The sequence below is a fragment of the Lathyrus oleraceus genome, chromosome 4 (assembly GCF_024323335.1).
Source record: "Lathyrus oleraceus cultivar Zhongwan6 chromosome 4, CAAS_Psat_ZW6_1.0, whole genome shotgun sequence".
Lineage (NCBI taxonomy): Eukaryota > Viridiplantae > Streptophyta > Magnoliopsida > Fabales > Fabaceae > Lathyrus > Lathyrus oleraceus.
The window spans coordinates 72,554,985-72,695,529 of NC_066582.1; the positions used below are offsets into that span (position 1 = coordinate 72,554,985).

At 36.2% G+C, this 140,545-nt stretch overlaps 7 protein-coding genes and 1 pseudogene across 7 annotated transcripts; 3 read left to right on the forward strand and 5 right to left on the reverse strand.

Annotated features, from left to right (window-relative positions):
• The first annotated feature begins 72,746 nt into the window (after positions 1-72,746).
• On the forward strand, positions 72,747-79,298 carry LOC127136087 (protein NUCLEAR FUSION DEFECTIVE 4-like; annotated as a pseudogene).
• Positions 75,364-76,524, forward strand: LOC127073460 (uncharacterized). The gene is made up of 2 exons (XM_051014611.1): positions 75,364-76,097; positions 76,388-76,524. Exons 1-2 carry the CDS (start codon positions 75,575-75,577, stop codon positions 76,417-76,419), a joined length of 555 nt encoding a protein of 184 aa, XP_050870568.1. The 5' UTR covers positions 75,364-75,574; the 3' UTR covers positions 76,420-76,524.
• Positions 79,299-81,950: 2,652 nt separating the features above from the next.
• LOC127073461 (uncharacterized) lies at positions 81,951-82,994 on the reverse strand. Its single transcript, XM_051014613.1, has one exon. It carries the CDS (start codon positions 82,911-82,913, stop codon positions 82,137-82,139), a length of 777 nt encoding a protein of 258 aa, XP_050870570.1. The 5' UTR covers positions 82,914-82,994; the 3' UTR covers positions 81,951-82,136.
• Positions 82,995-99,201: 16,207 nt separating this feature from the next.
• On the forward strand, positions 99,202-101,849 carry LOC127073462 (calcium uptake protein, mitochondrial). Its single transcript, XM_051014614.1, has 7 exons — positions 99,202-99,755; positions 99,860-99,927; positions 100,042-100,265; positions 100,374-100,457; positions 100,580-100,787; positions 100,864-101,160; positions 101,270-101,849. Exons 1-7 carry the CDS (start codon positions 99,410-99,412, stop codon positions 101,456-101,458), a joined length of 1,416 nt encoding a protein of 471 aa, XP_050870571.1. The 5' UTR covers positions 99,202-99,409; the 3' UTR covers positions 101,459-101,849.
• Positions 101,850-101,932: 83 nt separating this feature from the next.
• Positions 101,933-103,411, reverse strand: LOC127073463 (protein ALP1-like). The gene has a single exon (XM_051014615.1). The coding sequence runs from the start codon at positions 103,292-103,294 to the stop codon at positions 102,032-102,034; it is 1,263 nt and encodes a 420-aa protein (XP_050870572.1). The 5' UTR covers positions 103,295-103,411; the 3' UTR covers positions 101,933-102,031.
• Positions 103,412-105,211: 1,800 nt separating this feature from the next.
• Positions 105,212-106,740, reverse strand: LOC127136088 (F-box/kelch-repeat protein At3g23880-like). Its single transcript, XM_051062687.1, has 3 exons — positions 106,417-106,740; positions 105,552-106,360; positions 105,212-105,325 (listed from the first exon to the last, which is right to left on the reverse strand). Exons 1-2 carry the CDS (start codon positions 106,738-106,740, stop codon positions 105,554-105,556), a joined length of 1,131 nt encoding a protein of 376 aa, XP_050918644.1. The 3' UTR covers positions 105,212-105,325; positions 105,552-105,553.
• An 11,384-nt stretch (positions 106,741-118,124) lies between these two features.
• Positions 118,125-118,779, reverse strand: LOC127136089 (uncharacterized). The gene is made up of 2 exons (XM_051062688.1): positions 118,483-118,779; positions 118,125-118,406 (listed from the first exon to the last, which is right to left on the reverse strand). The coding sequence occupies exons 1-2, from the start codon at positions 118,777-118,779 to the stop codon at positions 118,125-118,127; spliced, it is 579 nt and encodes a 192-aa protein (XP_050918645.1).
• LOC127073464 (putative F-box protein At1g47790) lies at positions 118,179-120,680 on the reverse strand. Its single transcript, XM_051014616.1, has 2 exons — positions 119,840-120,680; positions 118,179-119,111 (listed from the first exon to the last, which is right to left on the reverse strand). The coding sequence occupies exons 1-2, from the start codon at positions 120,426-120,428 to the stop codon at positions 119,080-119,082; spliced, it is 621 nt and encodes a 206-aa protein (XP_050870573.1). The 5' UTR covers positions 120,429-120,680; the 3' UTR covers positions 118,179-119,079.
• Between the last annotated feature and the right edge of the window lie 19,865 nt (positions 120,681-140,545).

A 140,545-nucleotide genomic window follows, 5' to 3' on the forward strand; every position in this document is an offset into this window, starting at 1 on the left:
TTTATTGTGAAGTGGGATAACATTAAAGCATGAAGACTATTATGTTTATAGAATGATGATCACATCTCATGGATCATGGATAAAGAGTTATCAAGTCTTAAACATAGGTATGAATATTAAGAGTAATATTTATACTGGATTGACCCGCTATGAGAATACTATATAGAATGTTATGCAAAGTGTAATAAGTTATTCTCATGGTGATAATGGTGTATACCACCCTTCGACCTGAAGCCACTATGGGCCCTAGATGTAGAGTCGAGTGCCTTATTGCTGATCAAACGTTGTCCGTAATTGGATGACCATAAAGACAGTTGATGGGTACTCCACGAAGCATGCTAAGGGACATGAGTGACCTAGATGGAATTTGCCCATCCTGCGTAACAGGATAAATGTCTATGGGCCCAATATTGAACTGGACAAGGATGACACGATCTATGCCTTGTGTTCAATATAGACATAAGGGAAAAAGGGTAATTATACACATAATTATTATCACAAAAGAATTTGTCATATCACATGACATTTTCGTGTCTTGGGTAGCAGTGATGTGTTGCTAGATACCGCTCACATATGTGATTTAATATAATTGCCAATGCCGCGAAAATCTATAGGGTCACACACAAAGAACGGATTGATGAGAGATAGAGTAATTAAGGAATACCATAATGTACGGTGCCCTTAAGTGAATTATAGAACATCGTAAGGTACGGTGTACTTAAGTAGAATACGAAATATGGTAAGGTACCAAGCGCTTAAGTGATTTTGGCATATTATAAGATATGGGCCATATACACTTGAGTGGGCTTTTTAGCTTGCAGCCCACACAAGTGGTTCTATAAATAGAACCCTTGTGTAGAAGCATTGTTACAGTTGCAATTCCGTTTCTCTCTCTCTCTCTGTCTCTCACTCTCACTCAAAGCCTTCATTCGTAGCAGCTAACACTGAGATTGAAGGAATCCGTTCGTGTGGATTGAGTAGAGGCGTTGTCATTGTTCAACGTTCGTGATCGCTCCGTAGATCTGCATCAAAGGTTATAATCGCCACAAGAGGTAACGATTCTATCACTGATCATGCCCATTCGTAAGGATCATTAAAGGAGAAATTTTAAATTCCGCTGCATTTTGGATCACCCTTCTCCTTCAATCTCGACCAAAGATTGCCTTATGTCATTAACATACAGGACTTTATATTTGCCAGGGCATCCCTGGACCATATTAACCGCTGCTTTCCCATGCTCGAGAAATGGGTTCTTCTTCACATTAGGACCTACATCCTCAAAAAACAATATACCGCTTCTCACAAGGTCTTGCACCTTGGTCTTCAACGGGTAGCAGTTCTCCACATCATGTCCGGGAGCACCAGAATGATACCCACAATGTAGTTCTGGCTTATACCACCACTGAGGGTTGGTTGGTACAGCGGGAGGGTCTCATGGAGTGATCAGTTTTCTATCGATCAAAGAAGGATAGAGCTCAGCATATGACATCGGAATCGGGTCAAAAGTTACCCTCTTCCTCTCGTAGCTACTGGTGCTGGTGTTATTGTTGTTTCGAGGCTGGTAGGCCTGCTGTTGTGGACGATGTTGTTGTTGTTGTTGATGATGAACTTCTCTAAAGGCAGGTGTTATATGAGCCACCTGGTGTTGGCTGACGGCAGGACGCACATTCTTCCTCTTCACAGAGGGTCTTCTCTTGATATGGGAGGACACAACATGTGTCTCTCCCTCCTTCTTCTTAGCAAAGTTCCCATACCTCTTTGCTGAAGAGCTGTCTTCCCTGGATAACCGTCCTTCACGGACCCCTTCTTCCAGTCTCATTCCCATATTCACCATTTTGGTGAAGTCTGAGGGAGCACTGGCAATCATTCTTTCATAATAGAAAGAGCACAAAGTCTTCAATAAGATCTTTGTCATCTCCTTCTCTTCTAGGGGTGGCACTATCTGAGCTGCCAACTCACGCCATCTCTGGGCGCACTTCTTGAAGGTCTCCTTGTCCTTCTGCGGCGTTGCCCTCAACTGGTCCCTATTTGGAGCCATATCCACATTATATTTATATTGCTTGATGAAGGTCTCTCCAAGATCGTTGAAAGAGCGGATGCTCGCACCCTCCAACCCCATGTACCACCGGAGTGCAGCACCTGATAGACTATCCTGGAAGTAATGGATAAGCAGTTGGTCATTATCTTTTTGTGTTGACATCTTGCAAGCATACATCACAAGATGGCTGAGCGGGCATGTATTTCCCTTGTATTTCTCAAAGTCATGCACTTTGAATTTAATAGGGATATTCACGTTGGGCACAAGGCATAACTCAACAACACTTTTACCAAAGAGGTCGTTACCCCTCAAAGTCTTCAGTTCCTTGCGCAGCTCAAGGAATTGGTCTTTCATTTCATCCATCTTTTCATAAACATCCGGGCCCTCAGATGGCTCGGAATGATATATGGTGTCTTCTACTTGGTGTAAGGTGTGCACAACAGGAGGTGGTACAGAAAGGACCAGGTTAGATGTCGGCAAAGAAGCGAGAGTAGGAGCAAAACCCTCGGGCACAAAGTTGGAAGGCATTCCCAAGGGGAATCCTGCTGGCATAGTCGGAGCAAAGTGGGCCGTTGCAGCAGGCACGGTAGAAGATGCTACCTCAGAAATAAATTTCCTCACGGGAGGAGTTGCAGGAGTTGGCGATGCTTGGCTTTGGGCAGCCAACACTGACTCCATCATGGCAGTCAGCCTAGCGATCTGCTCTTTCAGATCCCGGTTCTCTTGCTTTAAGTGCTCCATTATCCTCGGCAGATTAGCTCTGGTGTTGTAGCGGTGCGTCAGCTTGTCTTCAAAATAAATGAAGAGCAAAGAGTTAGACCACGGATCAAGAGCTCAGAACAAAACCTGCTTATGCATATGATGCATGCAATGTTTGTGCATATGATTGTTTTTATTTGAGGAACTTTATAGAGATCTATTTGCAAATATTTGAAAATATTAATCTTTTAAGACATATATGAAATACTCATAGCAATAATATTCGGAAAAGTTTTACACCAAAGAAGTAGTACAGTTTTGGTAACCAAATACAATACAAGAGAAAAGGAGAATAAACATCCTATGGAGCCCTAGAAACAATCATCCAAAGCTCTCGAGATCGGAAGATAAGTTGCACGAAGCCTCTTCACCTCTCTATCATAAGCTGCTTCCATATCGGCCTTCTCCTTGGCGAGTCGATCATACTTCCTCTTCCAGAACTTGGATGACTGCGGAAGAAGAGAAGTAACCACATCATTGAAGGAGAATTGCCATCCAAAGCGCAGCAGAATTTAAAAATTTCTCCATTTAGTGATCCTTACGAATGGGCATGATCAGTGATAGAATCGTTACCTCTTGTGGCGATTCAAAACTTTGGTGCAGATCTCTTGTAACGATCAAAACCTTGGATACAAATCCACATAGCGATCACGAACGTTGAACGATGACAACGTCTCTACTCAGTCCACACGAACGGGTTCCTTCAATCTCAGCGCTAGCTGGTACAAATGAAGGCTTTGAGTGAGAGAGAGAGAGAGAGGGAAATGAAATTCCAAGTCTTCACTTGAGTTGAGCCTGAGTGGAGAGACAATGCTTCTACCCAAGGGGTTCTATTTATAGAACCACTTGTGTGGGCTTCAAGCTAAAAAGCCCACTTAAGTGTATTTAGGCTCATATCTCATAATATGCCAAAATCACTTAAGTATTTGGTACCTTACCATATTTCGTATTCCACTTAAGTGCACCGTACCTTACGATGTTCCTTAGTTACTCTATCTCTCATCAATCTGTCCTTTGTGTGTGACCCTGTAGGTTTTTGCGACGTTGGCAATTATATTAAATCACGCATTTAACATAATAAACAGTGAGCGGTATCTAGCAACACATCACTGCTACCCAAGACACGAAAATGTCATGTGATCTGACAAAACCTCCTGTGATAATAATTATGTGTATAATTACCCCTTTGCCCTTATGTCTATATTGAACACAAGGTATAGACAGTGTCACCCTTGTCCAGTTCAATATTGGGCCCATAGACATTTATCCTGTTACGCAGGATGGGCAAATTCCATCTAGGATACTCATGTCCCTCAGCATGCTTTGTGGAGTTCCCATCAACTGTCTTTATGGTTATCCAGTTACGGACAATGTTGGATCAGCAATAAAGCACTCGACTCTACATCTAGGATCCATAGTGGTTTCAGGTTGAAGAGTGGTATACACTATTAGCACCATGAGAATAACTTATGACACTTTGCATAACTTTCTATATAGTATTCTCATAGCGGGTCAATCCGGTATAAATATTACTCCTAATATTCATACCTATGTTTAAGACTTGATAACTCTTTATCCATGATCCATGAGATGTGATCATCAGTCTACAAACATAATAGTCTTAATGCTTTAATGTTATCCCACTTCACACTAAAGCTCGACTACGGATACTTTAAGAATAGTGTCCTTATGTTTAATGTGCTCTCATGATTAAGTCACACTTAATACATTAAACGGACTATCTATTCCAGGGACTTTATTAATCAACCATAATAAAGAAAATGCCTTTTATTATTAATAAATGATTCGATACGAGTACCAAAAGTATTGGCCTCTAGGGATTACACCAACAATCATTAGGCTCATTAATAACCCGATGCTCTAGAAATTCTATCATTGCATCCTTATCTCTGAGCTGCTGAAGAAGTTCCTCTCGCTCACGAACCCATGCACGCGACCGGTCTTCATCTCTCAACTCGTCTACTCCTTGGTTAGGAAGGGTCGAAGGCCCAAGCATAACCATAGGGGTAGGTCTCGGATAATCGTATGGCATGCGGTACTCAAGAGATCTCTTCCTCACCCAAGCAATGTAGGGTTCCAAAGCAATACAATTCTTTGGACCAAGCTCTTTCCTTCCCTTCCTATGAACTTTTCGCCAGGCGCGGACCATTCTATCCTTCAAGTTATGGGGATCTTTACCCTCTTGAAAGAATACACCTTCCAACAAAATGTTGTTAGGTTTATCCTTTAAGGGGAACCCAATCTGACGGCGAGCCAAAACAGGGTTGTAGTTAATTCCACCACATCTACCAAGAAGAGGCACATTGGAGAATTCACCACAAGAATCAATAATCTGAACGCCATCATACACACGATTATACCAAGAGATATCATCTTTAGTGAGAGACATAAGTCTCGTAGACCACCGTCGACATCCCTTATTCTCCTTGAAGGCGAGCGTCTGAGGCAAGTGCGAAATAAACCACTTGTACAACAGAAGGAAACAGCACACAATGGCACCACCACCCTTTGCATTCCTCATATGCAAAGAGAAATAAGTGTCACCCAACAGAGTCGGAACAAGATTAAGAGAGGATAAAATCCTAATAGCATTCACATCCACAAAATTGTCGGTGTTGGGAAATAACACTAGCCCATAGATAAGAAGCACAAATATGGCTTCAAAGGCGTCCTCACTCATGGCCTTCCTGTAACACCTCAAAATTTGCCCTCCTCTCTTGGGACTAGCATTAACATATTTGCATTTCATTCTAGGTCATTAGGCATCTCATATTGCATAACATGTGGTTACATGGTGCAAGTCATCTTCCCAAGTCTTAATCAGGAGGTGAGGAAGTCAAGGTGCAAGCCTAGGGTTATTGACTGATCATGGGCCATCTGAGGATTGGGCTGTGGATTAGGGTTTCATGATTCTCAAGGGATATTGGTCTTCATCTTGTTTGAATTGATACATCATCATCATCAGGGTTGGATGTCATCAAGTGGTTGAAGAAGATTCCTTGAGATTAGGGTTTTGACCACCGGTCAACCCTAATCAGTTGTATTGGGCCAGTCAGGGCATGATCAGGAGATGGGGTTATGATGGTTATGGGGTTCATTATGTGATTATTTTGTGCTTATGGAGGCTAGGGTTGCACCCTTGAGCCATTTCAGTTGAAGATTGGAGCTCAATTTGATTTATGCATTGCCGAATTCATCTGTCAGTTGAAAAGTCAACTGTGGTCAACTGTACATGATCTGATGGATTTGAAGGTGGAAATGAGTTGGATACACTTCATTCATGTTGGAACAAGTGTTATATGACATCTCAAAGCTTAAAAGGAAGAAAATCAAGTCAGGACAAAAACTGCCAAAAATAGAAAGTGACTTGTAACTGAAGTTTCCAAAAATGGAAAGTTTTTGACCTCAAAGCCACGTGTCCAAGGAAGCTTCAAATGAAAATTTGTTCAACATGGAAGTTGTAGATCTTGTTCTCACCTTTCCAAAAAGTCCAAGAACTTGAAAATCCAATGTACGGTTTGCAAAATATGGCTCAGTGAATTTCAGAAAAGACCCGTAATCAGGAGGCCATAACTACCACATACTTTGTCCAAATTGCAAGTTCTTTATATGCACAAACTCCATTTGACATGTACTTTGAGGGTGCATCATTGGATTTGTGCAAAAATGGCCAAGGCAAAAAGTCACTTTTCAACTGGACAGCTGAATTGGACCAGGGGCAAAATTGTCCAAATGTCAAAATAATTGGAATTTTTGAATGGGACTTTTTCCAACACCTCAGGAATGGCATTTTAAGTGTGTTTGAATATTCATTTCATGGCTAAGGCATGTAAATTGGATTTTGGCTTGGAAAATGAAATGGTCAAAATTGGATATTTTGCATACACAAGGTGAAATTGAGAAATACTCCACCAATTGGAATGAAACAAGTTTCTACACATCACATATGTCAGTTGGGGATTGCTTGAGCTGTCAAAACAGCTGGCACTAGCTGTCATTGTGTATTGACCATTTTACCCTCCATTTGCAAAATTGCAATTTCACTAATTATGCCAAAATGCTAATTAACATGATTAGTGATGGATTAAGCTACCATATATATTCTAAAACACTTGCTAATCATAAGAGAAAATCATTCACCAAAATTCAGATCTAAAAACCTCTCATATTCATCAAAACCCTCAAGAACAATCAAAACTTCAAATTCATCAATCTTCATCAATTGTGGATGAAACTTGAAGATTCTTTTTGCATTGAACTCCATTCACCTTCATCCAGATCTGTTTTGGTAGTTTGAGGAGAAAGAAGCTTCGAATCATGGCTGTTCCAAGAAGCTCCTTCAATGGTGAAATTGGATTTTGAGTGATAGAAGCCAAGGCACGTGGATTTGGATGCATCAATCATCTTCACCATAGCTTTTCTTCATCTGTTTTGTGGAAGTGAGGCTCGAAGCTGCACGAACATACACGGCCATTCCAGGTTTGAAAGAAATTCGATTATCATGTTTTGCTCGATGTTCATATGCGTTTTATAGAGCTTGCTATGTAGATCGTGGTGATGTAATTAGTTTTGCAAATGATTAACTGTAGCTTGAGAAATCTAAGTTTAAAGTTATGAATGCAAACCCTAAGTGAGTTGATTCGAGAGATTTGGGAACTGTTAGTGAAAAATGGTGTGATATTCGTGTTCCTCTTGAAGAGACGAGTCCAACGGATATGGCCATGTCCATTTTCGTTAACGTTTGGTGTTCTTCGTTTTTTCATGTTTCTGGAAAATTTCTTGTGGAAGACGATGATGGAAGGTGTTTTGATCCAAAATTCCATTCAAATATTTGAATTCTATGTTTCCCTCCCGCGCCAAATTAATTACCAAACTGCCACTGTGCAATTTTAATTATTTTGTTTAATTCCAAAAAATTCATTAACACATTGAATAATTCATAAAAAATTGTAGAAAATTCATAAAAATGTGAGGATTTTTTCCTTGACTTTGTTGACTTGTGTAGAATTTTTTTGACCTATCGGTCAAAGTTGTGCTTGGTAATAATATTATTTGGCTTAGGCTTGTTTCACATGTGTCCATTTTTGCTACCTTCTACCAATTTGATCATGAAATACTCATATCATAAAATAAATGGCTGAAAATTTTTGTGGTGGTTCTTGACTCATTGAGGATTATTTATATGTAAATTTCATGAATTTTTGATACCTGGTCAGAGAGCAGCAAATTCTGGAACTTAGGTGTGACAATTTGTGTCACACCTCTTGATGTCAACTTGTTGAATTTAATTGGATAACCTATGCATGTTAGAATTGAATGAAATTTGGCATGGTGAATTGTTGATATGTTAGGATGTTGTATGAATTTTTGTAGAATTTTTCACTGCCTTTTCTAATTGATCATGATTTTTCATTTCTGGTTGTTGAAATTGCAAGCTCATGTAATACATGTTGGTAGATTGATTGGGAAATCCTCATATTGTATTGTATGGCCATGAAATTTGATATGCATGAACTAGACACATTGTGTGACCTCCCTGTTTTGGTCTCATCCATTTCTTTTTTGTTTTCAATGAGATATGAATTTTTGAATTGGATGTATGCATTGATGGTGTGAATTGAAGCATGTAATTGTGTCTGTTTTTGTGGATTTTCATTGACATGGTTTCATTTGCCCAATTAAGCTCAAATTTGACATGGTAGACCTTGATTGACCCCTGTTTAGGTGTAATTAATTTGAGAATTTTTGGATGTGTTTTGATGGGGATTTGAATGCAATACTTCTGTTGGTATGCTTGGTGGTTCATTTGACCTCATATGGATTGTTTTGTGCATGAATTGAACATGATGGATGATATAAACATAAGACCAATGATGTTTGCTTGTGTTTGATGATAATTTGATGTTGGATGGTGGATACCTTGCTGTTTTAAGTTTTTTTCTTGCTTTTGGACCCTAGGCTTGGCCTAGTGGTCTAGTTGCTAATGTTTGCTTGATTTTTCAGGATCAAAAAGCATAATGCACATGGATAATGATTCAAATCAATTTTAATTGATGTTGTTGATGTTTGTACACTAACATAACATTGTTTTGTAGGTGGTGAAGCTTAGGCTTGGGCTTTGAGCTTGCTTTATTGTGCATTGCTTTGTATAGTTTGATTGATTGAACACTTGCTGTTTGGTTTTGTCTGTCTGAGTACTAACTGTGTTGGATTGTTTCCAGGTACTTTAGTTGCTCAGTTCCTTGTGAACTTTTGCTTTGCTTTGCTTAAGCAACTTGCATAGAGGTATAATTCTCTAACTTCATGTAGTCTGGAGACCCGGCTGTTACCGGGCCGGGCAAATAAATGTCTGAAGTCCTCCTTAAGAGGCAATGATTGTGTTTGTTTATTTTTAAGCCCAAGCAGGAAAAGTCCTTCAAAGAAGGCAATTGGTGGAAGGTAGGGGTATGCAGCCTACCCCCCACTATTCAGTTGAGTCTTCTCCTTGCTCCCATTACATGGTTGTAGCATTGAGATCAAAAGCCCAAGATCCGTTGAGTCAGAGTCTCCGAGTATAGAAGGGTTCCCCCATTCTGGACCCATGCTCATTTGTCAGACGCTCTCCCTGGTTAGGGATATGAGCTGTGAGGTCTGATCCTCACTTCACCTCTTCATCTCCTTCACCTTAGCCTCGTAATGGCAAGGTTAAGAGCAAATCAAAACCATGTACAGACGACTCGCTTCGGCGGTCAAACCCCTTTGATTGAGCCTCTTGTTTGGTTATAGCGTGTGCTCTGTGAATCTCTGATTGACATGCTTGTTTAAGATGCCTGTTCTCATTTGATATATGATGTATGTTTGTATGCTTTCTTCTTTCCTGGTTAGGATTAGATCGCACTGATGCGAGTAGGTAGAAACCTGAACTTAGGGTGACTTTGCATGACAACATTAGGCTCGAGTCTCAGCTCCCTAGTGTCGTGTTTTCCCCTCGGTTTCTGGTTAGCAATTTAGTCCCTTTCAGGGGAACTACATCGCCCTGATCCTCGTGCCAGACGAGGTATGTAGGCAGGTGGTCGTGCGAGACCACTCCGGGCAACCTTTTTCTTTTTTGCGTGTGTTTGTTTGTTATCTGATTATGTATGTTTGGGTTCGGATGCCGACGTAAGCCCAGTGATTGGCTGTCGGGCTCCACGTTTGCCGTTTTGTGCGTGTTTTGGTTCGGATGCCGACGTAATTCCATCCAGTGGTTGTCGGGCTCCATGTTTGCCACTCTTGTTTGTTTGTGTTTTGTGTTGTTTGGCGTGCGTAAGCCGAACTACAGTGGCTCTGATTCTTGTTCCAGACAAGATATGTAGGCATAAGGTGCGATACCTTATCGAGCCCGTTTCTCCTAACCCCACCTGCGTTCCCCGTGTGTGTGTGTGATGTTTAGCAACCTTTTCTTTATTCTAGGACGTGGATCCCGTCGAGTACGACGGACGTGAGGGGTGCTAATACCTTCCCCTTGCGTAACCGACTCCCTTACCCTTTCTCTCTGGTCGCGAGACCATGTCTTTCCAGGTTTCTCTGAGCGTTTCCTTTCCCTATCTTGGGATAAATAACGTTTAGTGGCGGCTCTGTGTGTCTTATTTTTAGGCTCGCCGGTTGATTTTTCGCAGGATGCGACAGCTGGCGACTCTGCTGGGGAGCTCATCAAGATGTTGACCTGTGCTGGTCCATCGTCCCTAAGCGAGTCCTTCCTAGCGTTCTAGGATGGTTTAGGTTGCTTGTTTTGTTTTATTTATTGCATTTATTATTCTAACCAGTGTATATATTTGCATTAATGTCTGCATGCATCATACTATCATGTTGTTGCCGTCCTCTGTACAGGTGGTTCCTTTGTTTTGGGGTGGGAGTCAGTTGAGGTAAAAGGTCCAATACCCAGACCATGAGTGAAAATCTAGGGTGATTAGGAATAGAGTGATTCATGGGAAGCGGGTGGTATGGCGCCACTTAGCGGAACATTGACATCACGAGCAGTTCAGACCCTGGTGGGATATTATCGTTACATACTTCGGGTGTGTATATGATGGTATTCTGCGAAAGGTTATTTATGCTGCGTTTCTCTCGACCTTGCCCTGGCCTAGATGACACCCGTGAGTGGGGAGGGAATGATCTTTATCACAGGTACAGATGGTGACTCAGATGGTGACTTTTTGTTCCGTGGATCAGAGTCATATTTATAAGTCGGATTTATGGTCATTTATTGCCGTGACGCCGGAGTGCTGTCCGTGATTTATCAGTGGGGATCCGTTTATTTCAGGATTCCCCGGGCCGAGATATTTATCAGTGGGGATCCGTTTATTTCAGGATTCCCCGGGCCGATTCAGATGGTTGTGAGTGTCTGCTCAGAGACTGATGATGATGATGATGTATCTGTCTTCCGTTTATTTCGGAACCCGTGGGTCAGATTGATGATTGTACACTCCTCAGATGGTTATGATCGGTTCAGAGATCCGGGCTGTGATTCAGAGCAACAGAGGATCAGATGACTTGGAGGATGGCCCAGTGCATTGCATACATCTGCATCATTCTCATTTTGCATTCATCTGCACCAAACCTATGTTTAGCCATATGGGGAATATTATTGATTGAGAATCTGGTTGAGAGACATCCGGATGTCAGAATATTATTGATGAATTTTTATCTGTCTCGATGAAACCAGAATCAAAGGACAGAATCTTCCTCATATGGATAGACGTTGCATTCATGCATATTAACCTGTTTGCTGTTTTGCAGGAATCATTGCTCGTGCTCGCAGAACTGTACCTTTGCACTCGACCCGTCCTCACAGATACTTCACCCGGCACAAATCCAAACTGATGGATCCGTCCAACGCTGACATTCTCGAGCTGAAAGAGAAGATGGGAGAGCTGATCAATGTCATGCAAGAGTTTGCCCTGGGGCAGAAAGTAATTGCCGAAAAGGTGAGGAGGATTGAAGACTGGCTGAAGATGGGGAACATGCAAGGAAACGCTTCGTCATCTGGACCGAAGAAATCTTTTGGTAATGACCAGCACAAGGATGAGGGTGAATCGAGTGCTGTGTACGCCCAGAGAGGACACGGTAGGGGTCGTTACTACCAGCACACCGCTGCGGTAACTATTCCTGCTGGCAATCAGCCTGCACAACAGCAACAGCAGCGTCAGCCATTTCAGCGGAGGTCTCAGAGGGTAGGATATCCAGTCAGGAGGAGGATGAGTGATCGGCATTTTGACAGGCCGCCTGTGACATATTCTTTCCTATTGAAAAAGCTTAAAGATATGGGGCTGGTACAGTTGAGGACTTTGGCACCTATGGGACCTGATCAAAGGCCAGCCAATTTTGATGAAAATGTCAAATGTGAATTCCATTCGGGTGCTCCCGGGCACAGTGTAGAGGACTGCAAAGCTTTTAAGCACGTAGTCCAAGACCTGGTGGATTCCAAGGCCCTCAATTTTACATTGTCATTGAATGCTGATGCCAATCCCATGTCGGCGCATGGACAGGCGATGGTGGGTGCAATTGCTGAAAATTCAGATCGCGCCTGTGCGGTAGGTGGAGAGACTGACAGTGACTGCAAGTTCAGTGGTTGGATAAAGCGTGCGTACCAGGAAGCTGGAAGGCTTAAAAAGATCGGCACCGTCACTCGTCCGGAAGAGTAATGATTTCTTGTTTTCAGTTTATTTGCATGAAAGCCATACGTGTTGCCCGACTCGTAATGGTCCATTGTAAGGGCCACCTCATGTTTAAATTTGCATTTCTGCATCATTAATAAATGGATGTTTTTCAGTCAAAAAACGGTGTTCCCTGTTTTTCGTTTATTTTGCAGTTTAAAAACAAATAAAAATGGCAATGTTTATTTTCATTTTTTATCTTTTTGTTTTGTCTCGTTCCGACTTCAAAAACAAGTTTCCGGATCTCGTTGATAACAATTTGGTTACCCCTCATATGACTTCGACAAACCGATCTATCTTGCTGAAGAAGAAGACGAAGAAGAATGTGATCTGCTGGAATTAACCAGATTGCTAAAACAAGAGGAGAAGGTGATTCAGCCGCCCGAGGAGCGGGTTGAGGTTGTTAGTCCGAGCACCGCCGAGGTCAGGAAGTGAAAATAAGGCCGCTTCAGAGGCAAGTCGAGAGCAGAATGGTAGCCCTGTTGAAGGAGTATGTGGATACTTTCACCTGGTCGTGTCAGGATATGCCAGGGCAGATACCAATGTCATTGTGCGCAAGCTACCATGGAAAGAAAACTGTCCTCTAGAGAAGCAGAGCGTCGATGCCAAGTATCATGGTGACTTTGTTTCATGATATGATTCATCATGAGATCAAATGCTATGTTATGACATGATAGCAAAGTCCCAAACAGGAGAGGGGCATCTGGTAGATCTGGCCAAGTCGGTTAACCAGTTAAGATAATTCAAACTGAGGTTGAATTCAAGCAAGTGCACTATCAGAGTGCGATCCGGTAAGATGTTGGGGTTCATCATAAGTGGAAAAGAGGAATCGAGGTTCATCCTGCTTAAAAAAAAAAAAAAAAAAAAAAAAAAAAAAAAAAAAGGGAATGCCTGAACCGAGAAAGAAAAAGAGAGGTTCGTGGTTTCTTAGAAAGATTGAACTACCTGTCATGGTTCACATCTCATCTAACAGCCGCGTGTGAACCTATATTCAGATGGAAAAAAAAAAGATCAAACGGTCAGGTGAAATAATGATTGCCAAGGGGCATTGAAAAGAAAAGAATAAGGTGCAGGAACCTCTGATTCTGATACCTCCTGTGGAAGGAGCAATTGTTAATCTGTACTTGACGGCCTTCGAGGGGTCTACGAGGTGTATTGGGTCAGCATGACGCGTCTTGTCGAAAAGAGCATGCAATTTACCTTAGCAAAAAGTTTACCGACTGTGAAACAATACATTCACTGTTCGAGAAAACTTGATGTACTTTGGCATAGGCTGCTCGCCGACTGAGACAGTATATGCTGATTCATGCCACTTTGTGGATTTCCGAGATGGATCCGATCAAGTATGGGTTTGAGAATCCAGCATTGACCGGACGGGTTGCGAGAAGAGCAAAAGAATGTTGACTGATTTGTGACACTCTCAGAAAGCAATCAAGGGGTGTATTGTCTGATTACATCTCTCCGCAACCCATTGAGGATTATCAACCGATGAGGTTTGAGTTCCCTGATGAGGACATCTCGAGGTGCTCCAATCGAAAGATTGAGAGTAACCGATCCCGGAGGAGGGGCCTGACCCTGAATCCGAACGGATTATGATGTCTGATGGGGAGGTTAAGGTGAATGAGCTTTTGTTGCCCGGATAACGTTTGAATGCACCGACGGTGCGATTGTGTAGAAGATGGTGGTAACCTACAGAGACTGGCATGAGATGTTGCCGTTTGCATTGCATGGGTGCCGAACGTCGGTGCGCACACCTACTGGGGCAACTCCTTTCTCATTGGTATATGGGATGGAGGCTGTGTTACCTGTTGAAGTTCAGATTCCCTCTTTGAGAGTCCTGATGGACGTGAAATTGCAAGAGGCTGAATGGGTAAGGACCCGGTACGAAGAGTTGAGCCTGATAGAGGAAAAGAGGCTAGCAGCCATCTGTCATGGGTAGTTATACCAGCAAAGGAGGAAGCGTGCTTTTGACAGAAAGGTACGACCTCGGGTATATCATGTAGGTGATATGGTGTTGAAAAGGATCCTTCCTCCTCAAGACGATCGAAGGGGCAAACGGACACTCAGTCATGAATCCCCAGCATGGTCAAGAAGGTTTTCTCTGGTGGAGCCTTGTTGTTAACGGCCATGGATGGCGAGGATTTTCCATCCCCTGTGAATGCGGACGCAGTTAAAAAATACTTCGTATAAATTGACCCGCTGGACGAAAAGAACAAAATAGTCCAGGCAAAAATGGGCATCCCGGCGAACCAAAAACAAAAAAAGGTTCGGGCAAAAATTAGGGATATGAATGAAAAATGTACACCCGGCAAGTCGAAAACCTGGAAAGGCGACTTGGGCAAAAAAGGGTATCCCGGTGGACTGAAAACCCGAAAGGGCGGTCCAGGCAAAAGAGGGATTGTAACGAACAACTGCGTCCAGCATGATCGTTTTCGCTTTAGTTAAAGCATCATGGATAATACCCGGTAAGGATCAGTTGGAATCGTCTTGTTCAGAAGGCAGAAAGCAGGGAGAGTCTGAGGACATATGGGGTGTAACCGAGTTGGAACTCGATGAGATCACGGGTTTCACATTGCCATTAGGATAAATTTTTCCTTTTGTGCGCGATTACCTCTTTTCAGGAATTGCTTCCTTTTGTATTGCTCATTTGAGCCACACACTTTTCCAATCAATAAAGTGCATATTCAGTCAAATAATTTTGTTTTTGTTTTTCATTACCGCTTTGATTGCAAAAACATCCAAATATTTTTGATAAAGAATTTTGCATTTTAAGACATACAGGTCCCTTCCAATGCATGTTTATAAGATTGAAGGCTTGAAATCTTATTTGGAAGGTTGAGTGACCCAAGTGTTGAAATCTTGACACGCCTGGGGCACGGTTTTATCTAACGATCTGTTTTGCAGGAACTGTTAGATATTCTTCACTCACTTGCAGGTTTTGATGTGGAGGCTTTGTAACAGATCCCCAGAGAGTTCGCTCAGGAACGAATGTATGAAAGAATGCCGAAGACGTTGAGACGTCCGACGACCTTTGAAGTTAACCAAGAAGACTCTTCAAAGTCGAAAGGTTGAAATTTTTGTATAACTCCCAGGAGTACGTTCTCGTCAAGCGCGGAACGACTTGGAATACAAGATGATGGAGCAGAAAAGGTCCAGACGAGTCTGGGAATTCTCAAAAGAGGAAAGCTGATACGAGTATTGGAGGTAGATGCCGTGGTTCGACGAGTCGACGGGTGTTCTGTGCCAATTATTCTCGTTTCCCAGCTAAGTCCCCAAGCAGAGTCTTAGGACTAGCTCCCCAGCGGATCCGATGTCTGTGGATTTCTCCAGCCGAGTCGGGATGGTTATCCCCGGCAGATCAGCAAGTTCCCCGAGTGGAGCGGGTTTTTTCAATGACATATCTCTCCAACAGTGTTCATTCTACCAGTGGATTGAACGAGTTTCTGTAGCAGACGAATATCTGCATCCCCAGCCGAGGGTATCCTACATGTGGATTGATTGGGTCCTCCCCAGCGGAGTAGTTGTCGTTCCCCTAGCAGGGTCTGGATGGTATTCCCCCAGCAGGTTGAAGATTGCTCTTTTCCCCAGCGGGAGTATCTGTGAGGGTTCCCAAAGCAGAGTTGGGATCTATATCCCCAGCAAGTCAAAGACTGTGGTATTCCCACAGAGTGCAGTGAAGGATCTGTATCCCCAGCATGTCCTCGAGAGGGTGGGGTGCAAAGGAGGTATTCCCCAGCATGTCCTCGAGAGGGTTGGGTGCAAAGGATCTGTATCCCCAGCAAGGGTTGTCTATTTCCTAGCAGCAGTGTTATCCCCGGCAGGGTGGAAATCGGAGCAGTGGCGAGTTCCTCAGCAGAGAGTCTCGTTTTCCCCAGAAAATTCCCTTGAGGGGGATATTTTTATGCATTCATCATGTAGAATAAGCATTGCATATTGCATAGAAAAATAAATAATCGCGTAGCATTTCCATAATTATGGAGCATTACGCAGAAGAAATCAAGCATGCATCATTGCAAACGTCAGCTAGTCTCAAGCCGTGGTTACTGTTTGAGAGGTATTTTGCCAGAAAATGAAAGTGTTACTCCGAGTAGTATAGCCTCATGATTGGATCACAGGTATTGTCCCAGTGGTACGACACTGGAGAAGACTCCTTCCGTCGGACGGAGATGGAAAAGGGATGTATTCAACGCAACCCAAACTGTGGTTACCGCTTGAAGATTTGGGGTTCACCAAAGGTGAAGATGTTACTCTGAGGAGATTAGCATCACAACGTCAGATCAGCAATGTTCCCCAGTAGTGCGATATTGGAGGAAATGTTCCCGTCGGACAGAGATGGGGATACAGTCAGAAGACGTTACGCGATCAGCGCGATTCAAGCCGTGATTACCGCTTGAGGTTTGGTTTTGTCTGACAGCGAAGACGATGCTCCGAGGAGTTCAGCATTGTGAGTTTGGAACCACCGTTTCTTCCCAGACATCAGTAAGTGTTTGGTCGATCATTGTTTGATGTCTGTCCGCATCATTGTTTGATGTCTGTCCGCATCATTGTTTGATGTCTGTCCGCATCATTGTTTGATGTCTGTCCGCATCATTGTTTGATGTCTGTCCGCATCATTGTTTGATGTCTGTCCGCATCATTGTTTGATGTCTGTCTGCATCATTGTTTGATGTCTGTCCGCATCATTGTTTGATGTCTGTCCGCATCATTGTTTGATGTCTGTCCGCATCATTGTTTGATGTCTGTCTGCATCATTGTTTGATGTCTGTCCGCATCATTGTTTGATGTCTGTCCGCATCATTGTTTGATGTCTGTCCGCATCATTGTTTGATGTCTGTCTGCATCATTGTTTGATGTCTGTCCGCATCATTGTTTGATGTATGTCCGCATCGTTGTTTGATGTCTGTCCGCATCATTGTTTGATGTCTGTCCGCATCATTGTTTGATGTCTGTCCGCATCATTGTTTGATGTCATGTCAACATCATTGTTCGGTGCCTGTAAACATCGAGTTTCCTCCCGGTCATTGGTTAATGTCTGGTCGAGCTGTTTTTGGTGTCAGTAAACATCATCGTCCGATGTTCAGTAAACGTCGAGTTTCTTCCCAGTCATCAGTCAGTGTCTGGTTGAAGGTGTACCCTCTGACGTGTTGCCCTTAGAGTGGTGATTAGTGAAGTTTCCGACTATCAGGTTGAAGCACTTATGGTATTCAGGCCAGTTTTTCGGAGTTCAGACCGAAGTGGTTTTCGGACCAGGTAGAAGAAGAGAAAATTTTCGGGGTTCAAGAAAAGCAAAAAAGGAATGAGAATCCCGAGTGGATGTGGTGTTCAGACCATGGTTATCCCTGTGTTACCATTTATTTTGGTATCCAGGTCGACAAGTTCAGAGTTTGTTTCTTCGCCGATGCTGACAGGCGTTGTTAATTATTATCCCATCAGAGTGCAAATTGTTCGTCTGTTCTTGGTATTCAATCACTCTTCATCCTGATCATCCGAAAGCCGAGGCTATTCGTATCGACAGGTTCACAGTGGATTGAATAGGGGCAGCTGTAACACCTCAAAATTTGCCCTCCTCTCTTGGGACTAGCATTAACATATTTGCATTTCATTCTAGGTCATTAGGCATCTCATATTGCATAACATGTGGTTACATGGTGCAAGTCATCTTCCCAAGTCTTAATCAGGAGGTGAGGAAGTCAAGGTGCAAGCCTAGGGTTATTGACTGATCATGGGCCATCTGAGGATTGGGCTGTGGATTAGGGTTTCATGATTCTCAAGGGATATTGGTCTTCATCTTGTTTGAATTGATACATCATCATCATCAGGGTTGGATGTCATCAAGTGGTTGAAGAAGATTCCTTGAGATTAGGGTTTTGACCACCGGTCAACCCTAATCAGTTGTATTGGGCCAGTCAGGGCATGATCAGGAGATGGGGTTATGATGGTTATGGGGTTCATTATGTGATTATTTTGTGCTTATGGAGGCTAGGGTTGCACCCTTGAGCCATTTCAGTTGAAGATTGGAGCTCAATTTGATTTATGCATTGCCGAATTCATCTGTCAGTTGAAAAGTCAATTGTGGTCAACTGTACATGATCTGATGGATTTGAAGGTGGAAATGAGTTGGATACACTTCATTCATGTTGGAACAAGTGTTATATGACATCTCAAAGCTTAAAAGGAAGAAAATCAAGTCAGGACAAAAACTGCCAAAAATAGAAAGTGACTTGTAACTGAAGTTTCCAAAAATGGAAAGTTTTTGACCTCAAAGCCACGTGTCCAAGGAAGCTTCAAATGAAAATTTGTTCAACATGGAAGTTGTAGATCTTGTTCTCACCTTTCCAAAAAGTCCAAGAACTTGAAAATCCAATGTACGGTTTGCAAAATATGGCTCAGTGAATTTCAGAAAAGACCCGTAATCAGGAGGCCATAACTACCACATAATTTGTCCAAATTGCAAGTTCTTTATATGCACGAACTCCATTTGACATGTACTTTGAGGGTGCATCATTGTATTTGTGCAAAAATGGCCAAGGCAAAAAGTCACTTTTCAACTGGACAGCTGAATTGGACCAGGGGCAAAATTGTCCAAATGTCAAAATAATTGGAATTTTTGAATGGGACTTTTTCCAACACCTCAGGAATGGCATTTTAAGTGTGTTTGAATATTCATTTCATGGCTAAGGCATGTAAATTGGATTTTGGCTTGGAAAATGAAATGGTCAAAATTGGATATTTTGCATACACAAGGTGAAATTGAGAAATACTCCACCAATTGGAATGAAACAAGTTTCTACACATCACATATGTCAGTTGGGGATTGCTTGAGCTGTCAAAACAGCTGGCACTAGCTGTCATTGTGTATTGACCATTTTACCCTCCATTTGCAAAATTGCAATTTCACTAATTATGCCAAAATGCTAATTAACATGATTAGTGATGGATTAAGCTACCATATATATTCTAAAACACTTGCTAATCATAAGAGAAAATCATTCACCAAAATTCAGATCTAAAAACCTCTCATATTCATCAAAACCCTCAAGAACAATCAAAACTTCAAATTCATCAATCTTCATCAATTGTGGATGAAACTTGAAGATTCTTTTTGCATTGAACTCCATTCACCTTCATCCAGATCTGTTTTGGTAGTTTGAGGAGAAAGAAGCTTCGAATCATGGCTGTTCCAAGAAGCTCCTTCAATGGTGAAATTGGATTTTGAGTGATAGAAGCCAAGGCACGTGGATTTGGATGCATCAATCATCTTCACCATAGCTTTTCTTCATCTGTTTTGTGGAAGTGAGGCTCGAAGCTGCACGAACATACACGGCCATTCCAGGTTTGAAAGAAATTCGATTATCATGTTTTGCTCGATGTTCATATGCGTTTTATAGAGCTTGCTATGTAGATCGTGGTGATGTAATTAGTTTTGCAAATGATTAACTGTAGCTTGAGAAATCTAAGTTTAAAGTTATGAATGCAAACCCTAAGTGAGTTGATTCGAGAGATTTGGGAACTGTTAGTGAAAAATGGTGTGATATTCGTGTTCCTCTTGAAGAGACGAGTCCAACGGATATGGCCATGTCCATTTTCGTTAACGTTTGGTGTTCTTCGTTTTTTCATGTTTCTGGAAAATTTCTTGTGGAAGACGATGATGGAAGGTGTTTTGATCCAAAATTCCATTCAAATATTTGAATTCTATGTTTCCCTCCCGCGCCAAATTAATTACCAAACTGCCACTGTGCAATTTTAATTATTTTGTTTAATTCCAAAAAATTCATTAACACATTGAATAATTCATAAAAAATTGTAGAAAATTCATAAAAATGTGAGGATTTTTTCCTTGACTTTGTTGACTTGTGTAGAATTTTTTTGACCTATCGGTCAAAGTTGTGCTTGGTAATAATATTATTTGGCTTAGGCTTGTTTCACATGTGTCCATTTTTGCTACCTTCTACCAATTTGATCATGAAATACTCATATCATAAAATAAATGGCTGAAAATTTTTGTGGTGGTTCTTGACTCATTGAGGATTATTTATATGTAAATTTCATGAATTTTTGATACCTGGTCAGAGAGCAGCAAATTCTGGAACTTAGGTGTGACAATTTGTGTCACACCTCTTGATGTCAACTTGTTGAATTTAATTGGATAACCTATGCATGTTAGAATTGAATGAAATTTGGCATGGTGAATTGTTGATATGTTAGGACGTTGTATGAATTTTTGTAGAATTTTTCACTGCCTTTTCTAATTGATCATGATTTTTCATTTCTGGTTGTTGAAATTGCAAGCTCATGTGATACATGTTGGTAGATTGATTGGGAAATCCTCATATTGTATTGTATGGCCATGAAATTTGATATGCATGAACTAGACACATTGTGTGACCTCCCTGTTTTGGTCTCATCCATTTCTTTTTTGTTTTCAATGAGATATGAATTTTTGAATTGGATGTATGCATTGATGGTGTGAATTGAAGCATGTAATTGTGTCTGTTTTTGTGGATTTTCATTGACATGGTTTCATTTGCCCAATTAAGCTCAAATTTGACATGGTAGACCTTGATTGACCCCTGTTTAGGTGTAATTAATTTGAGAATTTTTGGATGTGTTTTGATGGGGATTTGAATGCAATACTTCTGTTGGTATGCTTGGTGGTTCATTTGACCTCGTATGGATTGTTTTGTGCATGAATTGAACATGATGGATGATATAAACATAAGACCAATGATGTTTGCTTGTGTTTGATGATAATTTGATGTTGGATGGTGGATACCTTGCTGTTTTAAGTTTTTTTCTTGCTTTTGGACCCTAGGCTTGGCCTAGTGGTCTAGTTGCTAATGTTTGCTTGATTTTTCAGGATCAAAAAGCATAATGCACATGGATAATGATTCAAATCAATTTTAATTGATGTTGTTGATGTTTGTACACTAACATAACATTGTTTTGTAGGTGGTGAAGCTTAGGCTTGGGCTTTGAGCTTGCTTTATTGTGCATTGCTTTGTATAGTTTGATTGATTGAACACTTGCTGTTTGGTTTTGTCTGTCTGAGTACTAACTGTGTTGGATTGTTTCCAGGTACTTTAGTTGCTCAGTTCCTTGTGAACTTTTGCTTTGCTTTGCTTAAGCAACTTGCATAGAGGTATAATTCTCTAACTTCATGTAGTCTGGAGACCCGGCTGTTACCAGGCCGGGCAAATAAATGTCTGAAGTCCTCCTTAAGAGGCAATGATTGTGTTTGTTTATTTTTAAGCCCAAGCAGGAAAAGTCCTTCAAAGAAGGCAATTGGTGGAAGGTAGGGGTATGCAGCCTACCCCCCACTATTCAGTTGAGTCTTCTCCTTGCTCCCATTACATGGTTGTAGCATTGAGATCAAAAGCCCAAGATCCGTTGAGTCAGAGTCTCCGAGTATAGAAGGGTTCCCCCATTCTGGACCCATGCTCATTTGTCAGACGCTCTCCCTGGTTAGGGATATGAGCTGTGAGGTCTGATCCTCACTTCACCTCTTCATCTGCTTCACCTTAGCCTCGTAATGGCAAGGTTAAGAGCAAATCAAAACCATGTACAGACGACTCGCTTCGGCGGTCAAACCCCTTTGATTGAGCCTCTTGTTTGGTTATAGCGTGTGCTCTGTGAATCTCTGATTGACATGCTTGTTTAAGATGCCTGTTCTCATTTGATATATGATGTATGTTTGTATGCTTTCTTCTTTCCTGGTTAGGATTAGATCGCACTGATGCGAGTAGGTAGAAACCTGAACTTAGGGTGACTTTGCATGACAACATTAGGCTCGAGTCTCAGCTCCCTAGTGTCGTGTTTTCCCCTCGGTTTCTGGTTAGCAATTTAGTCCCTTTCAGGGGAACTACATCGCCCTGATCCTCGTGCCAGACGAGGTATGTAGGCAGGTGGTCGTGCGAGACCACTCCGGGCAACCTTTTTCTTTTTTGCGTGTGTTTGTTTGTTATCTGATTATGTATGTTTGGGTTCGGATGCCGACGTAAGCCCAGTGATTGGCTGTCGGGCTCCACGTTTGCCGTTTTGTGCGTGTTTTGGTTCGGATGCCGACGTAATTCCATCCAGTGGTTGTCGGGCTCCATGTTTGCCACTCTTGTTTGTTTGTGTTTTGTGTTGTTTGGCGTGCGTAAGCCGAACTACAGTGGCTCTGATTCTTGTTCCAGACAAGATATGTAGGCATAAGGTGCGATACCTTATCGAGCCCGTTTCTCCTAACCCCACCTGCGTTCCCCGTGTGTGTGTGTGATGTTTAGCAACCTTTTCTTTATTCTAGGACGTGGATCCCGTCGAGTACGACGGACGTGAGGGGTGCTAATACCTTCCCCTTGCGTAACCGACTCCCTTACCCTTTCTCTCTGGTCGCGAGACCATGTCTTTCCAGGTTTCTCTGAGCGTTTCCTTTCCCTATCTTGGGATAAATAACGTTTAGTGGCGGCTCTGTGTGTCTTATTTTTAGGCTCGCCGGTTGATTTTTCGCAGGATGCGACACTTCCCAAACAAAGTAGCTTGTTCAATGAGAAAATCAGATGGGAGACCTTGAATTCCACCTTTGGTAGTCATATGAGCAACAATATCAGATACATCTATGTGAAGTAGATCAGCAATTTCTTGGGAAGAAGGAACCCTCTTCAAACCACTGAACGACAACTGATCCAGAATAGGTATACCCACAAGATAGGCATACTCCTTAAGGGTAGGCAAAAGCTGGAAATCCGGGAAAGTGAAGCACCGATACAGAGGATCATAGAACTGCACCAACACACTCATCCAAAGGCTCTAATACATAGGATGTCAAACTCCTTAGCTCTTTCAAGTCGGGTTGTTTGAAACTGTACTTCTTCGTATTCCTTCTTTGCTTATCCATGTCTGAAAATTTGCGAATAGACCTCTTAAGTTCCTTGAAAATTTTATTTATTGATAATATGGATGCAAATGAATGCATGGATGCAACAATCACACTCAAGGATCAAGCAAGTCACACCACACAAAGGTCACGCGATGACTCAATTCATCCTCAATATCAATCATCCATTTTGGTGGATTATGGTTTACACCTTATCAACACCCAAGTTCCATTAATATTGAGGATATATGAGAACAGATCAACCGCGAATCACGGGTTTGTTGTAAGTCACGAGCATGGAGTCTCGGTTAAGAACCACCCAAAGGGAGTGTACTATGGTTACACCTGACAATCATGTTCTAAAAAGGTCCCCATAGTCATCATCTCATCTTTCGGATATTATCGATAAAACGACTACTCGTATTCCAAAAATATTCTCAAGAGAGACTCTTATGAGTGTAGTATCGCGTAACAATCATATCAAATCTTACACTTGAACGACCTTCGCACTACATCCTAAAATAGGCCAAGATGGGCTAGGTATCTAAGGTCCTTGGCTTCTAAGTTTTATATTGGAAAGAGTAATGCCTAACCACGACTACTCGTGTGACATTATTGATCCCAATAAGACCTCCACCAAGTGAATGGGCTTGAAAGTCAACTTGCTAAGGAATAACTCCACACAAGTCAACAAGACTATGCCATTCTCCTATCATAAGTGCACTCGAGTTCGGGTAAAGAACTCATCTCACAAGAAACCACCAAGCATACAAGCAATTGATATATCAAGCAATTCATACATTACAAACAATACAGTCATCCCAAATTTGCACAAAAATATGTCACCAATAAATATAAACATACAACACACATAAGAAAAAAGTAGGCTAAACCCACTAGGAATGAGTAAGGGTCCCCAGCAGAGTCGCCACTTTTCTGTAGCGGGGATTTCGTTACCTTTAGGTTTATTGACTAAACTAAAAGTAAACATACAATTCGAGTTGCCACCGCACTTTTATTTATCCAGAAGAAAGGTTAAAAAGCAAACAAAAACCAAGTAAGAAGTTTTATCAAATCAAAAACTAATAAAAATGTCAGAGATCTAGGTAAGGGGGTTGGTTATGAAATGGGAAGGTTTTATGCACCCAAAACATCCTTAGTACTCTAAGGGAACCTCTTTTTGCAAATGTGTGTTGTAGGTTGGTATTTGTGAAAATATGTGCAAAAGATTGGGAGGATGAGAAGAGAGTTTATCTTTACAATTTGTTGTTTGAATGGATGAACCCATTGCCTACGTACCATCACAAAAGTAGGATCAAAACCTCGTAGTTCGGGGTAGAAATCTCAAAAGATTCGTGAATTGATTTAATCAAAAGCCTTAAGGTCTTTTGTTATCAAAGGGAGAAAACTTAACCTAAACCAACAATCCACCATGTCAGGAGAGCTTCAACATACTAGTGATGGGTTAACCCTATAATAAGTATGGAAGACTTATGATCCAATCACTAAGGATAAGGTGAGGTTTACATCAACCACTATGATAACTCGAACCTATGACTAATGCTTATGAAAAGGTTTTAGACAAAGATGACCATTGGAACCACAAAAACAACTTGAAGTGAGTTGTATTTACAAGTTAGAGGTATTCACAAAAATGAAGCCAAAGTTGAATTAAGGTTCATTCACAATGAGTATTAATGAAAACATTTTGAAAAGTCAGAGGCATAAGGCCTAGGTTTCTAGTTTGAAACAGAGTCAAAGGTTGCACAAAAAAAGAGTTTGGCTTGGGTTAGAGTGGGGAGAAGAAGAGAAGGGTTAGTCCTAAAGCATACAAAGATAAGAGAAGAGATAAAACCCTTGGAGTTCCTTTTCTTGAAATCATAAAGATGATTCAAGATGTTTCTTTCCTTTGGACTTAGCACACAATCAAGCAATCAAACAAATTTAGATTCAAGCTCCTAGGATCTCCATTTGGCTTGTCTCTCTTAACTTGACTACTCATGACAATGGTCCTCTTACTATCTCAAGATGGAATCCCTATCACACAAGATAAAACATCAAAAAGTTCACAACACAATAAGAGGAATGGATAAAGAATGAGTTTTGGAAAGGAAGTCCTTTAAGGTCAACTTTGAAATTTAGCATTCTAAAGGCATGAGGCCTGGTTGCTCTTCACCAAATTTAGCATTCTAAAGGCATGAGGCCTAGTTGGTCTTGAACTCCTTTAAGCATAGGTAAGTCCTAATTCTAAGTCCTTTCTCCTTTTTGCATTGGGTTCACACAAATAAACACAAAACAAACACAAGACAACAATATATTTATATATAATAATGAGCTCAAATGAGTAAAAGAAAAATGACATAAACATAAAATATGTGCTCAAGTGAGCAAAATGAAAAGCAATATGAATAAATGAGCAAGAAATAAAGTGCATTAAAGTAAATTGCAAGAAATCAAATGCTTAAATTAAAGTTAGTAGTTAGTGGTTATGTTAGTTTGTCATAAAACAATTTAGCGCTATGTTAAGCAATCGTAAGTGGACTAATATAGTAGTCACACCTATTTGAGGACGGTCAATAAAACTATAGGCAAATAAACACAAGTTAGAGACCATGGCTAGTAAGCCAAGCTCCAAAAACTTGCCATGCCAAAAGAAAAGAGAAAGGCCTTGTATGAGCTTTAGATTTTTTTGCTTGACCAAGAAGCAACCTATCTTGGACACAAAGCAACTCACTTGATCATGGATCAAGTTGAGTTTGATTTGGATCAAAGAAGGTTAAGCCTCTCATTTGTCAAGACTAACCATAAGACATTAACTCATTGGCCAAAATAAAAAGAAATGAGATGAATATGAATGAATTGAAAAAGACTTCAAGTATCAAATACAAATTGGTCAAAAGTGAATCAAATTATTATCAGCCAATGCTAAACAGAAGAGAAATGAAGAACATAGGTCAACAAGTCAAACATATTTTTTTGGTATTTTTGAAATTAAAATAAATGCAAAATTAAAGTGGACAAAATATGGTCAAACCTCAAATTCAATTCAAATCAACTTCAACAAGTCCAAATGAATTCTCATAGGTCTAACATGGTCAAACAAGGTTTGCAAATTTTCTCAACAATTTTTGAAATCAGAAACTATTTAAAATCAATTAAAAACAAATAAAATAACAGAATATGATTTAAAATCTCAAATAAATCTCAAATCAATTAACAAATTGATGAGACTATTTTTCATTGACTTATCGTCATCCATAGGTGCCAAGGAAATATTTTTGGATTTTTCAAATATCAAAAAGTATTTAAAACGAATTAAAAACTATTGAAAACCAAATAATTCACAAAAAATATTAAATGAAGTCACAAAAATAATTAAAAATCAAAATATGAAACTAGGTTTTTCAAGAAATTTGTTTGCATTGGTCTCATATTTTTGTGACTTCAAATAAAATATTTTATGAATTTTTGAAATAAAAGGAATTAAATGAAATTAAAACAAAAATCAGAAAATAACAAAAATGCGCTGCCATTAGATTTTTTCATTAATTGACGTGGCATTGATCCTAAGGCTCAGAGGCGCGGACACACCATGATCCAAAGTCAAGCGCGCAACATTTTGATTTAAAATAAGTCATAACACGCAACGGCTAGGATTAAAACGTTTGAGCCAGATCCAATGATCCTGAAGCTTCCACGTGGGAATGGTGGTAGAAACCAGCATCTTCTCCGGCCAGCCAACTGATTCCGGCCACCACGCGTAGGGATTCAAAAGTTAATGAAAATGAAAAAGCAAGGTATCAAAATGAAGATCATGGTGCTTGATTTGAAATGGCACGATTTATAAAATTAAGACCACCACTGGCCTGCCTCTTGCTTGAGGACTTCAGAAAACAGTTCAAAGCAGAGAAATTCACATCATATATCAAGATCTAGATCAAGAAAAACTGAGGTTCTACCTCTGAAATGCAGCTTTAAACATCACGAATTCTCAAAGCTTTTGATCCAATCTTATTCTGGAGGTGTGATGATGATGCAAGGCTAAGGAATTAAGACTTGAAGATCAACTAAGGATGTTGAAATTCAAGCTTGAATTTGAAAATGAAAACTGAAATTCCTTTAGGTGAGGGTGTGGTTTCAATCCAACAGCGTTTCAGATCTCCTTCACGTCCCTTTTTGAATGAGCAAGAGCTTTCTATTTATAGCTTAACTTGATGCAATATGGTGCTTTGCTCGTGTGCATGAATTTTGGATCCTCCATGCATGGGCCTGTACAGGCACATGTGAGGCCCAAAAGTGAATGGAAATCCATGCTGAACTCATATGCAAGTGATTTGGACGTGTAAAATAGGCTGCACAAGCTTGCATTCCAAGTTATGATGTGAAATGCACAAATGGACATAAACATCCATCCCTTCGAAACTCACACATGGAAAATCCAAAAATTGTCATGTGAGTAATGGTTGAAAAACACTTAGAATAAGGAACAAAAGTCATGTTGGGCAAAAACCCATTTGGAGTTTGGAAATTTATGAAAACTGGCTGTGAAGTTTAGGGTACAAAACATGTCTAGGTTCCCTTTGAAATTTTTTACCAAAAGTAAGCAACTTCAAGCCCCTCTGTTTCAATGATGCAAGCGTCAAATGGAAAAACCTCCAATATCAAAGTTGTATATATTTTAAAGATGATCAATTTGGACTTAAATTATGTTTCATTTGGATTTTTAATGAGAAAGTTATGGGCACTTGAAGTTGGACTTTTTTCAAATTCAATGACTTAGGTCCAAAGTGACTTATAATGTTTTGTATTATCACATGTGTTTCTTTTAGGATTATGAAATTTTGTCAAACATAACATTTGAAGTATACATCTTAAGATTTACAATGCACTTTGTATTACCTCAAAATCATACAAATTAAGGAAGTTAGGTCCTTGGGAAGTTGACTGAAAATTAGGGTTTCAGTCAAAATGACCTATAATGTTTTGAAATGAATGATGACATTAAAAGTTTCAAATGGATTTTTTATGAACATGAAAGTTGTTCATATGTTTCTTAAGAACATTTTTTATCTTTGGTTCATCTTCATTTGACAAACACATCACAAGTTGTATCTCGGTGATCCTCAGTTTAATCAGAGGACTTGACTGGTCAACTTCTCAAGGCCAAACTTCAAATATTGATGAACGAATGATTGAGGATACTCACATAGGCTCATATATGCATAAAATAATTAATGAAAGAACTTCCCTTTATTAAATTTGATCATAGGATGAGGTTGCTTCATGAGCAAGGCACAGTCAAAGCACAGTTGAATTAGGGTTTCCTTGGGAAACAATCCTCAAGCCCTTTGGGTTGTATTGATAAAATTGGAAAATTGAGCTACTTTGGAGACATATATGATGATTAGGAGCTTTGTGGACCATTGTCATGCTTTTTCTCTTCTTCATTTAGCCACTTCATTGAGCTTAGGAGCCTCCTAGGAGCATGAGAGCACATGATCACTTGAGCTTCAAAAAAAAAGAGTTAGTGACATATTTTTGTGCTTTTGGTTTGTAAACAAAATAAGAAAAGCAATAATATACAATACAATCATGCTTGGTGGTCTCAAACCAACTCACACAAGTCTCACCCCTAGGGTTAAGGAGTCACACATGCTATGATCCTTGAGGCAATCCATTGAGCAAATGATATGATGCCATGAGGGATCTTAGGGTCAAAATTAGGGTATTACAAGGGGGTTGGTTACACAGAGGGAAGGTATTAGCACCCAAAGTGTCCTAGGTACTCCTAGGGAGCCCTTTTTGCGTGCATATGTATTTTGTACAAAGTGATGTTTACAAACAAATAGAATTAGGGGATGAGAAAAGAATTCATTATTATATTTTTGTGTTTGACAAGACCTTCGGTCTTGTGCCTACGTACCAACATAAAAAGGGATCAAAATCTCGTAGTTCGTGATACAAATTACAAAATGGATGCATTGCTTTTAACAAAATTAAATTTGAAAGGCACAAAGGCCTAAAAATGGTTTGAATGAGTTAGCTCTTTTTGGCTTTTTGAAAGTTTAAGTCAAGTATAGTTAAGTTTATTTACAAGTTTGATTTAGAAAAGAAGTTTGAAAATGCAATGGCATAAGGCCAAAGTTTCTATCTTTTGCAAAAGTGGTCAAAGTTGGGAACAAAATAAGTTCAATCAAAGAATATTTTGAAAAGGGGGGGAGAGATTTTGAAATTAAAGAAATAGGGAGAAGATGAAGAGACTATCCTATGCACAAAATTAAAAGTTAAGAGTTGAAAAGATCTGACCAAGTGGGTAGCAATCCAATAGATAAGAATGTCAATAGAAACCTAAAATTCCCTTGGACTTTTAGAATCAAGCAGCACATAAATGCACAATTATATTATCTTGAAGAGCAAGGCATAAAATAAAGATGGCATCATCCAAGCTTATCCATTTCATGATCTTCTTCAAAATAGCTCATGCAACAGATGAATTCCATAAGTCACCGGTTCAAAATAACAGCTTCACAATGATCATGTTGCAGATGAATCTAAGAGAGGTCTTCAAAGATGTGTCAGATGAAGTTCAAATTGAAAGCACTTGGTTCTTCAACAAGTTGGCATTGGCTAAGTCCTTTAGCTTAGGAAGGTTGCCTAGATTCTAAGTCCATTTATCCAAGATCAAGCCAACAGTCCACTCAAAAGTTTTTCAGGGTTTTTGTTATTATTATGTACATTAATGGTCAAAGACCGCACAAACGAGAAAAGTATTCACAAACAAAATATATCACACAATATGGTCCAAATGGACAAAGTGAAAATTGCATTAACATAAATAATTAGAATGATATGAATAATGGCAAATGAAATAGAATGCTAAAAATAATTGCATTAAAGTAAAGGCTTGAAATTAAAAGTTAGTAGTTAGTAGGTTAGAAGTTAGTATTGTTTTGCTTTTGCTTTTCATTTCAAGACATTCTTTGGAGAACACTCAACCCACTTATCACAAGCATGAATCCTTGAGCTAAAACATCTTCCAAAGGAAGGAAAGAAAGCCAAATTTTCATACAATACCATGAAAGAGGGGAGACTTACAATCTCACTAACTAGAATGCTTATGCCTTTTATGTCGCAAATTTAGCACTATGTTAAGCAATCGTAATTGGACTTATGTAGAAGTCACGACTATTTGAGGTCGGGCAATAGAATTTTGGTGTTAATGCATGTTAGAGACATAGTATAATGGACTATTCTCATGAAACATACCACACACAAAAAGAATATGTAAAAGGTGTGGCCTAATGTCATCCATACTCATGTCAATTTTTCAATCAACTAGCATTAGGATTTTGAGATGTCATAGGCCAAATGGAATGAATGAATGAAGAAAGGGAATAAGATGAAGTGGGAAGGGAATGAATGAAATCACAAATTGGTCAAAGGAGGACTTTTACCAAATTAATATCATCCATTCATTTTGGGAGATGGAATGTATATTCCATCAATCCCCTAAATTCAATGATATTAATTTGACAAAATCAAATCAACTTTGACCAAGGCCCAACAACAAGAGTTAAACATAAACAAGTCATCACAATTGGTCAACAAATTTATTTGGCATTTATTCAAATAAAAAATACTAAAATAGTTCATTTAAATTAAATATGGTTTGTCCAATTCCTAAAACCTCATCAAAACACCAAATAAATGGCCATGAGATTTATCATAGGTCAAACAAGGTCAAAGGACCTTGGAGAAAAAATTTCATAATTTTTGGACATTTAATAATATTTTTAAACAATTAAAAACAAATGCAAAATCAATTAATTCATGAAAAATATTAATATTGATCTAAAAGATAATTTTAGTTCAGAATATGAAAGAGAAAAATATTTGAATTTTTTTGGTGAAAGTCCCATATTTTTTGGATAAATATTGAATTTAATATGAATTATTGAAAATAAAACAAATAAAATGAAAATTAAAATATTAGAAAAATCGTGGACCACTTGATTTCCCTCATTAATTGAGGTGGCAGATCAAGTGGCCAGGAATGCGCTATCAACGCTGGTCACTAGTCAGCGCGTGGCAACATTGGTATTTAAAACGCACGCTTCAAATTAAAACAAATCAAGAGAATCCTGTGGCTGGGAGACATGTCAGCGCATGGCCGGGGCTGTAGCTCCGGTCTTCTTCTCCGGTGGACCTCACCAGACTGGTCCACCATCAACCATCACCAAATTAAAAACAAGGACATGATTTCAAAGTAAAAATGGCACTGAGCTCGAATTTGGCCTTAATTCACTCTAACTCCAAGTATATTGAGAGATACATGGAGTTGAAATTTGAGGTACATGAACTGAGTTGCTTCGATTTGGCCTCAAAGCAACTCAACCTTCTTGCCTACATTGGTAGGACTTCAGACAACCAAAGAATCAATAGAATTGAGCAAGAATTTGAGAGAATTGAAGAGTTCAATTTTTTTGGAAAATACCTTCAATGGAGGTTTGGATTCAACTGATCTTGATCTTGCTTGTGCTTGGTCTCACTCCACTTGCTTGCAGAAGAAGGATTGGAAGTTTACAAGACTGTGGATTCCTGGAGATTTAAATTTCAAAACAGTGGAAATTCAACCTCAAATTCAAAAGAACTTCTTAGGTTTATCCTTTGCAAAGTGAGGGTTTGAGATGAGGGATCAAAGCTGGCACGAATGTATGTGAAATTCTGAGCAATTGGAGCTCTATTTATAGCTAAAATCATTGATATTTCCACACTTGAAATCACTTTCCAGATTTGGCAACATGGTGATACATGGGTGCATGGGCGTATAAAGTCCCATGAGATCATTGCAATAAGTCCACAAATGAATGTTAGATAGTCTGAATTGAGCTTGGATTGCAAGGCAAGTGTGCATTTGAATTTGAAGTTTGGTCCTTGCCAAGTGATGTCACCATGTTCATGCCATGCGCAACCTATGCATTCATTATCCAAAATGAATGAATTTGAGCTCTTTGGAAAGGTGAGATCAATAGAAACAACTTTCATGTTCAACACTTTTTCATTTGGAGCTTGGAACTTGGAGAAATTTGAGGTGGAAGTTTGGAAATTTTTGACATATCAAAACTTTTCTAAGTGTCAAGCCATATGTCTCAATATTCCACCTTGCTTAACATTTTATATGAGCTTCAAATAAGAAAAGTGTCTTTATCAAAGTTGTAGCTCTCTCAAATACCTTCAAAATTGTAACCAATTTCATGTCATTTGGATTTAAAATGATAGAGTTATGCATTTTTGAAGTTTGGAAAAATCACTTGATCAATGGTATAGGTCAAAACTGACCTATAATGTAACCTCATATCACATGCTCAAAAATGTTGAATTAGATCCCACTCCAAACATTAAAGTTGAATTATACACATTGAATTTGATTGTGCAACTAGGAAATCTTTCATCTCATAAAAATTGAGCAAGTTATGGCCTTGGGAAGTTGACTTTCAAATTAGGGTTTAGACAAAATGACCTATAATGTTTAAACATAGAAAATGATTTTCCAAGAAAAACTAGCTCTAGGTCTCAACATTAAAGTTGTTTGGAATGTAGTTTAGAGTAATTTTTATCTTGGAATCATTTTCATATGGTGAAACTTATAGGAGATAGGGTCTAGGGAGACCTAGTTTTGATCAGATCAATTCATCTGGCCAGCCACCATCAACCAACTTGCTCCCTTCCAATTATCTTGACTTTCTTGGCTCATGATAGATCATATATGCTTAAGATGATGAAATTTGAAGTTTCCCTTGAGAAATTTGATCAATTGGTGAGATAGCTTGTTGGAGAAGTTACTCAAGATACCCAATTAAACTAGGGTTTCCAAGGCAAATCACCCTCAAACTCTTGAAGAAAACTTGATCAATATAACATGTAGAGAACATTGGGACTCATATATGATGTTCATAACCCTAGATGTGAACTTGATGAATCAATGGAATCATGCCCTTCCTACAAAAGAGTTAGACAAATGCAAAGACATATTTCTGGTATTTTGGTTAGTGAAATGATAAAATACAAGTATGATATAATCACAAAGTGCTTGGTGGTCTCTCCCAAAACAAACCCAATGAAAGAGGTGTGAGGATCATGCCAAGATATGATCCCAATGCTAATGCTTACGATGAAATTGCATGAGGGATCTTAGGGTCAAATTGGGGTCTTACAGTATCATACTTTGTTTTTATTTGTTTACTAACCAAAATACATAAAATATGCCTAGTGTAGCTTCATTTCTTTTGTAGGTAGTGTGTGAGTTCACCTGTGCCTTATCAAGTTCATATTTAGGGTTTGAGAACCTCAATGCAAAGAGATCAATCAAGGAAAGGTTCACCATGGTTCTAAACATCATATATGGATCCCCATGTTCATTATTTGTTATTTGATCAAGAATTAATCAAGAGTTTGAAGCTTGTTTGCCTTGGAAGCCCTAATTCATCTAGGTATCTTGTGTGACTTTCTCAACAAATTTCTTCAACAATTGGTAAAATATTTCAAGGTATACTTCATGATACATCATATTATATATATATATATATATATATATATATATATATATATATATATATATATATATATATATATATATATATATATATATATATATATATATATATATATATATATATATATATATATATTATCCTCCATGATCCCCATAGAGTAAGAGAACTTCAAGTTTGCAAGTTCGTTCAAAGAGATTGATAAGAGAAAGTCAACTAGTTAATACAAGGGTTCCATAGACCCTATCTCCTACAATATTTGTCATATGAAAATGATTCCAAGAGAAAGGATACTCTTTATGACATTCAAGAAAACATTCATGTTGGCATTAAGAGCTGATTTTTCCTGGAAAGTCATTTTATATGGTGAAAGATTATATGTCATTTTGTTTGTGCCCTAGTTAGGAGGTCAACTTTTAAGAATCATAACTTGCTAAATTTTTGAGATATGTAGGCCATCTAAGTTTCATGATCAACTTCAAAATTCCTTCTCAAACTTTTCTTCTTTTATAAATGTGAAATTAGATTTGCAAGGGCATGTACCAAGAGGAAACATTATAGGTCATTTTGGGCCATCATCATTGAATAAGCAATTTTCCTCAACTTTTAATATCCAGAACTCCATCATGCAAGATCCAAATGGTGTAAAATTTGTGACCAAAATTGAAAAAGAATGAAATATCTACAACTTTAAATAAGGAACCATTTTCATTTGAAGTTAATATCAAAAGTTATTCAAGGTGGAAAAAGTGGTCATTTGACTTTTAACTTAGAAAGTTTTCAACTATGTTTGATTTCTCCAACTTCCACCTCAATATTCATTATGATCCAAGCTCCAAATAGAAAAGTCTTCAACATAAAAGTTGTTCCCCTTCATGTTACCTTTCCAAAGAGTCCAATATCATGGCATTTGGAACATTTTTAAAGGACTTGCATATGGGTGTAATGCATGGCCTCATTTGGTAAGTTCCATGATCAATTTCCATTTCCCTAATGCATGACTTCATGTTATTGTTTGAGGTTGGTTTACACATCATTTTGGACCATTCCCAATCATTTCATGGGTCTATCACACGCCCATGCAAGCATGCAACCAAAAGTTGCTATTTTTGACAAAATTGGAAATTGTGTGGAAAGCAACTTGCAAGCCTATAAATACATGTCATGCTGCTCAGAATGAAGAACCCTTGGCCCAAGCTTCGACCTGCAAACACCCACACCCTCCATTGATAGATCACCTTGAGGATTTCTCTTGAAATCGAGTTTGAATTCCCCTTCTGCTTTGGGATTGAAACTCCATTGGTTCAAGCCAATTTTGCATCCAAATCATCAACTACAAGTGGATAGAAGCAAGCCAAGCCAAATTGAAAGCAAGATCGAGCTCGATTGAAGCAAACCAAAGGTGAGTTTTCAGATTTTTCTCTTCTTCGATTCTCCCTCATTTCTCCACCATTTTGATTGATCTTTGGTTGTCTGAAAACCTACCAATGTAGGAAACAAGATTGAGTTTCCTTGAGGTCAAATCTAAGCAACTCAGTTCATACTCCTCAATTTTCAAATCCATGTATCTTTCAATATACTTGGAATTGGAGTATTTTGAGGTCAGATTTGGATTCCTGGTGATTTTCTCTTAAAGTTAGTGCACTCACTTTTCTTTTTCTTGGAGGTTGGTGGTGGACCAGTCCAGTGAGGTCCACCGGAGAAGATGACCGGAGCCCTAGCTTCGATGGTGTGTTGACACCTTCCTAACCATTGGATCACGTTTAAATGTTATAATCCTGGCCCTTGGTTTGTTTGACTCACTTTGCCATGCAGTTGACTCATGTGTTTCATGCACCCTAGCGCGTGACCATCAGATCTGCCACCTCAATTAATGAGGGAGATCTGATGGCCCTTGTTTTTTCTCTTTTATTTTAAATTTTGATTTTATTTTTAATTAGCTTATTTTGATTAATTCATAATAAGTTCATTTTCAATCCAAAAAATATGGGACTTTTAGCAAAAATCTTTAAATAATTCCCTCTTCCATTTTTGAATTAAAATAATTTTTTGGATTAATTTTGATATTTTTTGTGAATTAAATGATTTTTGACTTGTTTTTAAATATTTTAAAATACTTATGACTTTCCAAAAATTCTCAAATTTTTTGTCTAAGGTCCTTCGACCTTGTTTGACCTAGAATAAATCCCTTGGCCATTTATTTGGTTATTTGAAGGGATTTGAGGTTTTGTTATTTAAAAATGCATTTTAATTCATTTTAAAATTGATTTTTAATTGATTAATTGTTTGAAAATTTTGTTGAACCATTTGGTTGACCTTGTGATGTTTGACTTTCTGTTTGGCTTTGATCATGGTTGATTCAAACTTTTATTTGATCAATACTATTGGATTTAGGGGGTGGATGAAATGTACATTTCACCCCTCAAGATGAATGCGTAGTATTGATCAGATTAAATTCTTTCGGTGATCAATTTCGGTTTCTATTTCCCTTACCCTTTTCATCTTCATCCATATTCTTTCCCCATCCATCATTGACCAATGATTTCTCTAATGTCCAAATGCTAGTTGATTCATCAATGACCTTGTGTCAGATGAATCAACATGAGTTGGATTGAGATAGGTCCATCCCATCTGTAATTTTGTGTGTGGTATATTTTAGGAGTTTGGTTCTTTGTACCAAGTCTCTAACATGCATTAACACCCATATTTTTATTACCCATCCTCAGATAATTATGACTTCTACATAAGTCAAATTATGATTGCTTAACATAAAGCTAAATTTGTCCCACAAGGCATAACATGCTAGTAAGTCTCCCATTCTTCATGGGATTGTATGAATACTTGACCTTTTTCCCATTAATGAGAGCTAGTGGCATAATTGTTGATTTATCCAAGTTGGAGCCCTTCTCATGCATGATGTCTTGGTTCATGTCTTCATGCTTGTGAATGGATGGTTGAGTGTTCTCCAAAGAATGACTTAAACAACTAAACTCGTCACTAACATTTGACTAACATTTCATTAGTATTGCTTTACTTTCAAGTCATTTACTTAATGCAATTCAAATTTCATTACTTTTATCATTCATTGCCATTTTACATTTCATGCAACTAGTTTATGTTTCAGTCATGTTCTTTTTGCTCACTTGAGCCATATCTTGTGATTGTACATATTGTTTTCTCATGATTTTGTTCTGTTTATGGTCTTAGGACCTTAAAATTCCCAATAACAACAAAAAACCCTAAAAAATATCTTGGTGGACTCTTGGACTTGTCTGAACTTTTGGACTTAGAGTAGGCAACTTCCATATGCTTTGAGGACTTGGCCAATGCCATCATTTTGAGACTAAGTTATCATTGACAGTGCCTTTCATCTAATACAAGCTTGGGAATTTATTTTGGGTTCATCTGTTACTTTGTCTCTGTGCTTGATTGTTACAATGTTATTATTGTTGATGTTTGATGATTGTTTCTGTGAGTTTGCCAAGGAAATATTTCATATGATACATTTGAAGACTGATTGCTTGGGTATTATGGTTATCTTTATTTGATGTCTTGATATTCATATGATTTACTTAGATATTTCTTATGCTTATTGTCTTATCAAAAGTCCAAAGGAAAATGGGTTTCTATCTGACATTCTTGTCTTGTGGATTGCATCCCATTGGTCAGATCTTTTCAACTCTTAACTTTTAATTTTTGTCTAGGGTGGCCTCTTCATCTTCTCCCACTTCTTTAATTTCAAAATCTCCCTCTCTTTTCAAAATATTCTTTGCTTGTGATTTTAAACTTTGACATGTTTTAATTATTAGAAACTTTGGCCTTATGTCATTGAATTTTTAAAAAATTTCTTAAATCAAACTTGTGAATGAACTTAATCATATTGACCTCAATTTTAAAAACACAAAAAGAAATAACAATCCCATTTAAATCTCTAGCCATCTTTGTGCCTTTCTCTACAAAAAATTTTGTTAAAAAAATCGATTCACCATGTTTCTTTGGAACTTTTACCACGGACTACGGAGTTTTGATCCCTCATTTTTATGTTGGTACGTAGGCATAAGACCAAAGGTTTTGCACAACAGAAAAATATAATTAATGAATTCTTGTCTCATCCCTCCATTCTACTTTTATCAAACATCTTTTCAACCAAAACACTTGCACATAAAAAAGGGCTCCCTAGGAGTACCTAGGACACTTTGGGTGCTAATACCTTCCCTCTGTATAACCAACTCCCTTATTTGTAATCTATAGAATTTTATTAGTTTTGATTTGAAAACTTCTTATCATTGGCTTTTTGTTCGTACTTTCCCCTTTTCTTTTGGAAATAAATAAGGCGCGGTGGCGACTATGATTTTTCAATTGACGTCGGCCTTATCCATAGCTCGATGGTCACGAATGCACCACTACAAAAATAAAATGGTGACTCTGCTGGGGAGTAATCCTCAGTGGGTTTAGCCTACTTTTTTTATGTGCAATATTTTGTTGATATTTGATGTTTGTTTGTATATATTATTTGTGTGATATAATTTGTTTGTTGTGCTTGGTGATCTCTGAGTGGTGAGAAAAGTTCTAACCTGAACTTGAGTGCAATTAAGAAAGGAGGATGGTATAGTCATGTTCGACTTGTGTAGAGTAGTCCTTAACGAGTGAGCTTGAGACCCATCTACTCAGTGGAGACCCCCTTTGGAATTACTGATGTCACACGAGTAAGTCGTGGATAGACATTACTTTTTCTGACCTGGGAGTCCGAGAAGCTGAGGACCGTAGAACATTTAACCCAACTTGGCATATTTAGGATGTAGTGAAAAGACTGTTCAAGGGTAGACTTGATAACAGTTGTTACGTGATACTACACTCAGACGAGTTTCTCTTGAGAATACTATGGGTTGATGAGTCAGTCATCTAACCCAATAGTATCTGATAGATGGGATCACGACTCTGGGAACTTTTTAGAACATGTTCTACAGGTTTTTATCTATAATACACTCCTTTGGGATGGTTCTTAACCTGACTCCATGCTCGTGACTCACAATAAACCCTTTGATTCTTAGTTGATCCGATCGGTCTCATCAATATCAATGGAACTTGGGTGTTGATAAGGTGAAAACCATAATCAACCAAAATGGATGATTGATCTTGATGACGACTTGATCCATCCCTTGAACTTTGTTTGTGTTTGCCTTGTGTGTGATCCCTTGGGTGTGATTATTGCATTCATGCATACATGAGCATCATAACATTCATCACAACAATAAATTTTCAAGGAACTAAGGTCTTATTTGAAAATAATTTTCAGACCATGGATTATGGACAAAGAAATACCAAAAAATACAATTTCAGATGTCCTGATTTGAAGGAGTTAAGAAAGTTGTCATCCTTTGTATTAGATCCATTGGACTTCAAGCAACATCATGGGAAGCTTTTGTCTGTATTATCTACTGATGTGGTTGAGGGGCTTTTGAGTGTTTTAGTGCAATTTAATGACCCTCTTTACCGATGCTTCACTTTTCTCGATTATCAGCTTGTGCCCACGTTGGAGGAGTATGCCCATATCTTGGGTATGCCAGTATCTAACAAGGTACCTTTCAGTGGATTATAGGAGATTCCCATATCTCAAGTCATTGTCGTAGCTCTTCATCTGAAGAAATCTGAGATTGATGCTAATTTGGTGGAAAAATAAGGGATTCAAGGGTTGACTTATGAGTTTCTCATTGGTAGAGCTACTTCTTATGCTCAAGGCGGTAACATGGATGATTTTGAAGCCATCTTTGTCTTACTCATCTATGGCTTATCTTTGTTCCCTAACATTGGCGGTTTTGTTGATATTAACGCCATTAGAATTTTCTTGATTGGGAATCATGTTCCAACTTTGTTGGGTGATACACACTTCTCTCTGCATTTAAGTAATTCTAAAGGCGGTGGAACCATTGTGTGATGTGTTCCTCTTCTATGCAAGTGGTTTATTTCGCACTCGCCAAGATAAAGCAAGAAGAAGACATGTGGGAAGAGTGATTCCATGCCTTAAACTGCAAGCATGTAGAGTTGCAGATTGAGTCAAGAGACAAAGGTGCACTTATTGAAGTTCTGGAAGAGCGTGTGGTAAAGAGACAAAGAGATCCAGAGGATTTATCTTCCTCCAGTATTCCCTAACCTTCTGGTGCTTGGAAGAAGATTGTTGATCGACTCGTCCTTGAGAAAGCTCAGATGTAGATAGCCTTGGTGTCAGATATCAGACACATCCAAGGGAGTACACTCCTTTGGCCAGTTCAGCTGATTCAGTTTCTAGGGATCCTTAGGATGATAGTTTCCTTTTCTCTTGTATTTACATTTTTGGTTTTGGAAGTTGTACTCAGTGTAATCCTTCCAAGTTTTATGAATAAAAAGAGATTTTATGGTCAAAATTATTATTATTCCTGATTATTGTTATTAATTAAAATATTTGCAAATATGACTTTGTATGTTCCTTGAAAATTAAAATCAAAACATTGCATTTCATGCATCATTTGCATGATAGGTTTTCTTCAGTCAGATGTCTTATGGGTTCTTCTTCCGTGTGTTAGTCAAGCTGACTCATCACTATTACACTCATGCTAATCATTTGAAGAGAATAAATCATCTTGAACAAGAGAAAAAATAAATTAAGGATGAGATTGCAAGACTCACTGCTCTGATGGAGTCTATGATTGCTGCTCAGGATCAACCATCTCCGCCTCCTTCAACTCCTCATCCTCAAAGGACTGTTATTTCGGAGACCGCTTAAACATCTTTGCCTATTGTTGTTGCCAACCAATCAGCGTCCGCTATGCCTGCTAGGTTCCCTTGGGGAATGCCATCCAACTTTTTGCATGAAGGGTACGCTCCAACATTTGCTTCCATGCCGGAATCTAGCCCGGTCCTGTCTGTACCTCCTCCCATTGTGCATACTCTGCCTCATGTCAAGGAAACCATCTACCATTCCGAGCCTTCTGAAGGTCCTGATGTTTATGAGAATATGGACGAGATGAAGGATCAGTTTCTTGAGTTGCACAAGAAATTGAAGACCCTAAGAGGGAAGGATTGGTTTGGTAAAAGTGTTGTTGAGTTGTGTTTGGTGCCTAATGTCAAGATCCCGGTGAAGTTCAAGGTCCCGGACTTTGAAAAATATAAAGGGAATACTTGTCATATGAGTCATCTTGTCATGTATGCTCAAAAGATGTCTACTCATACTTACAATGATCAGCTACTCATCCATTACTTTCAGGATAATCTTACTGGTGTTGCACTCAGATGGTATATGGGATTGGACACTGCTAGTGTCCGTACTTTTAATGAGTTGGGCGAGGTTTGCGTCAAGCAATACAAGTACAATGTTGACATGGCTCCGGATCAGGATTAGTTGAGATTGATGTCTCAGAAGGACAAGGAGACATTCAAAGACAACGCTCAAAGATGGAGAGAGTTGGCTGCTTAGATTAGCCCACCCCTAGAGGAGAAAGAAATGACCAAGATCTTTTTGAAGATGTTGAGTTCATTTTACTAGGAACGTATGATTGCAAGTTCCCCTAATGATTTCACCGAGATGGTGAAAATGAGGATGAGATTGGAAGAAGGAGTTCGGGAAGGACGGTTATCCAAAGATGAAGCGTCAATGAGCAAGAAATACGATGGTAGTTTCTCCAAGAGGAAGGAAGGGGAAACCAATGCAGTATCAGCAGGAAGGTAGAGAAGACCCCTTGTGAAAAAGAATTCTCAGTCTCGTCAACATCATCATCAAGTGTCATAAGTAATTCCAGTTTTTACCAATAATTCAACAAATCAATCAGGTCATGTTCAGCAACAACATCAACAACAACCACAATAACGTACCAACAACTACAACAACAATCTTCATCAGAACTATGAGAGGAAGATGGTCTCTTTTGACCCTATTCATATGACTTATGCAGAATTATATCCCTCTTTCTTAGTCAAAAATTTGATTCAACCCAGAAATCCTCCACAAACTCCTGAACCATTAACATGGTGGTTCAAACCGGACTTGTACTATGCTTTTCACATGATAGCTCCTCGCCATGATATTGAAAACTTCTATCCTTTGACATATGAATTTCAGAAGCTGATTAATAGTGGTATGGTGTCCTTTGAGGATAGAGCTCCAAATGTCAAAGCAAACTCGTTGCTTGCCCATGGCAATGCTTCTGTGAACATGGTAGACGACTATCATGGGAACTTCAGGGTTTTTGATGTGCATCGTATCTGGAGGTTGTTGGTGGAAATTCATAGGGATTTGTGCATGGTAAGTGATTGTGAACATGACCATGATGGTTGTGTCATTTGCAGCGTCAACCCTCGAGGATGTGTAATTGTTAAGAGGGTTATTGAGAAACTGATGGATGAAAATGTTATTCAAGTTCAACAATCCAGGTATATGGGCAATGATGTAAATATTATAGTACCGGTATTCAAAACCTCTGAGCATGTAGTTATTAAGTTTGACAACAACAACAACATGAATGTTAACAAATCGATATCTCCATTGGTCATACGGTTAGCGGGTACCGTCCCTTATTCATCCGATAAAGTTGTGCCATATAAGTATAATGCTACCATGATAGAGAATGGGCAAGAGGTTCCTCTTCCCGCCACGAATTCATTAGTAATTGCAGATGTTGTGAAGGTGACCCGTAGTTTTCATGTTTTTGGTCCCGTATCTCCAAAAATTGCAGAAGATGTATCAGTGGGTAAGAAAGTTGGAGTTCCTACAGTTGATTCGGTTAGCGCTCCAACTTGTCAATCTGGTGAATTTAGTAGGTTGAAGGATAATGATGATGATGAGGTACTTCGTTTGATAAAGAAGAGAGAGTTCAACATTGTGGAACAACTACTCTAAACGCCATCAAAGATTTATGTGTTGTCATTATTAATGAACTCCGAGGCACATAGGGAGGCTTTGCAAAAAGTGTTGGAACAAGCTTATGTAGAGTGTGATGTTACTGTGGATCAGTTCGACCACATTGTTGTCAATATTACTTCATGTAATATCTTGAGCTTCTGTGATGAAGAACTTCCCGAGGAAGGTAGAAATTATAACTTGGCACTTCACATTTCAATTAATTGCAAAGAGGACGCTCTCTCCAATGTATTAGTTGATACTGGTTTGTCATCGAATGTGCTTCCCAAGTCAAGTTTAGCAAGATTTTCATATCAAGGGGCACCAATGAGGTACAGTGGTGTTGTGGTCGAGGCATTTTATGGTTCTCGAAAAACTGTCATTGGAGAGGTGGACCTTCCAGTCAAGATAGGTCCGAGTGATTTTCAAATTACTTTTCAAGTGATGGCCATTCACACTACCTATAGTTGTTTTTAGGGAAGGCCATGGATCCATGAGGTTGGTGTTGTGACGTCTACTCTACATCAGAAGCTGAAATTTGTTAAGAACGAAAAGCTTGTCGTTGTTGGTGGAGAGAAAGCGCTTCTAGTGAGCCATTTGTCATCCTTCACCTATATGGAAGCTGAAGAGTAAGTTGGAACGCCGTTCCAGGATTTATCTATTGCTGATGAACTAAAGAAGATTGGGGAATCCATGTCTTATCTGAAGGATGCCCATGAGTTTATTCAGGCTGACAGCACCGACAAGTGGGGCCGTGTTGTAGAAGTTATGGAAAATAAGAATAGGGTTGGGCTGGGATTTCAGCAAGGACAATTCAATGCCAACGTCAAGGCTATGCAACAATTTTTCGGTAGTGGAGGATTCATTAATGGGGATGATCAACACTCAGCTGCAATTATTGAAGACAATGACGAAGAAGAAGCTTGTGCCAATTTTATGAAACAAGTCTAGACTTGCAACAATTGGGTTGCTGTAGACGTTCCTGTCATTGTACACCGTTCAAAGTAATTTGTTTTATTGTTAAAGAAAAACCCTTCTCCTATGCTTAAGGGAGAAATGAAACGTTGTTGGGCATTTCCTTATTATCATCAATAAAATACAATTTTATTCATCCACATCTATGATATTTTATTTTTACTTCTTTCTTTTTCTGAAAATGGTAATCACAAAAAACATAAATAAACAATAATTTTTCCCATATCTGCATAATATTTGTTTGCACTCCATTTCTCTAAAATCAAAATATGAAATCATTATGCAGGTTGGTCCTCAAACCCATTGAACGCAATGATCCTACTCCCTCTCCAAACTTTGATTTCCCTATATTTGAAATAGAGGGAGAGAATGATGATGAAGAAGTGTCAAATGAGTTATCCCGGTTGCTTGAGCACGAGGGAAAATCCATTCAGCCGTTTAAAGAGCATATTGAATTAGTCAACTTGGGTTCCAAAGATGATGTCAAGGAAGTCAAGATTGGGTTTCAACTGTGTCCAAAAGTTAAGAAGGGGTTGGTTGATTTTCTTCGTGAATATTCTGATGTTTTTGCTTGGTCTTATCAAGATATGTCGGGTTTGGATTCTGATATTGTGGAAAATAGATTGCCTTTGAAGCCAGAATGCCCATTGGTCTAACAAGAGTTGAAAAGAACTTATCCTGATATGGACGTGATGATTAAAGAGGAAGTGCAGAAGCAAATTGATATTGGATTCCTTGTTACCTCCGAGTATCGGAAATGGGTGGCCAATATTGTGCCTGTTCCTAAGAAAGATGGAAAAGTCCATATATGTGTTGATTATAGAGATTTGAATAAAGCCAGTCCCAAAGATGATTTTCCTCTGCCACACATTGATATGTTGGTAGACAATACAGCTAAATTCAAAGTCTTTTCGTTTATGGACGAATTTTCTGATTATAATCAAATCAAACTGGAACCTGAAGATATGGAGAAGATCATATTCATTACACCTTAGGGAGCATTTTGTTATCGAGTGATGCCTTTCGGTTTAAAGAATGTTGGTGCAACATACCAGAGAGTTATGACCACTCTTTTCCATGATACGATGCATAAAGAGATTAAGGTCTATGTTGATGATATGATTGCTAAGTCAAGAGATGAAAAAGAACATGTTGAGCATTTGTTGAAGCTATTCCAACACTTGAGGAAATATAAACTCCGCTTGAATCCCAATAAATGTACTTTTGGGGTTCGCTATAGTAAGTTGTTGGGCTTTATTATCAGCGAGAAGGGTATTGAGGTTGATCCTACAAAGATCAAAGCAATACAAGAGATGCATGTGCCCAAAACTGAGAAGCAAGTCAGAGGTTTTCTTGGCCGCTTGAACTATATCTCAAGATTTGTATCGCATATGACTGCCACATGTGTGCCTATATTAAAACTTCTTCAGAAAGATCAGTCTTGTGATTGGACCGAGGATTTCCAGAAAGCTTTTAACAATATCAAAGAATATATGCTTGAGCCTCTGATTCTGTCTCCGCCTATTGAAGGAAGACCTTTGATCATGTATCTAACTGTGCTTGAAGAGAGCATGGGTTGTATTCTTGGTCAGCAAGATGAATATGGGATGAAAGAATGTGATATTTACTACCTCAGTAAGAAGTTCACCGACTGTGACACTCAATATTCTATGCTTGAGAAGACATGATGTGCATTGGCTTGGGCTACTAAGCGTCTGCGCCAGTATATGTCGAATCATACTACTTGGTTAATATCCAAGATGGATCTAATCAAGTACATTTTTAAGAAGCCTGCTTTAACTGGGAGGATTTCCCGTTGGCAGATGTTGTTATCTAAATATGATATCGAATATCGATCACATAAAGCTATTAAAGTTAATGTCTTGGCTGACCATTTGGCTCACCAACCTATTGAAGATTATCAGTCAGTGCAATATGATTTTCTTGACAAAGAGATTTTGTACTTGAAGATGAAAGATTATGATGAACCATTGTTTGAAGAAGGGCCAGAACCTAGTTCCCGTTGGGGCATGGTATTTGATGGAGCTGTTAATTTGTATGGTAATGGCATCGGGGAAGTGATTATTACTCCTCAAGGCACTCATTTTCCGTTTACAGCTAGATTGACCTTCAAGTGTATGAATCATATGGAAGAGTATGAAGCTTGCATTATGGATCTCGAAGAGGCCATTGATCTCAAAATTAATATCTTGACGTTTATGGAGGTTCCGCTTTGGTTGTAAATCAGATCAAAGGTGAATGGGAGATGAATTGTCCTGGTTTGATACCGTATAGAGATTATACGAGGAGGATATCAACTTTCTTTACAAAGGTTGAGTTTCATCATATTCCTCGAGATGAAAACCGCATGGCAGATGCTCTTGCAACGTTGGCTTCCATGATTGTGGTGAAATTTTGGAATGAGGTTCCTAATTTGAGTGTGATGCGTCTTGATAGGCCAACTCATGTGTTCGCTGTTGAAGAAGTCAAAGATGAAAAACCATGGTATTATGACATCAAATGTTTCCTCCAAATTAAGATTTACCTGTCTAGGGCATATTTGAAAGATAAGAAGACTTTGAGAAGCTTAGCTGGCAACTTCTACCTGAGTAGTTATGTGCTTTATAAGAGAAATTTAGATATGGTTTTGCTCATATGCATGGATAGACACGAGGTAGACCTGTTGATGACTGAAGTCTATGAAGGTTCCTTTGGTACTCATTCTAATTGACATACTATGGCGAAGAAAATGTTGAGAGCATGTTACTATTGGTTGATAATAGAATATGACTGCTGCAAGTTTGTGAGGAAATGCCACAAGTGTCAAATTTATGCATATGAGATTTATGTTCCTCCGACACTATTGAATGTCATTTCCTCTCCATGGCCCTTCTCCACGTGGGGAATTGATATGATTGGCATGATTGAGCCCAAAGCTTCGAATGAACATCGTTTCATTTTGGTGGCTATTGATTACTTCACAAAATGGATTAAGTGACATCATATGCGAATGTGACCAAGCAATTTGTTGTAAGGTTTATCAAGAATCAGATTATATGCTGATATGGTGTGCAAAGTAAGATCATAACCGATAATAGATCGAACTTGACTAATAATATGGTGGAAGCTCTTTGTAAAGACTTCAAGATTTCACAACATAATTCTTCTCCCTACATACCCAAGATGAATGGGGATATTGAAGCTGGGAACAAGAGCATTAAGAAGATTATTCAGATGATGGTTGTGACATACAAAGATTGACATGCGATAATCCCATTTTCTTTGCATGGGTACCGTACATCCATCCGCACTTCAAAGGGGCAACCCCTTTTCTCTCTTGTTTATGGCATGGAAGTTGTGCTCCCCGTAGAGGTTGAGATTCCATTATTACGTGTGTTGATGGAAGCCAAGTTGACTGAAGTTGAATTGTGTCAGACCAGGTTTAACTAGGTCAATTTGATTGAAGAGAAGATATTGACTGCCATGTGTCATGGTCATTTATATCAGCAGAGAATGAAGAAAGCTTTTGATAAGAAGGTCAAGCCTCGTGTGTTCAGAGAAGGTGACCTCGTACTCAAGGAGATTCTGTCTTTCAAACCTGATGCTAGAGGAAAATGGACTCCTAATTATGAAGGCCCATATGTTGTTAACAGAGCCTTTTGGGGTGGTGCTTTGATCCTTACAACTATGGACGGTGAAGAGTTCATACATCTTATGAATGCCAATGCAGTCAAGACATACTTCGCCTAAAAAAGAAAAGAACAACTCACTAAGTTGAAAACCCGAAATGGTGGCTTAGGATAAAATGAGCGTCTCAGTGGATTGAAAACCCGAAAGGATGATCCAGGAAAAAGTTAGAGGCATAAAACATAAAATTCATCCCGGTAGATTGAGTACCGCACCTTGGGGAAATATAAACAACAATTAGGGATTATGGAAAGCATCTGCATCCGACTGATCTTGATCGTTGAAGCAATTTTGAATAGTCATTTGGTTCCGATTCATCATTCTCAACCAAAGACAAGAGCACAATGGATTTCAAAGTTGGAAGGGAGAGTAGTGGTCATTGTATTAAATATAGCCCTTTTCCATGTAAATTACCATTTTCAAACTTTGTAAAGATCCATGGAGTCCTGCCATTTGCAGACTACCATTCTATTAAATTAAGTTGAGCTTTTATCCAATTATTTCTATTCTTATTTGTTTATGTTAAGATTGAATTTTTATGATGATAATTTTGAAAGAAATAAATCAATGAATAAATATTTTTCTGAAATGATAAGGCATTTACTTTAAGAACATCAATTTCAAAAAAGAAATGTCAACAGCAATCTAAAAACAGTAAAGTCTTGATGTGTGAAGCATTGTTGTCTTCCCCAAGCAGTTGGTCGGTGATTTTACCTCCCCAATAGTTAGTTCTTCATCCTTGGTAGAATTAATTGGGTTTCTCCATAAGCAGTTCATCATTTATCTCCAGTATAGTTTATGTGTGGATCTATTTGTAGCTCATCATATGTTCCCAATTGAGGATTTATGATCTACATTTGCATTTGTTGTTGAATGAACCCTGGATCTCCCTAGAACCTTTATTTGGTTTTCAGATTCTCAACACCTTTATTTGGTTGTTGTATAGCCATGGTAGTCTCTCTCATGCGTGAGTCTGCAGATCCGGTTGATTGCTTTTGTACCTTGGAATTGGTTTATTTCTTAATTTCCAAGAAAAGTCTGATGATTGTAGCTTTCCTTTTGAGGAATGTGTTATTGATTTGTATCCTTCATTTTGCCCTGGTAGATTGTTGAATCCCTAGTGGAGGCCCTACAGAGTTTGATTTTTGATGAAATCACCAACAGTTTGTCTGATCCCTACTTAGAGTTTTGCCCCTTGTCGTGACATGGACCCCCGACGGAGTTTCATCTTCTGATAGAAGTTCTCTTCATTCAGACAATTTTTTATTCTGAGCAGTATTGGCGTTGTCCCCTACATGATTGTCTCCTATTTGATGTGGTTTTAACCTAAGATTCCCCACAATGTTGATTTATTGTGTGTGTGTGTGTGGTGTGTGTGTGTGTGTGTGTGTGTGTGTGTGTGTGTGTGTGTGTGTGTGTGTATATATATATATATATATATATATATATATATATATATATATATATATATATATATATATATATATATATATATATATATATATATATATATATATATATATATATATATATATATATATATATATATATATATATATATATATATATATATATATATATATATATATATATATATATCCCTCAGCTTGAGGTGTGGATCTTCAACCGATCTCCTTTATCCTCAGCGTGTTTGGTTGGTATTTTCAGCAATGTTTTCTTCCCTCACTGAGTTTGTTAGTCTGTATTTGTCTCCTCTCCCAGAGAGTTTTGAGTTTTAAGCAAGATTTTTATTAATCTTGGCTTATCCCCTAGAATTATCTCCTCCTCTTTTGAGAGTTGAGTTGGGGTCAGATTTGTTCTCTCTATATATATTTCATTCCCTCAGAGCACTGAGTTTTCAGTAGTGGATGCATGTTCTCCATGTCGTTCCCCAACCAGAGTTGAATTTATTTTGGGCTAGGATTTTTATCCTCAATGATTTATTTTAATCCCTAGTAGGTCCTCAAATTGGTGTTTCCACCCCGTTGAGATTAGTCGAGTATCTAGTTGGGATGATTCAAAACCTCATATTTTTGTATCCTTTGTGCTCTTTTATCATCATAATTATATACATACTTATGCAATTCATGCATAAAACATATCATCATATATTTCATTGTGCATTTTCGTCACATTGACTTTTTTTTTATCCCTCGCTTTGGTGATATATTTTCCATGCAGATTTGGTGTGTCTGTCCTCCTTCAATGTAGAGTGTCATCCCCTTAAGCAGAAGGAGTTTATCCTTTCTTCTTCCCCACTAAGTTATTTCCTCGTGGATGATTATTATTTCAGTTTCCTCCCAAGTTCACTATCTGGTTGGAACCACTCCCCTTGAGTTATATTCTCATTGGGTTGAGTCTTGTTTGACCATTTCTTTCTAGTTCTTACCTAGATAGATCTTTTGGTCCCTGAGAGTTTACTACCCAGTAACTGGCAATATCCTTCTTGATGTTGAGTACCTTACCTTCATAATTCCGAGCGGACTCGTTTTTACGTTTCCCCAACAAGCTTATCCTTGATATGTTCATCCTAACCGGTGGTGGATATTCTTCTTTCTGGTCTTCTACCCAGTAAAAAGGTAGTTGTAATTCCTATTTTTTCCCAGAGAGTCCATCCTTGATATGTTCACTTTAACCGGTGATAGATTTTCTCTTCTTTCCGGTATTCTACCAAGTAAAAAGGTAGTTGTAATTCCTATTTTACGGTATTCAGACCAATAATGGCGGGTATAAATCCTATTCTCCCCTCTGATTCTATCCTTGATATGTTCATCTTAACCGGTGACGAATATTCTCTCTTTGGTATTATACCCAGTAATCGGTAGTTGTAATCCCTTCTTTCCTAGCAAAGTTTATCCTTGATATGTGTTGCGGTAAATTCGTGACCATCAAGCTATGGAGAAACTTGACGTTAATAAAATTAGAGTCGCCACCACGCTTTTATTATTTCAAAGGAAAAAGGGAAAAGTACGAACAAAACCCAAAGATAAGAAGTTTTCAAATCAAAACTAATAAAATGCCAGAGATTTTAAGTAAGGGGGTTGGTTACACAGAGGTAAGATGTTAGCACCCAAAGTGTCCTAGGTACTTCTAGGGAGCCCTTTTTGTGTGCATATGTTTTTGGTGTAAATGATGTTTGGTAAATTATAGAATAAGGGGAAGATAAGTGAATTGATTTGATTATATTTTTGTGTTTGATAAGACCTTCGGTCTTATGCCTACGTACCAACATAAGAATGAGGGATCAAAACCCCATAGTTCGTGGTAAAAGTTTCAAAGAAGTTGATGAATTTATTTTAACAAAAGTTTAACAAGAAAAGGCACAAAAGGCCAAGCATTTGAATGGGGTTGTTAGTTCTTTTTGTCTTTTTGAAATTAAAGTCAATATGGTTAAGTTTATTCACAAGTTTGATTTAAGAAAAAAAAAAGTTAAAAAAATTCAATGGCATAAGGCCAAAGTTTCTAATCATTAAAACATGTATAAGTTTGAAATCACAAGAAAAGAAAGTTTTTGAAAAGAGGGAGAGATTTTGAAATTAAAAAAGTGGGAGGAGATGAAGAGACTATCCTAGACAAAAATTAAAAGTTAAGGGTTGAAAAGATTTGACCAATGGGATGCAATCCAATAGACAAGAATGTCATATAGAAACCCATTTTCCTTTGGACTTTGATAAGCAACAAGCCATAAGCAAAAAGCAATATCCAAGCCACATATGAAGACCAATGCATAAAATAAATATATCCATTTCATCCAAGCAAGCAATCTAATAACCAGCAGTCTTCAATATCTTCCAATGTATCAGATGAAATATTCCTTGATCAACTCAGAACAAACATTAAACATAGACAATAATAATAATATAATAATTAAGCACAAAGACAGAGTAGCATATGAATCAAAGGGGTCTAAGATCTTGCATCAGATGAAGCCATAGTCAAAGATAGCTCAGTCTCATATATTGCCATTGGCCAAGTCCTTTAGCATAGGGAATTTTTCCTAATTCTAAGTCCAAGAGTTCAGATCAAATCCAACAGTCCAACAAGATGTTTTTTAGGTTTTTTGTTATTGTTGTTATTAGGTGTTTTAAGGTTCTAAGACCATAAACAAAACAAAGACAAACAAATAATATATACATTAACAAGATATGGCTCAAATGAGCAAAGTGAAAAGGACTTGAAACATAAACATGTTGCATGAAATGTAAATGGCAATGAATGATAAAGGTACTTGAAATTTAAGGTGCATAAATTAAATGACTTGAAAATAAAACAACATTAATTACAAATTTAGTCAATGGTTGGTCAAATGTTTGTAATGAGTTTTAATTGATTAAGTCATTCTTTGGAGAACACTCAACCATTCATTCACAAGTATGAACGCTTGAACCAAGACATCATCCATCAGAAGGGCTCCAACTTGAATAAATCAACAAGTATACCACTAGCTCTCATGAATGGAAAAAAGTTCAAGTTTACACACAATGCCATGAAGAATGGGAGACTTACAATCTCACTTACTAGAATGTTGTACCTTGAGGGACAAATTTAGCTCTATGTTAAGCAATTGTAATTGGATTTATGTAGAAGTCACAACTATCTGAGGTCGGATATAAAAATATAGGTGTTAGTTCATGTTAGAGATTTCTACAAAGAACCAAACTCCTAAAACATACCACGCACTAAAAGAAATGGGAAGGACCTATTTCAGTCAGACTTATGTTGATTCATCTGACACAAAGTCATTGATGAATCAACTAGCATTTAGACATTAGAGAAATCATTGGACAAATAAAGGATTGGGAAAGAATAAGGATGAAGATGAAGAGGGAATGGGGAAATAGAAACACAAATTGATCATGAGAGGAATTTCATATGATCAATACCATTCATTCATTTTGGGAGATGAAATGTACATTTCATCAATCCCCTAAATCCAATGGTATTGATCAAACAAAAGTCAAATCAACCATGACCGAGGCCAAAAGAGAAATTCAAACATCACAAGACTATAAAAATGGCTCAACATAATTTTTAAACATTTAATCAATTAAAAATAAAATTAAAAGTGAATTAAAATGCATTTTGAAATGGACAAAACCTCAAATCCCTTTAAAACACCAAATAAATGGCCAAGAGATTTATCTTAGGTCAAACAAGGTCAAAGGACCTTAGACGAAAAGTTTCATGATTTTTTGAAAGTTAGAAGTATTTTAAAACAATTAAAAATAATCCAAAAAAGATTTAATTCATGAAAAATATCAAAATTAATCCAAAAAATCATTTTAATACAAAATATGAAAGAGAAAAATATTTAAAGATTTTTGGTGAAAGTCCCATATTTTTTGGGTTAAAAATGAAATTAAAATTAATTAAACAAAATAAAGGAATTAAATGGAAAATCATAAATAAAATAGAAATTAGAAAAAACGAGGGCCATCAGATCTCCCTCATTAATTGAGGTGGCAGATCTGATGGTCAAGCGTGCGCTTCCCACCATGCACCTCATTCAACGCGTCATAGGGATGGAAATCACAAGGAGCGGTCAAGATTAAAACAAATTGAACAGATCAAGTGGCCAGGAGACCTGACAATGCATCACCGGAGCCCTAGCTCTGGTTGTCTTCTTCGATGGATCTCACCGAACTGGTCCACCCTCAACCAATCAGAATATGAAAAGTAAGGACACTATTTTAAAGAGTAAAAGCTCGGGATCACGAATCTGGCCTCAATTTTATCCAATTCCGAATATATTGAGAGATATGAGGAATTGAATTTTGAGGTACACAATCTGAGTTACTTCGATTTGACCTCAAAGCGACTCAATTTGGTTGCCTACATTGATAGGATTTCAGACAACCAATAAACAAGAAGCATGGTGGAAAATTGAGAGAGAATCGAAGGCTTGAAACTTCTAAAAATTCACCTTCAGGTAGCAGTGATTCGGCTTGATCTCAATCTGAATCCACTTGTTTTTTCCTCCTCTTGCTTGCAGTGATCAAATGAGATGAAAATGATAATGAATCCTTGGAGTTTGAATATCAAAACAGAAGGTGAAATTCAAACTCGATTTCAAAGAAATCCTCAAGGTATTATATGGAGTAGGGTTATGAGATGGCTTGGCAAGGCTTGGGCAATGTGTCTGTTCTTCATTCTGAAATAATGCACTTCTATTTATAAGCTCATGAATTGATTTCCACACCTTTTGATTTTTTGGCCAAATTTAGAAAGTTATGCATGGGCGCATGGGCATTGAATTAGGCCCAACCAGTGATGCAATCCCTTTCAATTCTTGCATACTTGGTACTGAATTCATCACATGGAAGCATGCAAAAAGAAATGATCATTTGAGTTCAAAAGTTTCCAAAACAAGCCCAATAAAAGAACCATGCGCAAGTCCCTCAATTCTTCTCCAAATGAAGTTATCTTAGATGATTTTAAAAGGTGACATCAAGAGGAATAACTTTGATGTTGAACATTTTTCCATTTGGAGCTTGGATCATGATGAATTTTAAGGTGGAAGTTGGAGAAATCAAACATGGCTGAAACTTTTCTAAGTACAAAATCAAATGACCATTTCTTCCACCTTTAATAACTTTTTTTATGAGCTCCAAATTAAAATTGTTTCTTCACATTAGTTGTATCTCATTCAATCCTATTCAATTTGGTCACAAATTTGACATCATTTGGATTTTTCATGAGGTAGTTATGCATTTTAGAAGTTGAGGAAAGTTGCTTGTTCAATGATGATGACCCAAAATGACCTATAATGGTTCCTTTTGGAATATGCCCTTGCAAGTTTAATTTTACATTTATCAAAGAATAAAAGTTAGGGAAGACATATTGAAATTAATTATTAAACTTTGATGGCCTTCATTTCATAAAAATTGAGCAAGTTATAGTCCTCAGAAGTTGACCTCCTAACTAGGGCACATACAAAATAACCTATAATGTTTCACCATACAAAATGACTTTCCAAGCAAAACTAGATCTAGATGCCAACATTAAAGTTGTTTGGAATGTAATAAGGAGTAAAGTTTATCTTGTAATAATTTTCATATGACACAAAGTTTAGGATATAGGGTCTAGGGAACCCCAGTTTTGACCAATTGACTTTCTCTGGTCAACATCTTTGAACCAACTTGCAAACTTGAAGTTCTCTTGATATTTGGGACTCATGGAGGATCATATATGCTTGATATGATTTTAATGAAGTATCCCTTGATATATTTAATCAATGGTTGAAGAAACTTGTTGAGGAAGTCACAGAAGATACCTAGATGAATTAGGGTTTCCAAGGCAAACTAGCTTCAAACTCTTGATGAACTCTTGATCAAAATGACAAATGAAGAACATGGGGATCCATGTATGATGTTTATAACCAATGGTGAACCATTGCTTGATTGATCTATTTCCATGAGAGTCTCAAACCCTAGTTGTGAGCTTGATAGGGCACATGTGGATGCATACACTACCTACAAAAGAAACAAAGCTATATATAGACATATTTTTGGAATTTTGGTTAGTAAACAAATGAAAACAAAGTATGATACAATCAAATGTGTTTGGTGATCTCTCCTAATGAAAACCCAATGAATGAGGGGTAAGGAGGATGCCAATGTGTGATCCCAAAGCCAATGAAAATGATGATATATCATGAGGGATCTTAGGGTCAAAATTGGGTTCTTACAGTTGGCCCTATTTAAGGACATTCTAGCTGAGGATGTGAGGGTTAAAATCTTCGTATCAACTCAACAGAACGGACTTAAATAACAATATCAAGAAACAAATTTTGGTCCCTAAGAGACCTCATGATGCATATGATATGAATGTTAAAATAATCTTTGTGGGGAATATATTGCCACAAAGGAAAAGAATCCAGAGAAACTGAAAGTCCATAGGAGCACAATGCATTCCATAAGGAAGACTTTCTAGGGATACAAAGACCCTGGGAGATAAGAGTTATGCGTAGGCCAAGCTATGACTTAAAAAATACTGGGAGACACGAGGGGATTTCCGTGAAAATAAATCAATGGAAGGACTCGGTTAGGGAACAAAGAAAATCTGCATATATTGGGATAACACCAATACAACAAGAAACACCTACAGGGGAAATGCATAAATCATAACAAAGATGACATACCCATGCAAAAAGGGAATTCACTTTCACGAATAAATACGAAACCAAACTCAAATGGGGAAGAAAAAACGTCAACACATGAGTAAAAGAGATATATTCTCTATTACCGGTTACTGGGTAAGAAGATAACATACTCTAGAAGAGGGACATCCGTTACCGATTAGGGAAAATATTTCGAGGATGACTTGCTGAGGAAAAAATGAGGCATATTCATTACCGATTACTAGGTAAGAATGACCTATTGGGGAAAGAAACCAAATAGGATTTACAACTACCGGCTACTGGGAAAAAGACCAAATAAAGAGTATCTATCACCGGTTAGAGTGAACATATCAAGAATAAACTCAAAGGAATAATATCTGTCATCGGTTAGGATGAACATATCAAGGATAGACCACCTAGGGAATGAGGAAGAATATCAGTTACCGGTTAGGGTAAACATACCAAGGATAGACTGTTGGGGGAAAATAGGGCTTACAACTACATGTTTTTGGGTAGAATACCAAAGAGAGAGTATCCGTCACTGATTAAAGTGAACATATCAAGAATAGACTCAAAGGGGAAAATAGGATTTATATATACCAGTTAGTGGGTAGAAGACCGCAAAGAAGAGAAAATCCATCATCGGTTAAAGTGAGCATATCAAGGATAGACTCTCTGGGGAATAAAATGGGGATTATGACTACCTTTTACTGGGTAGAAAACTAAACATGAATAATATCTGTCACCGGTTAGGATGAACATATCAAGGATAGACTTGTTGGGTAAACGTGAAAACGAATCTGTTGGGGAACAACAAAGAAGTAGATTACCTTTTACCGGTTACTGGGTAAAGGTAAAGTATTCAGCACCAAGAAGAATATTACCAGTTACTGGGTAATAAACCCTTCGGGACCAAAAGATCTATCTTGGTAAGAGCTAGAAAGAAACAGTCAAACAAGATTCAACCCAATGAGGATATAACTCAAGGGGAGTGGTTCCATCCAGATGATACTCTGGGGAGGAAACTAAAATAATAATCATCCACGAGGAAATAACTCAATGGGGATTGAGAAAGGATAAACTATTTCTACTTAAGGGGTTGACACTCTACAATTTAAGGAGGATAGACATACCAAATCTGCATGGGGAAATAATATCACCAAAGCAAGGGAAGAGAAAAAAATCAATGCAATAAAATGCACAATAAAATATATGATGTTGTCATTTATGCATGAATATGCATGTTTATGATTATGATTATGTTGATAAACCAGCACAACGGGTACAAATGCCGAAGATTTGAATCATCATTACAAAATACTCGGCTAATCTCAACAAGATGGAAACAACCACTGGAGAATTTTCCAGGGATGAAAATGAATCATCTAGCTCAGAATAAATTCAACTCTGGATGGGGAAGGACATGGAGAACATGCTTCCAACCAATCACGAAAAAATTCACGGGGGAAGAGAATTGCTGAAAGATAATCGACCAAACATGCTAAGGATAAAGAAGAATCTGCTAAGGATCCTAACGAATCGACACTGCGGGGAAATTAAAGTTAACACCATGTCAAATGGGAGACAACCTTGCAGGGGACAACCTTGTCTAGACTCGGGGATCAAGGCCTACAAACGGAGTTTGCCTAAACTAGGGGATTAACAAGGCAACATGCAAGAGTATGGGTGTTTTAACCAAGAGATGATGATTAACCCAAAGATATGTATTTTAACCAAGAAATGGTGATTAACCTAAAGAGAGGTATTTTAACCAAGAGATGGTGATTAAACTCAAAGAGAGTAAGGGTGTCAAAACCAAGAGGTGTTATGTTGGATCTAAGGAATATAGTGTTTGATAGTGATTGTTGTGGATTTTGGTCTGAGGATGAATGTTGGAAATTTGCCTTTACTTGAATTGCACTAAAGGCTATGCATGGACGTGAATACTTTGAACAACTGGGTCATGTATCACGTATCCAAAGATATTCAAAATAAGGGTAAGAATACGCCCTCTTATTCGTTCTCCACTTATTAAGGCTTATGGCACACAATTCACATAATAGTTATCAAGTATTTTAAAGTTTCAAAAAAAAAAGAATGATAGTTTTTATTTTAAAGGGATGAGACAAGATGTGTTTGAGAGAATCCGATGAAGCTTAGTATGATCATGTCTTGATGGTAACCTATTTCTAGGGGTTTGAGTGTGAATTGACTTAGGCTTGACTTAAGGGATCAAGTATGGGTGCAAGTCGTAAGATCTAATACAAATCAAGTGATCAAGGAACATGTGATCACTTAATTGAATAAAAACCTAAGAGAGCATGCAATTTATTTTGAAAGTCAAATTAAGAGTTCTAAAGTCATTAACCTAATTAGTTGATCAAAGTATGTTTGATCAACCAATCAAATTAACAAGAGGATCATGTTAAATATTTAGTCAAGCTACCAATACCAAGAGACCAATACATCATGAAGAGATAGGAAAAAGAATTAAGGATCAAAATTAGGGCTAACATGTAATCCTAATTTTACATTAATCCTAATTTTTATTCATGGATCTTAATTCTAAACTAAAATTAATCTTAGTATAGAATTAATAAACCCTAATTAGATTAACATAATTTCTATTAAGGTGTCTTTTGTTTTAATGCGTCAAAAAAAGTTAAAGGGGAAAAAAAGAAATAACAATAATAATGATCCCCTTCCAAGGGGTATGAGTTTGTAAAAAGGTGTGAAGAGTGTATTTGGGCACTAGGCCCAAGTGTTAAGGCCCAGGTTGTTAATTTTGTTTGAAATCAGAGCTAGAGGGGTGCGTTAGCTAGAAATGGGTGTGTGCAGTAGTGTATGGGTTGGATTTGAAGCCCATCAGAGTGAGGGAAAAGGGGATGGAAGAGTTTCATTTCCACTTCATTCTTTATTTTCCTCTCAAACACACTTCCATTCTTTCTTTTCCCCATCCCGTTGCACCGGAAATCGATGCCGACGGCGGGGCACAACCAATCACCATTAAAATACCATCAACTTGCTCGTCTTTCCTTCCTCACCCTATTTCTTGACCTTGTTTTATTTATAATTCATCACATCCCTCTATTTTGAAGCAAATCAAACAAGAACCCTAGAAGATCACATCCAAATAAAATGATGATGGAACAAAATTTTAGGCCAATACATTAGGGCTTTGACCTCTAGGCACGCAAGTTACATTACGGTAACAAAGAAAAGCAAGAAGAATGAGGAATCAATGGCGTGAGCTACCTTTACAGATGAGAAGTGCTCTGGTCAAGATGGGAGTTGAAGACAAAGATGATGAAACCCATAGATTCACAATCAAGTAAGCCTTGAACCATCCCTGCTTGCAATTTCCTCTTTTTCTCTTTTTTTTGTTTCTTCTTCTTAATTAGGTTATAGGATGTTTGTCTTTGTTGTACATTGATTAGTAAAGGAGGTTGTAGAGTAGGAATTGAGAGATTGAGAGAGGTCCAGCTCTAGTCTTTCAAAGCTTCAATGTAAAACTCTGAGGAGTATTTTGAAGGAGCTCTAATGGTGGTTAGGGAGTGAGTTAAGGATGAAGAAGATTAAGTGATAAGGAAATTTGGCAGAGTAAGTTTATGGAATGGTTTTTGATCATGATTGAAGAGGAAGAAAGAGGTTTATATATAAGAGGTTGAAGAAGAATTAAAGGGAAAGTTTATTGCAAATTGGTTAGGATTGAATCATTTTCCACCAGTGGATTGTGATCCTAGACTCACTCTAACCGATGATTGAGGATCAATGAAAAAATAGTTATCTTGTGTTAGTTGAAATTAAGAGAAATGAAAATAATTTTGTGTTTGTTTTGACTTGTAATTAGTATACAATTTGGGTTCAAAGTATGTTTGTTTAGAGGTTTTGGAAGTTAGTTATAATTGGGAAGCTAGTTGGTGTACTTTGGAAGTTGGTTAGTATGTTGGAGGGAGATTTGAAGCTTATGACAATTAGGTAATTGTCCCCTGCACACGTAGCAGTGGGCTTGCTTAGTTGGTGATTGGAGTTTGTTATGTGACATTTAGCAGTTGGTTTTGACATATGGAAATTGTTACATAAGTTAGTTTAGGGATGGATGCAAGTTAGTTTATAACTAACTTGAAAGGTAAGTTAGTTATTATGTGTTAGTGTTTATAATTGTTAGTTAATGAAAACTTGATCAATCCTAGGTAGTTAGGGTTAGTTAATGAGCTATGACAATTAGGGTAGTTATTTGACAGTTAGGATAATGCTTTGTAGGTTGGTTAGGATTATAATTGTTAGTTAGATGGCTTGACAGTTAGGAGTTGGAAACTGGTTTGGCCAATTAGGGTAAGGCTTTGTGCCTTGTTCGGCTGGTAGTTTGAACTAGGGCTGGTAGTTATAAGCATTAGGGTGGTTATTAAATTGTTTGGCCCCTTAGCTTGATGGATCATGAATTGTATGCATGTTCCATATCATTGTGTGGACTGTTATCGCAAACTAATCTTAAACCTAACACATTTGGATGACATGATATAACTTATGTGTTTGGCATGATTTTATGATGCATTTCATTTGGGTTATTGTAGTTATGATATGGATAAATAAATGTATGTGGTGATGATGTGTATGCATATGAAATATGGTTTGGATTGAGTAGGTGTATTGTTGAGCTGTTTTTAGTACTGCTGCATTGGTGATGGGTTGTCTTTGGCATAAATTTGTATTTATGCATATGTTGAACTATGACACTTAAGGCTTGATGTTGATATAAAATAATGGATGTGTAGGTATGTCTGTGTAGGTTGGATTGGTATAGGCTTGTATTATAAAAATGATGCATGATGCATTCTATTGTATGTGTATGCTATTGGCATGATGCGTGTATGTGCATTTAATTGTCATGATAGTTACTTTAATTGAGTGTATTGCATTGCTTTGTGTTTGGAATAGCATGGTGTGATGGATGTTGATGTTGCAGGGCTGTTTTAGGCTTGGTATAACATATGGAAAAAGAAGGGAAGTCATGGCATGGCATGAAGGTTTTTTCTTTGAGACTTGAACATGAAGATAGCATGAATGTTGGTAATGAATATAATGAAAGGTTGGAGGAAAAGTGGGAATCATGAAGATGAAGAAAAAGTAGGTCTACGGTTAAGTTAACTTTGGTCAACTATTTGACCAAAAGTCAATTTTAGGTCAAAATTAGGGTTTTTTGTGTAATCTCATTTCTGACTTTTGGCAATGTGCTTTTTTGGGAACTTTGAAGGTAAATTTGACCTTGTATGTTGATTGCTTATGCCTCAAGTAAATGGAACCTTTTACATCCATCTTACGTAATTTTGAAAAAATTAATTTTTGCTCCTTTGTTGAGTTTGAATCCAAAATCCTCACCTCCATACTTCAATCCATTAAACTCAAAATGCTTCCAAAGGAATCAATGGTGAATTATCAAAAATGACTTGGTCAACAAAAAGTCAAACTTTTGTGGTTGACTTTGTTGACCAAAAATCAACATTGTGTGAAGAGCTTCCAAATCCTCTTGTCCATGATGTGTACTACCATAACCAATATGCCTTGCACAATAATTAGGGATTCCAATACTGAGGCCAAGAAAAGTCAATATCAAAGTTGACTTTGACCAAAAAGTCAACTATAGCAAATTGGTCCCACAAACTTGTTTCACAAGTGCACCAAATCAACAAAACCCTAATCCATGAAGATTAGTAGCATCCTTGGCATAACTCAATATCTTATACCTTAAACAATATGAATCCTTTGAATCACAGAAGTTACATATGAATGCAAGTGCAGATGAATGATCCTACAAATGAATGATTGTGGTAAATGCATGCAGATTAATCATGGACCATGAGCCAAATGAAATGAAAATAGGTAGGGAAAATTTTGGGATATGACAGTTGCCCCTATTTAATCATCTTAAACATGAATGTACGAATGGCGGAAACTTTTGGGCATTCGAGGTAAAAGAGGATTAAATACAAAGACCCAAAAATTTGTCCTTAGAGATGGGAATATATGTAATGTAATGAAACTGGTTGTATTATTGGGAGTTTGTTTGCTGGGGATATGGAATGGAAGATAGACTTTATGGGGACTATTGACTGAAATAGTTAAGTGGGGAATAGATCGGTCATAAACGAATGTCTGTTATGCATTATGCAATGTTGATGCTTGAATTCATGATGCATGAGATTATGCATGTTATGCTATTTTTTATGGAAGGAATTAATTGGTATCTAAAAGAAATAGATTGTTTTGTATGGTACTGAACTTCGATTCTCTGACATTCGATGACTAGACCAAAGAGCTTGTAATGAAGGAGGGGACTTCGGGTTACCACATCTGCTAGAGATTTCATTTTGATTATTTCTGAGAGAAACTTTTATGACCTGATCGGGATGTTGTCAAGATTCTTTCATGTATTAAGCATACACTATAGACTAACGATCTTCCTTTAGATTTTTTTCAAGTAATCAGGGTAATGCAGAAGTTTTTATTTTTTAGCTTTTTATTATTCTTAATGTTTTCTAGTATTACATATAAAAAATAACTAATACTTTGCAAATAAAATACAGGAAAGGAAAATTGATAGGAAAAAAAGAATTTTATTTGGATCTAAAAGAAAGTTTGTACATAAGATGTGAGTACAAAGATGCAAAATCCTAGAAGAGGAAATTTCAAAAATTGAAAAATAAGGTAAATGGAAATGTGAAATTTATATGAATTTCCACAACGCGTGCTACTATCCATCAGAAGACCTGAATCCCAATACTTTGCTTCAGTTGATGATGACTGAGACAATATTTTTCATCTGAATTCTAGCTGTGACGAAGTAGGCTCAAGTGTTGCAGTCAAGTTCCTTCATCCCTAAATTTTGCCTGCACATTATTCTCACTTTTTTTCATCCACCGAGATACCCATTTTTGCCTAGGTCGCCTTTTCAGGTTTTCAACTTAGCGGGCTTATTATCACTTTTTATTATTATTTGATCCCTAATTTTTTCCTAGACATTTCTTTTTTGGTCCACTGGGATACCCATTTTTGCGTAGGTTGTCCTTTCGGATGTCAACCTAGCAGTCTCTTTGTTCATTTCTTTTTGGGCATAATATTTTTTTACTGCTTCAGAGTTTACTAGCAGTGGAAACTCCTCCCTATCCATGGTGGTGAGGATAAGGGATCCAACGGAGAAGGCATTCTTTACGAAAAATAGTCCTTCATAGTTAGGAGTCCACTTGGCTCGTGGATCTGAATGTATTGGCGAGTATTTATTGAGCACTAGGTCACCTTCCCAGAATACGTGAAGGCAAACCTTTTTTATCAAAAGTGTTCTTGAGTCATCTATGGTATAGTTGACCATGGCAGAGAGCAGACAAACGTTTTTGTCTATGAGAATCAGCTGATCAAATCTGGACTGGATCCATTTTGCGCCATCAAGTTTTCCTTCCATAATGACCCTCATTGAAGGAATTTCAACCTCAATTGGAAGGACAACTTTCATGCCATATACAAGTGAGAATGGAGTTTCCCCAATAGACATATGTACCAAAGTTATGTAGCCCTGTAGAGTGAACGAAAGCATCCCATGCCGATCCTTGTAGGTTTTTACCATTTTCTGGACAATCTTCTTGATGTTCTTATTCGATGCTTCTACGATGTCATTCATCTTGGGCCGATATGGTTAAATGATGTGATGTTCAATTTTAAAGTCCTCACACAACTCCTTCATCATTTTGTTATTTAGGTTATTGGCATTGTCAGTAATAATCTTGCTAGGAACTCTATATAAACATATTATTTCCCTTTTGATAAACCTTGTAACTACTTATCGAGTGACATTGGTTTATGAAACAGCTTCGACCCATTTAGTGAAGTAATCGATAGCGACTAAAATGAAACGATGCTCGTTTGAAGCTTTTGGTTTGGTCATTCCAATCATATCAATTCCCCACATAGAGAAGGGCCATGGTAATGTCCAGACGTTTAACAGAGTTGGGGGCACATGAATCTTCTCAATGTAGATTTGGCATTTGTGATACCTTTGGCATAATTGAAATAGTCAGACTCCATAGTTGTACAATAATAGCCAACTCGAAGGATTTTCTTAGCCATAACGTGTCAATTGGTGTGCATCCCTTTAAAGCCCTCGTGGATTGCTTTTACGGTCATGTCTAATTCGTGTCTATCCATGCATCTTAGCAAGACCATGTTGTAGTTTCTTTTGTAGAGCACATCTCCGTTGAAGAAAATTTTGGAAGTAAGTCTTCACAGAGTCTTTCGGCCAATGTTGGATGCCCCTGCTGGATACTCTTGTGTTTGAAGGAACCATTTGATGTCATGATACCAAGGCTTGTCATCTTCTTCGACTGTAAATTAAATCGTTGGTTCATCTTTAAGATGTATGTTTATCACTAGTGCTTCATTAGGGTGGTTTACTTCATTAGGTCTGACATCTGTTATGTAGTTGGAATGGTGAGTCAGTTTATGAGTAAATCAAAGTGTTCAAATTACCAAGTTGTTGTCAAGATTCTAAGATATGTAAAATGAACTCTTATGCATAAAATTTTGTTTCCATATGGAGTATCAGGTGATGCTGAGTTAATATGCTACTCAGACTCTGACTGGTGTGGGGAAATAGTGGACAGAAGAAACACTATATGGTACATGTTTATGTATATGGAAACTCATATTTCTTGGTGTTCCAAGAAGAAACCAATGGTTGCATTGTTAACTTGTGAAGCTGAATACATAGTTGGTGCTTTGACAGCTTGTCAGGTTGTTTGACTAATGAATTTGCTGCATGAACTGAAGTTCACGGTGAGCAAATCAGTCAAGATGATGATAGACAACAAATATATCAAAAGTCTTGCTAAGAATCCAGTACTACAGGGAAGAAGCGAACTCATTGATACCAAGTACTATTTTCTGCGCAATCAGGTTCATAATGGAATACTTGAGGTTATTCATGTCAACACTCATAAGCAACTTGCAGATGTGTTGACCAAGGCGATCAAAACTGAACACTTCATCAATTTGAGGGATGAAATTGATGTTGTTAATTTTTAGACTTGAATGTGAATTAAGGGGCGGTGTTGAATGTAGTTCAACATTCAAGTTATTTTAGTTTTCATTTCATTTTCATTTGTATTTGAGTTTCATTTGCGTTTGAATTTGGATAAATCCAAATTGAGTTGAATTTGTAATAGATTTCAATTCTTCCATTTTAAGAGTAAAAATTAATTTGAAAACTTTCATTTTTCTCCCTAATCTAATTCTTCATCTTCATAATTCGTATGCATTGTTAATAGATGTTCATTTGTCTATTTTTCTTATTCAATTTCATTTTTTTTCTTAAAATAATTATTTTTCAAAATATCTTTTAATTTTAAAAAAATATATATTTAAAAATCAAGCATATTTTGATATAAAAAAAAAAGTTGTAACTGACGGTATAATTATATTGATTACCAAGATCAATTATTAATCATGAGTATTTTTTTTTACGACACCGGTAATTAGTGCTTGTTGGGTTAGACACACGCAACTTAAAATAAAGTATGAACTTCTCAACTACTACTACTATTTGAATAGATAAAAACAAACTTATGATTACTCTGTTTTACCATGCCTATACTATAAAGTTCACCGATTGCATGTAATTAAATTAATTGAAAAAGATGGTTGAGGAAAATGGTAAAGAATGACGCGACAGCATGTAGGGTGTATCTAAAACCAAAGTTCAAGTTGGATGAATGACATAAAACGACATTTGGAAAAAGCATAATAATAGTAAAAGTGTAAAACACGTCCCACTCGAAAGGTTCTAAACCTTATCTGTTTATCCTCTTTGGTTTTTATGCAGTAAGCTCCTTACAGCTGCCACGTTTGAAGGCTATTGCGCGCCAAGAGTCATGAATGGGGACCCTTACGCTTTCTTCCCTTTTTTCATACAAATGGGTGGTCATTTTGTGAGAAGAAAACATTTACAGAATGTCTCGATTTGGCTCTTGCCAAAACCTCACGGGAATGCAGTTGCGTAATTTATTTGGATAGACTCATGTTTTTTTATACAGTTACGGATATACTCTTATATCACTACTATAATAAATAAATAAAAAGTTATAGTTTAGTTTAATGCGATTGAGAAAATTATTGGAAATGTTTATGAAAATAATCCACTTTTTTAAGGAAATTCTCAAAATACCCCTGTTTCAAAAAAAATCTCAAACTACTCCATTTTTAGGAGGAGTCGTCAATTGAATTGGAGATTCTTCTTAAAAATTGAATGGAGACGCCAATTGGATTGGCTAGGGCACCTGCCCTAGCCAATCCAATTGGCGCCCCTGTGTAGGGTTTAAGAGGAGGCGCCAATTCAATTGGAGACTCCTCCTAAAATGCAATTTTTGTGTTATAAATAGATGTGTTGTGTGAGTAATTGTTCCACATCTCATATAATCAATTGGCAATCGTGTTTGGTGTTCCTCGCCGATACGGAAAGGTGATTTATGCGAGAGACAAACCTCAGATGCTGATGCTGTTCTGGAACATCACTACGTTCGATCAACTGAAGAGGGAGCTGGTTCGTTGGTTAGATGGGAAAATACCAGAAGGGGAAAAAATTAGAAGTATTGAGAGACTTGACAGTATCTTTGGTTAGGTGTGAATGAAGACTGATAAGGATGCTAGGGAAATGATGTTCGGTCGAGACGACATCAATTTGATTGTTGTAATCAGTTAGAAATATTTGTGTTTTCAGATAGCTTATTTTATACTGATGTTTGTTGTGAACCTCATTGTAACAAAAACTTAATGATATATAACGATTGAAGGTTACAGAAATACAATGTTACAAAAAGCTTAAGACCTAGATGATGCTCCTCGATTGGGACAGTTGTTCTTGTTGTGTTCTGGTTGACGACAGATACTACATAATCTTATCATTTTATCTGTGGAATCCATCTCTGTTCTGATACGTGTGTTGTTTGGCCTTCCTTTTTTCTTTCTACGCATCTCGTCATTGTGCCAAACAATATCACCTTCATATGGAGGCCAGTAATCCTCCATTAGTAGTACTGAGAAACTTTGATTATATACATTCATGACGATGTCGGCTTTGTACACATCAAATAAATGGTTGTAAGCATCTTGACGAGTATAAGCGCATACTGCAATGACATGGGAGCAAGGTATGCGGAAGGCCTGGAATTTTCCACAATCGCACCAACTTCTGTTTAGTCTAACAGCGTAGGCTAAATTTGGTCTCCCTCGTTGTGGTCCATTGTTTCCTGGACGCTGAAATTTTGCCTATGACGGTCAAAGGCTGTTACAACGTGTGTGCTAGCTTTGATGCTCTCCTCTTTCATGACCTTCATGCAACACTCACTGAATACTTGCCCGGACATTAACACCGCACTCCATTTTTCACCTCTGGTTGCGAACGTAGAAGCCAACCTATAATAGGTTGATCTTACCAAGGCGGTTATCGGCAGATTTCGAATTCCTTTGAATACCCCGTTCATGCATTCCACAAGGTTTGTTGTCATGTGGCCCCATCGACAACCTTTGTCAAATGCCCTTGCCTTCTGCTCTACTGGTATGTTATTTAGCCATCTCCCTGCGTCTTCATTAGACAGTCTAATTTCATCACGATAATATTGAAATGACAGCTGAGTTAGAGCATACCCAGCATTCACCACCTTCTTGTGAAGATTCTTATCTTTTATAGCACGCATGAAGTAGAAGGAGGATCATGCCATTTGTTGTCATGGTTGTTGTAGGCACTCTCAATGGCAGCATGTCTATCAGAAATCAAACAGAGATTGGCTTGTGGAGCCACATGCGTTCTGAGATGTCGAAGAAAGAAACCCCATCCACCAGCCGTTTCACCTTCAACAAGAGCAAAGGCAATGGGAAAGACATTGTTGTTTCCGTCTTGTGCAACCGCCATGAGCAAAGTACCCTTGTATTTGCCGTATAACCAAGTGCCATCAATTTGAATAATAGGTTTGCAGAATGCGAAACCTTTGATGCACGGGTCAAATGCCCAAAAGAGACGGTGAAAGATTCTATTACCTGTAGCACAGGTTCCGTCTGGCATCATCGCTGGAAATGTCTCCATAATTTCCACAGTTCTTGGGACATATGTTTTTAGTGCCCATAAAAACCGCGGCAATTCCTTGTATGAATCCTCCCAGTTGCCGAAAACTTGTTCAACAACCTTTGTCCTCGCAATCCAGACTTTCTTGTAAGATGGAGCATAATTATATGTTGATCTGATATGGGATATAATTATACTCACCTTCACTGATGGGTCTTTATTAACCAACGGCAGAATGTCTTGACATATCAACGATGCGCTTAGTTTACGGTGATCTTGTTCAACGTTAGTTGCAATGCAACTGTGAGGTGGGTCTATTGAAGCGATCTCCTAAGAGTCATTTTTCTTCTTGTAAGATGCAACCAAACGAAACTTACAAAGCATGTTACGACATTCGATAACATACCTTCTAGAATCAGTGTGTTTCACTGTAAAATCAGCAGAGTTGTTCATGTGGAATTTGTTGATAGCCAGAACACATTCTTCTTTGGTACGAAACATGTCTCCCACCTTTAATTTGCCTTCTGATCTCGGATACGGATTATAGAAAACACTGTTGGATGTTTCATCGTCGTGAAGATCCATATTTGTCATATGTTGAGGTGGATTGTAGACATGACTAGGAGGTATTGGTGGTGGTTGATCATCATTTTCATCGTCGTTGTTCAGCATGTGATCAACCTGTATCTCGGTCTCCTCTTCTTCTTCATCAACGACGTCCACTTCTGCTTCTGCTTCTGGGTTGACGTCATCTGACCATTGTGGATCATCTTCACCAGATTCATCCTGACTGGTTAGTTGAGACTGTTGAGATGGTATACATGGTTGAAGAGTAATGTACAACTCAATACAGTTGCAACCTGAATGTTCATGACTAACAAACATGTATTCAACATCTTCATCGTCTCGTGCCTTAAGGGGGAAATACTTGCATTGACTATTCTCAAAAAATATTGGATTTTGATATGTGATCTTTGACATAATACCCTATCATATACATGATTGTATTCTTTTTTTCAAATGCAAGAAGGTTGGATTTCTCTTGATCGTGAGTCTAATGGTATCGGTGTTTCGAAAACAAAAACCATATAGCTCAGACTCGTATGTTTCACCATTGTAGTGAACATTGACACTGTATAATGATGAAGATGACATTGTGCAGATGAAAACTATTTTCTTACTACAGATGAATGTGAGTGAAGTGTCTTGGATGTTGACAGTAAGACACTTAAATAGAGGAGTGAAGTGTCTCACATGCTAGCTAGTTCGAAGTGACGTGTCGCACATGCAAGCTACTCCGAAATGACGTGTCGCACATGCAAGCTACTCCAAAATGATATGTCAACCATGTAAGCTACTAAGAAGTGACATGTTCAGCATGCAAGAGAAAGGACAGCCACGTGTCAGACATGCAGACACACACTCCAAATGAATTGGTGCCCCCACTCATTCCTTGCACATGGGCGCCAATTCAAGTGGAGACACCTTGTCAAAGCATGCATTCAGACCTCGAAACCAAGCAATCAGACCTAGGTCTTGCATGCATGTCCCTATGGAGGCGCCAATTTGAATGACGACCCCTCTTAAAGGTTGTACATGGTCGCCAATTCAAGTGGAGACACCATGCAAGCACAACTTTTCATGCTCTCATCCATTTGCCTATAAATACATCCACTCCATAAACACTTCTTCCACACCATCACTCTCACTACTTCTTCTACAATACTTCTTCTACAATTTCATCTACAACAACTTCTTGTAGTTTCATCTACACCAACCCCCCGATAAAATGTCTATCCTCACAATGGGCGAATCACATAGAGAAACGGTTGCAAACATCGCAACATATGTAAGTTTTTTCTTTTGTTAACTTTTTATCTTTCATTTTCACCAACCCCCTTTTATTTTAACATACCAACTTAGTCAAGTTTTCTGTTCTTTCTTTTCTAGGATGTATCAAGGTTCCGAACTCGGGTCCACGAATATGTCCATATGGACCTGATGATTCAACCTTATGTTGAACTCGTTGGTTTTGGTCATATAAGCAAGATTTTGTCTTGGTCCATAGATAACAAATTCATTCTAGCTTTATGCGAAAGATGGAGACCAGAGACACACACATTTTGGTTCCCAACCGGTGAGTGTACCGGGACGTTAGAAGACGTCTACATGCTTTTGGGACTATCCATTGAAGGTAAGGCTGTTAATGGTAAAACCAACTATGCAAATTCAATTTGCATGGATCTCTTGGAGACTGATTTGTTAGATGATAACGCAAGAGGTCAAGGTATACTACTCTCACGCCTTAAGTCGTACTATAATAGTTTATACTTAGATGAGCATTCTACCGAAGATGCTCGAATAATAAAAACTAGGTGTTATATTATGCTGTTAATTGGCTCATTTTTAGTTCCCGAAGGTAGTGGTTCTAGCATGCATATTATGTATTTACCTCTACTTAGACATGTAGATAGAATAGGAAGTTACAGTTGGGGATCTGCTTGTCTAGCCTATCTCTATAGCTCCTTGTGCAAAAACTCACACAAAGACACATCTATATTTTCTGGATGTGCTGTTTTGCTACAAGCATGGGGTTGGTCAAGACTATCGTCTCTAGCACCCGTCAATAACAACCCTTTCACATTTCCGTATGCACAAAAGTAAGTTGTTTAAATTGCTATATCTTTACTTACTTCTTTAAAGATTATTACTCTAACTAATATTTTTTGACTTTTTGGTGTAGATGGTATGCACGTAATATGAGTTACAACAAATGTCCAAGATATTGTATTACTCAGTATCGCAACCTGTTGGATCACCTTCGACCGACAGACGTAAGGAAAATAACTTAATTATTTTGTTATATTTTGTTAACTTCTTCTACCTTGACTATAATCCAATCTTCTTTTACATTTCAGTTTATTTGGCGTCCATATCTTAATTTGGATCATGACCATCAAGTCAACGCTGAAGACGCGGGCGTATGGACTGCATGCACACCGATAATACGGTTCATAACTGTGGAGATGCACAACAGTGATCGTGTGAAGCTGCAGTTCGGTATGCCCCAAAATATCCTAGATCCCCCATCTAGCCTAGGAGAATGGCATCTGCGCAAAGTTAACGACCAATTTCAATCCATGGCAAAGCTTCGCAAGATCGGAGTGTCGCAAATGGAAGCACCGTCATGACCATGCGTTAACTGACGCAGTCATGCCAACTGAAGAAAAACCAAGTCGTACTTATATGGCTTGGTACAAATCGGTTGGTTTTCAGTTCATCGTCGAGGATGTGTACTTGTACGACCCACGCCAGATGACTTACACACCTGACACCTCAACATCAAACCCCCAACAACAGTGTCAGACTGGATACACACAACCCCTTGTCCGTCAAACGTTCCGTTCAACCAATACACAAACATACAACCAAAACATTCCATACACCCAACCCCAATACCAAGAGCATACCCCATACCACCACGAACAAATTGACTATCAACCTGATACTTAACATCGTTTCGCACCCACCCCATCACCCTACCAAAGTCGCCTAAGCCAGAACACCCAACGATCATTCAACACCAACCGCCCCTCCTCCTACCGTAGCCAAGAAGCCCAAACCTCACAAAACCAAAACATCCAACAACCCTATCTCTACCAAACACCCTAACAACATTTCCAACCTTTCCTCGACACATCGTTCACACTCATGTCTCCCTTCAACCGTCTCGGTCTCCCATCAATGAGTCAACCACATTCCAACTTCTCTGGCATGGGCCATGAGCTCAGCTACGGCGGTACACCATCGATGCATAGTGAAGACTATGCCGACTTGTCTGACTACCTCAACAAACCTTCTCCTGGAGTTGGTAGTGACGTTCCTGGCCCCTCAGATGCTCAAACACCAGTACCGAATCGTCAACGTGAGTTAGGGCCACGTGTTAGGGTAGCTAGAGGATGTGGGACCGGAGATCGGTTAGGTGATCCCGGTAATCACCATTAGGTTTCTTTGTGTAAACGGAAAATTTTATTAATATCAAGTGGTCATATATCAAATTTATCTATCACGTATACCATTTACCAAAAAAATTGCATTTTAAGAGGAGTCTCCAATTGAATTGGCGCCTCCTCTTAAACCCTAAACAGGGGCGCCAATTGGATTGGCTATGGCACCTGCCCTAGTCAATCCAATTGGCGCCTCCATTCAATTTTTAATGGGAGTCTCCAATTCAATTGACGACTCCCCTAAAAGTGGGGTAGTTTGGGAATTTTTTTGAAACCATGGATATTTTGGAAATTTCCTTTAAAAAATGAATTATTTTTGTAAAAATTTCCACATCTGACATATAAAGAATTTTTTACTATACCACTTTTTTAGAAAAGATTCTCCAAGATATCATTCACTTCAACGATATTTTCCAAACTACCATGTTTCAAAAAAAAATATTCCTTCTTATAGCACATGCCCAATGAATGGGCGATCCCTTAAAAAAATAGAACACTTGTCCATTGAAAGGGCAGCTCCCTAAAAACTATTTTTTAAATTATTTTTTTGAATTTAATATTAATAATGAATATATATTAAATAATATATTTAAAAATAAATATTAAAATTAATAATAAATATATATTAATTATTTTAAAATTATAATTAAAAAATTATATTTATTTATATATAGCTAATTACTTTAATTAATTAATTTTTTATTATTTAAATACAGAGGCATTGTAATTGACTGCTGCTTTATATTTTTTATTATTTAAAGTGCAGGTCTGGAACTTGGAACTGCAATAAGTGGTTCTTTTTATTTTTTATTATTTAATTACAGAGCCGATATTGTAATTGGTGGTTGTTTTATAGCTTTTATTATTTAAGTACATGTCTGGAACTACGATAAGTGGTTGCTTTTTATTTTTTATTATTTAAGTACAAGTTGTCCCTATAATTAATCGGTTATAATTGATCGGTTGCTTTGATTTATTTATAATGGATCTGCCAATTGTTTTGGCATTGTCATGTTGAGAATCCAGTATAAATAGAGGTATTATGTTATTCGTTTTATCACATCCTTTTGAGTGTCTTTTAATTTTTAATGTTGTTCATTTGTTCTATGGGTTCAAATTGCCGTAGGAAGTGCTTACACATTCCCACTCTATTCACCTTCCTTCAAATCCGTTATTGGTTTCAACCAAAGACAAGTTTCTCTTTTTGGTGTTGCCAATGATATTGGTGAGAATGTTGTTCTTCTTCCTGGTATTGTTTGCAACAAGTTCCCTCCTTGGCTTATGCTTTTCATAGGTGTTCTCTTTTCTTTCCTCGGTTTTGGTCTTCTATGGCTTTCTATCTCCAAAACACTTCCCTCGCTTCCTTATCCTCTGGTAAACAACTTCTTCTTCTTCTCTTGTTTATTTTTTTATTTTATGGCATGATTTTTTCTTGTTTTTGACACTTTTTAAATTGGTGTGAGATACTCTTATGACAATTAAGACTAGTACTACTTTAAATAGAATTTGTTATTTTATTTTTCTTCAACATTTCCTATACATTTTTTTTTTGAGAAATCTCACCATTAAAAGACTTAACATGTACTAGTATTAAAGCAAAATTAAGAATTAAAAAGATTTATTTTAATTAGAACATTTATAACTCTTTTTCAAAGAGATGGATAGGTGTGTCGAAGTATCCCTATTGTGTTCGAGTGTTTGCGTCAGAGTCCATGCTTGATAGTTTTAGATTCTTCCGCGGACGGTTTGGATGACATGCACACAGATCATTATTATAATCTTGTATCTTTTATTTGCATATGCTATCAAAGGAACACTTTATCCAGCAGTTGGATTTCTCGGCATCTGCTACGGCGTACAATTTTCAATACTGATTCCAACAGTTTCAGAGCTTTTCGGATTGAAGCACTTTGGCTTATTTTTCAACTCTTTTCTCGGCGGTTCTAGCCGGACGTATATACGACAGTGAGTTGGCAAAGCAACAAGCGCTTGGTCTCGTTGCTTCAAGTGTTTCGTGTATTGGTCCAGATTGTTTTAAGGTTACTTTTCTCGTACTTGCTGCTGTGTGTGTTGCTGGTGCAATCTCCAGCATTATCTTGACCTTAAGAATTAAGCCTGTTTACCAAATGCTTTACACACCGGTGGCTCTTTCAGGCTGCCTCAAATAACATAGTCATAATAAATATTATAAAGATTTTTTTTATTAAAGTTTCAAATAAAAAATTGATTTGAATAATTATTTTTAATATTTTAGATATTTTATTATTTTATCAAAAAAAAAATTGGATATTAAAATTTCAAAAAATCATTTAATTTTGAAGCTATTTCAAATAGTTTTTTATAAAAATCCTTTTTTAGATAATTTTTTTTTAAATTGTGATTTTGACTATATTTTAATCTTTAATAATATAATATATGTTTATGTTATAGAAGGTCAAAATTAGTTTTTTAATTTATAAAAAATAAATTTTAGAAAACTTATAATAAAATTGAAAAATATTTTTATAAAATTTATTTTCAAAAATACAAAAAAAAAACTTATAATGATTTAAAATTAAAAACAAACAGATCCTTAGCCAACACATTTTATCTAGGTTTCTTATCGAATGAATATGATATCTAATTTATTATTCAAGTTTAACAATTATAGGTTACAATTTGTATTTAAATACTACACATTAATTTACAAAGTTATTCTTAAATAATTCTACTATGCCTAGTCAGCTCCAATAAGTTTTTCACTTATAAGTGAATTATGAGTCATAATCAACACATTATAATAAACAAAATAGTTAAAACACTATTAGAGAAACCTAGTAACCTCAATTTTTAATTGTGAAAGACATCCATACACTTTTTTCCATCAAGTAGTTAAATACATCATTACACACAATGAAAAACGGGAGTATTTTTTAATGGCCTAGTGTTAATATAGCAGAGTTTATATATAGTTTTTCATCGCAACCATACATATGTACTTTCGGTTAGAGTAGTTATTATCCAATGTATATATATTGGATATTGTAGCTTTGTACAGACCAATGAATGAATAAGAGCTTTATCTCCTCTTTCACGTTATCTTCTTCCTTTTCTATCTTGTTCATTCTCTTCTTCTTGGCTTCATGTGCCATTGTTGCACCATTGACATGGTATCAGAGCCTTCAAAGCTCTAGTAGCCATTGATTTCTCTCTTCCATTTCCTGTTTCTTTTGTTTTCTACATTTTTTTTTCTGTTTTCTCTGCTACAGAGTCGAACTCTTCGAAGATTATCCTTCGATTCTTGATTTCCTTTTCTTCAATGACCTACCAGAACTACCATGATTTTTCTACAAATTCCACAAATCTTTTCTATCTTCATCCTAATGAAAATCCGACACTCATTTTTGTGACTCCATTACTCGATGACAAGAACTATCACAGTTGGTCAAAGGTCGATGCATATTGCATTGATTTCGAAGAACAAAGAGAAGTTCATCGATGGCTCCTTAACCAAACCTCCGGTAGCAGATCCTTTATATGCTCCATGGATTCGATGCAACACCATGGTACTTTCTTGGTTACACCATTCCATCTCATAAGCCATTTCCAAATCTTCCTTGTGGATCGATAGTGTTGTTGGTGTTTGGAAGAATCTCCAAACTCGTTTCTCTCACAGTGATCTATTTCGCATATCTGACATTCAAGATGATCTTTACAAGCTGCGTCAAGGTAATCTTGATGTCTCAAATTACTTTACTCAGTTAAAAGTTTTATGGGATGAATTGGAAAATTATTGCCCTGTTCTTACTTGCTCATGCGCTATACCTTGTTCTTGTGGTGTTATTGCTTCAATTCGGAAGTATCGTGAACAAGATTGTGTAATTCGCTTTCTAAAGGGATTAAATGAAAATTTTACACACTCTAAGTCGCAAACCACGATGATGAATCCCCTTCCAAACATTGACAAAGCATTTTCTCTTGTTATTCAACAAGAACGAGAGATGCATAGTTCAGTAGCTGCTATGAATCCTACTACTACTAATACTGAGGAAACTGTGGCATTCCAAATTCAAACCAACTCAAGAAGTTCTAATGGAAAACCTAACTACTCAAAGAGCAAGACTCAAGGGTTTAATAGTGCTCGAGGTCATAATCGTGTATGCAGTCATTGTGGAAGAACAAATCATACCGTGGAGACTTGTTTCATGAAGCATGGTTATCCACTTGGATTTAAAGGAAAGAGTAAATTTCAGAGTGCTGGCAATAGTGTTCAATCCGCTGCTGCAGTTAACACTGCATCTGATACTTCTCCACAAGGCTCAGCAACATCTTCTTTTGGATTCACTCAGGAGAAGTATAACAACATCATAAAATTACTTCAACAGTCCAAACTTAGTCCTCAAGCCAATTCTATTTCCATTTCCTCTTTTGCCATGAACTCTCATTCAACCACTCAGAATGGTAAGCATGCTAACCTATGGATTTTAGATATTGGTGCAACATACCATATTTCATTTGATAAAACTGCTTTTCTTACATGCACTAATATCATACCTATTCATGTTAATCTACCCGATGGTTCTCATATCACTGCATCCATGTTTGGCAGTGCCATTGTGTCACCTTCTCTTACTTTACACAATGTTCTTTACATGCCAAATTTTCATGTCAATCTTATCTCTATTGCTAAGCTTGTCGGTAGTAATAATTATTCTATTCATTTCACTGTTGATACTTGCCAAATGATGCAGAATCTTTCCAAGGCAATGATTGGTACAACTAGGTTGCAACGAGGACTGTATGTTCTTGACTCTGCACCTCAACCTTCAGCTTATAATTCAATTGCTAATGATACTTGTAATCTTTGGCATTATAGATTAGTGCACATTTCTAATATAGGTTTAAATACAATTGCAAAATTGTTTCCTTTCATCCCTTGTACAAATAATAATAAACCTTGTGAATCTTGTCATTTTGGAAAACAGAAAAAGGCTTTTTCTCATAGTAATACTCAATCTTGTGCCCCTTTTGAAATACTCTATGCTGATGTATGGAGCCCTTTCTCTACTATCTCTTTTCTATGACACAAATATTTCTTGACCTTGGTTGATGATTATAGTAGACACACTTGGGTTATATTTCTTAAAACAAAAGATCAAGTTAAAAATAGCCTCATTCAGTTTATAGCTTACCTTAAAAAACCCCTTTTGAAATACTCCATGCTGATGTATGGAGCCCTTTCTCTACTATCTCTTTTCTATGACACAAATATTTCTTGACCTTGGTTGATGATTATAGTAGACACACTTGGGTTATATTTCTTAAAACAAAAGATCAAGTTAAAAATAGCCTCATTCAGTTTATAGCTTACCTTAAAAACCAGTTCAAATCATCCCTAAAATGTCTTAGAACAGATAATGGTACAGAGTTTCTACCCTTATCTGAGTTTCTTTTGTCAAAAGGCATCACACACCAAAAATCTTCTGCTGAAACACCCCAACAAAAAGGGGTCGTTGAAAGAAAGCATCAGCACATTTTTAATGTTTCTAGAACTTTATATTTTCATTCAAATCTCCCTTTGAACATGTGGAATTTTGTGTTCATCATGCCATCCACTTAATAAATAGACTACCTTCTCCCCTCTTAAAAATGAAAAGTCCTCATGAACTCTTATTTTCTCAGCCACCCTCCTTAATACATTTAAAAGTTTTTGGTTGTTTATGCTTTGCCACAACCTTACAAGCTCATAGAACCAAATTTGACCCTAGAGCCAGAAGATGTGTGTTTCTTGGTTACAAGGATGGCACAAAGGGTTTTATCTTGTATGATTTGCACAACCATACTACATTTGTCTCTAGAAATGTTATCTTATATGAAAATAATTTTCCATTCAAAATTAACCAGGATACCACAAATCAACATAGACAACCTCAACCTAACCCACAATCTCACTCTTTTCTTGATGATATACCTATTATGCATAGGTCTTCTGCCACTACTAATATGCCTATTTCACAAGAAAGTGAATTACAAATTATCTATCATGAAACTGACACCCCTGCTGGTCCTTTTGACTCAGACACATCCCCTTTATCCAATATCCAATATCCTGAGTCTGTTACCCCTCCTATAAACAATTCCATTAATTCATTTTTTCCTAAAACTTCAATTTTCAATGAATCTGATCATATTCCCTCCAGTAGTCACAGTCATATCCATAATACTGACACTTATAGTCATGTAGATAATAACCAGTCTGCTCAGTCTTTTCCTAACAACTATACCTCTAGTTCTAGTATCTCTCCTGTTGCTCTTGTTGATAACACCTTATCCCTCCCTATAGCTCTTATTGATAATCCTAATACACCTCATCCTATGATACAATCCAACAGAACCTCTCATCCTCTCAGTTACTTAGCAGATTGTCATTGTTATTCTGCTATAAACAAATCTCATTCATTGCATTCAAATGATTTTAACATTGCATATCCTTTATCTTCCATACTTACTTATGATAGATGTCTCCCATCTTATAAACATTTTTGTTGTGCCATAACCTATAACGCTGAACCAAAATCTTTCACCCAAGCCATTAAGTTGGACTGTTGGAAAAATGTTATGAATGTTGAATTACAAGCTCTTACTGAGAATCACACTTGGGATGTTGTTGAATTACTTTCTGGTAAGAAACCTATTGGATGTAGGTGTGTTTATAAAATCAAATACAGGGCATATGGATCCATTGAAAGGTACAAGGCTAGGCTGGTAGCAAAGGGATACACACAAATGGAGGGCATTGATTATTTTGATACATTCTCACCTGTTGCAAAAATCACTACAATTAGAGTCCTTTGAGCTCTTGCAGCAATCAAAGGCTGGCATTTAGAACAACTTGACATTAACAATGCTTCTCTCCATGGGGATTTAAATGAAGAATTTTATATGAGTGTTCCTTCTGGTATGTACACTCCTTCTACCTCTCAAGTTTGTAAACTTCAGAAGTCAATCTATGGCTTAAAACAGGCTAGCCTCCAATGGTATGCCAAACTCTCATCTTTTTTAATCTCCATTGGATATTCTCAATCCAAGGTTGACCAATGATCAGTGCATTTTGATACACATTCTTCTATATTTATACTTATTCATTTCCATGTTTTAGTTTGGTTATTTTTCCCTTTTAATGTGTTTTTATAATTTATCTTATTTTTACACTTATTTGTTTTTCGCAATTTATTTTCAGCATTAGCAGTCTGCACGAATAAATTAATAACTGGAGTTAGGAGTATCGGACTGAGACGTGCTACCAGTCGTTGGAAAGCTAAGAGCTAAGAGAAAGAGCTACGACTTTTATGAAGAAGTCAGAAGTTAATTCGGACTGTAGAATGGTTGAAATATTCGTTGAAGCCTTCAGCACTAGATTTATATTTTGTGTTGGGTTATTTAGTTTGGGCCTGAGTTATGTTTTGACCAAATTAGGTTTATTCTAATTTTTCTATAACCTAAGCAGCCGAAAAACAGGACACGGTATCACTATTCACGAAAAATTTGAAAGCTTGTACGAATTCCATGGAGAACTAATCCCTCTGATTCGATCTGCCGTATTTCAGGTTCCAAAACTTGAGATTATTATAATGTTAATTTTAGTTTAATTCCTTTCAATGATATTTTGTGTTCTTGTATGCTTAATTCGATTGCATGAAATATATTGATTCAATTTGGTTGATTGTATGATCCTAACATAGGCACGTCACGTTTGCTTAATTCGTTTTTGTGTCTGATCAATCATGTTTGCTTAATCCATGAAAACTTATCCCGTTTGCTTAATTCGGACAATAGGATCATACATCTCACAAACTTCACCGTGCTTGTCATTGAGTTTGTATCCAAATAGGAATAGACAATCCGTTTAGGGTATTAAAATTATATTAATCGATGATAGTAGGAACTGAATCGATAGATTGAATTATTTCATAATCACTTATTTCATAACAACTTATTTTAAGAATTGCTTTTAATAATCACTTTTTCTTAATCGAACACCAAACCAAACAACCCCCCCCCCTTAATTCGATTTACCTTTGGATAATAATAATCAAGAATTCTTGTGAGAACGATATCGGAGTTAAAATTGTCGCCGTACTACGTTTTTGAAAAACACTCGTTTTGACCCGTGCACGACAGCGGATCAACCACTCCTTGTATGTTAAGGTTGCTTCTCATAATTTTACTGCACTTCTAGTTTATGTGGATGACATTGTGTTAGCAGGAGATTCCATTGATGAAATTCACTCTGTCAAACATTTATTAGATCAAACTTTTAAGATCAAATATCTTGGTCAGTTGAGGTATTTCCTTGGCTTTGAGATTGCTCGATCCAACACAGGGATTTTCTTCAATCAGCGGAAATACACTCTTGATCTCCTATAAGACAGTGGATTTCTTGCTTCAAAACCATCTGCAGTTCCTTTTGACCCTAACACCAAACTATCCGCTAATGATGGTCAGCCATTAGAAGATCCTACAAGCTATAGACGTTTAATTGGCAGATTAATCTACTTGACAAATTATCGGCCAGATATTGTATATGATGTGCAACATTTAAGCCAATATGTTTCTAATCCATTTCTCCCCCACTACCAAGCTGCAACACGGATCCTTCGATATCTAAAAGTTGTCCCTGCAAAAGGCTTACTATTTTCTGCTTCCAGCAATCTCAAATTATCAGTTTTTGTTGATTCTGACTGGACCCGTTGCCCTGACACCAGGAGGTCTGTTACGGGCTATTGTGTTATCCTTGGTTCTTCTTTGTTGTGCTGGAAATCGAAGAAATAGAACACTGTGTCTCGCTTTTCAACTGAGGCAGGATATCAAGCTTTAGCCTTACTGACGTGTGAGCTTCAATGGCTACAATTCATTTTCCAAGATTTCAAGATCATTTTTTCTCAACCCGCTTATGTATTCTGTGATAGCAAATCTGTTATATATCTTGCTCACAATCCTACATTTCATGAGCGGAGCAAACATATTGAACTTGACTATCACGTTATCTGTGAGAAGCTACAATCCAAGTTAATTCACATATTACCAATCTCGACAAAGTCTCAGCTTGCATATGCATTTACTAAACCATTACACTCACCTTCATTATCTTCCATTTTATCCAAGTTAGGACTATATAACATCCATAGCCCAACTTGAGGAGGGATGTTAATATAGCATAGTTTATATATAGCTTTTCATCACAACCATACACGTGTACTTTCTGTTACAGTTTGTTATTTATTAGTTATTACCCAATATATATATATATATATATATATATATATATATATATATATATATATATATATATATTGAATATTGTAGCTTTGTACAAACCAATGAATGAATAAGAGCTTTATCTCCTCTTTCACGTTATCTTGTTCATTCTCTTCTTCTTGGCTTCATTTGTCATTGTTGCACCATTGACACCTAGTGGGGTCCAGCTACATTTCCATTCTTTACATTTTGTTTGATGAAAAAAGAAATTTGAAGGAAAGAAAGTGAAAGAAATGAATGTGAGGAGAAAAAGAGAAAAATTGAGATGAATTTTTATTTATTTATTTTAAAATGTGAAAGTGAAGAAAAAGTGAGGAAATAAACATATATGTTTTTTATAGTTATCTAAATAATTCAATATAAAAATAAATAAATATATAATAATTTAATTGTTTAAATTGTTTAATTTGTTACATTAGTATTTTAATTTGTTTTATGCAATCCATTACATATTCTATTGATTATTTTGTCTATGTAGAAAGGTTGATTAAATAAAATAATAAGTTAAAACATCTTTATATTAAGTGTAAGAGCAAAAGCAAAGTGACAAAAAATGTAGGAGTTATATGTGCAAAAATATTATAAATAACTGTAATATCTTTTTTATTAATCTTTAAAAAGTGATTTTTCAATCATCTTTAACCAAATAATAAGTTAGACTCTTGGTGCGAATTTGGAAAAAAAGAAAAAGGAAGATTTTTTGGAGGGAGATGAGTAGAAAGTAAATAGAAAATATTTCTATTTTTAAAAGTGTTAATAGATATTCATGTTGAATTCGTAGAATTTATAAGACAATCATTCAAATACAATTTCTCAAATTCTTCTAAAATGAAAAATTCAAAAATTATAATGAACATTTGAAGTGTTTAGTTGAAACAAAATGTTAATACATGATTTAATACAAAACATATATAAAAATATTATTATTTAATTACAAAATTACCCTGAGACTGAGTTATTTGAAACAAATGTTGCACTTATTATTAAAATGAGTCATATCCAACACAAAATAATGTATAAACAAAGTAACTAGAATACAAGAAAACTTTTTTTTCAAACAACACACTAAATTTCACACTAGCTATTAATTTACTATCATAGACTACTAACAAAAAGAAGACAAAAAAGGTATTTTCTTCACTCACCATAGAATCATACAAGAAAAAAAAATACAAAAAGGAATCAAGTTGGGTTAAGATCAAACAGTGTAGGCCAAAGTTTATGTTCATCATCTAAATCAAACTCATCCTTGGGCTTATTATATGGACTACAATAACCCATTGGGCTATCAGTTTCAAGAGAAGCCCTAGTAATTGTTGGGCTTCTATTGATCTCAAACAACATCTTTGCATCAAAAGGCCCAGAAACTCTTGGGCTTTTAATTGTGCCTGTAAATCTTCCATCAACGGGCCTAGCTCTCAATGGGCTTCTATTGGTATAAACCATTCTCTCATTCATCATTCTTCCATCAATAGGCCCAGATAACTTCAATGCTTTATTGTTCACAAATTTTCTCTCATGCATTCTTCCATCTAATGGCCCTGAATATGGCATTGTTCTACTTCTACACATTGAAACTGGCTTCTCATTCTCTGCTTTCCACTTTTGCCCTTGATAACAATTCGGTAAAACCGTCGGTAAAACCGTGTTTGTGTGTCTCTTAACATCGTTGTCGTCGTGGCGAGAAACAAACTTGCTCAAGCATTTTTTGAGACACTTTTTGATGACACTTGAGAGATTCTTAGGTTGTTGTAGTGAGTCAAGATGTTGGTCTTTTTTGACAAGTTTGAGAATCTCTAATCTATGTTTGGCGATTGAGATTCCCATGCTTTGAAGAAACTCATGGTTGAAATAAGTTGCATCTTGTAATTGAAGCTCGTTGCGTGCAAAGATGAGGCCATAGTCATAGATGAGGGAAGGGTCAAGAGTGGTTTTTGATAACCATGAGAACCAATCCATGGATTATGGTGAATGATGTAAGAGGTTAGATAGGAGGAATGTGAGTTTTATAAGGTGGATAGATAAGGAGGTGTGGATAAATGTGGTGGGTATATGGATATTAATTTTATTTTATTTTTTAATTTTTGGGCAATTAATGGGTAGTTAGTTATGGATAGTTGTTTTTGTTATTTTGAAGAAATTTGGTTGGTAGTTGAGATTGAGAAGGACAACGGCCAATAGTTTGTTGTGGAAAGTTTGGGCTATCATTGATGTTAAATGTTGTGTCAATTCTTTTAAAAATATTTTAAATTTTGTTGTGTAATAATATATGATGGATTATTTTTAATAATTTAGCTGCTAAAATTCTACATTTTAAAAATAAATAAATAAATAAGATATTATAGATTCAAATTCTCGCACTTTTTCTGCATAACTATTAGTTAAATTTAACCAAGATTATATAAAATTCATCCTAATTAGTATAGAATAAGAGTCATATCTTATTTAAATTATTATATCTTATTTAAATGATTGAAGATAGATTCCTTGTGTTAATGGAATAATAATAGTTTTAAAAAAAATTAATAAATGTATATTTTAAAATTTTGTATTAACTTAAAATTATTAGTAAAGATGGACTATCCTACATATATAAAATTTATCATAGTTAAATTGTAATAAAATATAATTTTATAAAATATTTATTACAATTAAATAATAATAAAATATAGTACTATTTATTTATTTTGTCATAATTATATTGTAACTAATTTATTATAGACTTAAATATAGATGACTCTCAATATTTAACTTTTTATTGCTTAGATTCATATTATTTATTTCTATTTTGAAGATGGATATTTCTCAATACTCATATAAATGGTTTGGATTTTAAAATTTATTTATTATCTTTAAAATTTAAAACAAATTTTAAAATGTGTTCTTTTAAGGTCCATAATAATATTCTTTTGTAAAAATATTAATTTTTCAAGCATTATAAGCGAGTCTCGTGACATTAAAAAAAATATTTTATTTTTTAGCCTGATAATGGGTATCTAGTTATTTTTCAATTATTATAAGTGTTTTTTTAATAAAATTTAGATACAATTAATTAGCAATTTTATGGGCACTCGTTATTGAGTTTATTAAGCTGTTTTGGAAAATAGTAGAACCGGGTCCAAATTATAAGTGAGTCTTTATGAAACCAGCTCACTTAAACAGTTAAAACTTTTTTCTAGATTTAATAGTGTAGATAGGTAACTTTTCACTAAACATGAATAGGGGTCTAAATGATAAGTGATTCTTTATGAAAAGCTGTTCAACCACGTTAGCTTACAGCTTAAAAAACTTAAAAGAGACATAAATTGTGTTGTAGTAATCAGGGGCCCAAGAAAAAGGAAGTAGTTAAGACAAATCAATTTGGTAACCTACTACACAAATTTGTCAATCAAATTACAAACAATAGTCCAAACTTGATTCCCAATTTGAATGTTTCAATTTCAAACCCTATTATTTAGCTCATATACCTGTCCACTATAATTAGATGTAATTAATAATAATTAATAACAATAATAAGGGTTGTACTGTGGACAAGAAAAAAACGAGGGAAAGAAAGACATAAGTAACTTTTATGTCAAGTTTCCCATGTTGGTGTTTGTTAGTATGGTTCAATGAATTAATTCATTTCGTCTAGGAAGTAAAGTCACAATTGATGAGATAAGATAAGATGTGTAATAAAACTACTAATAGGCATCAAGGTCATTTCAATAGCAAGAGGATATATTGAGTTTTTTTCTTTCTTTTTTTTAACTTGCACCCATCTCAAACCCCTACCATTTTTTAATAGCACAATTTTAACTTTGTTATATATTTTATTTTACTTTTTTATTTATTTGGTAAATTAACTATTAATAATAATAAATCTTTTTTTTTAGATTTGTTTTTTTTAAATAATATAATTTCTAAAATAACTAATATATTTAATAAAATATTAAATGTGACTTAATCATGAGATCTCATTAAACATAAAAACACTATTTTTAAAATATCCATAATCAAACTTTATTGTAAAGTAAGATAACATCAAAATATTAAGACTATTAGGTGGATAGATCGGTGATCACATCTCATAGATCATAGATAAAGAGCTATCAAATCATCAAATATGTATGAATATTAGAGTAATATTTATATTAGATTGATCAACGATTAGAATACTACATAAAATATTATGCAAGTGTCATAAGTTATTCCCAAGGCTATAATAATGTATATAACCATTCGCTCTAAAACCACAATGAATCCTAGATGTGAAGTCGAATACTTTATTGTCAATCAAACGTTGTTTGTAAGAGGATGGACATAAAAATGGTTGATGAATACTCTATAAATTATGGTAAGGGACATGAGTGACCTAGATGGAATTTGGCTATCCAGCGTAACATGATATATGTCTAAGGGTCCAATATTGAACTGGACAAGGATGACACGGTCTATGCAGGGTAAAAGGGTAATTATACATATAAACATTATCACAAAAAGATTTTGGCATATAACATGACATTTTTGTGATTTTGGTAGCAGTTTGTGTTGCTAGATACCACCAACTATTAAGTATATGATCTGATATAATTGTCAATGTCACAATAACCTACATGGTCACACATATAAGAGCAAATCAATGAGAGATAAAATGAATAAGTGAAACTTATTCCATTATGTGGTTTCGTAAAGCATTATAGTTTATTAGAGAAACATGGTACTCTATAAGGTACAATGACTTTAAATGAACTTTGAAATACTGTAAGGTTAAGGAGCTTCAGTGGAATGTAGTACACTGTCAGGTATGATGCGCTTAAGTGGAATATGAAATAATGTAAGGTAAGATGCACTTAAGTGAAATACAGTACATCATAAGATATGGTTCACATAAGTGGGCTTGTTTAGCTTGCAACCTACACAATTAGTTCTATAAATAGAATCCTTGTGCTGAAGTTTTTTCACAAAGTCTTAATTCATATTAGCTAGCACTGAGATTGAATGCATTTTGTTTGTGTGGACTAAGTAAAGGTGTGGTTGTTCAGGGCCCGTGATCGTTCTCATAATTTTGCATCAATAGTTAATTGCCACAAGAGGTAACCAATTTATCACCAATTATGTCCATTTTTAAGGATTAGCTAAGTGAATTTTTTATTTTTCATTGCATTCTATATCATAATTTCTCTTCAAAACGTGCAATCCCAAGGTTTAGAACATATGGTGATGGTGAGTACACCTCAACTGGATTTGTTCAATTGTGCAATCAAAAGGTTGAGAATAGATGGTGATGATGAGTACACCTCAACTGGATTTACTCAATGTTTTGGAAAAGGAAGGGGTTGAGTATGAAGTTATATCTTATCACACTCCTCAACACAATGACATTGTTGAAAAAAAGTATATCTTTATTGAACATGGCTAAAAGCATGCTCAAGGCAAAGTAAATACCAAATCACTTATGGGGTGAAGCTACTGCAACTGCTATTTACATCATCAATAGACATCCAACAAAAAAGTCACTTAACAAGACTACTTATGAAGCTTGGTCAGGCCTGAAACCAAGTGTTGGATACTTCAAGATTTCTGGATAATTATGTCACATACATGTACTTGAGAAACTTAGAAGGAAACTTGATGATAAATTCCAAGCCATGATCTTAGTTGGCTACCATTCCACGTGTACCTATAAGTTGTTATCACCAAATGACAACAAGGTAGTGATTATAAGGGATGTGAAATTTTATGAACGAAGAACTGAAGTCAATCGAAGTCAACAACACTTGGTAACTTGTCGAATTTCCCCAAGACAAGAAGGAAATTGATGTGAAGTGGGTATACAAGGTAAAGTTGAATCCCAAAGGAGAAGTGACTCGACACAAGGCAAGACTTGTGGCGAAAGGATTTCTTCAGAAAGAAAGAATCGACTTCAACGAAGTTTTTGTACCAGTTGCTTGGAGTTCGAGAAAGGAGCCAGTAGTGGCTTTATCGTCGTGCGAAACATAATACATAGTTGCTTCCCTTTGTACATGTCAAGCAGTATGGATGGTGAATCTAGTTGAAAAGATAACAACAAAGAGTCATTGAGCAATTACCATGAAGATCGACAACATGACAACTATCAATCTGGCGAAGAATCCGATAGCACATGGTCGAAGCAAGCACATCGAAATGAGGTTCCATTATCTTCGAGAGCGGGTAGCAGATGGGAAGATGAATATGGAACACTGCAGAACTGAGAATCAGATTGCAGACACCATTACGAAGGGAGTGCAGGTCGAAGTGCTTAGAAGACTAAGAGTTATGATGAATGTAGATAGCTTAGACACAATAAATTAGATAATGTGTTAAATTGTAATTCCTTGTGTCGAAGCAGGTTATTCGACGAAAACAAGGAAGTCTCAAATCACCTAGTGTGTTCAGTTATATTAGTGTGTCGAAGTGTCGAAACATGTTGCTTCATACAGGATTTCGAATTAGGCCTATTTTTAGTAGTGTTAACTATTTGGGGCTTTTATTGTTTTGGGCTTTGACTTAGGGAGTAAGTTAAATTAAATCTATAAATAAATGGAGTAACCCTTATTCTTGTAATAGAGAAGTCATAACATTGTATTCACATAATTTTATAGTTGCAAAGTGAATAAAGAAGTTTTCCACAGGTTGTGGGTAGAGAGTGTTGAGAATGTATCAAGTATGAGTAGTGTGGATAATAGTCTCACATTGGTTGGAAATGTTGATACTTGAGAATTTATAAGTGAGATAACCCACCCACCTATAACCTTAAGATTTTGGGGGAGTATGTGGTGTGTCTCTCATAAAGGTGTTGCTCTAAAAGAAGTAATCTCACAATGTTCAATGATCCCTAGTGAAAAACTCCCCCAACAATAATTACTAAATGAATTGAATGGATTAATGAAGAGAATGAATGATGAATTAATAGATGAAATTGCTACACCTAACTTTTAGTTTATTTAAATAAAAGAATAAATCCTCAATTTAGATAATCCATTACTTTTCAACCTATAAAATTTGAACGCTATAAAATTTGAATATTTGTTGTCAATTCAATTAACGCCTTCTTAAAATCTTCCTAGTGCATTAAATTTAGGTCTATTGATGAAAGTTTCAACACAATACAAATTTATCTGTTGCTGGCAACCAAATTAAGCACCACCATTGACCAGATTTGATTTCATTGCTCTCTTTCATAAGGATGAGTTTATGATGGATATCATCAATACCAATTGTATGAAAAGACTGAAGAATTGAGTCAAAATTTCATTGTAAACACACTATTTTGTAGAGATTTATTAACTACTTCTTACTCTTTTGTTACAAAAATATATAGATAAATTTATCCAAAAATATATATTTACAATTTCCAACTTCAAATATTACATATGAAATTTTTTTCATCACCATTTGTCAAAAACAAATACACTAAAACTTCCAATACAAAACTGTTCCACCTTGACTTTGTAAAGCAAGACATTAAAAATTACACTAAAATTTTCAATTAAAAACTTCCCTAACTTGAAAGTAAGCATGCTCTCAGCATCACACCTTTCTTTCTGATCACATATCTTATTAGAGAGTAGAAGTTAGTTAGAGAAACTAAAATTTAGTTATGGTTGTTTCCACTAGTCTAACTAACTTCAATGGAGTTCATCATCTTTGTATATAAGTGAAAGCTAAATCTTCACTCAAAATAATGAGAAATATTACACAAGAACAAGAAGATCTCGCTCTCTCATCTTCTTCTCACCATGAATGCAACCCATCATAATATCATGCATTCATATTCATCAAACATGGTATCACACGCAAAAGGGACCATAATTTTTCCGCTGCATCACCATCACCATCATCTTCGTTGTCAAACCGAAGATTCTAGCTTCAAGGAAGTTGAGTTCATCATTATCGAAAAGCTTTATATCAAAACTAAATCGTCAAGCTTCAAAGAAGTTACTAATCTTGCTTATTACTTGATCTCCATTGCAATTCCGAGAATCATCAATGGCGGATCTCAAATCTTCACCATAAGGTGTGTAACATGAAGTGAAAGCTTCACAAGTTACTCTCAATTAAGCTTCAAGAAAACAACTTTTTAATGTGGAATCAACAGGTAAAGGGTGTGATACTTTCACACAAACTTCACAAAGTAGTTGTAAACCCCTAACGTCTATCAATGTTCAAGACTAAAAATGATAGGATTGCGAGCATCGTGTTTGAAGGTTATGAATCTTGGATAGTGCAAGATTAAGCCTTATTCACATGGTTGTTATCGACAGTTTCAGAGTCTGTGATACCTAGAGTACTCTTGTGCAAGCATGCATACGAAGTATGGGGTAAGATGGATAGAAATTTTAATTCTCGGATGAAGGCATGTGTTCATCAGCTCCAGGCAGAGTTAACGATGAACAAAAAATGTACCAGGTCAATCTCAGAGTTTGTGCTTTGAGTTCGTGCTATTATTGATTCACTAATGGCCATTGGAGACTCAATCTATGAGCATGACAAAATTGACTCGATACTTCATAGATTTCCTGAAGAATACAATTGATTCATCATGATGGTGTATGGTAAGGGTTAACCAATATGCATCTATGATGTGGGAACGTTATTGTATGTACAAGAAGCTCAATTGGATAAATATCGTCAAGAACTTGTTATATCTAGTGTCATAGCCAATGTAGCTCAAGCATTCGGTACAACTAATTTTGCCAGAAATGCAAGTTCGGGAGGATTAAATCACTATTTTCGTGGTAGAGGCAAATCAACTCAAGGAAGAGGTCGTGGCAGACTAACCTACACAATAGTTAATTGACCATGTCATTTGTGAAATAAGTATGGTCATGCAATAATGAATCACTGGCATCGATTTGATGAATATTTTGAACCTACACCATCCAAGCCTCAGCTCAAGCATCAACTTCCATAAACACAAACAATGTACAAGAAGGTGTCAAAACTCAAGACACATCAACTACATCAGCAACTGCTTATCGGGCTCATCAAGACCAATTGTAGATTCCACAAGGACTTGAATCTCAAACATGATTGGCTGATTCAGGTGCATCTCACTGTGTCACTTATAATAGTTCTAATTTACAATGTATTAAGTCGTGTGTAGGACCAAATAAATTTGTAGTTGGTAATGGACATAATTTAGAGGTTAAATTAGTACGAAACACACATTTTAAGTCTAACCCAGTGTCAAATTCCATACTACAATGAAGTGATCTACTACATGTTCCTAATATTACCAGATATTTAATATTAGTTTTCAAATTTGCCGAAGATAATCATGTCTATTTTGAATTCCATCATATCAAATGCTTTGTGAAATCTAAGACATCTAATCAAGTGCTGCCTGAAGTATTCCTATATGAAAGTGGGCTATATTTCTTCAACAATCTGACATTGGAATCTTCAAGATGTTAATCGAGTCAAAAGTTAAATAATTTAAGTCTTATAGCCAATAATGTTGTTGTTTTAAATAATCATGTTAATAGTGATCAAACAGATGAATTAGGTCCAACCAAATTTCCAGTGTGGCATGCTAGATTAGGACATGCTCTCCCTAAATACAATGGATTCTCCAATTATGTAAAGTTTATGTCAATAATAAAAAATCTTTTGTGTTTTGTAATTCTTGTTGCTTTAGGAAGGCAGACATATTATATGCACCATTGTCCTAAACCAAATATACAACTTTATTTGAACTTATCCACACTGACTTCATTTGTAGATTATTTTCCAGGTACACATGGATCTACTTGCTCAAGCATAAAACTTATCCACTTAGTAACACTTTTCAAATTGAACCTAGTATATTTTCTCTATCAGTCACACCTCAGTCACACTCCATGTAAATTGAACCTATAGGTAACTTCCACACCAAGGTTTCATAACCAAGTGAGCCACATCCTTATGCCTTCACCAATTCACTGGAGTATCTCTCACCAATTCACTGGGAAATCCAAACCAAACATTTTTCTGTTTCACTTAGAACCAACTATAACCAAACAAGCCTTAGCTCAACACGGTAGTTTCAAGCCATGAGAACTGAATATGACTCTCTTATCCATAATGGTATCTAGGTTTTTACAATATTACTACCGGATAGAAAGACAATTGGATGTAAGTGAGTTTTTAAAATCAAAGAGAACTCATATTGTAGAATCAATAAGTACAAATCACGACTAGCAACAAAGGGATTTCATCAAAAGCATGGTTTTAATTTCCATGAGATGTTTTCACCTATGGTGAAACATATTACCACTCAAATTAGTCTTACTATAACAATCACCTATAAATGGTAAGTACAACAAATATACATTAATAGTGTTTTCCTCAATTGTGACCTTTAGAAGAAGGTGTACATGTAACAACCACCGGAGTTTCTTGATATATACGCTACCTTGGTATGCAAACTGAAGAACTCCCTATATGGATTAAAATAAGCACCCCGTGTGTGGTATGAAAAGCTTCATCAGGCTCTGATCCAGTTTGGCTCCATAAAGTAAATGTGATAATTCACTTTTCATCTACAACCATCAAAATATAACCATGTATGCACTTGTGTATGTGGGTGGTATCCTATTCATAGGATCTGCATCTTCCCTACTCCATAAACCCATCAACAGGCTCCATGACAAGTGTTCTCTTAAAAAGCTAGGAATTCCTCAATACTTCCTAGGAATTGGAGTTCATTATCAGGACTATGGTGTTACGGTTCTCACCTAAACCAAGTATATCCGAGATTTATCGTCCAAAGTCAATATGACTAAAGCAAATGGTGTAAGCACACCCATGTTCAACACATGCAAACTGTGCAAGCACGGGGATGATAATTTATTAGATCTTTTCCTTTATATATCTACTATGGACACTCTCCAATGTGTAACTTTGACTCGGTCAGACATTGTGTTTTGTGTTAACAAGGCATGTCAATACATGTATGATCCTCTAGAATCTCATTGGAGTATAGTGAAACGCGTGTTAAGATAATTAAGTGGCATGATCATTCATGGCCTTATCTTAGCTCCAACAACATCTATGCACAAGTTCTCATTGTGTGCTTACAGTGATTCAGATTGTACTAGTGACCCAGATGACAAAATATCAACTTTAAGGTCGTGTGTTTACTTTGGGCCAAATCTCATTGCGTGGAGCTCCAAGAAGCAATTAATTGTAGCTCATTCTAGCATGAAGGAGGAGTACAGGGCTTTGGCGCATGCAATATCAGAAGTCCTATGGATTGAATCTCTTTTGAATAAGTTGAACATTCCATACTTAACACCAATACTTATTTGTTACATATTCATGCTATCATATAATTTAATATTGCATGCACGAACAAAACACATTAAATTGGATATCAAACTTGTGTGAACGAGTTGTTGCATAAAAGCTATAAATTCAACATGTTTCGGCCCATGCACAAATAGAGGATTTCCTTACAAAATCTTTTTCCACTAATCTATTGGTTAACTTTAGAGATAAACTCAAGATAATTTCCTTCAAACCACCATAAGTTTGAAGAATTTGAGGGGGAGTATTAGAGAGTAAAAGTTAATTAAAGAAGTTAAGAGTTAATTATGGTTGTTTCCACTTGTGTAACTAACTTCAATGAAGTTCATCATCTTTGTATATAAGTGAAAGCTAAAACTTCACTCAAAGTAATGAGAAATATCACACAAGAGCAATAAGATCTTACTCTCTCATCTTCTCCTCACCAAAAATGCAATTCATTATAGTATCATGCATTCCTATTAGTCAAGCATGTCTCATAAATATTGAAGCAAACTATTACTATTCAAATCACAATATAACGTATTAAAAATTATCATCTCATGAATTTTTTTTTTTAATATCCAGATTTTTTAAAAAAATTTCAAAAATACACATTTTTCAAAAAAATTACAAAAATGGGCAATTTTTGCCCTAATTTTGTACATGGGCGCCACCCTAGTTGGCGCCTACCCTTAAAGGGTAGGGCAAGTCGCCACTAGGAGAGGCGCCTACACTCTTTTTCCTTTTCTTTTTTTTTAATTTTTTTTTATTTATGAATTTAGATTTATTATAAATTATATAAATTTATATTAATACATATATATAAATAAAATTATTTAGAAGATATATATATATATATATATATATATATATATATATATATATATATATATATATATATATATATATATTAATTTATATATATATATTAATTTAATTTATAAGTAATTAATATTATTTATAAATTTTTGGGAGAATTAGGGTTAATCATGTTAAGGTTAATTTATCAATTATAATTAGGGTTTATTGATCGGTTATAATTAGAGTTTGGTAGTTATGACCTAATTGAAACCCTAATTCCCCATAAGACTAATTAATCAAGTGCGACACTAATTAGGGTTAAGTAGATTGGTGTACAACCCAGATCTTTTCCTATAAATAAAGTGTTATTTCCTTGCATTTTCTTCATCACTATTTCCTATCACTTTCTCTATCAAGTTGAGTTCATGGCATCCCCAAGACCGTCGTCATGGCAGCGAACATCATCAAGGCGCCCGGATCCTGAACAAGTAATCTTAAAAAGGGATGGGCATGTTATTTTCTCGCCTTTGAAACCCCCAATGGAGATGAAATTTTGGAACATCCGTTCGTTGGACCAACTAAAAAGGTCCTTGATGTCTTGGTTAGAGGGAGATTACCAACCTGGTGAAGTCATCAGAAGGATTCAGAGGCTTAGAACAAGGTTCTCATTTGAAACTGGAGAAACGATACGTTGGTGGGTTGAAGTTGAAAGCGACATTGATTGCATCCAAATGATGCATGGATCAGACGACATAGTGTTAACTGTTGTAATTTATTAGATTTTAATGGTTGTTTGTCATGTTGTTGTTGTATTTGTTATTGTTCTAGTACTTGTTCTTGTTTTAGTACTTGTTTTTGTTCCAGTATTTGTTTTTGTTTTAGTAATTGGTGTTGTAATGTTAGATGTTTGTGTTTGTTGTTCAAGTGTCATCTTCTATTTGGAATAAAAAGTAAACTTTAATGATAAATAGCATTGGTACACAGATTTATGAATATGAAAACTAAGTTGTGGAACTAGATCCACGATATTGACATTTGTTCTTATTATGCCCTAGTTGTCTACATATGCTACACTTCCTCTGCATTTTCTCTGCGACGTCCATTTCAGTTATAATGCGCCTGCTATTTGGGCGACCACTTTTATTCCGCCGCATCGATTCGTTGTGCCAAACAATTTCCCCATCATACTCTGGCCAATACGCCTCCAATGCTACCACCGGAAAGGGATTGTCGTATACATTGAGTAATGTTGCAACTTTGTAGATGGGAGACACTAGCGATAATGCATCGAAGTGGCTGTGTGAACACGCTGCAATGACATGGGAACAAGGCATACGATAGGCCTGAAATTAACCACAGTCGCACCAACGGTCTGGTATTAGGACCCTATACTCTTGTCTGGGCAGCCCTTGGTTGTGGTCAATTGTTTCCTTGACACTAAAAGTGTGGCCATGGCGGTCGAATTCCGTAACCCGATGGCTGCTGGCTTTGGCAGATTCTTGCCTCATAAACTTCATGCAGGCATCACTATATACTTGACTCGTCTGCAACACTTCATGCCAGCGCCTGCCTCTTGTTACGAACAACGTTGCCATCCGAAAATAGGTCGCACTCACCAATGCGGTTACCGGGAGGTTACGTATGCCCTTAAAGACGTCGTTCATTGATTCCACAAGATTTGTTGTCATGTGGCCCCACCTCACCCCATCGTCGTATGATCTAGTCCACTTCGCTCTGTCGATATTATCAATCCACCTCCCTGCATAAGAATTTGCCAACACTATTTCCCGGCGGTAGTATTGGAATCCAGGTTGGTTTAATGCATACCCCGCGTTTATCAAATGTTGCTTCAAGAAGTTATCCTTGAACTCCCGCATAAAATTTTGAGCAATATGCCTGATGCAGTAGAAATGGGTAGACGGGGGGTCATGCCAACCATTTGCTGGATTATTGTATGCACTGTCTATTGAAGCGTGCCTGTCAGAAATCACACAGATGCCAGCTTGTGGAGTCACGTGCGTTCGGAGATTCTTAAGGAAGAAACTCCAAGCAGCAGCCGTTTCTCCTTCTACCAATGCAAAGGCTATTGGGAAAATATTAGAATTTCCATCTTGTGCGACCGCCATCAGTAACGATCCTTTGTATTTCCCATACAGCCAAGTTCCATCGACTTGAACAAGTGGTTTGCAGAATGTGAAACCGATGATGCAGGGACGGAATGCCCAGAAAAGTCTATGGAATATTCCATTACCTTCTAGACGAGTTCCGTCAGGGGATTGTGCCGGCAAGGTCTCCATTATAGAAACCGTCCCAGGTGAATACAATCGTAGTGCAGCCAGGTAGCGTGGTAGTTGTTTGTATGATTCCTCCCAGTTACCGTATACCAGTTCAATTGCCTTGGTTTTCGCTAACCAAGCCTTTCTGTATGACGGTGTATATTTGAAAACAGCCACATAATGGGAGATAATTGTTTTGACCTTCAGTGACGGGTCAGCCTCAACTAGAGGTAATATGGAATGACAGATCATATCATGGCTAAGTTTGCGATGATCCTGTGCCATGTTGGTGTTGACGCAAATGTGAGCTTGAGAAATGGACCCTATCACCCACGCATTATGTTTCTTCTTGTACGATGCCATCAACCTATACCCACACTCCGGATTTTTGCATACAATAACGTATCTTTCCGGATTTGATTTGATAACATCGTAGTCAACACAGTTTTTCAAGTGCCAGTTCTTTATTGCTAACAGACACTCTTCCTTGGTCCGAAATTGGTCACCCTTCTTTAAGTCCTCATCAGACCTCATATATGGGTTGTAGAACATATCTGATGAGGGCTCATCCTCGCCCAAGTTAAGTGTTGTGAAGTGCGCAGGCGGCGAGTAGCGTTGCGCTATAGGTATTTGAACTTGGTCTTCGTCTTCAGAATCACGGTTCACCAAGTCATCAACCACGTCTTCAGCATCATCAACCACATCGTCTTCAACGTGGTGCTCAACATCTTGTTCGTCACCAATCACAGGATCAATAACCTGTGACTGAATATTCTGAATTGGTTGAAATTGTTCCAACACAATGCACAACACTATGTATTCGTAACCAGAATACTCATGGTTACGAAACATGTATTTTGTCTCCATGTCATTTTGAATCAATGACTTATAAAACTTGACAGAGTTGTTTTCTGAAAAAAAAGGTTGTTGATAAAAAATTTGGGACACGGGTTGTCTTAGTTTGGACTCAATCTTCCTTTTCAGATAAGAGAAGTCAGCTCCTCTATTTAGACAAAAACGAGTGCATTCGGTGTTTCTAAATAGGAAGCCAGACATATCACATTCATAAGTCTCACCATTGACGTGAGCTTTGATTTTGTATTGTGATGAAGATGCCATGTTTTGTGAAGGTTTTGTGAAGATATTGTGATGGTTTTGTGAAGATATTGTGAAGGTTTTGTGAAGGTTTTGTGATGATATTGTGAAGGTTTTGTGAAGATTGCTGTGAAGATATTGTGAATACCTTTGTGAAAATGTGTGTGAATATTTATACTGCAAGATTCCGACACATCTTTGCATGCATGTCTTCAACCAAGCCTTCCCCAAGAGCAACGCATGTAAAACTTGGACACGTGTAAAGCATGCAAGAATCTTGCAGGTTAGGTGGAGCTGCATGCATGTAATAGTATTGACACGTCTACTGCATGCATATAATTTTGACATGTAATAATATTCAATCTTATTTAAGCTTAATTATTTATTTTAAACAACCTGATTATTTATTTTAAATAATATTCCAACAACAACAACCACCACAATATTCCCAACAACAACAACCACCACCTTATTACCAACAACAACCACCACCACCATTTTACCAACAACAACCACCACCACCTTATTACCAACAACAACCACCACAACCGTATTACCAACAACAACCACCACAACACATGTCCACCCCCCCAACCAAATCAACAATACATACCATAAACTCAACCCTAATACCATGAAGATTACCAACACCAAACTCAACATTCCCACCACCATCAACAGTCCCAACACCTACCACAATATCAAACCCCCCACTTCCACCAATCCCAACACTTCCATCACGACAATGTCCCGAGCTCTTCCAGTCCTCCACCTAGCCCCGACACGGGTATACAAGAGGATTAGCAACAAGACTACTACACACCACAACAAACATTGTTCTTTGGCCAACCCGATTCAACCCTAAACTACCAAAGACCACAATTCGAGGGCGCACCCAGCAGTAGTCAGTTTGTCCCACCGAGACAAAGCTTTGAGGGCGCAGAGGGGACCCGTCTTTCCTACAGCACTGAAGGGACTTCGACCCAACCACAACGGCAAACGGCAAGGGGACGCGTTAGGACTAGGGGTGGTAATAGGGAAGCACCACCACCACGTGAACCGTCTAGGCGAGTAATTAGACCTCCCCCGTGCGGATCGTACCAGGGACCGCATCATATGTGATAAATCCCAAATTAATAATGCATTTTAATCATATCTTTGTAATATTTGTCTTGTCTATTATTTAAATAAAAATATTTTCTGTTTATTATCTTTATATCTTTATCTTTATCTTTAAAGATATTGTCTATCATATCTTTATATATATATATATATATATATATATATATATATATATATATATATATATATATATATATATATATATATATATATATATATATATATATATATATATATATATATATATATATATTAATTTACATGTGTATAAATATTTATTTACACGTATATAAATTAATTTTTTTTCCAAAAATTTATAAATAATATTAATTACTTATAAATTAAATTAATATATATATATAAATTAATATATATATATAAATTAATATATATATATATATATATCTTGTAAATAATTTTATTTATATATGTGTGTTAATATAAATTGATATAATTTATAAAAAATATAAATTCATAAATTAAAAAAAATTTATAAAAAAAAAAACATATTTAAAAAAAAAAAAAATAGAAAGAGTGTAGGCGCCACTCCTAGTGGCGACTTGCCCTACCCCTTAAGGGTAGGCGCCAACTAGGGTGACGCCTAGGTGTATTTTAGGGTCAAAAATGATCATTTTTGTAATTTTTTGAAAAAATGGTGTATTTTTGAATTTTTTTTTTAAATTCTGGATATTTAAAATAAAAATTCTCATCTCATTTTCAAAACTATTACATGCTACGACCCATCTAATCATATTTGTTGCACTTTCATGGTCAACTATCATATTAAGACCAAGAGGTAAAATCTTCATGGAACACTCTAATAATAGTTGAAGTAACATTAAATATTCACTTGAGTAACACCAAAAATATCATCAACATTTCAGTTAACAATTGGATCAAAATTAATGTCTAAGATGACAAAACTCAATTATCATTTATGTGTCATAGATAAAAAGAATTATTATTTTACTCTCTTGAAAAAGTTGTATACATAGAAGCTGAAGTTGAAAACTGAAGAAAAGTTTATGAAATGAGTGACAGTTAGATTTTTTTTTTCAATATCTTTAAAAGAGAGAAGAAAGATAAGAGAAGTGGTATTTTACCACTAATTTTTTATTTATGCCCTATTTTTAAAAAAAGTTTAATGTTATTTTTAAAGACATTTTAGTATTTTTAAAAATCATAAATAATTCTCTTTTATCTATTTCTTTTATACTTCTTTTATACAAAATAATATTTCAAATCTTCTTTTTTCCCTATCGTACATATTTTTATCTTCTCATTTTCTTTTCACAACTAATCATATTCTAAATATTGTTGTTGGAAATTGTGAACATTTCTCCTAATTTAAATCTTACAATGTAAAGTATATCTACAAATATTATGACATTTAAGTTAGTAATATTCTTAAATATAAAATGTTAAATTAGAATAATGTCTATCGATTTTTTAACCAATGTAAACTTAATTATTGTTTTAAACTGTCAAGTTGTAAGACACAATTATTGTTTTAAATAATCAAGCAGGAAGCTTTAATTAATTATAGTAACATTAACATACATAGATTATGAATGAAATATGATGAAAATGATAACTAAAATTAGTCCCAAAAAAACTGATGGCTAAAATTGTAAATTTTAGAACCACAAACAAACTTGTTAAGTTACAAATTACAATCTGAGTAAAATGTTAAACTCCACACATTTTCCGTTCAATCCGTTTGTACGTTATGAATAATCACCACTGTTCCCTCTCAAACGTTTTCTTCTCTTTACAACCTCAAATTTCAACCTTCAACCTTAACTAGTAACTAACATTACATTCTTTTTATCTATCTATGTTTTTGTTCCATGTTTTTGTTTTTTTGAAACTAAACTAAACCTTAGCATGTTTTCTTGGGGCAGAAGATTCCAACAGTCCTTCAGGCATAACATTAGGCCGTTGTGTAGCCAATCACAACGATCAACGCCGTCGTCTTCGTCTTCTACATTGAGCTCTTTTGGTGGATTTAGAAATGGTGGTGATGAAAGGGTTAGAGATTTTGAGTATTTTCTTAGATCAATAACTTCTGGGGTTGTGGTTGTTGGTTCCACCTTAGGTTTTTGGTATTGGTCCTCTTTATCTTCTTCTTCTGGTGCTAATAATAATAACTCTTTGCATTCATTCTCTGATTATGCTACTGAAGATCAGTTTGAACCAAACTATGGAAATAAATCCAAGTTCCTCTTCAATGGTAACTCTTCTTTTTCTTTCGTTCATGTTTGAATATTTTCAATCTCTTGTTATGTATGATTTGTTGCAAACACTTGAGATTTATGTGTTTTTGTTTTGGCGCAGATGGTTTTAGGAGAAGAGTGTTCTTCAATTATGAAAAACGGATACGCTTGCAGAGTCCACCAGAAAAGGTAATACATCTTGTCAGCATTGAAGCAGCGCACTTCGTTGTCCGTTTGCCTTCTATTTCTGTATAATATTTATTATATATTTAAAATATTATCTGAAACCTTGTTTGATTTCAGGTATACGAGTATTTTGCATCTATTCGAACCCCTGGTGGCGAGATTTTTATGACACCTGCAGATTTGATGCGCGCTGTTGTTCCTGTCTTTCCTCCTTCTGAATCGAGCCGTGTTAGAGAGGGTTTCTTAAGAGGGGAGCAAACTCCCGGGACGTTGCAATGTGATCCTTCTGAATTTTTTATGCTCTTTGACACAAATAATGATGGACTCATTTCTTTTCCAGAGTGAGTGTTTGTTGTCTCTTTTGTTTGCTTGAAACTTGACAGATTCAGAGTTTAAGTGCTATTTAATTTTGATAAGAAAACCTCTTGTTTCTGGTTTCTGGACACTAGGTACATATTTTTTGTTACTCTTCTCAGCATACCAGAATCCAGCTTTTCGGTCGCATTTAAAATGTTTGATATTGACAATAATGGGTAGATATCCTTTTCTTTACTTTCGAAATATCATAAGCTATATTTACGAACTACATTATGTTTTGGCGTTCGATTTTGTTGATAGAATTTTCATTTAGCTTTGTCCGTTGTGTTGTCAACAGAGAAATAGACAGGGAAGAATTCAAGAAAGTTATGACCTTGATGCGATCACAAAACAGACAAGGGGCTAACCACAGAGACGGACGACGCCTCGGCGTTAAAATTTCAGTAGAAAATGGCGGTCTCTTGGAGCATTTTTTCGGAAAAGATGGAACGGATTGCCTGCAGCATGACAAGTTTGTTCAATTCTTAAGAGAACTGCATGATGAGGTATGCGAGCCTCTCAACCTCTTGATCTTGCATCGCAAAATATATTACTCTGCTCTAACAATGAATTAATTCGCAGATCTTGCAATTAGAATTTTCACATTATGATCACAAAAAAAGAGGAACCATTTCAGCCAAAGATTTTGCACTGTCCTTAGTTGCATCTGCAGATATCAATCACATAAACAAACTGCTGGATAGAGTCGACGAATTAGACAACAAGCCACACATACGAAACAAAAGAATTACGTTTGAGGAGTTTAAAGCTTTCGCAGAATTGCGCAAGAAGTTGCAGTCCTTCTCTCTGGCCATATTCAGTTATGGAAAAGTTAATGGAGTGTTGGCAAAAAATGATTTTCAAAGAGCAGCGTCTCAAGTACTAATACTTCCCTATGACACCTAAAAATAATTTTACAGTGGTAATCTTTTGATCATTTTTTAATTCATGAATAACATTACTGTGATATCGTGTAATGTTCATGCAGGTTTGTGGCATAGATATTACAGATAATGTGATTGACATAATATTTCATGTGTTTGATGCCAACCGTGATGGGATCTTAAGCTCAAACGAGTTTATTCGAGTTATACAAAGAAGAGAAGAGAGTTTATCAGGTTATGGAATCGGGAGTATGCTATCTTGTTGGTTGCAGTGTTTAGCTAGTAAATGTTGATCAGCAGAACATATCCATTTTCATCTCTCAGAAACTAAAAGCGTGAGAGATGCATTTTGGTTTTCCTGTAATGGACTCGTTCAACAACCAAATGCAGCATCAAATTAGTGAAACAGGTAAAAGGTTCAATCCTGTAGTAAATATAGATTTGCAATGACACTGTTAAACCATGACGATATGGCTTCTGTCTGCTCGGAAATGTACAGAATCAAGTCGTCGAGTGTCGATAGTTGACAACATGTACATAATGATACTTTTGCTTTTCATAGCTTTTGTTTCTATTTGGTTATGTTACCATAGTATTGATGGTTGTAATATAAGGTTTAACCTACAATGACTATATTAGTTATAGAAAGTTTAACTATATCTCATTCTTTGCAACTTCAGAGCATTCTGAAATCTGTTTTTCACAATTGACTTCATGTTTAAATGATACTAGTAATTAACAAGAACCTAGAACATGACATTATGCTATACAAAAAGGCATCAAGTTCAAACTTAATAACCATACATTGTTTCATTTGCAAATTGTTAGCTTATCAAAATACATAGATTCATCCCTAACCTAAGCATTCATCTTTTGATGCTCACTCTACTTAAATGCAAAGCAAGTGCATTCCTTATCCTCACTGCACTCTCATCTACAACTCCCCCAGAAGCAACCAAATCCCCTTCCTTTTCCACACAACTCACATTTTTCTCTCTCAACAAAGGATCATTACATTTGATGAGAAAATTATGTAACAAACAACCAGTAACAATAACAAACGGCAAATACTCAACACATTCTCTTTTCCATTTCCTCGAATCCGACAGAAGCTGCCATCTAGTTCGAAGCCTCCCAAACGCGTCACCAAACAACCCCATTGCCCGGTTATGAGCACAATTGAATGCATTTTCAGCTGAGGTGAAACTATCTTCTTCATTCACCCTATTATAAGGTGTTAAAAGCCAAGGCAAAAGTGGAAAACATGAATCTCCCAAAATATACTGAGGAATCAAACTTCCATCACTTAGCTTATAAGATGATCCTTGCAACAATTCTCTTGATTCCTCAATATCATGATAAAGCTTACTCTCTTGCAAAATTGTTTCGGGTTTCATGGAATTTGGCCAGCCAGAAGAAACATCTAAGAATCTCCCTTCAGCATCAACCAATGCCTGAACCATCAAAAACAAATTTTTACCCGAAATTTCATCTTCAATTCCAAAACCAGCCAAACCCAGAACACCAAAGCAATTGGGGAGTGAGTTAAAACCAAAACCCGCCACAACCCTATTTGAACCAGTTCGAAGCTCGAACAAATTCCCCAAATTATCGTTAACCGCTTTGCAGACAGTGAAAAAGGCGCGGCAAGCCTCAGCGGGAGAAATTCCGAACCGGCGTGCGACGGAAGTATAGCCGGCGCCGTGAGCTAATCTGAAAATGGCGGCGGCTAGGGCACAGTCAGGGGAAATTTGGGGAAACGAAGAGGCAATGGAAGGGGAGAGGAGATCGAGGAGGTGGAAGAATGAGGGATTCGACATGCGGAATGCGTCGAGCCACCGTGAATCGGAGATGGAGGTGGAGGAAATGAAACGGCGGAACCAGGAGGTTTGTGGTTGAGGGGAGGAGAGAGAAAGTGGGTGTGAGGGTTTGAAGAGGGTAGAGAGAGAGTGAGAAGTTGATGAGATTAGGGAATCGAGGAGGAGAGATTGGGAAGGGAGAAGAGTGAGGTCGTTTTGCGAGAGGAAAGATTGTGCGGTGGTTGTAACATCGGAGGTTAACGCAAAGATATTGTTGTTCTGGATTTTGTCATCGGATTTGTTCTTCGCTTTGCGTTTTCCGGCAACCATGGCGGTGGTTGAGGTGGTGGTGGTGATTGTTCCTAATTGTAATGTGATGTGATGTGTGGGCAACAATTATTTATGATTTTTCTTTATTTTATTTTATTTTATTTCGTTTCATTTTACGGTATTTATGAAAAGGAATTTAACTTTAAGAGTTTAATAACACCCTCCATATGAGATACTTTTAATATCTTGAAATAGATCCATGATTTTTTTCATAAAATAATGATCTTTTTCAATTAATTTTCTAAAATAATCATAATTTAAAATAAAATATTGAATTGCCTATGTTTAAAAAAAATCGAAGAGACACCATGTTGGATGTCAACTGCTTATTGAATGTGCCAATACACGTGACGCATGTATCATATGACTATTGAAAAAAAAAAAGTCGAATCGTCTTAAGATGGGCTACATGAGCATATTAATCTTCATAGTCAAATTATTAGTTTTCCTTCGCCAAATAAATAATCATATACCATTTAACATTCAATATGAGAAATGAATTATACTAATTATAGAAATTATTAACCTGAGAAATTAGTTTAAGATTCATATATAGTAATTACAGTAATTATAGAAATTATTAACAGGAGAAATTATAGTCTAAGATTCAATATATAGTTTAAGATTCAATATGTCCCTTTTGTTGTCTCTCAATATGTGACCTAACATGTGGTTCTTTGCAAGAATCTCTTCTTGAGGCAGCATTGTTGAGATCAGAAAGTGTTAGTTTCATCTTAAATTTGTATAATTATTTGCATGATTATTTATACATGTGTCTATCTTTTATATTGAATCTCCTTATATGAATTTGTATCTAGTATTAGTTGGACTCCTTATCATGCATGTTCACCATGCATCACCATACCAGAAGGCCATAACCACCGCATCAAGAATCCATCTTTCCTATTCATTTATAATTATAGTTTTAAGGGGAATGGACTTTTGTAATTTAAAGTTTGGGGGAGGTTAGTACATCCTAGTCAATGATTGTTTCAATTAGGATTCGGACACAAATTATCCTGATTGAGTGGTCCTTAAATGAAACTCATTAAATATAGCGTAAACCATAAACTTATCATCAGATAATTCATGTTCATCAAATAAATAAAATTTCATGATCAACTCAAAAGACAAAATTGAATGTGTGACGCACAACTCAACAAAAAATATAAATATGTCAATTAATCAATAGTTATATCAACAAAAGAGAAAAATATGCATTACATTAAGGCTTTTCGATAGTTTTTTCCACATATGTCCAAACCTATTCATTAGATCTCTATCAATCCTATCATTAAAAAAAAATCTTTTTTTTCGGAGAAAGTTACCACTCATATTCACGATTAAAAAAAGAGTAGTCAGCGGTACATAGAAGCTAACTCTAAAAGAGAGCGAGATAACATACATCAATATGACTCTACTTGATTAGTTCTTTTATCAATTACATGAATATCCTCTTTTATCAATTACATGAATATCCATGTTAGTGCAATTTACTTAATTATTCTAAATTTACAAATATCTATTATCAAGTTTATTTCAACACACAACCAATCAAACAAGTCTTTATATTTATTTCACTTTATATTTTAGATAGTAGTTAAACCTTCAACACTATACGCTCTTTGAAGTAGTCTAAGAATACACATTTGATAAACAAAGTTGTTTCTAAGTGCAATCACTTAAATAAAATAAAAAATCATTTTCAAAAGTGCAAGCTAGCCTACATCTTATGTGGCAGAGCAAACGACAAATCAATCAAGCAAACAACTATTTAGCTTATCAGCTAAGCATCAAATTTTAGTGATTTGCTCCAAAAACACAGGTAGAGATGGCATGTAAAATATTATATATTATATTAAATAAAAAAATAATTATAAATACGTTAAGAAAAAATCAAAGAGTTGAGTGATTTTACATCATTTAAGTAAACTAAAAAAACAATTCTAATTGATTGAAAATCATGCTCTCATCTGTTGCTTCAACATAGTCAAGTGCATCAACCCCTTTTCCATACTTTCCAAATAATATCTGCAAAAGATTATGTGATAAGTAAGATTCATATAAGATCATAAAATTAAAATGCATCATGTTTCACTAATAGCCATCTTAAAATGGTTGGTTCAAGTTGAAATACTAGTCACTAGTCTTTATGGTGTAGCAAATTAAATTGCTCACAAAAAATCTAACTACATGTTACTTTGAGAAAACATCATCTTCTGACTTATAATAAGCACATATATAAATAAAAACTCACTCTCAACAAGTTGGAACCAAACTTTCAATATGATCCTTAGCCCACAACCACAAAATCGTATCGGTAGTCCTTATTAACTCTACTGTATCATCTCTGCAATCACATATAAATACCGGTGCCTTATATTCATTCGTCAATATCAAAGTATAACCATTCTCAGAAAGGTGTATCGGCAACAATTCCGCCTTCTGAATATCAAATAAATTACTGGTTGAATAGAAATTGTGATAACTAATTTTAAATAACTGAATCCAAGACTCTTGAACTCCGAATTCTTTCATCTGCCATATAACAAAATGGTTTCTCTCTAAATCACGACAAAAACAAAGAAAATTCATTAAAAGCGCAATATTTGCCCGAACATGCGGCCCCTTGTCAAAACCACGGGGCAACGTCATCTGAGTGTATGACTCGGTGGAGAGATCTAGCGAAAGGATTGCATAATTTTCAATAACACCCATCAAATAAAAGTCATAATTGGAATAGGCCAGCCAATTAATAGTACCATTCAAATACACATCTTTGTTGTGCCAAACATCAATCCAATGAAGTGGAATCACATCGACAGGAAAACATTGAATATCTCTCCATGAATTATCCCCCAAGCTGAAAATTTTGACAGTATTTTCTAAACAACGATCAATATCTAAATCGACCAAGAATGCAACCATCTTATAAGTTTTATTCAGATTATCATAACCAAAACAAAACTTAAATTCCACGGCCCTAGAAAATAGTCCAAATTTGTTATTGTTCTCATAGCTGGGTTCCAGAAACAAAGCCATGCATCGAGAGAAGAAGGGTATGCACTACAAATAAGGCATAGCAATCCATTGCATGAACCAACAACTAGGTCTATACGAACAAAATTGATCAATCGATAGGAAGGATCATTGCGAAGGGAGTTAAATTGGTTTTGGAGTAAACCAGGAATGGATTGACTAAGGAAATGGGAATCACTATCTTTCCGGCAGACTAGCCAGACAAGTGCGAGATTAGGCGTTGGTGTTGATTTTTCGAGATGCATTTGAACAAAGTAAGGATCGGAGATGAGAGTTTTGAAAAACTTGTTGACGCACCTTAATTGCATAACATGTTTCACGGAGAGCCAGGAGAATATTTCCGCCATCAGCTCGTCGGGAAGAACCGTCAAAGATGCTAGTGTCCCCATTACCCAACCCGTCCCCATATTTTATAATCGGGAAAACCAAAACCCGAACCAAAACTCAGTCAAAGCGGGTTTCCCCGTCAACTTCGGGGTAGGTTCGGGTGGATATCCGCGGATAGGGTTATGTTATCATGCCTACTAATATTATAAAAATTGTGATAATATTTTATAATTTTGCTCTAAAATACTAATGTTATAAAATACTAATTTTATAATTATAAAGTAATATTATATGGTATATGTGTGTTCAAGGATGATCCTGAGCACGGATTCGCGGAGTGGAAGTCTGAGGCACCATAATTTTAGGAACACTATATATATATATATATATATATATATATATATATATATATATATATATATATATATATATATATATATAAACAATTTTTTATTATGAAAATATTTGGTACAATGTTTTTTTTTAAAAAGTATTGGCTAACAAAATTCTAGGGGGCAGGGGCACTACAAAATTAATTAATATATCCATAATTTTAGTAACTAAGGAGTTTAATTGAGGCACTAAAATTAAAAAAAATGATATAGGCAATATGAATCATCGAAAAGTCAGATTTTTAACTCTTTATTAAGACTAAAAAGTCACAAAACATTACTTTAGTTTATGAATTTGTGTTCTTTCTAATTCTCAAATTTTCAATCTAATTATAATCTCTCAATCTCTCTGAAAATTATAAGTGTCGATCGTTAATTCAACAAGAAAATTGGAAAAGCAAAGTGTCTACCGTAAGTGTCAAAGGATCAATGAATCAAAAAATTATATATATAATTTTTATTTATTAGTCAATATATATATATATATATATATATATATATATATATATATATATATATATATATATATATATATATATATGTATATATATAATATTATTTATTAGTCAAAAATAAAATAAAAAATCTTTTATAAGATGTTGATTTTCACTTTTCAGGATCAAATTTGATTTGGTGTTCAAAGATTTTTGGAACAAATTGATCATAATTTAAATTGAAGGTTAAAAATCAACATCATATAATGTTGTTTCATCTCTTTGATTGCTTGAAATGTTGCTTAGAAAACTATTGTCTGGTCATCTAAAACGAAAAAAGAAAGAAACTAATTGAAATTAATAATCAATCTCAAAAGGGTGATATTCATAAAAAATTTAGAGAATACCGTACAATTTCTATTTCAAATGATGCAAATCTAGGTAATTTGAACCTTGAAGCTGAGAGTTTAGAGAATGAACAACTAAATAGGATTGTTGAAGAGCAAAATATTTTGGTTGAAAAAAATAAAAATGAAGATGATGATGAAACTGAAAATTTTGATGATGAAGGTTATAATAATGAAAATGGACATATCCATGTTTTTGTTGATGAATAACCTAACAAGTCTATTCTATTGGACATTTATGATCCAAGAACATGGAATAACCTTATTAATGACTTAAGAGATGAATTACTAAGAAATTGTCACAAAAGAGGTGTGTCAATTGTGAATAATCCTAAAGATACTTATGGTAGGCATTTCTCATCATCGTGTTATATCCGTTATTGTTCTAATTGAGAATAGCAAGATAGGAATTGACTTGTTTATTCAAAATAATTGGATAGAGTTTTTTGTCCAAACATTGATTCAAAGATCCATACTTGTATTCTTTTCGGGAGTCATATTGGAGTGGTTTATATTTTGATGTAGTATAACCATTGATTCAAAGATCCATACTTGTATTCTTTTTACACAATGTTAAATGAAAATGTATTTTTTTATCTAATTATTTCTTTTATTCTTATGTATCTATTGTTAAAAAAAGAATTACGGAAACCACTCTTTTGATTTTTTGATTTGTCCATCCAAATTCAAAGGACCGAGCTTATGTGTTTAACTTGTTAAAAGTAATACTGTGATATATTTGAAATAAAATACATACTACACTTAAATTGTGTCAAAATAATTCACATAAATAAATTTAAATTCTAAATTATAAGTGATGCAAATAATTTAATTAATATGTAGTAGAAAATAAAAGTAAAACTAAAGGAATATTACTGTTTAATATTTAATATATATTTATTAGTAAATATTAATTTTTTAAAGTTGCTCCATGATTTTTTCAAAATCTTTGCCTTAACTATAAAATTGTCTCATTGTAATATGGTTTTTCTAAATCCTTGATTTAACTATTAAACAGAATGTCTAACTACACAATAGCACCACAAATTATAGACTTATGATAAAATTATGAAACTCTCCAATTTAAAATTCCATTAATCCTTCTTTCTAAAGCAATTGACTACATCTCAAACGTGTTAGGGGAGTTTTTCACTAGGGAGCATTGAACATTGTGAGACTTCTTCTTTTTAAAGCAACACCTTTGTGGGACACACCACATATTCACCCAAAACTTTAAGTTGATAGGTGGGTGGGTTCTCTTACTTATAAATGCTCAAGTCTTCATATTTCCAATCAATATGGGACTATTACCCACACTACTCACACTTGATACATTCTAATCATCCCCCTCAAGTGTGAGTCCACAATGCTCCCCCTCAAATGAAAGCTCGTCTTACTTTCACAAACTCTTGTACCGCACGAAACATGTTGACACTTTTCAACGGAACGTTTATTATTCACCACACTAGCGCCGTTTTGACTTTCGATACAAGTAAGTCGGTCCCTTTCTCGAACCAAAGGCTCTTGATACCATTTATTGGGGGAGTTTTTCATTAGGGAGCATTGAACATTATGTGACTTCTTCATTTAAAGCAACACCTTTGTGAGAGACACACCACATATTCACTCAAAACCTTAAGATGATTGGTGGGTGGGTTCTCTCACTTATAAATTCTCAAGTCTTTATATTTTTAATCAATGTGGAACTATTACCCACGCTACTCACACTTGATACATTCTCAACAAAACGGACTTACGAAACTCAAGTTACGCGTGAAATAATATGACCAACGCATGATTGAAATTTGACTACGCCTCTGGTATAAAAACCATATAACTACTATTGTTGTAGAGCTCCCTGACTCAATTTCTCTACTTCAAAAGAATGATTATTGTGTTAGATTTCTAACACAACTGACGACACCTCAAACGAACTTACGAAACTCAAATTACGCATTAAACAAGATGGTAAATCCTTTTCTATGTTTATCTACAACTTTTTGTGCTTTTCTCTCTATTGAACATATCAAAAACTCATCTATTTCGCCTATTTGAGTTTTCATCGTCCCAAAAACATGCAGATAAACATAGTCATTGAAAGAGAACAAAAATTAGGATTAATAACAATATATGTTATCAACGAGATCTCGCCTTAACATAAGGCATCAACACAATTTAAAAATTTAACTCTCGCCTTATCGCAAGGCAACAACAAAATTAATTCAATTCTCGCCTTATCATAAGGTGTAATCATTTCTCACTCAATCAATCTTGCTTAATTTGCCTATTGGGGTCCTAATCGCCTCAATACACACATGTTAACCATGGATAATAGAAATCAACAAAAATCACATGTCCATACTCTTGTCTTATCAAAAGGTATCAACATAGATCATCAAATTAAAGTCAACAATCTATCAAGTATAAAAAGAAAAACATTATCATAACGACCGCCTTAGAAGGTTTTGCCCAAACCTTCTCTGGCCAAAAACATAATCACAGAGAAAAAGGAAGAAGGGTAATCAACTCTCATTATCCATCTACTTAAATATCTTCCAACTCCCCTATTTAAATAAAAATATTATTTTATTTTATTATTTCTCTTTATTCCCCTTATTTCTCACAAATCCCACCTCCCTCCTTAATTTTCATTATATTTCTATTTTTCTCCCCAAAACCAATTATCTCATTATTTATATTAAAATTTAATTGAAAATTCTAATAATTCTATCAACACTCCAATAATTTCCAAAATACTAATTAATTCAAATAAAACACTAACACTTAAATAAAACAAAATAAAACATTTTAAACTTAATTAAAATAATTAAATAAAAAAATTGAGCGTTACAAGCGTCATCTCGTGAGCTTCTAATCGAGCTTGAATTTCCTCAAACTACTTCTAGCTAGGTTTTTGGACTCTTCAATATAAATTACGATGTAATCAAAGTTTGCAGTCAAAGATCTCAACTTTCTCAATTTTCTGCAAATCAGTGTTTGATTCATCACGTGCCTTCATCTGGTTTATTAATAGCACCAATCATGACAAGAAATCTGAAATTGACTCATCTTCTTTCATTTGAGTCATTTCAAATTGCTTTCTCAAGGTCTGCAACTTCACTCTCTTGAGTTTCTCATCACCACTGTACAACTTCTTCAATTTATCCCAGGCTTCTTTAGTCATTTCTTCTTCTATTATCGTCTTAAAGATATTCAGATCCATGCATTAGTGAATCAAGAACAAGGTTTTTCCATCTTTTTTCATCTGATTCTTGTGTGCAGCCTTTTGTACATCAGTTGCATTCTCCTCCAACGATGACACTCCTTCATTCACGATTTCACTCACATTTTGAAATCTAAATATGACCTTCATTTGTGCATTCCACCTCTCTTAGTTTTCTCCTTTTGAAAATCGGTAGATTCGTTGGAAATTACGTTGATGTTGTATTACCGTTTGCCATTACAGATTCTCTCTTAATTGCAATCGTGCTCTCTGATACCAATTTGTTAGAATAGAAAAATAATTCCAGGGTTTGAGAAAGAGGGGGAAAGTGAAGAGATTCTTGTGAAATTGATGATGATGAAAATTTTATTTATTTATCACACAAAGTGCTTCCCACACAATGTGTCTCTTTCTAAAAAATTACAAAGTTATGAATGAGTTACAATCATGAGGTATTTGTTGTTATCTAGGGTTTTCGACAGAGTAAAAATCTCAGCATAATGAGATGACTTAGGAAAGTTGGAAGTCTAAAAGGGCATTTTGACGTAAGTTTGCTAGTTAAGGAAGTTGAATTCTCAAGTGCAGCGTAAAGATTGGAACTTCGTGATTTTTCTAAAAACGAGATTTTCATTCGATACTTCAACAACAACTTAGTTTAGGATTGCAACGACAACAAGACACGTCGATCGGTAGTGTGGAGCACGAAGAAATATTTTCAAAACAAGTAACTACTTTTCAGCCTTATCCTAAAGGACACGTGGAAGACATTTCAAAGGCGAAACGTATGCAAGAATTACATGTTAAATGTTGGAGAGTAGAACGTTACAAGTAGTTATTGTACATTTAGTATAAATAGAAGTTCTAGCGTTAGGATTCAGAGTGTTGTGTTGAATTCACTACAAAACTCAAAAAACTCAAAGTATTCAACACAGAGAGAAACGAGTTTAACTAAGCAAAATGTATGATTTCTAAAACACCATTTCAATTAAATGCAAAGTGTTTTATTCCAATTTACCTTCTTTCCAATTTTTATTTCATTCCTGTCGCACCTCGAAAAAATGAGAACACGACCTAGCGAAACACAATCGCACGCTCGCAATGATGGACTGAACAGAGTCGCCACCGAACTTTATTTATTCCTAAAAAAGAAAAGGGAAATATCGATAAAACCCAAGAAAGAACGACAATGATTATGGTCGTCGCAACCAAATCAGGGTTCGGGAGTCGATTACGCAAGGGGAAGGTATTAACACCCCTCACGTCCGTTGTACTCAACGGGAATCATTAGGTTAATTGTGCGTGTTAGTGTTAACTTAGAAATGTTAGGCTTCTCGAGTTATTAGATTGGAAAGAAAGAATAGAAAAGAGAAGAATGTTTTTGGATTTTTCAACGAAGAGGACTAAACCTAAGTTTTTTATTAATGGGCCTGACAAGATTTACAAATCCTGCTCCTAGGTATCTCCGGGTGCAATAGAGAACTAAAGGCTTACGTAGTTCTGGGTAGAAAATATTTGTTTGTTGGTCGATTTTAGCGAAAGCTATATTATATTAATCGACGAACACATTGTTTTACCCAAAACAGATGAGGAGCAGACGTATACCACACATCGAATGGATTTACAAATCAACATTCGGAAAAACGTCACTTATCTCAACTCAACAATTATGACCGAAGCATTGCTTTACATCACCTTAAGACAAGATGTATTTCGTTTATGAAAAGGTTTTAAAGATCGCATGGCGGTGAAGAAAAGACTTTGATTGGTTGGATGTATTTTTGGACTTGAAAGACGAATATTTATGACTTGCAAGCTCTTACAACTTGGGTCTAATACTCGGGACTACGTCTGAACCTTTCACCCAGGTAATCTTTTTCTTTCAATTTTATTGAGATAAGACGTTTGAATATTACAAATATTTTAAAGAAAAGACGAATACATATGGCTTACAAGCTGTTACAATTTGGGCCTAATATTCGGGATTAAGACTGGATATTCCATTCAGGGTAATCTTTTTCTTCAGATTCACTTATGAAAATGATTTGAATATTGGAGCATTTTGAAGAGAAGACGAATATATAGGGCTTACAAGCTCTTACAACTTGGGCCTAATATTCAGGATTACGACTGGATATTTCATCCAGGTAATCTTTTTCTTCAGATTCACTTATGAAAATTATTCGAATATTGGAGCATTTTGAAGAGAAGACGAATACATATGACTTACAAGCTCTTACAACTTGGGCCTAATATTCGATATTACGACTGGATATTCCATCCAGGATAATCTTTTTCTTCAAATTCACTTATGAAAATGATTTGAATAGAAAAGGGTTAATATGAAGGTTTGAGATTAAAATGATCGAAGTAGGGAAGTTTGAAATCAAAGGAAGTTGAATGGATATGCTTTAAAAAAACCTGATGTAAAGAGTTCCAAAAAAAAGTCGAGTAAAAATAAATAAATAAAAAAGATTATTTGTAACACACTTAAAAAAATAAAACAGAAAAGTAAATAAAATCAACAAGTATTTAAAATATGACTAGATAAAAAGATACAAAAAAATGGTGAAATAAAAATCGTAAGAAGTTTATAAAAATAAATTCAAGAAAATGGCTATAAAAAAATAAAATGAAGATAAGTGAAAAAAACATTTTTGCTACCACTGGGGTTCAAACCCTAGCCATGGGTCTAACACATAAGACCTTTACCATCAAGCCATCAATCCAATTTTAAAATAGATGTATTAGTTAATACAAGACACAATAAGATTTTTTTTTTAAAAATAACCATGTTTTTCAAAAAAAATACGAAAATAACCAACTTTTCAAAAAAATTTCCAAAATAACCATGTTTGGGGGAGGATGCGCCGGGGGAGTTGGCGCACCCCCTAAAAAATAAGAGGAGGCGCCAGATGCAGCCAACAAGAATCAAACACACAACCTTTGGATCAATATTGAAAAACGTTACCATTGCACCACAGACCCTTCATGTTAATTTTTTTCATCATATATTTAATGAGCCATTGTTCTTAGATCATAAGAGAAAGACACTAAATTTTTATTTTAAATTTTAATATCTTAAATATATGAATTATATTCTTCAATATTTATATAATTTATTTATAATCAATATAAATTGCTATTTCCATTTTAAATTATATGTTACTCCTATTTTGTAAAATATTTTGTTTTATATTTTAAGTTGTTTTCCAATATAAATTAAATATTAATAAGTTTTTCTTATCATACTATCTCCCATGAGCCTAAAAAGTCAAGAGAATTGCAAGGGACACTTAAATTTTCAAGGGACACTTAAATTTTCATCATCTTATGCATATATGATCTCCCATGAGCCTAAAAAGTCAAGAGAATTGCAAGTTAGCAAGTTGGTTGATGGTGGTTGGCCAGATGGATTCATCTGATCAAAACTGGGTCTCCCTAGACCCTATCTCCTACAATTTGCATCATATGAAAATGATTCCAAGATAAACGTTACTCTAAATGACATTCCAAACAACTTTCATGTTGAGGTCTAGAGCTAATTTTGCTTGTAAAGTCATCTTCTATATTGAAACATTATAAGTCATTTTGTCAAAACCCTAATTTGAAAGTCAACTTCCCAAGGCCATAACTTGCTCATTTTTTATGAGATGAAATATTTCCAAGTTGCAAAATCAAATTCAAGATGTCTACTTCAACTTTGATGTTTAGAATGAGAGCTAAATCAACTTTTATGAGCATGTGATATGAGGATACATTAGTGGTCATTTTGGACCAATACCATTGAACAAGCGATTTTCCTCAACTTCAAAAATACATAACTCACTCATACTAAATCCAAATGATGTCAAATTTATGACCATTTTGAAGGTTTTTGAAATAGTTACAACTTTGATGAAGACATTTTTCTCATTTGGAGCTCACATAAGAAGTTAAGCAAGGTGGAATAATTGAATATGTGACTTGACACTTAGAAAATATTTTGACATGTTGAAATTTCCAAACTTCCACCTTAAAATTCTGAAGAAATCAAGAATAAGCAGGCGTTGAGAGTCAAAATCACGAAGTTAATGAGCATATGCCTCCATATGAGCATTATAATGCTTGTTCACTTTATCCCAGACCTCATATGCATGTTTGCATGAGAGTAGTCTAGAAAGCACATATTATGAGATTGTTGATAACAACCATGTGAGCAATAATTGGTCTTGCATAATCCATTCCTCACAGACTTCAGATACAATGTTTTAAGTACAATCATTTTCAGTTTTGAACATTGGTGGAATTCAAGGGTTAAGAACGATCTTGTGGAGTTTATATGATAGAATTACACCCTTAACCTGTTGATTCCATAACATAAATTTGCTTTCTTGAAGCTTAATCAAGAGTTTTGGAGCAAATGTGTTTGCGGAACCTGTAAACGCCAAGACTTTTGGCGTAGCTTGTGAGGTTTGAACCTCATGTTGCACACCTTGTGATGAAGTTTTGAGATTCATCATTATTGATTCTCTATATTTCTAATGGAGATCTTATTTGGATGTTGAAAAGGGAGGCTTCTTTGAAGCTTTGATCGATTCAGCTTACTTATAATTCTTACCTGCAACTGAGACTTCAGTTTCTCTAAAACTAAAACCTTCGAAAAGTAAGGATTTAAGTTCTTGACTTTAATGAAGAACTCAATTTCTATGAAGCTGGAACTCCTTGCTAAACAAAATGAAGGTGAAGATCTCAGTTTCTCTGAAACTAGAAAATGCATGTTGGTCAAGATGAAGAAGATGATGGTGGTGTAAGAACGAGAATGATACAATGGAAAAGTTTATGACCCCCTTAGGCTTATAATACCATGTTTGATGAGAAATCTCTCATGATGCATGATGTAGATGTATTAATGGTGAAGATTAATAAAAGTGAGATCAAACTTAGCTCGTTGAATGATTATTTATCATTAATTGATTAATCTTTTATCTTTCATATTTATACACATTATATAAAGGGTAGAAGTTAATTATACTTTTCTAACATCCATAACCAACTTCCAAACTACCTTTTATTCTAACTAATTAACTATTCTATAATAAAGAGGTCAAAAGATTAATTCCATATGTACAATGTTATGCATCAAAAAGAGCAATAAAAAGAAGAGTTTAAGGGTTGGAACCCTACTGCTAACAAACTCCCCTCGACCTCCCAAAACAATTATCCCATCCCTAACAATTTTTTTGTCTTAACCTCCAATTTCAAGGGGAATGGGCTTTAGCAATCCAAATTTCGATCAGGAGGTTAGTACATCCTAGTCAATGATTGTTTAAATTAGGATCCGAACTCGAGTTATCCTAAATGATTGGTCCTTAAATGAAGCTCATTAAGCATAACATAAACCAGAAACTCACATAAGATAACAATCATGTTCGCCAAATAAATAGAAATCCATGGTCATTTTAGAAGACAAAATTGAACATGGGACACAACTCTACAAAAAAAAAATCAATTAATCAATAGTTATATTTTAAAAACAGGGAAAAGATAGATTACATCAAGTAATTGAAAAAGGTGGTCAACAGAAAAAGGAAGGTTTTTAGATAGCTTTCTCCACAAATGTCCAAACCTATTCCCTAGGCCTCTATCAATATTATCATTAGATGAAGCATTTTTTACCGAGAAAGTCACCACACGTTAAAAAAAATAGTTGTCAATCTAAAATAGCGACATTGAGCCGCCAATCCCAAAAGGTAGCGACATAGTACATCGTTGGATGAACCATATTTGATACTCCCTTCATCTCAAAAAAAAAAATTATTGCACAAATTAAGAGAAGTAATAAATAAAGGAATACATGTAACAATTTTATAAAATTATTCTTAATTGTTATTGATTACACATACATTGTTATAAATAAAGAGCGGGATTTAATACTTTGAAAGTAGTGCAAATAATATTAATTTGAAGTAAAATTAAGTTTAAAAGATAATAATTTTGAGACAAAATAGTATTGATTTTACTAATTATATGAATACCCATGTCATTTCAAATTGCTTTATTATTTTAAGTGAAATGCTATGGAGGGCCCCACGAGCACTCTTTTCAAGAACTTAAAATAGAAAGTTATTTTTTTTGAAAACATGCATATTTTATGTTTCGTAAATTGAAATGGTTAATTTTTTTATAAAATATTATTTTTATTTGAAATCTTTAAAGAGGGTCCATAAGACACTTGTTAGCAAGGTCTTTGTTTTAAATCTACGATATTCATAGTAAATTTATACTCAACAAACACCTAAAGAAGCAAGTCTTTACATATTTTAATTATTTCACTTTATTTTTCACTTTTTCTTAGATAATAATTCAACCCTCAGAACAATGTTCTCTAAAATATTCTTCTAGAGATTAATTACTATACACTGTCAGTGTAAAAAGTTTTACACCGTCGGTTCATCACCATCACCCGTTTGTATTACTTTATAGATTTTTAAAATAAAAGTCAAACTTCTTTTAATATCCAACGTCTATAATTAACTGATGGTGTAAAACCCTTTTACACTGACACTGTATTTCAATTAATCTCTTCTAAGAATTCACATCCGATCAACTAATCGGAAAGTATTATAATAATTCACATCCGATCAACTAAATCTATTGCTCAATGCAATAACTTGATAAAAAAAAGAGTTTATTATTGAAAGTGCAACCTAGCATACATATCATCTTATATAGGCTAAACAAACCACAACTCAATCAAGGAAACAATTAATCAAACAATACAAAATAATGGATTATTTCACTGATTTTCTCTAAAAAACAAGGGCAGAGATGGCGGCATGTAAAACATTATAATTCAAGTAAACTAAAAAACAAGTCGAATAATTGAGTCACAATAGCACGATCTAATTGATTGAAAATCATGCTCACATGAGCATATTAATATTAGAAATCTAACTACAAGTTACTTTTAGAAAATATCATTTTCTAACTTGTAATAAGCAAAAAAGTAACATAATTAAAAACGCACTTTCAACAAGTTCGAACCAAACTTTCGATGTGATCCTTAGCCCACAGCCACTCAATCGTATCAGTAATTCTTATTGGCTCTACTGTATTGTCTCTGCAATCACAGATAAATGTTGGTGCCTTATAAATATTTGCCAATATCAAAGTATAACCATTCTCACAAAGGTATATCGGCAACAATTCCAACTGCTGTTTACCAAATAAATCACTGTTGATTGAATAGAAATTCTGATAACTAATTTTGAATAACTGAACCCAAGACTCTTGAACTCCAAAATCTTTCATCTGCCATATAACAAAATGTTTTTTCTGAAAATCACTGACAGAAACAAAGAAAGTTCATCAAAATTGCAATATTTGCCTGAACATGGGGCCCCTTGTCCAAACCACAAGGCAACATCATTTGAGTGTATGACTCGGTGGAGAGATCTAGCGAAAGAATGACATAATTTTCAATAACACCCATCAAATAAAAATCATGATTGCAATTGGCCAGCCAATTAACAGTACCATTCAAATACACATCTTTGTTGTTACAAACATCATACAAATAAAGTGGAATCACAGGTAAACATGGAATATCTCTCCATGAATTATCCCCCAAGCTGAAAACTTTCACTACATTTTTTAGATTACCACCAACCTCTATCTCCACCATGAACGCTACCACCTTATAAGTTTCATTCAAATTATGTAGCAAAGCAAACGACAAATCAATCAAGCAAACAACTATTTAGCTTATCAGCTAAGCATCAAATTTTAGTGATTTGCTCCAAAAACACAGGTAGAGATGGCATGTAAAATACTATATATTATATTGAATACAAAAATAATTATAAATACGTTAAGAAAAAATCAAAAAGTTGAGTGATTCTGCATCATTTAAGTAAACTAAAAAAACAATTCTAATTAATTGAAAATCATGCTCTCATCTGTTGCTTCAACATAGTCAAGTGCATCAACCCCTTTTCCATACTTTCCAAATAATATCTGCAAAAGATTATGTGATAAGTAAGATTCATATAAGATCATAAAATTAAAATGCATCATGTTCTCACTAATAGCAATCTTAAAATGGTTGGTTCAGGTTGAAATACTAGTCACTAGTCTCTATTGTGTAGCAAATTAAACATCATGTTCTCACCTAACTACACGTTACTTTGAGAAAACATCATCTTCTGACTTATAATAAGCACACATATAAATAAAAACTCACTCTCAACAAGTTGGAACCAAACTTTCAATATGATCCTTACACCACAACCACAAAATCGTATCGGTAGTCCTTATTAACTCTACTGTATCATCTATGCAATCACATATAAATACCGGTGCCTTATATTCATTCGTCAATATCAAAGTATAACCATTCTCAGAAAGGTGTACATGAACAATTCCGCCTTCTGAATATCAAATAAATTACTGGTTGAATAGAAATTGTGATAACTAATTTTAAATAACTGAACTCAAGACTCTTGAACTCCGAATTCTTTCATCTGCCATATAACAAAATGGTTTCTCTCTAAATCACGACAGAAACAAAGAAAATTCATTAAAAGAAATATTTGCCCGAACATGCGGCCCGTTGTCAAAACCAAGGGGCAACGTCATCTGAGTTTATGACTCGGTGGAGAGATCTAGCGAAAGGATTACATAATTTTCAATAACACCCATCAAATAAAAACCATAATTGGAATAGGCCAACCAATTAATAGTACCATTCAAATACACATCTTTGTTGTGCCAAGCATCAATCCAATGAAGTGGAATCACATCGACAGGAAAATATTGAATATCTCTCCATGAATTATCCCCCAAACTGAAAATTTTGACAGTATTTTCTAAACAACGATCAATATCTAAATCGACCAAGAATGCAACCACCTTATAAGTTTTATTCAAATTATCATAACCAAAACAAAACTTAAATTCCACGGCCCTATAAAATAGTCCAAATTCGTTAGATATTGTTCTCATAGCTGGGTTCCAGAAACAAAGCCATGCATCGAGAGAAGAAGGGTATGCACTACAAATAAGGCATAGCAATCCATTGCATGAACCAACAACTAGGTCTACACGAACAAAATTGATCAATCGATAGGAAGGATCATTGCGAAGGGAGTTAAATTGGTTTTGGAGTAAACCAGGAATGGATTGACTAACGAAATGGGAATCACTATCTTTCCGGCAGTCTAGCCAGACAAGTGCGAGATTAGGCGTTGGTGTTGATTTTTCGAGATGCATTTGAACAAAGTAAGGATCGGAGATGAGAGTTTTGAAAAACTTGTTGACGCATCTCAATTGCATAACATGTTTCACGGAGAGCTAGGAGAATATTTCCACCATCAGCTCGTCGGGAAGAACCGCCAAAGATGCTAAATTGGTCTGACGCAGCAGACGAAACGGCATAGCTTATTCTAATTTGAATTGAACCCTAAGCAGGCGAAGCCGCATAGCTTATTCTAATTTGAAGTTAACCCTAGGCAGCCACCGACAAAGTTGTGTTTATATATAAACTTAGCATTTTTTTAATTATACCAATATACTTTTTCTAATTATAAGTTCACCCAAATATTATTAAAAAGTTATACTTTCCATTGTACCTAGTTCTCAATGCTTGCAGTTTCACAAGAAAAACTTCATAAATTATTGCATTAGAAAATACAATCCACGTAGATGAAGATGTTTTTGTATACGCACTTGCGAAGTTTTTTTTTAAATATACAATTTTTAAAAAAAAAATCCAAAAGTACCCCCATTTTCAAAAAAATTATAAAAATGGGCATTTTTTGCCCTATTTTTGCCTTGGGCGCCACCCTAGTTGGCGCCTACCCTTAAGGGTAGGGCAAGTCGCCATTAGGAGTGGCGCCTACCTTTAAATTTTTTTTTTAATATGTTTTTTTTATTATTTTTTTAAATTTTTTTAAATTTTTTTAAATTTATTAATTTATATTTATTATAAATTATATTAATTTATATTAATACATATATATAAATAATGTTATTTACAAGATATATATATATATTAATACATATATATAATATATATATATATATATATATATATATATATATATATATATATATTAAATTTATAAGTAATTAATATTATTTATAAATTTTTGGAAAAAAAATTAATTTATATACATGTAAATAAATAATATTTTGTATATATTTGTAAAATACACAATATATATATATATATATATATATATATATATATATATATATATATATATATATATATATATATATTGATTTAATTTATAAGTAATTAATATTATTTTCCTAGATCTTTTTAGGGTTAAGTACATTGGTGTACAACCTAGATCTAATTAGGGTTAAGTACATTGGTGTACAACCTAGATCTTTTCCTATAAATAAAGTGTTATTTTCTTGCATTTTCTTCACCACTATTTCCTATCACTTTCTCTATCAAGTTGAGTTCATGGCATCCCCCAGATCGTCGTTATGGCAGCGAACATCATCAAGGCGCCCGGATCCTGAACGAGTAATCTTAAAAAGGGATGGGCATGTTATTTTCTCGCCTGTGAAACCCCCAATGGAGATGAAATTTTGGAACATCCGTTCATTGGACCAACTAAAAAGGTCCTTGATGTCTTGGTTAGAGGGAGATTACGAACCTGGTGAAGTCATCAGAAGGATTCAGAGGCTTAGAAGAAGTATCTCATTTGAAACTGGAGAAACGGTATGTTCGTGGGTTGAAGTTGAAAGCGACATTGATTGCATCCAAATGATGCATGGATCAGACGACATAGTGTTGATTGTTGTAATTTCCTAGATATTAATGGTTGTTTGTGTTGTTGTTGTTGTATTTGTTATTGTTCTAGTACTTGTTCTTGTTTTAGTACCTGTTTTAGTAATTTGTGTTGTAATGTTAGATGTTTGTGTTTGTTGTTCCAGTGTCATCTTCTATTTGGAATGAAAAGTAAACTTTATTGATAAATAACATTGGTACACATAGTTATGAGTATGAAAACTATGTTGTGGAACTTGATCCACGATATGGACATTTGTTCTTATTATGCCCTAGTTGTCTACATATGCTACACTTCCTCTGCATTTTCTCTGCGACGTCCATTTCAGTTCTAACGCGCCTGCTATTTGGGCGACCACTTTTATTCCGCCGCATCGATTCGTTGTGCCAAACAATTTCCCCGTCATACTCTGGCTAATATGCCTCCAATGCTACCACCGGAAAGGGATTGTCGTATACATTTAGCAATGTTACAACTTTGTAGATGGGAGACACTAGCGATACTGCATCGAAGTGGCTGTGTGAACACGCTGCAATGACATGGGAACAAGGCATACGATAGGCCTGAAATTGACCACAGTCGCACCAACAGTCTGGTATTAGGACCCTATACTCTTGTCTGGGAAGCCCCTGGTTGTGGTCAATTGTTTCCTTGACACTAAAAGTGTGGCCATGGTGGTCGAATTCCGTAACCCGATGGCTGCTGGCTTTGGCAGATTCCTGCCTCATAAACTTCATGCAGGCATCACTATATACTTGACTCGTCTGTAACACTTCATGTCAGTGCTTGCCTCTTGTTACGAACAACGTAGCCATCCGAAAATAGGTCGCACTCACCAAAGCGGTTACCGGGAGGTTACGTATGCCCTTAAAGACGCCGTTCATTGATTCCACAAGATTTGTTGTCATGTGGCCCCACCTCACCCCATCGTCGTATGACCTAGTCCACTTTGCTCTGTCGATATTATCGATCCACCTCCCTGCATCAGAATTTCCCAACACTATTTCCCGGCGGTAGTATTGGAATCCAGGTTGGTTTAATGCATAACCCACATTTATCAAATTTTGCTTCAAGAAATTATCTTTGAACTCCCGCATAAAATTTTGAGCAATATGCCTGATGCAGTAGACATGCGTAGACGGGGGGTCATGCCAACCATTTGCTGGATTATTGTATGCACTGTCGATAGAAGCGTGCCTGTCAGAAATCACACAGATGCCATCTTGTGGAGTCACGTGCGTTTGGAGATTCTTAAGGAAGAAACTCCAAGCAGCAGTTGTTTCTCCTTCAACCAATGCAAAGGCTATTGGGAAAATATTAGAATTTCCATCTTGTGCGACCGCCATCAGTAACGATCTTTTGTATTTCCCATACTCTTTGCATGCAACACTAACACCAAGTCTTCCCCTAGACAAGACAAGTGCAACCTACTCTGTACCAATGCATGCCAACCTATCCACCTAGCCTGCACCTATTCTGCAAGATTCCCACGCATGCCTTACACGTGTCACATCTTTGCATCATCAGGTTCCACCAAGCCTTCCCCTAGACAAGACAAGTGCAACCTAATCTGTACCAATGCATGCCAACCTATCCACCTAGCGTGCAAGATTCTCACGCATGCCTTACACGTGTCACATTTTTGCATATTCAATCTATTTGAAAACGGGTATAAATAGAAGGTCATTCTTGCAAGTTTTCATCAACCACTAACACTTTTATTCAGAGAACTCCGACGAAACTTCTCATCCACCAAGCTTCGTTCTACATTGCAATCATGTCTCTTCTTACCATTGGCCAAGAACACAGAGGCACTAGGGCAAACATTGCCTCATTCGTAAGTTTTTCTTGAACATTGCCTCTTTCGTATGTTTATAATTTGTTTTTTAAAAGTCCAATCTAATGATTGTTTATATTGTTTGTTTTTAAAGGATCCCAAGAAATTTCGTCAACGTTCACACCCTATGCCTTATCCAGACCCATGGTGCATACCTTACATAGAGCGTGCGGGGTTCGGTCATGTTATGCATGTCGTAAATGCCACAATTGATGTCAAATTTATTCTTGCTTTGTGTGAACGTTGGAGACCAGAGACACACACTTTTCACCTACCAATCGGTGAATGTACCGTCACACTAGAGGACGTGTACATGCTTTTGGGTCTTCGAATAGATGGTAAGCCTGTGACTGGAAATGTTCAACAGCCCAACGAAATATGTGTTCAAATGTTGGGCGTAGATCTGGTCGAGGGTGAGGGATCTGCAAAAGCAAGGGGCCAGGGTATTAAACTATCGAGCCTCCAATTCTACCACGACTCCATAACTTTGACTGAGGATTCGTCCGAACAAGAAAAAATCATAAAAACCAGGGTTTACATTATGTTATTGTTTGGGAACTTGTTATTTCCCGAAGGCACAGGAAATAGCATAAACTTTATGTACTTGAGTTTTCTCGAGGACATTATTAGAATAAGCACGTATAGTTGGGGTTCTGCTGTATTGGCTTTCCTATATAGCTCTTTGTGTAAAAATGCACAAAATGACCACTGTACATTTTCCGGATGTGCTTTTTTGCTCCAAACATGGGGGTGGTGGAGATTGCCGAGGCTAGCCCCAGAAAATCCTAACGTCTACTCCTTCCCCTACGCAACTAGGTAAATTTATGATGTTATTTCATTTTGTATATTTATTCTATAAATATTTGTAAATAATATTATTTATCTTTTTTTGTTTAGGTTCATTACAACCGGACTAGATTACAGTCTTACCCCCAAAAATAAAATAATATTTTATCGTCAACTCTTGGATCGTCTCTGAGCACAAGATGTATTACCACTAAATCACTCATCTTCTAACTGATTTATTAATATCAAGCATTCTCAATAAATAACATATTTACTTTTTTCTTTGCAGTTTATTTGGAGGCCATATTTGGGATTGAAACATCAACCCAACCCCGAAGATGCAGCTGTTTGGACAGCAAAAACGGCTATAATGCGGTTCACCACTGTGGAGATGCACCAAAGTACCCTGTCAAACTGCAATTCGGAATGCATCAAGAAATCCCAGGCCCCCCAATGTCTTTGGAACCTTGGCATCTAAAAAAAGTCAGCCACCAGTGGTATGCCCAAAATTGGAAGGAATTTACAAAGGAGTTCCGTAAAATGTGGAAAGACCGTGCCCATTATGTTCTACAATTTCCGGTGGCGCCCAACGAAATGAAGCCGACAAGGGAATATGTGGATTGGTATAGAGCAAATACAAATCCAGAAATGATTGTGTATGGCCCGTTTGTTGTGGCGCGAAAAATACCCAAGCGTAGGGAACGCTCGAAATATAAATAAAACAGAGTCGCCACCGAACTTTATTTATTCCCAAAGAGGGAAAGGGGAAATATTGATAAAACCCACGAAAAACAAAAAGAAATGGTCGTCGCAACCAAATCGGGTTCGGGAGTCGGTTATGCAAGGGGAAAGTATTAACACCCCTCACATCCATCGTACTCGATGGGACCCATTTAGTTAGTTTCGTGTTAGAGTGTTAGCGTGATATCGTTTGTGAACTTCTAGTTATCGAGCGAGAAAAAGAGAAAGAAAGAAAGGAAAGACTTAGGGTTTTTAATATTAATGTGCCTGACAAGATTTCGCAATCCTGCTCCTACGTATCTCCAGGTGCTATGAAGAACTCAAGGCATACGTAGTTCTACCCAAAGAGAACTACTTGATGGATTGCTTTTAAAGAAAGTGATGCTTGGATCACATTTGAGCGATTAAACCTTTACTTGCTGCTCACTCTTGGAGGCTGAAGTCTTTGTTTGTTTCACATCAAAATAGATGTTGCATACTCTTTTCTGAAAATGTTTTCGGGGTCGCACGAGGGCGGAAAATAAGTTTGATGAGTTTGAGTTGATTTTAAGCGGAGACAGGCATCCAAGCAGGGAGCTCTACTGCAGTACCCGAATGCCCGAAAAGGAAGAGGCCTAAGCCCAGTCACTCTTTTTTCATCCAAAAGTTTGTTATGAAAATGTGTGGCAAATTAGGTCAAAGTTCATAAACGAAAGACGATTAATCAGACAGAGAGCTCTACAGCAGTGTCCAAATAATCGAAAAAGAGAAGGTCGATACCCAATCAATCTTTTTCTTCTATAAGAGAAATGACCTAATTCTAGTAATTACTGTATGTTAATATGGAAGACGAATGTTTGGACATTGAGCTCTACAGCAGTATCCTAACATTCGAAACAGAGAAAGTCTAAACTTAATCAGTTTCTTCCATTTTTATTGTGAAAAGCTTTCAAAACAGGGGGACGACTTGACGTTGGATCAAGTGTCGGAAGTTAACTTATGAAAATAATTTGGATGTGGCGGGGGTACATTTGACTTTGCAATTAATTTGGATTTGATTTGGGAAAAAAGACTCGACGTTGGATCGAGTGTTTGTTTTTGTTCTTTTCTAAAGGGGTTGATTTTAATCTTTGTTAACAATCAACTAGTACAGTAAAGTAAATGAAAGCGGTAAATTTATTACACATATTTAGGAATGGGGGTACAGTTTATCGAATGGGGATACAACATGATAATTAAATTATATAAGCTTTGAAAGACAATTGAAAAAATAAAAGAATCTCGTTGTAAGAAGGCCCAAGAGAAAGCCGAGGGACTCGGAGTAAAAATCAGAATTTAAACTAAAAGGAAATTTAGCACAATATTAAGCAATTGTAAAGCGAGGTAAGAATCACCCTATCCGAGGTCGGTCAATAAACTCTATGCATGTAAGCAATTTTTGAAGTTAAATTTAATTTTTAACTCCGAAATTGCATAGCATCGGTGAAAAATTGATGGGACTAAATAAATCAAAATTTTTCTACTTAATGAAAATAATCAATTAATCAATAAATAAATAAATAAATAAAATAATAATTTAAACAATAATAATTAAAAAATTTAATCATTAGATATTACTAATAATAACAACAACTAACTATAAATATTAAAATAATAATAATAATAATAATAGTTGTGGTAATAATAGATAAAAATAATAAATAGTAGTAGATAAATGTTTACAATAACAAAACAAACAACAACAAAAAAACAAAAAAAGCACTTCACAAATTTCTCAGGAACTTACTACGTGCATGGACTGCTTGTATTAAATTAACCTCTGTTTCCAAAATGATGATTGAACTCTTGTATCAATTCTTATGAAATTGGATACATATCAAAATAAATATTTCAAAAACAAGTGTTTTCAAATGTAATAATATTTAAAATGCTCATTAGAGATTAGTTAAAGTGATCTAGCTTTTAGTCCTTCATGCACTAGCAATTAAAGTGAGTTATAACAGTGGATTTCATCTTGATAAAAACACACAGTTCTTTCTTATTCTTTCTATTCTATCTAACTGTAGTTATATTAAAATATATATATATATATATATATATATATATATATATATGTAACCAAAAAAATTATTTTTTAAAAAAGGTAATAACTAACTCAAAAATATAATATAGAAGTCTGCTCTTAAAAATTCGCGAGTAATCTTTTTACAACATATAACATAGTTCTTAAGTCTAAATAATAAACAAATATTAAAATTGATTGTAAGAAATAAGAGCTAATATGAGAGAAAAGAAAAAGAATGAAAAAAAGGAGATAACATACACATGAAAACACAGCAACCCAATTTTTTAACAAGATCACCACAAAACTTTTCAAAATCATCATTAGACTCTCTTGTCAGTGTAAATCAAATTGTGTTTCACAACAACACTTTTTTTTTTTTCCATTTTTCGCTAAATCACAACCGAAACCTCTCGCTTACCCATTTCTATATATTTTTAGACAAAATCAAGTGCAAACATAAATCATAACAAAATTCAGGAAGAGGAAATATTTACCGAGGAAGAGATCATGGTGGTCCGTCGCGTAACCGTGAGAGATTTAAGAAAAAGATGGTGGGGGTTTTGGAAGGGGTGTGATGAGATGCTGAAGGATATAGAGATTTTATGGTGTGGGGAAGGAGATGTTGGTGAGTTTCAGATTTTTCCTTTCTATCAAACCCTCCAAAAAATATCAATGTGTGACAGTATATAGTGAAAAGATATATCCCTCCTTCATTGCCGCGTTTGGATCTTTTAAGGAAGGAAAAACGTTTTTTCTCTTCCGTGGACACCAATTGGCCGCGTGGCCTATTTGTGTGGTCCAAATTTTTTCATTTTTTTTTCATATTAAAACAAGACATGTGTCATGACAAAAATATATTTTTTCTAAATTAAAAAAATGCTAGCAAAATTTAATATAAAAATTAAAATCAAAATAAAAAAAAAGAAAAATAAATAAAATCGAATTAAAAGCGTAGAAAAAATTATTTAATTCCAACAATTATTTTGGTTAAGAAACAATAAATAATTGGATAAAAAAATGAATAAAAATCGAGCGAAAGAATGCTCGAATAAAATAAACAGACTACACAAAAATGATCAGTTCGAAATAAACTCCTCGAAAACATACAGGTTTCAATCAAATCTTGAAATAAAAAATGACTGGTTAAAAGGCTTAGGCTGATTAAAAAATGCGACATACAAAGTAGTCGAAAGAATAAAATGAGCGCACCAGGTTAAATTACGTAAACCATAGATTAAGAAAAGTAACGTCTGAAAGCTCAATTTTGAAATAATTTGTCCGTTAATTCCAAGTACGATTGAGGAACGATGCGACCGTTTGTTGAATAATCGTGAACAGATAACCAGATGCAAATGAATTGCTCTTGGACCATTTACTTCTGATTCTCAATCACAAGTGAAAACCCTACAAAGATTCAGATGACGATAATACTTCTTGATTGTCACCCTCCGAACCTCTGAAACACGATGCAAATAAAAAACAAGCGATGCAACGAGATTGAGAAATCCAGTTTTTGACTTCTTAATCAACAAAGGACTGAATGAATGTCATCAAGACCAGATAAAATGTCAGAGCTCCTGAATTTTTATCTGAACTTTAATTAATGCTTTTTAACTGATAAAAATGCACGACAAAATGGATCGATTTTACTATAAGGATGCAAGTGAAAAACTCAGGGTAAAATTTAGGGTATGACAGCTGCCCCTATTTAAACATCTTTAACCGGAGGATATGAAGAACTCTTGTCTCCAAATCATCATGGTAAAAGATAGTTTAAATACCAAACAGACCCAAATTTTGCCCTTCTAATATAGAAGAATGGCATGCTTATGATTATGACCGAATGCATTTGGATTTAAGAAATACTCTTGATTTCTTGATCAACAGACGATAATGCAAATGAATGCAACGAGATTTAAGAAATCCTCTTGATTTCCTATTTGTCGGGCGATATGGATGCAATGAAGGTTAAAAAGTACTTTTGACTCCTTAAAAAATGAATGCAAATGAATTAAGAAATACTCTTTATTTCTCAATTATATGAATGAAAAATGATATGGATGTTAAGAAGTACTCTTGACTCCTTACAAAAGAATGAATTAAGAAATACTCTTGATCTCTTAATCATATGGCTGAATGAAAATGTAAATGAATTAAGAAATACTCTTGATTTCTTAATCATTAGATGATAAATGATATGAGAAATGCTCTTGATTTCTCAGATGCTATACAGGTTAAGAAGTACTCTTGACTTCTTAAATATGAAATGGCATGAGTTAAGAAATACTCTTGATTTCTTAATCATGAATGCAAGTGAGTTTAAGAAATGCTCTTGATTTCTCAATCATGAGATGACAAATGATATGTTTAAGAAATACTCTTGATTTCTTGATCATGAATGTAAATGAATTGAGAAATGCTCTTGATTTCTCATATGACATGCAGACGAGTTAAGAAATACTCTTGTTTTCTTAATCATGGATGTAAATGAAATATGTATGAGTTAAGAAATACTCTTGATTTCTTAATCATGATAATGCATATGAATTAAGAAATACTCTTGATTCCTTAATCATGAATGTAAATGAGAAATGCTCTTGATTTTCTCAGATGAAATGCAGATGAGTTAAGAAATACTATTGGTTTCTTAATCCTGATAATGCAAATTATTTAAGAAATTCTCTTGATTCCTTAATCATGAATGTAAATGAAATATGTATGAGTTAAGAAATACTCTTGATTTCTTAATCATGAGAATGCAGATGAATTAAGAAATACTCTTGATTTCTTAATCATGAATGTGAATGAATTGAGAAATGCTCTTGATTTCTCAGATGACATGCAGATGAGTTAAGAAATACTCTTGATTTCTTATTCACGGATGTAAATGAAATATGTATGAGTTAAGAAATATTCTTGATTTCTTAATCATGATAATGATGATGAATTAAGAAATACTCTTGATTTCTCAAATGAAATGCAAATGAATTAAGAAATACACTTGATTCCTTAATCATGAATGTAAATGAGAAATGCTCTTGATTTCTCAGATGACATGCAAATGACTAGGGATGAGAGAATCATGTCCAGTTGCTCTTGACTGACGGTAGACACTCCTGGGAGAACAAATGATCATATTCAGCTGCTCTTGGCTAAAGATGTCATTTTCAGCAACTCTTGGCTGAAACTGGTGCATTCAACGACTCTTGGTTGAAGCAGAAACTGTAAAATAAAATAGTGTTCAGCTGTTTTTTTACGGAAACCACTGCATTCAACCGCTCATGGTTGAAGCAAAACTGGGAGATAAAAATAGTGTTCAGTTGCTCTTGGCTGAAACTACTGCATAAAATAAAATGGTGTCCAACTGCTCTTGGCTGAAACTACTGCATTCAACTGCTCTTGGTTGAAGCAAATTGCTGGGAAATAAACAGAATGCTTCCTTTGGGAAATAACCGCATATTCAGCTGCTCTTGGCTGACAGAAGACTCTTTTGGGGAATGAGAAGATCCCAAAGACTTGTTGGGGAGTTCATGAAATTTTGCTGGAGAAAATACAATGTTGGAGAAACTCTGTGTGGAGATATCTACTGGGGAAACCAAGCAGAAAATCTGTTTACACCAAAGTTCCAACGGAAGAAAATCAATCACCTTGCTGGGGACGAAACTCGTCTTAAGAATCATTACCAACAATGACTGTATTCTGAAAATACTATAGTGCTGGAGAAGATAATTGCTCTACTCTTGAGAACACCTCTTGCATCTTGGTTTGCTGAGGATTATATTGAACTTCCTTTAGAGGTTGCTGAATCCGGCTGAGGTTTATGCATGATCTGTTTTTGTACATGATATGCAAAATGAATGTGAATGCATGAATATATTAGTTTATGCATTTTGTGGGTATCAAGCTCGGATTCCCCAACGCCTTTTCTTGGATAATTTTGTAATCATGAAGATGATTTTTTTGTTGCAAAATATCTTGATTTCTGCTTTTCCGCCAAGCAGGCTTCAATGAGGACTTCTTGCCTCTGGAAGAAAATCCATTTCAAACTTTCTTTAGATTACGATGATCTAGGAAATGTCCCACTTCTTGTGAACCGGATGCATTATTGTAAACCAACAAACATTCCTTTTATACTTTCAAAATCAAATCAAATTAAAGTTTTCAAAAGCTTTGTCGTTTCCACTATTTTAATGTTTTTATCTTATCAAAAATAAAAAGCGACATTAAGTAGAAAAACAGAAATAATTGGTAAGGCAATGTTCAACTGAACAATCTTATTTGATGAGAAGAATAACTCATACATGGGGTTTATGAAGATGTAAACCCCTCTAAGAGGAGTTTACAGAGAAAGAAAGCAAGTAAATGACAACAAAAATTTAACTGATTTTCCAACGAAATACAACTTTGCTACTTTCCCCTATGTCCTCTAGTCCTCATTACTTTGCTTCTGGAGATGGTAATTGGACTGTTTTCTTCCATCTGAGCTTTGTTGTAGTGTTGACTTATGTCGCTGCAGTATTATGCTTTTGGATATTCCCTAACTTTTGCGCGAACTGCTCCTTAAGAGTTTCAGTTCACCGGGAGATTTTACCCTTTTTTGCTTAAGTCGCCCTTTCGGGTTTTCGACTTACCGGGCTTAATTTTTTTGTTTATCCCTAATTTTTGCCTGAGCCGCCCTTTCGGGTTTTCAACTCACCGGGATGCTCATTTTTTTGCCTAAGTCGCCCTTTCGGGTTTTCAACTTAGCGAGCTTTTATTATCCATCTCTTTTTCTTAGGCATAATACTTTCTAACTGCATCAGAATTGACGGGGTGTGTCAACTCTTCTCCGTCCATGTTCGTGAGAACTAAAGCTCCACCAGAGAAAGCTTTCTTCACCACAAATGGTCCTTCATAGTTTGGAATCCACTTGCCACGTGAATCCTTATGGAGGGAGATTATCTTTTTCAAAACTAGTTCACCTACATTAAACTCTCGAGGTCGAACCTTCTTGTCAAATGCCCGCTTGAGCCTCCTCTGATATAATTGACCATGACACAACGCTGTCATCCTCTTTTCTTCTATTAGATTGAGCTGGTCAAATCTGGTTTGAATCCATTCCGCTTCTTCTAACTCTGTCTCCATCAAGACTCTCAATGAGAGGATCTCAACTTCTATCGGTAGCACAGCCTCCATGCCATAGACTAGTGAGAAAGGGGTTGCCCCTATTGAAGTGCGAACAGTTGTTCGATATCCGTGCAAAGCAAATGGTAGCATCTCGTGCCAATCTTTATACGTTTTCACCATCTTCTGAATGATCTTCTTGATATTCTTGTTAGCTGCCTCTACAGCTCCGTTCATCTTCGGCCTATAAGGTGACGAGTTATGATGTTCAATCTTGAAATTCTCGCACAACTCCTTCATCATCTTATTATTCAGATTTGATCCATTATCAGTGATAATCTTGCTAGGAGTTCCGTAGCGACAAATTATCTCTTTCTTGATAAATCGAGTGACGACTTGCTTTGTCACATTGGCATAAGAAGTTGCTTCTACCCACTTAGTGAAGTAGTCAATGGCAACCAGAATGAACCGATGTCCATTTGCAGCTTTAGGCTCAATCATACCAATCACGTCTATGCCCCACATTGAGAATGGCCATGGAGCTGATAAAACATTCAGAGGAGTAGGTGGCACGTGCACCTTGTCAGCATAAATTTGGCACTTGTGGCATTTCCTGGCATAGTGGTAACAATCTGTTTCCATTGTCAACCAATAGTAACCAGCTCTAAGGATTTTCTTCGCCATTGCATGTCCGTTTGCATGAATGCCGAAAGAACCTTCGTGGATTTCTTTGATGAGTAGGTCGGCTTCGTGTCTATCCACGCATCTGAGCAGAACTAAATCAAAGTTTCTTTTGTATAGAACACCACCACTTAGGAAGAAATTGGCTGATAACTTTCTTAAGGTCTTTTTGTCTGTGATGGATACATCATTTGGATACTCGTGCTTTTCAAGATATCGTTTGATGTCATAAAACCAAGGCTTGCCATCTGTTTCTGCTTCAACAGCCAAGCAATGTGATGGCTCGTCTAGACGTTGAATTGTAATAGCAGGTGATTCGTTAGCCCACTTGACCTTGAACATAGATGACAGAGTAGCCAAGGCATCGGCTAGCTGATTCTCCTCCCTAGGAATATGATGGAAATTAATCTCATCAAAGTAGGGGATTAGCTTCATGACATGCTCTCGGTATGGGATCAAATTGGGATGGCGGGTCTCCCAATCTCCTTTGATTTGATAGATGACAAGTGCTGAGTCCCCATACACTTCAAGAATCTTGATTCGTAGATCAATAGCTGCTTCAATTCCCAAGATACATGCTTCATACTCCGCCATGTTATTGGTGCATTGGAAACATAACCTTGCTGTGAAGGGAAGATGAAAATCCTTTGGAGAAGTTATAACAGCCCCAATCCCGTTACCCAATGCATTTGAGGCACCATCGAACACGAGCGTCCACCGCGATCCTGGTTCGGGTCCTTCTTCCGGGCCTGGAATCTCGTAGTCTCTTATGTACATGACGTCTTCATCTGGGAAGTCGAGTCTCATCGATTGATAGTCCTCCACTGGCTGGTGCGCAAGGTACTCTGATAACACACTACCCTTAATGGCCTTCTGAGTTACATACTGAATGTCATATTCTGATAACAACATTTGCCAACGAGCGATTCTGCCAGTTAATCCAGGTTTCTCGAATATGTACTTGATGGGATCCATTTTGGATATTAACATTGTTGTATGGCAGATCATGTACTGTCTTAGGCGACGAGCAGCCCATGCTAATGCACAACAAGTCTTTTCTAGCATGGAGTACCTGATTTCACATTCTGTAAACTTCTTGCTCAGGTAGTAGATAGCATGCTCTTTTCTACCCGTCTCATCATGTTGCCCCAGTACACATCCCATGGACTCATCGAGTACTGTCAAATACATAATGAGAGGCCTTCCTGGAATTGGTGGCACTAAGATTGGTGGTTCTTGCAGATACTGTTTGATTTTATCGAATGCACTCTGGCAATCATCGTTCCACCTAACAGCTTGATCTTTTCTTAACAACTTGAATATTGGCTCGCAAGTGGCTGTCAGATGCGAGATGAATCTGGAAATATAGTTCAATCTGCCCAAGAAACCACGGACTTGCTTCTCTGTCCGAGGTGCTGGCATCTCTTGAATAGCTTTGACTTTGTCAGGATCAACTTCTATGCCTCTCTGGCTCACAATGAATCCTAGAAGCTTTCCAGATCTGACTCCAAAAGTGCATTTAGCAGGGTTTAAGCGCAATCTATATTTCCTCAATCTTACAAACAACTTCTTCAGATGAATAACATGCTCCTCTTCTGTCTGAGACTTGGCAATCATGTCATCCACATAGACTTCAATCTCCTTATGTATCATATCATGGAAAAGAGTCACCATGGCCCTTTGATAGGTTGCCCCAGCATTTTTCAAGCCGAAAGGCATTACCTTATAACAGAAAGTGCCCATGGTGTAATGAAAGTTGTTTCTCCATATCTTCGGGAGACATTTTAATCTGATTATATCCTGAGAATCCGTCCATGAAGGAGAATACAGAGAACTGAGCTGTGTTATCTACCAATACATCAATGTGAGGTAACGGAAAATCATCTTTGGGACTAGCTCTATTCAGGTCCCTGTAGTCTACACACATTCGAACTTTCCATCTTTCTTCGGAACTGGCACAATATTAGCAATCCACTGCGGATAAGTTGCAACAGCTAGAAAAACCTGCATCAAACTGCTTCTTGACCTCTTCTCTGATCTTGACAGCCATGTCTGGTCGAGTTCTTCTCAACTTCTGCTTGATGGGCGGGCATTCCGGCTTCAACGGCAGCTTGTGCACAACTATGTCGGTGTCGAGTCCTGGCATATCCTGATATGACCAAGCAAACACATCCACATATTCATGTAGTAGCTTGACTAGTTCCTCCTTCACATTTTTTTCAAAGCAGTTCCGACCTTGACTTCCTTTCTATCCTCCTCAGTCCCCAGATTGATCACATCCACTGGTTCCTGATGAGGCTGAATCATCTTTTCCTCTTGTTTCAAAAGTCTGGTCAACTCTTCTGGGAGTTCGCAGTCTTCCTTACCATCCTCTTCAGCTTGGTTAATCGGGAGGTCGAAGTCATAGGGAATTATAGCATTGTCGTGTTCAATGGATCCAGTTATTAATGATCTGCATGGAAATGATTTTTCTTTTTAGAGGAAGATTTTGAAAAATGAAAGTGATGTGAAATAAAAATTGCCATTTTTTTTGTTGTTTATTTGTTTGTAAAAAAATAAATAAATTAAAAAGATGAAAGACAGGGATCTCAAAAAATGTGCTTTGTATTGATGATAAGGCTTAACTATTAACACAAAATGGCCCTACAAAGCTATCCATATGCCTTGGGCATGGCATTGGATGTTTTTTAGAAAACAGTAAATTACTTTGAAAAGAAACTATATCTGGAACATCTGTTGCCTTCCAGTTAGTGAGAGCAGCATCCGGAGGTCCACAAAATACCATTTTAGACAAATCTAGATCTTCATCTTCAAGAGCATTCACTTGATCATCACTTCGGAAACCAGCTTTGGAGAATATTTCCTGGATGCTAGGAACCTTCCCCTGATGTATATTCTGATCTTTGAAAAGTTCAATAGACGGCTGATATCCTAATCCACACTTGTCTTTCTTCTCTGGTAGTTCAATCACTGTTCCCCAACTTCCAGGGCAACCAGCTTAATTGCAGCTTTCACACTCTTCCACGAGGTCATGATCCCCTTGGGTTCTTCAACAAGTTTCGGCTTAGTCTGGACCACATTGACCACTTCAAGGGCTTGGAGAGGAGTTTCAACAATGTCTTCACTTACTTCAATGTATCTGAAAGAAGTCAAATGGCTGACGAAAATATCTTCCTCTCCGGATACTGATATCAGCTTACCAGAAGTAACAAACTTCAGCTTCTGGTGAAGTGTCGAGGTGACAGCTCCAGCAGCATGAATCCAAGGTCTACCTAATAGACAACTATAGGCAGGCCTAATATCCATTACCTGAAAGGTAATACGGAAAGTTTGAGGGCCAATCAGGATTGGGAGGTCAATCTCCCCAATAACTGTTCGCTTAGACCCATCAAAAGCTTTAACTATCAAAGCACTGGGTCTCATCTGCACCCTTTCAATATTCAATTGTGCCAGGGTAGTCTTAGGTAACACGTTCAAGGATGAACCTGTATCCACCAGTACTCGAGCCAAAGTAACATCTGTACACTGAATGGAGATATGAAGCGCCATATTATGTTCTCGCCCATTAGGGGGTAAATCATCATTAGTGAACATCAAACAACTACTAGCATTGAGATTAGCAACCACATTATCAAACTGAATAACACTGATATCTTCTGCCACATAAGCTTCGTTCAAGAACTTCAATAGAGCAGTCCTATGAGCCTCAGAACTCATAAGTAGAGAAAGAATGGATATTTTTGAAGGAGTTTGGTTGAGCTGATCTACGACCTTGTAATCACTCTTCTTGATGATCTTCAAGAATTCTCTATCCTCTTCAGTAGTCACTGCTTTCTTAGATGAGCCTTCTCCTACTTCTGGAGGACTCACCTCTTTCCCTTTTGTTGGTTCAACTGTTGGTACACTTTCTTTGTTTGGGATCACTTCAGGAGCAAAAACCCTTCCACTTCGAGTCACACCACTAGCTCCAGCGATGTTAGTCACATCTGGCTCTTTTAAGATTACTGGTTTGTTACCCACATAAACTACAGGCTCATAGTTCCAAGGCACGGCTTTGGTACTGTCGAATGAGAATGGAGCGGGAACATGGATAACCATGGGCTCAATCTTCTTCACTGGCTCTAGGTCAACATTTCTCTGATAAGGGACCACAAAAGGCTTGGGAAGCCTCTCTTGATCAAATATAGGCACAATCACAGCAACGTCCTCATCAATCTTTGCTCTGGTGAACTGAATAACCCTTTGATCCATCAAACGTTGAAGACAAATTTTGAATTCAACACACTGATCAGGGTTGGATGAACATACCACACAATTATCATGTACTCCATTCATCAATTCTGCTTCCATCAATCTAGCACGGACCACTGTTAAAAGAGTCTTCAACTTAAACATCCTTTATCAATACATCTTCAGTTGAACTTTCTATAGCATTGACACCTGAACTATCATGTTTAGGCAAAGGATTGTTCCCCACATTTGGAACATCAGCAAAAGACAATATTTTCTGATCTATCAACTCTTGAACCCGGAGTTTGAACACCTTGCAATTCTCTGTTGTATGACCCTCTGAATTATCATGAAAGGCACATCTAGCATTCTCATCATACCAAGGCTTATGCGGCTTCGACATTGGAGGTAATGCCCTTGGCACGACAGTCCCATTCTGAATCAGATACGGTAGCAATTGAGTGTAAGTCATTGGGATAGGAGTGGTATTCACATTATTGTACTGTTGATATGGCCTCTGTTGATTTGGTCGTTGCTGCTGAACTGGACGTGGTTGATTATTCTGTTGATGTTGAGGTGGAGGAGCCTGGAATTGAGGTTGTGGAGCTTGATAGTGAGGTACCGGAGCTGGAATAGGAACAGGAGAAATTGGACGGTAAGGCATGGTTGGATATTGAGCAGCCGCTACGTAAGGGTACTGATAATAAGGCAGGGGAGCAGGAGCCCTGGGTGGTACCCTCCTCTGAGAAGAAATGGCACTAGTCTCACCCTCCTTCCTCTTGAATCCGTTGAAAGGCTTCTTCAAGATTGGTTGACTGCTGGAACCTCCCTGGATTTTACCACTCTTCAGTCCTTCTTCTACTCTTTCTCCCACGATCACCATGTCAGAAAATCCTGTGGACACACTACTGATCAATCTTTCATAATATTGGCCCTGCAAGGTTCCCATAAAAATGTCAATCAATTCACGATCAACCAGCGGCGGGTGCACCCTTGCAGCCAATTCTCTCCAGCGTTGTGCGTATTCTTTAAAAGATTCATTGTCTTCTGGGCCATACTCTGAAGCTGAGTACGGTTTGGTGCCATGTCAGTATTATATTTGTATTGCTTTGCGAATGCTTCAGCCAACTCATCCCAAGTGTGGATGTTGCTACATTCCAACTGCATGTACCAGTCCAAAGATGCCCCAGTTAGACTGTCCTGAAAGCAATGGATCATGAGCTTATCATCTCTGGCATAGGCAGCCATTTTTCTGCAATACATTTTCAAATGTATGTTAGGACATGTGAGTCCTTTGTATTTTTCAAATTCAGGCGCTTTGAATTTTGGAGGAATCACCACGTCTGGGACCATACACATCTCCAAGGCACTCAACCGGGTTGAGTTATGTCCTTCCAAGATTCTTAGCTTTTCGGCCAGAGCACGACACATCAAGATAGCCTCAGAATCTTGGGCAGCAGTAGGGATGACCACTGGAGTAGCTCCATTGTAATTCTGCATTTCAAACTCGTCCTGGAGCTCTTCATCAGTACGGGGCATGACTACTTGATTGACTATCGGAGGTCCTTGCACAGCGACTCCGTCAGCCACTCTAGAAGTATGTGCAGGTGGAGGAACATGAGTTCTTTCAGACGGTGGAACAAAACCTGGGGGAAGGCCGTAGATAACGGGATTTGGAATAGGAACTGAAGGTCCTGACTGAAGAGCAACCCCTTGAACCAGAGCATCGTTCCTTGCAGCAGCGGCAACACGAGCCTCTTCTTCCCTTCTAGCCAGAGCTTGTATAGCCTCAAAGATCTGCTCGATCTTGCTTTTGACAGAGTCCATCTCCTCTCTGAAGGCAGCTTGTTCTTCTCTAACTACATCCATGATTCTTCTTGTGTTGGAGCGAGTAGCATATGTACGTTGAGGAATCAGCTTGAACTACTGGAGACGAGGAAAAAATTAAATGAATTTTTATTTTGAGAAATGAAATGCATGATGCATGCTTTGATGCACGTGGCTATAAAAAATGTTTTTTTTAATGCTTATATTTAATTTTATTTTCAGGGAACCGTGTTAGATTCCTTGTAACTTAGCAAGCATTCAAAGAGATCACGGGGAATAAAACAAGAATGGAACCAAACTTTTTTGTACAAAAGAAACTCAAAATCCTTCATTCATTCAATTCAAAACAGAGTACAAGGATTGAGTACAAAATATTCTTTCAAACATAAAGGAAAGTACAACATAAAAAAAAAAGGTCAAACTGCAGGCTTCTGTTTGTTGAGATCTTCTAACTCTCCTTTGAACTTTTTATCATGTCTTCACAAAGATAAATAAATTCAGTCACTGAACGAGGGATATTGTCATTGTCTATGTCTTCCAAAGCACATCTTAGCATCAAAGGCACATTCGTAGCCATGCCATTACAGAAGTCTATCAAACTGGCAAACTTGTCTCGATACTCATTTCTTTGTTCATGTAAAAACTGGATGGTTTCCTCGCAGGCTGCCAAGCTAGCATTCACATTTTCCCTTGCGTTCATCCAATCTTCACCTTCTTGTAGCAAAGAGTCATGTCGGCCTCTCCAGTATCGTTCCCACTCATTAGCATTTTCAGCCTCCTGGCACTTTCCATTCCACATTTCAGGTGTAACTTGAGTAGCAGCCATAACACTCTTTTACTGCGGCGTTCTCGTTCTTCCTTTCTTTTGATTCAAAGAGTGAAACATGAGGTTGGCTATCTCAGCCTCAAGCGTCTCTCTTATCTCCTTTTTTTGTTTTGTGGCGAGCTTCCACCATTTCTCTTTCTCACGACAATCCCTCTCAGCCTCTTTCAGTTGGCTTTTAACGGTATTCAAGCAGCTCTCAGCCTGATCTAACCCCTGTTTGACTTTTTTCTCTTATATTCCTCCTTATCAGTCCTTTCCATATTTGCTTGAAGTTGTGTTTTCTTCCGCCCAAGCTCCCACTTATGATTATCCCTTTCTTCAGTAATCCGGAGAAGGTTCAACCGTAGCTCTTCATTCTCTTTTTCCAAACTTTGGATGACAACTTTGAGCTCTTTAGCTTCCTCCATAGTGACGTGAGTAGGTTCTGGAGGATTTATATGCATTGGAGGCTCATAAGGGTATGGTAGTTTGTCTTGAGAAGCTCTGGCTTGGACCCAACTTGTATATGGCCCTCTAGCTATACAATTCTTCTTTCCACGCTCCCTTTTTCCTTCTCTACGAACTTTAGTA

Excerpts from the sequence above, each read along its gene's own strand:
- LOC127073460 (XM_051014611.1), top strand. The coding sequence starts at position 75,575 with ATGATGAATCCCCTTCCAAACATTGACAAAGCATTTTCTCTTGTTATT. Across the intron at positions 76,098-76,387 it reads TCATTCAACCACTCAGAATG|AATCTTTCCAAGGCAATGAT; the intron begins GTAAGCATGCTA and ends CAAATGATGCAG.
- LOC127073463 (XM_051014615.1), bottom strand. The coding sequence starts at position 103,294 with ATGGTTGCCGGAAAACGCAAAGCGAAGAACAAATCCGATGACAAAATC.
- LOC127073464 (XM_051014616.1), bottom strand. The coding sequence starts at position 120,428 with ATGCAATTGAGATGCGTCAACAAGTTTTTCAAAACTCTCATCTCCGAT. Across the intron at positions 119,112-119,839 it reads CAAAGATGTGTATTTGAATG|ATATTATTTGGAAAGTATGG; the intron begins GTACTATTAATT and ends AATCTTTTGCAG.
- LOC127073462 (XM_051014614.1), top strand. The coding sequence starts at position 99,410 with ATGTTTTCTTGGGGCAGAAGATTCCAACAGTCCTTCAGGCATAACATT. Across the intron at positions 100,266-100,373 it reads GGACTCATTTCTTTTCCAGA|GTACATATTTTTTGTTACTC; the intron begins GTGAGTGTTTGT and ends TCTGGACACTAG. Across the intron at positions 100,458-100,579 it reads TTTGATATTGACAATAATGG|AGAAATAGACAGGGAAGAAT; the intron begins GTAGATATCCTT and ends TGTTGTCAACAG.
- LOC127136088 (XM_051062687.1), bottom strand. The coding sequence starts at position 106,740 with ATGGGGACGGGTTGGGTAATGGGGACACTAGCATCTTTGACGGTTCTT. Across the intron at positions 106,361-106,416 it reads CCTATCGATTGATCAATTTT|TGCATACCCTTCTTCTCTCG; the intron begins GTTCGTATAGAC and ends CCTTATTTGTAG.
- LOC127073461 (XM_051014613.1), bottom strand. The coding sequence starts at position 82,913 with ATGGATTGGTTCTCATGGTTATCAAAAACCACTCTTGACCCTTCCCTC.
- LOC127136089 (XM_051062688.1), bottom strand. The coding sequence starts at position 118,779 with ATGGTGGAGATAGAGGTTGGTGGTAATCTAAAAAATGTAGTGAAAGTT. Across the intron at positions 118,407-118,482 it reads ACAAGGGGCCCCATGTTCAG|ATGAAAGATTTTGGAGTTCA; the intron begins GCAAATATTGCA and ends GTTATATGGCAG.